Source organism: Oculina patagonica, chromosome 13 (assembly GCF_052425735.1).
Source record: "Oculina patagonica isolate OP01 chromosome 13, crgOcupat, whole genome shotgun sequence".
In the NCBI taxonomy this organism is placed as follows: Eukaryota; Metazoa; Cnidaria; class Anthozoa; order Scleractinia; family Oculinidae; genus Oculina; species Oculina patagonica.
The window spans coordinates 23,742,246-23,884,539 of record NC_135770.1 but is presented as its reverse complement, the minus strand read 5'-3'; the positions used below and the strand labels follow the sequence as shown (position 1 = coordinate 23,884,539).

Genomic DNA, 142,294 nt, shown 5'->3' with positions numbered 1-142,294 from the left:
TTTGTTGGTTGTGTCATCTGTTCTTTGTTCAACGACATAGATCGATTTAAGATAAAGTAGAAAACTTTCTATTTTAGGAGGTCTTGTTTTATTTTTACAAATCCAAATAAAGTGTCTGGCCAGTAGAAAGCAGAAATTAATTTGGCGATGATTTTTTGAGTAGTCCGGTATCAATCCTAAGGCGACAGAGATGTTTACTGTGTAGTGTTCTGGAAATATTTTAGATAATTTTAGCAGTTCGGTTAAGGAGTTCCAAAAGGAGGTCACCTTGGAGCACGACCAGAAGAGATGCTTTAATTTTTCTGGTTCTTCTTTGCAGAAAGAGCAGTTTGGGTCATCTTGTACTCCAATTTTTGTTAAGAATTCATTAGTTGATATTCGCCTATGTAAAAGTTTGAATTGGAACTCAATAAGTTTTGTGCTTTTGGTGCATTTAAAGGCTAATTGATAGGCATCGCTCCATTTAATGCATTTTGTTTCTTCTGTATTACAGTCTTCAAACCATTTCCGTTGAGATTGGGAAGAAAGCGTAGATTTTTTGGATATCAGTTTCTGATACACTGGTGGGCTTGTTCGTTGCGATTTTATTAACGTTTCCGAAAAGGTTTCGTATTCGGAGTCTGTCATAATAAGGTTGTTTTTGTGTGCGTCCCAGAGCAGTTTAAGGGCCGATATGAGTCCATAGTATCTGAGAGGACAAATTTTAAGACTGAATTTTGTTTGTAGTTCAAAATAGGATAAGAAATTATTTGAGCCATCTTTCAAATGTTTCACCTTTGTGATACCTTTATGATAACATTCAGAGTAAAAGACAGGACGGTCATCAATTCTGATCACTGAATTGTGCCATAAGTTTTGGTTAAGGAACTGATTCTCAGATTTAATTTCATCTTCAAAATTAACATCCGACCAGATTGTCAGTACTTCTTTGATAAAAGTATCCTTAATTTGAAATTTCTTTATGTCTTTCGTGTTGAGATTGCCCTTAAGGACTATTGGACCTCCACTTTTGTCTAGCTCCACATCAAAAAAAAGTTTCCATTTACCATGATTTTCTTCATCTAAATATTTTTTAACCCACGAGGCTTTCAGGGATTTGCTAAAACTTTCAATATCGATCATTCTGAGGCCTCCGCTTGGGTAGTCATTAATGATAACATTTCGTTTGATTCTATCTGGTTTTCCATTCCAAAGGAATGAAAAGAAAAGTTTGTTTACTTCTTTGATGACTTTCTCATTTGAAGGTAAAGGCGATAATACATAAACGAGTTGAGAGGCGACAAGACTCTTCAGGACTGTTATTTTGCCCATTAGTGTGAGTCTGCGATATTTCCAGCAGCTTAAGACAGTCCTTACCTTTTCTAATTTTTCATTGTAGTTCAAAGCCGCAGTTTCTTTCGCGTCAATTGAAAGCCAAACACCAAGAGCTTTTACTTTGTTTTTTGGCCACTTAAAGTTTCTTCCAGGAAGTGATATTTCAGAGCTACCACATTTTGATCCGATCCATAGAGCTTCCGTTTTTTTGTCGTTTAGTTTCAAACCGGAGACTTTGTAGAAATCATCCAGAGTTTGAAGACAATTTAGTAAAGATTCTCTTGACCCATTTAGAACTAAAGTTGTGTCGTCCGCGTATTGACTTAACTTAATTTCTTTATTTTTTACTAGGAATTACCTTATTATGAGCGGTCATAGCGATTTGAAAGGTGGCGTTTACAAAGAGTTAATTTTTATTCGTCTTTGCTAAGTGCCAACTTCCCTTTTCTAAGTGGAAATTAGATAGTTACAGAATAATACTGGTATTCCGTATTTTTTGTCTTAAAATGTCGTAGAATCCCGCAGATAATTCCACATTTTTAGTGCATTGGGTCTTTTTAGTTCATATGTTCAAAATAATGGTTTGAGTTTGTCCAATTATGACTCAAACACTCCGAAAACTAAATAAAATACAAGCCTCGGTTTTCTTGGAATTTTTTAATGGCGTATGAAACATCACTGTGCGTTAGAATAAACATTAATTTTGAAAAAAATAAAAATAAAAATACATTAAACAAATTTTAAAAGCAGCCTGCGCTGTGCCAGTTAAAGCCCAGCGTGACACACATATATGTATGAGCATAATTACAGAGAATAAGTCAGACCTTTAGGCTGCCTGCCGATGCATTGGAGTCAGTTGGATGAAATTGATGTTTTTACAGTGTTTAATATACCGGTATGTTATTTACAGAGTGCCGGTATGTTATTTACAGAGTGCACTAGCTTGAACATTGCCGTAAAAACCCGACATTTAAAACCAACCGAAAATGGGCATCTAGAGCAACACGGACTACCAAAGAGTGAAAATGAAAAACAAATTTCAATTCAAAATACTTTTCATTTTCAGACATTGTATACATTTCGTGTAATCTTTTATTCGTTATTCGTTCTTTTTTTCTTTTATTCTTGTGTTATTCTGGCTCTATTTTTGTTTTAGATTTTGTCTTTTTTATTTTAATTTCATTCTTGCAAATATGAATAATTTCAGAAATTTTTAGCTTTAAGAGTTTTAAATTATGGTAATTTTATTTTACTTTGAGCATTTTCTGTTAGTGTTCTCAATTAGTGCTGGCAATGCGCTAGAGTTCGAAAGTTTGTTATTTTCCTCGTCAGTGTACAAAAACATATCCCAAGGCTTTGCTGCGTCTGTCTCCATTGTCTGGGTTGTGTCATGACCACGTTTCCACACGAGTTGGAGTTATCAGGTTACCCTCCAGTGCCAAATCCAGTTCTGAAGTCACAAGATGAGCAGTGATTCTGATTATTACCAAGGATACCGATTCTTGCTTTGGAATGCAAAGGATTATTACTAACAACATTGAAACCTTCCTTGTTACGCAATTGCTCTGCAAGGAGGCCTGCGAACCAATCAGCGTCTTCCACGTGTTACGACCCAGTGAGGTGGCACAGTATTGCCCGTCAGCGATCAGTGAGTACAGAGAGTTGGCCTGCTTGTTGATGACAATGAAGTTGATCTGTTGGCCGATCTTCATGCCAAGACAAATTTTGTCAAACACTATCAGCTAGTATGTGATACATGTATTTCTGTAGTTATACTCGTAAGTGCAAGAAACTTCTAACCAGAACAAAAATTATTTTAAGGTGTTTCATTGTTTTTATGCTCTAAACTATATTTAAGTGTTTGATGTAACATCCGATATGGCTTCAAAAGTTCTTTGGGTGAAACTTTATAACTTTCCTTGTCAGCATACCAAAATGTACCCCATGGCTTTGATGTGTTTTTCTCCATTATCTGGTTGCCACTTAGCCGTGTTTCCACACGTGTTGGAGTCATCAGGATATCCTCCTGTACCAAACCCGATTCTGGAATTACACGAGGAGCAGTCATTTTCGTTGTTACCAAGGAAACCGATTCTTGCTTTAGAATGGGAAGACCTTGTACTTACGGCATTGAACCCTTCCTTGTTACAGTTGAGCTGCAAAGACGCCTCTGAACCAATCAGCGTCTTCCACATGTTACGGCCCAAATAGGTGGCGCGGTATTGCCCGTCAGCGATCAATGAGTACAAAGAGTCGGCCTGCTTGTTGATGACAATGAAGTTGATCTGTTGGCCGATCTTCATACCAAGACAAATCTTGGAGAAGGATGTGTTCCAGTAGCTCGGTAACTTGGTCTCTTCTGCGTCAAACCCACTCTTGCCTCCGGGAAGATTGTATCCAGTCCCGTTGCTCCAAAAGTTAGAATCGTAATGGAAAGTTTTCTGAAATACAAAGTAAAAGTGGTACTCTAGCTACTGTAGTCTGTTCATTTACTGTTTTCCACTTGGTCTTCTGTGTATCTATCCTAGTCTCCCCTCTAGGAAGGCCGTGTTGATTTTACCATCCCAGTAACCAGACTTCTAATGGAAGGTGCTTTGAGAAGGAATAGAATAAATTATATCTCTGATAAAACATTCCGACGAAAGTTATTTTTTTAACTTAGATCTCAAAAGATTTCAAATAAAATCGTTTTCAAATGTTATGCTATATTAAAAATGGGTAAGTCGGGAAAAATTTTGTTCTGAAGTTTATCAATGCTATTTACTTATTTAAAGGAAGACTTCTATATTTATTTATTAAAAAGGTGTAATTAAAGTATTTTTAGGCAAACAGAATACCGTGAGTACAGTAAGTACAGTAAAACTCCGCGAGTAAGAACCTAACATTTAAGAACCTGTTAGGCTAAAATTTGCAGATTAGACCCCCTTTTTATAAGAACCTATTTAGCCTAAAATTTGGAAATAGGTTTCTTTTTTGGTTAAAATGGATTAAAAATGTTTACTTTTGGGAAAATAAGATAAGCCGACATTCTGGATCCTCTTTGGAGATAGTAACCTAGGAGCCTTATCACTCCAGTTGCAATTTAAATGCCAAAGTTGAAAATTATAAAGTACTTATTGATACAATCATAAAATATAAACCACATAATATATGTATTAGTGCTTCATTTTTACATAAACACTTATGCGGTATGCAAATTTTATACAAGGTATAGGTCGAATACCACTAAAAATTCTGTTAGCAACAATGTAAATTTTTCTTCAGAAAATAAGAGTCTATTAAGAATCGAACCTAAATAGCCTAAAATTGTGTTAATTATCCTTTATGTAAGAACCTATTTAGGCTGACCTGAAAAAATTAGGCCCTTACTCGCGGGTTTTTACCGTACTTATAAAGACTGGACAAATTCCATACCTTGTTGCCATCGATCTTCATGACCGGTGTCCATCCCCCATCTCCACATCCAAAATCTCCAAAGTGACAGAGAACAGTAGTTGGCTTTGAGTCAAAGTGGAGCGTAACCAGCTCACTAACCCTCGACCTGTTGAATATAAAAACGACTATTAACAAGAGATAGTGCAGTAATTTGTTTTAAAGGCTTTAGCCTTAAAAATCCCTCAAAGTGGTTGATGATATATGGGCTGATAGAAGCATTGGCCATGTGGCTTTTGGAGATCTGACGTCTAGTTCCTTTAGCTTGGTTTTACAACACCTTGGCACCCTTTTTTCATCGCTAAATGTTACCGAAACGTGTCATTTTCAAGTAACAAACCAATTATCGATATTTTTAACGAACTATTTCATATTAAATTGTTCATCATCACAGAGGTAAACTCTGATGTGTCCATCTATATATAAACAGAACAAATGCTGGAAAAAATAAGATTCCCCGAGCGGGATTCGAACCCACGACACCCCGATCTCATGAAAGGTGCTCTAACCATTGAGCTACCGAGGCAACCACAGTGGAGTGAGTCGAATATTTGCTACAAAGGAAACATTGATTACCAGACATTTGCTCCCAGACCTCTCGGACTTGGAGTTACTTCCTGCAACGCATTTTGAACACTTTTACTGAGACTTTTACTCATAACTTACTTGTTTTCGTCATACAGTTCCTTGCAAGACTTTGCAGCTGGAAGAAGTAGAACAAAAAATATATGTTAGCTTCTTTAGAACAGAGTAGTCATTGCCACCTCGCTATAAATTCGGCTATAAAATGGAGAGAAGTGAAATTTAAAATTCCTTGATTAATTATCAGTTCAAAACACCTTTTTGACAGTTTCTTCCACTGAATCCAGCGTGACAGATACAACGAAAACCTTTACTGGTGAATCCAGCTTGACAGGTGCCATTGTTCAAACATGGGCTGCTGCTACAAAGATTCTGTAAAGAGAAATAAAAAATAAAAAAAGCAATCAAATAAACTAAGTGAGAAGATTGTAGCTTTTTTTATAATCTTTGAACACTTTGTATCGAAATATCTTCTTCTAGACTTAAGAAGCAGCGAGGCCTTAAAACTTGTTACTTTAACATTAAACCTTAACAGCTTAAGGACTTAAATAACACTAGAATACCTCGATGGCCAGATAGGTGAAACTTAGTCGACTTTTAAGATGGTTTTCATCTGTAGCGTTGTTCAACTCGCATATGTGTTTTCCTTTAACTAAAGGTCCCAAATTTATGGACACACAGTTGGGCTCCATATAGCACATCAAGCGGCAGTTCCCTTCATTGAGCACCTCCGCACTGCTGATCACGTGATTTTTCATCACCTTGTTGTCAACTGGTTCCTTGAACTCGATGTTACGACATTCGTCGCCTTCAAAAGACACAAATGAAAAAATTAAATGCGAGCAAACAATGTAATTTATTTTTTAGAGTGCATCCTTCTTTTTTATTTAGAAAACTGTTTCAAACCGCTCCGATTAAAAGCGATAAAAAAGATTTCTAACCAAAATTTCCTTTTTATCTTCAATGTGACTAAAAGTATTCGGAGATCTCGCTTGTGAAAAATTGTGTTTATGTCGATCGTTTATATCCATAATAGATGAATCGAGCATAATCAAAGGTTTCTGGCCTAATTTAATGCCAGAAACATAACGGATAACGAGTGCGGAAAGTGAATGCGTGAATTTTCTCGGCACATTTCCCTTCCATTAACATTTAAGATTCTGTTGCTAGGGCAGGCGTCAATGCAGAAAGTAATTACTTGAGCACATTTAATGCCTTGCATTTGAGAACTATATCAGCAGAGAAACAAAAAGCCGTGCCTCAATTTCGGCTGTATTCCCTAAAAAACTCCTGCAAAACTCAAACTAAGATGATGAATAACAAACACTGAATGAATACTTACCAAAGCAACCACAGCAAAATGGGAAAATAGTTCCAAGAAAAATATAAAGGACGAAAACGATAATTGCGCGTGTCCTCGACAAAGAAGCCATCCTCTCTCTCGATGTAGCGACTTATGCAAACACGCGAGAGTTTCAGCCAATATAGGAAAGTTTTTCAGCGTTTGACAGCAGACGTTTGTAGACTCAAGTATGTAAATATCTCAATTTCGAATGGCTCAATACCTTGTATGAAACAAACTGATGGTTTTTAAAAAAATCTGCTGTCGTGTATCGGCGGGTGGCAGGAAAATGATAATAAGCTTATTATTAAGTAAAGGACGGCCGTAGCGATTTGAAAGCTGACGTTGATGAAAGGCTTATTTCTATTCTGTGTTAAGTGATAACTTCTTTTGTCCATTTTGTTAGTTAATTATAGCATATAACTAAAACACCGTCTTCAGAGTTAAATGTCGTTGAATCCTGCAGATTATTGCACATTTCCAGTGCAAATGGGTTTTTCTAATTTGTATGTTTTCCAGTTTTCCGGAAACCTTAGTATTCGATATATATTTTGGCTAGAGTTTGTCCAATTATGACTCAAACACTCCCGAACTCAAATAAAATATGATCTTCGGTTTTCTTGGATTTTTTTAAATCGCGTATGAAACACCTTGGTGCGGTAGAATAAACATTAGGATAAAAACAAAAATAGATTAAACAAACAAATTTTAAAAGCAGTCTGCACTGTGCCAGTTAAAGCTCATCAAGACACGTATTCCAGCTATTAACAATCTCCAAAGCTACTGAATTTTTTACACAAAGGACGATAATTGCAGAAAATTATTCAGACCTTAAGGTCGCGGGGGATACCTACAGCATGAATAAATTCATGAAGGGAAATTTTGCTTGACCTGCATCTTTTAAAACGCTTATTTCTCAGCTGTTATGGGTGTGATTAAGCTCAAATTTTACAGCGACATAAAGAAATGATGAAAGATTGTGTTTGTCATCTTTTTTGGTAGTTTGCATTTAACGGCGATGTTATAGCCTCGTTAGTGCTAAATTGGGAAAAAAACATGATTTTGTGGCAGAGTTTGCGGAACGAGTAGGAGACAGCACACTGTGATCTTGTCAAAAACTAATCAGTCAATACCCCTAGAGTGTCATAACAAAAGCGGATTTTTTTAATTTAAAGTTTACCAGCAAGTTATGGCGGTTTAAGTGCGCAAATTTGAATTTAATGTCTTCTACCTCTTTCTAAAAGCGCTCTTTTAAAATTCCGCTTCTGTTATGACACACTACAGTATTCATAGTTTACCTATCTGCAGTGGCAAGTCATGAAGTTTTGTATCCGTGCTGTATTCTCTGCCACAAAATTGTCAAAAAAGTCCAAACTTTGAGATTTCCGAAGGTGTCCCGACCTAAATACGATCATTTTGCCAAGGAGAGATGTAATTATGGTAATTATATTCCACGCTTTTATGGTGAGAACAATGCGTTTTTAAAAAGGACACGATTGTTTACGCCGCACTTTTTTGTGATTACTCTGAGTGCAGAAATATTCAAATTTAATAAGCTCGAAGACTTCCTACAATCTATATGAACGTATATCGCTAAGTGTTGTTTTAAATTGGTTAAAATATCAAAGAAACAGGGATTTTTTGTCCAGTCATAAATATCTCGTAAAGTTGTCGATGTCAGTCGTTGTACGTCGTGCATACGCTTTAAATAAATGCATAATGATGAGCCAAAGGTGTCCCCCGCGACCTTAAGGCCCGGGCAAACGCACACAACATTTCAACGCAACATGTCCCAACATTTTTGCGCACAGCATGTTGCAATCGTTTCGCCACCCTCTTGCAACATGTTGGATGATGTTGGACCAAGTATGAAAATAGTCAAATTTATTCCCCAACATCTCGCAACATTTTTGGATGTTGCATGATGTTGTACACGTTTGGCCACGTGCACGTTCGCGCAACATTGTTGCGCCGGAGCATGCGCATTAGTTCAGTTTGCGTCATCCAACATATTGCAACAGGGTTGCCAGCTGGACCCAACAATGTTGGGATATGTTGCGTTGAGATGTTGCGTGCGTTTGGCCGGGCCTTAAGGGCTGAATAATTTTTAGGGCTACCTGCCTAGGCTGGAAGTCAATTGTAGGACATTGATGTTGTTGTTCTTATTGCATTGAATACGAGTTATTTAAAAACCCGACGTTTAAAACAAGAAGTCTGCTGTAGAAGGCAAACAATTTTCCGTATTGATATCGCATATATTTGAATCATTTCATCTTTTATTCTTGCAAATATAACATATCAAGGAATTTTAGATTTTAGAGTTTTAAAGTATGGTAATTTTATTTGTCTTCCACCATTTTGTGTTTGGTGTCCCCGATTAGCGCTAGCAATACACTAGAATTTGTAATAAGACGCGTAAATAAAGGTTTTTTACTTTAGTTTGAGTTGCTCAAAATTAATCACTCAATTCGTGCCAAACATTTAAACATAAGTTAACTCTTTTGCATGCATGCATATATTTTATTTTTACTTTTAAATATCTTTGTTTCTATTGTATTGGTGTCCCTGGGGAGTTTAATCTTTTTCATTTATGGCAAATTTTCAAAGTGAAATAATTTTCTTGTAGTATTTAGACAAGTTGGAGATAGCAATATCGAGTAACCGAGATAACTTCCGACCGATGAAGAAGGGATTCTCCATTACAAGAATTCATGTTCGAATTACAATTACGAGTTGGGTTAAGGGAGGGAAACGCGTGTGTTGAACACTTGTGTTGAAGGAAAAGTTTCAGATAGCAATTCAGAGTTAAGAACACGTCCGATCTTCTCAAATCATCTTTTCAACACTACATGCATTCTCGTCCCTTCAGTCATTTTCGTTTCTCTTAGCCAATGGGACCTTGGCACAAGAAAACAAGTGATCTGGAGACACAGGATTTCCAGTCCTAGATTCTTGGGTCTTCGGTCTTCATGTATGCAGTCGTGATGTTTTTTATAGCGGAGCTCCACAGCGGCCAGAAGGGCCGCAGAACGGAGCCCCATACACATAAAAAATTTACAGAAATAGGAAAACCATGAACTTGAGTTTACATGGTCATCATGGCTAGCGGCATGGCTCCGGGCGCGTCCGTACGTACGTACGTCGCCCACTTCGGAAATAAATAAACGCTAACATCTTTGATACTGGGCATCCACGTTATGGTCAATTGACAGCTGTCAACACAAGGTGTCCGCTGACCAGTATCACATGACTTTATCGCAGGCTCAGGTGTTTAACTCATCGAGGTGACGAGTTTTTATAAAGTTGACCGCTGACCGGAAAATGGTTTTCTATTGGATCGCGGGCTCAAGACCAATTTTTTATGTCCATGGTCAGTTAATTCAAATATTTAAATAAAGGGCAAAGTAAATTATCGGGGAGCTCCGCTTTTAGGCTTGGCTAAATCTATTTAATATGTAATAGTAATTGGACTGAGTGGAGTACAATTCAGGGAGTAATCGGGCGAGTCATTTCAAAATCGGCCGAGCGCGCAGCGCGAGGACGATTTGAAATTACGAGCACGATTACTCTCTGAATTGTACGACACGAGGTCCAATTACTAATTAATCGTATCAATAACAAAATTCGAGGTTAGGAAGTCTTTGAGAACCTTTTATAGTGTGAAAAGGTCAATGGTAAATTCAACTGGTTGTAGAAAACAGTGGGAAAACAGCAAGAAAGAACCCATTTATATGCGATTGACGCGCGAATGGCGTAGGTGTCCAATTACAGGTATCCAATTTGAAGTTGCTCAAATTGGATACCTGTAATTGGACACCCACGTGATCTCGCGCCAATTACGCGACAAATAGGCGCGCGAAGAACCAATCAAAATCGAGAATTTTGTTATAGATACGATTAACTGTGTGAGAGAGTCATGGCGGTTTTGACTCCCGCTCAAGATTTTTTTGTTTCAAATAGACTCGAAAATAGACAATCTACAAAAAATAAACCGAATTAATTCAAAAATCCTGTGTCCCCAGAGCCCTTCATTGCGAAAATGTGCGACATGCAGATCAAAAATTGAAGCGAGCCAAAATGTTCATACATAAGTTTACTTAAGATTATGAAACTACTTCTTATGTATACAAATGCAAAATCACAAAAATGCTGTCTGTTCATCAGTATGATAATCTATTCAGATCGGCAAACTGGCTAGCCGAACTAATATATATTCGCTTACTTATAAGATTACTAAGCACCTTTTGTGGTTATTATTATGTGCGATAAAAATTTTAACGAGAACAAAAACCATTTCAGAGTGTTTCATTAGTTTATGCCCTAATATACATTTACGTGCATGAAGTCATATCAGATATAGCTTCAAGAGTGGTTTGATTGAAAGTTTACTATTTTCCTTGTCAGTGCACCAGGATGAATCCCATGGCTTTGATGTGCTTGTCTCCATTATCTGATGATGAGCGCGAGGCTTCGTTTCCACACGTGTTAGAGTCATCATGTAGCCCTCCTGTACCAAAACCGATTCTGGAGTCGCAAGTAGCGCAGTCGTTTTGGTTGTTACCAATAAAGCCAATTCTTGCTTTAGAAGCCGAATTGCTTCCCACAGCATTGAACCCTTCCTTGTTACAGTTGGTCTGCAGGGAGGCCTGTGAACCAATCAGCGTCTTCCACGTGTTACGACCCAGTGAGGTGGCGCGGTATTGCCCGTCAGCGATCAGTGAGTACAGAGAGTTGGCCTGCTTGTTGATGACAATGAAGTTGAGCTGTTGGCTGATCTTCATACCAAGACAAATCTTGGAGAAGGGTGTGGTCCAGTAGCTTGGTAACTTGGTCTCTTGTGTGTCAAACCCAGTCTTGCCCCCTTCATGGTTATACGCATTTCTGTCACTCCATAAATGAGAATCGTAATGGAACGTTCTCTGCAATATAAAGTAATAGAATAAATTATAATATCTCCGATAAAACATTCCGACAGAAGTTATTTATTTAACTTAGATTTCAAATGATTTCAAATAAAATCATTTTCAAATGCTAAAAATAATGGGTTAGTAGGGAACAAATGAACAATTGAAACTAAAGTTATCTCTCCTTTTTGGCTTTATAAGTTTTCATTGGTTTTTTTTGAAAAGTTTAAAAGATGTAAACACATATGGCCATCTCAATTTTTTTAACCTAACTTGCAAAGTTTAGTGTCAAAAGGGTATTTGTCCTTTTGCAATCAAAACGATCATGAATGCTTTTTTTATTTAACAGATGATTCCTACAGTTATTTAATAACAAGGTACGAAAAATAACAGGATACTTCGATTCCCGTTAGTACTGTACTTAAATTTAGAAAGGTGTGACGAATTCCATACCTTGTTGCCGTCTATCTTCATGACCGGCGTCCATCCCCCATCTCCACATCCAAAATCTCCAAAGTGACAGAGAACGGAAATTGGTTTTGAGTCAAAGTGGAGCGTAACCAGCTCACTCACCCTCAACCTGTTGAATATAAAAAGGACTATTACCAAGAGATAGAGCAGTAATTTGTTTTAAAGGCTTTAGCCTTAAAAATTGCTCAAATTGGTTGATGATATATGGGGTAATAGATAGGCTTTGGCGGATTGTGCTAGCATAATTGTTGGCATAATTGGAGCAAAAAAGCATAATTTGTTAAACAAGCACTGCCACGGCATAATTAGCAAATTTTAGCACTTTTTGGAGCATAAATTCATAAAATTTAGTAAATATGGTGTCTTTTCTACAGAAATAAATTGAATTTAGGTAGTATGTTATTGCAATGCGTGTTTTAGCTATATATAGTTGGAGGCATTTTACAAACGGTTAAGAGATGCGAGCAGCTAATTTGGACAGCTGACGGCCGAGACAAACTGCCATAAAGCAACAGTTTATTTAAAAAACATCATAATTTGGTGTCGTTATTGCGCGCCTCTATGTATAGAAACTACGTCATTTTGTGTGCATAAATTCGGAAATCAGGAGCATAATTTGGGAATTCTGGGATAATTTTGGCATAATTTGGCAAAATTTCGAGCACTGCTAGTGGCATAATATGCCACTTTTAGGAGCACAATCCGCCAAAGCCTAGTGACAGAAGCATTGGCCACAGTCATGTTTCTATGACTTTTAGCTATCTGACGTCTAGTTCCTTGGTTTCCTAACAACTTGGCACCCTTTTTTCATCACCAGATGTTACTAAAACGTGTCTTTTAAAGTAACAAAACCATAAACGAAATTTTAACGAACTTTTTCATATCAATTCTTCCAACGAATTTAAAGCACTTTTACTATGACTTACTTGTTTTCGTCATACAGTTCCTTGCAAGACTTTGCAGCTGGAAGAAGTAGAACAAAATACTTGTCAGCTTCTTTAGAACAGAGGAGTCATTGCCACCTCGCTATAAATTCGGCTATAAAGTAGAGAGAAGGGAAATTTGAAATTCCTTGATTAATTACCAGTTCAAATACCTTTTTGACATTTTGTTCCACTGAATCCAGCGCGACAGATACAACGAAAACCTTTACTGGTGAATCCAGCTTGACAGGTGCCATTGTTCAAACATGGGCTGCTGCTGCAAAGATTCTGTCACGAGAGAAAAAAAATGGTAAAAAAGGGATCGAATTAGTCAAGTGAGAAAGTCAGTAATAATCTTAGAACACTTTACACCGAAACATCTTCTTTCAGACTTAAGAAGCAGCGACGTCTTACAAAAACCTGCACTTAATAGAACATAGAACCGTTACTGCAAAGATTGCAAAGTTTAATGACTTAAATAACACCAGAATACCTCGATGGCCAGATAGATAAAAGTTGCTCGACTTTTAAGATGGTTTTCATCTGTAGCGTTGTTCAACTCGCATTTGTGTTTTCCTTTCACTAAAGGTCCCAAATTTATGGACACACAGTTGGGCTCCATATAGCACATCAAGCGGCAGCTCCCTTCATTGAACACCTCCGCACTGCTGATCACGTGATTTTTCATCACCTTGTTATCAACTGGTTCCTTGAACTCGATGTTGCGACATTCATCACCTTCAAAAGACACAAATGAAAAAATTAAATTAAATTAAAATGTGGTTTATTTTTTTTCGTCACCTATAAAAAAGAAAAATTAAACTTAATTTTGAAAAAAGGAAATTCGAGAAAAAAAAAAACGATATGATCTATCAAGAATTTTTTGTACTTTTTACCTTCAGTAAGACGCCTTCAAGAAAAGTATAGTAGGGATGTTTTACTCCTCTTTTTTGCGGTGTAATTTCATTAGCTTGCGGCGGAATAAATTAACTGAATTAATCGCACTCCATTCGCATTGTTTCTCAAATTTTATTAGACGCAATTTCAAAATTGAATGCGATTGTTAATGTTTTTCAGTGCATCTTTCTTCTCTTTTTGAAAAGACCAAGCCGCTTTGATTAATTCATGATTAAAAGATTCCAGGTTAACATTTCTTTTTTTATCTTTAATTTGACGAAAGTGTTCAGAGAGCTTGCTTGTCTTAAGTTGTGTTAACTCCTTGCATCACGTATTACGCATCATTCATATTGATTACTAATCGACCTGGTTAATAGGCAAGACAAACGTTTTCGCAGAACATACCGAGAAATGTCAGTTTTCCTTAAGAAAAGCGTATTCTATATTTCTTGGATAACGTGCATGGTTACGGATAACAAGTAAATGCGGGTAACACTGAATGTTCTCGATACGTCTGTCTGTTACCAACATCTAAGATTCTATAGCTAGGGCAGGCGACAATACAGAAAGTGCTACTGGAGCCGATTTGTTACCTTGCGTATGAAACAATTTCAGCAGAGATCATGATGTAAAACCCAACCTGAATTTCAGCTGTCTCGTCTGATCGCATAGACCAGCAAATATGTCTGAAATTTAGGCTGTGAAAGAAACAATTAATGCAAAACTCAAACTAAGACAATGGGTAACAAACAAGGAAAGAATACCTACCAAAGCAACTAAAACAGAACGGGAAAATAGTTCCAAGTAAAATATAAAGAACGAAAACGATAATTGCAAACCGAGTCCTCGACAAAAAAGCCATCCTCTTCTGGATGTGGCGATTTATGCCAAACGCGAGAGGTTCGGCCAGCAATATAGCACGGTTATTCCGCTTTTGACAGCAGATGTTTGTGGCTTAATTAATAACGGTTTTAATGCCTAGTTTTAAACAAACTAATGGTTTTCAAAGATCTCTGCTGACGTGCTGCGGCGGGTGGCAAAAAAATAATTACCTTATTATGAGCGGTCGAAGCGGTTTGATAGGTGACGTTGACAAAGGGTCAATTTTCATTCGTCTATGCTAAGTGCCAACTTCCTTTTTCCAAGTGGGAATACTAAAAAAAATATCTTTTTGCCGTTAAATGTCGTTGAATCCTGCAGATCATTGCACATTTTCACTGCATTGTGTCTTTTTAGTTCATATCTTCTCCACCTAAATATTCGATAAATGTAATAGTGGGAGTTTGTCCAATAATGACTTAAGCACTCCAAAACCTAAATAAAATACATTCTTCGGTTTTGGAATGTTTTTAATGGCGTATGAAACACCACTGTGCGGTAAAATAAACATTAGAATAAAAATATAAAAAATTAACCAAGCAAATTTAAAAAGCAGACAGCACTTTGACAGTCTCGCGAGACATATACGCAATTAACGATCTCTAAAGCTACCGAATTTTTACGTAAATTACCATAATTGCAGGGGTTAGTCAGACTTTAAGGTTATCTGCCAGTGCATTGAAGTCAAGTCCGTTATTAATCGGGCGTGGCCGATTTATAGTTTACCCTTTGGTCGTCCTAGAGCATAGTCTCCTGTCGGCCAAAAAGACGGGGATAGCTTGGGGTTGCTACAAAACCGCTACGGGTGACGCATACCGCAATGGTTTTCATTTTAGTTTTGACAGGAAATCGTTGCAGGCACACTTGGTCGACTTTTGGGTTAATGTGTAATCAGGTTGTGTTTTTTTGCTTCGGCGGACGGACAGAGAAAAAGCTTACGGGGCAAAGTACAGTATGGGGCCCAGTTCTCGGCCACCTTTGACGTAAACTTGTATTTCTTACCTCAGAAGAACCGCAGGAACTTGAAATTTCTCCCAGAGCTAGCTACATTATTCAGCTTTTTGGTGTAAAGCTATCGACCGGTCAAAATTTAATTTGCCCGAGCAATAATAAAAATAAAAGCTCCATTTGTGGGCCCAGTTCTCGGCCACCTTGGCCCAGTTCTCGGCCAGTAAAAAGCTTGTGCGTAATTATCTGTAAAAAAAATGCTCAATTAATTTTCACAGTCATAAAATCACTCTGTAAACCTATTTATGTTATATCGATCCCAAATTATTTTTATGAGGCTTTGTTTTACTTTAGAAAAGAAGGATTTTAACGCGCCTAGTTGCCTATGTGCAGGTTCTGGCAAAACCGCATAGTGTGACCCGTGCATTTAGATGGTTTATTTTGCAGTGAAAAGGTCTTGAAAGATTTAGGTGTTGTAGAAATAATAGACAAGACAAGAGTCAGCTCAAAACTTAGAGATAAGATTGAACTTTATTTTTAAAACATTTATTTCTTTCATTCTGGCAGCAGCAGATGAAATTATATTAAAAACCAAGCGCTAAGCTGTGATAGCGAGCAGGGTGGCCGAGAACTGGCAAATACGCAAACGTCGCAAGAAAAAATTTCGAAGTAAATTAAGACCAAAAAATACAACGGTTCAACGAAAAGTTAACTAAAGCAGAAAGCTGAATTATTCTACGTTTCACATGCCAAAAATTAGCTCGTATGGTGGGGGCTTTTGGATAAAATACGAATTTAACTACATCCATGAATTTTAAGGAGCCGTAAACAAACAAATTTTTCGGGAATGCAAATTCACCTACCTCCGCGTAAACTCGACGTGTGAGCTTTCTATATCGAATTGAACGATCAACCTCAAGATACTTAAAGCACATGAATCAGTCTATCGTTTGAAGGAAATACCTTTTTCTTTTGATTCAACTGGAGTGTGAAAAAACGCGTTAAACACAAAGTGGCCGAGAACTGGACCCGGCCGAGAACTGGGCCCCATACTGTACTGATATTCACCATTGTGAAATTGCACTTACTTTGACAAGTTAAAGTTATTTTTGTAAATGAAAAAGGTAACGTCATTGATGTCACGCAGTGTTTTTTTTAGCAAACTAGATGGTTTGCTGGTTTCTGACTATGAATGGGGGTGTGATCTTGCGGTATATTTTTTGAGCCTGACTCCGCCGTAAAACTTTTTTTTTATTTAGCAAGAACTGTGTCGATTTTCATTTCTGAACAATTGGTCGTCAAGTCGTTTGTCACAAAGAGTAGAATGTTTGTACAGCATGTTTTGGAATTATTTTAGATTTGGTTAGTAAGACGCTTCTGAAGACCCGAGCAAAACATTGGGAATGTACAGTATTAATAGAAACTTGAATGGAATTTTTCACAAGTTGGATAAAGGTATCAACTGAAAAAAATGGACTTCAAAATGAGAACTTGGATTTTGTTGTAATTAAATTTTATCGCGGATTGGATGCATAATATCACGGCTTTGAAAGTCTTCAAATAATTAGAAAGGTTCCTTTCTTCCTTTTGATCTTATTGTTATTTTCATGTATTGATTATTCGAAAGTGGTTTTCGTTGATACGAAAAAAAAACGGGTTTTCACTGAATTGCTTGAAGTATTTTTAGACGTGATAATATTGGCTTAATCAAATTACATTGTGCACGAAATATTTGTTATTCTTTTGTCTTGAAACTTTGAGGAAATTGAAATTTTTGTTTGACAGTAGTGTATGAAAGGCATTTTATAGAACTGAATAAAAAATAAGAAACATTGATAAAGGTTATTTCAAAGATTTATTTTGCCTGATTTTGAAGGGTTTCAGGAGTTTTAAAGAGTGCTGGTAAACGGCTGTATGTTGTTTGTGATTAAGGATCTTATTTAGTTTCGAACGCTCTAATTTTTGAAAGGTTAAAACAGGTTAAAACCGGGCGGTTTCATGAGTTTTTTGGGTAGAAAGGTACGGTGGTGGTCAAAAAAAAAATGTTTAGAAAGGAATGACTGCAGGGACACTGCAGTAGCACGTAAGTCGGAGGTTTGCGTGAGTCACGGGGTATAGTATGCGTGAGCTGGATTTCCGGCGTCATAACGGCATGTCTTGTTTACTGAAAGATACACTCGACGTTTAGTTAGCTTAGTCGGCTTGGGAAACTATTTTAATAACCGGTATGCAATGCATACTAAGGCGAGGACGTTCCAGTAAAGCAAGTCATTATGCTAAAAATTCCAAACAAAGAACTGAGAAGAGACCTTTCGGGCTTCGTTTTTGAGACTGTGACATCACTCTTGAGCATTACTTCTTTCAAATTCAGAAAAATTCTCTTGGTATTCAGATAGTTAAAAACACGTTCTCTGGGGAGCATCATGTGATTTTGAAATGGGCAATTTACACTGACAAAGATAAAAATGTCTATTGTGTGAAAATGTGAGTCCAAAAGATATCTAAGTAATTGAACGCCGAAGTTGATATCGTCGATTTCAGTGTGATTTACAGCAAGGAGCCCAAATGGGTGACCACTTTTAATTAATTCACATTCTTTCACACAGTCGTTTTCCAATCAGAAGCTGTGAAAAGCTTCTGATTGGATGAAATCTGCAAGGAAGATTGTGAATACATAAAAAGTGGTCACCAATTTGGGCTCCTCACTGTTAGTCGAAAGTTAAGACACTGAGTCATTTGCTATAAAGGGGGGAAAATGGGTTTGTCAGGTAAATAAAATGTTAAAACGCAGTACGTTGTTTCCGGTGGTATTTTTAGTTGTGCATTCTAAGGTATGGTTAGTTTCTAACCAATGTTACTGTAGTTAATAAAAGGCAAATTATAAGCTGCTTTGATCACAAAATTGGCAATTTAATTCGTACAATTCTAATAAGATGTCTTTTAACACAACTTCTGACAATGGAATGCAACATATTTTGTAACTTTACTAGACAGCAAGGAAACTTCCACAACTTCAGCATGAATAAAATGTCTTGAAATATGTATCTAGATTGCCTCTTGTTTAAATGTGGCTTAAAGTTGTCTGCACTGACTGTACAATCTGTAAATGTAAGCTTTGTCCAGTAAGTCCAAAAACTTAATATTATTTAAAGATAAAATATGCAGCGCAAGGAAGTACAAGTTTCCAGAAAGTAAAGTATCTTGATTTAAATGGGGCTGAAAGTTGTTTGCACTATCTGTACAATTTGTGATGCAAGTAAGTCCAATAAGTCCAGCATCTTTATACAGTACATGTGGAGTCTAGGAAGTAGAGTTGATACAGTGGTTTGCCAGTGATGAATTTAAATTGAAGGGTCTTTCAGTAGCAAATCCAGAGATGTTTTACACAGTTTTTTGTTTTAACTTGTTTTTGCTACATGGTTTTCGCTGTGTTTTGTTTAAATATATCTGCCATTCATAGTGAGGATTGGTCTTTCTATATATTGCATAGAGGCTTAATAGAGGCCAATAACCAGTTCCAGAGTAACCAGTTCCAATGCAATAGCCACATTCACACATTCATGCTGCTTCTTGACAAGGTGCAGATTAAACATATTGAAGCAATTAGGACAAAACACAGCTGTCAGTGGATTCTTTGAAAACTGTATCTTGGTTGTTTTCTGTTTTTTTTTTTTTTAATTTTGTTCTGTAAACATAAAAAAAGAATCAATTGTTAAAAATTTAATAATTGTTTTACACATATTTGTTTAGACACCAAGACTAATTAACTACAACAATTAAATGCAACTGAAGTAGTTACTGAATTCACTTAAATTTTTTTTTTTCTGATTAACACATCTTTCTACATATACACTATGCTTCTTAAATCATTTACTAGTTATTATAGCCTACAAAAATGTATATACTCTTTTATAGTTGCTATTAAACCACACAGCTTTAAGGTCACTTTAGTGTGTCTCGAGAACACCAGTTTGGACTCTTAATTTATTTAGATTTGTATATAAAATGTGATCAATTGTAATTCTGTTATCAGTGGTAAAGCCTGAAATAAGTTTGTTTGTACCCATATTTTACAATCATTTGTTTATATTTACTGCTGCTTTATACACTATTTTTAAAATCAATGTTAAAATCACCTAGTATCTGATTATATGAAAACGTTCTGTTGACAGAAGGGATCGCGTTTGAAGCTCTCTCAATGCTTAGTGATCTATAAATTCCAGCAAATTAAATATAACAACATCTAGCAGATATTTAACCTTTTAAAATCGTTATTTCGATTCCATAAATACTTTGACCATTATGTTATTCATCATTACGGTATTCAATAAAGTACAAGCAAATATATACTTTAGATAGCTCACCTCAGCTGAGCAGTTGTGGCAATATATTCTTCTGCACTTCTCGTCTTCAGTTAAAGCTCAGGTTACAATATCGCCAGACGCCAGTAGTTCAGATTAAACATTAAAATGTAGACCCTCGAACTATCTCGTGTGCGAGTATGTCGATTTAGTATGCGTGAACTACTAGTTCTTTATGTGTTTGTAGGTGAGCGCGAAAATAACAGATACAATCCTCAACTCAAGGCTTCTCGAAGAAAATCCTCATAAGATGGCGGACGGCACAAACAGATACCTCGCGTGACCTGTCGCATGTGATTAGTTGCCAATCCTCACCCTCGAAAACTCGTCGCCGAGAAGGCCCTGGGGACGAGGGTAATTCTCACACGAAACTCGGTCGACAGCATAAGGCTCGAGACTACGTCCTCGCCTAAAAATGAATGTTGTAATAGTTAATTAATAGTAATCTAGAATTAACCCACTCTCGATTGGAGTCTGTTCTGGATTCGCGCTACCTTTTCGCCGCGAAGGAATTTTGTAAAATTTCGCTAGTGGAAAGAGGTACTGTAAGAACAGTATCAATAACTCAAAAGGAGGAACTTCTTTGTAGCTCTGAATTAAGACGTATGATAAAATTTTAGAATAAGAAACTTTCGATATATGGTTTTCATATTGTTTTTGTCAATTTCCTTTTGTGGCAGATTTTTTGAGAATCAGCTTTTCTTTCGTGTGATGACAGACACAGGACAGAACGAGAGGTGGATGAGAAAGATGCCGAAGATGAATAGGCACCGAAAAACGACAAGAACCGTCAAGGACTTATCTTTAGAGGGCGGGGAGTTTTGGCATACTGTATTTCGAGGACTGGACTGGACTAGTAAAACGCGGACTAGTAAAACGCGGACTTGTAAAACGCGGACTAGTATAACGCGGACTAGTAAAACGCGGACTTGTAAGACGCGGACTAGTAAAACGCGGACTCATGTAAAACGCGGACTTGTAAAAGGCGGACTAGTAAAACGCGGACTAGTAAAACGCGGACTTGTAAAACGAGGACTAGTAAAACGCGGACTTGTAAAACGAGGACTTGTAAAACGAGGGCTTGTTAAGCACGGACTTGTAGAACGCGGACTTGTAAAACAAGCGCTTGTTAATCGGATAAAACTAAACGGTTTAGCGAGCGAAACAATTTGTGTTTGAAGCTCTTGTGTGTTTCTTCGACGGCATATTTCTAGCTTTTTTGAGCACTCTATGGTCTGTTTTAGCGTGGAGATGTTTTTGCAGTATAGCACATGTTCGTTCTGCAAACCCCTACTAAAACAACGGGATTGATGCTATGAGTTGTGTGCATATGTTTCTTTCTTTCCACTACTTGACGTCTGTTGAGTGCAGTCGTTTGTATTGCTCGCACGAGGTAGAACGGGGCCCGTCCAGAAATCAACAGTCAATCGTAAATAAAGGTGACGGGCCTACACGACTCCTACGTTCGTGACATTAGAATATTTGCCGTTAAATGTTTAAATTCGGTCTTTCGACCTTATTTGCTTCTGACTTCTTTCTGAGGGTACTGTTTTAATTTGGGGGCAGTATGTGGTAAATAAAGGTGACGGGCCTACACGACTCCTACGTTCGTGACATTAGAACATTTGCCGTTATATGTTCAAATTCGGTCTTTCGACCTTATTTGCTTCTGACTTCTTTCTGAGGTTACTGTTTTTTTGAGACATTATGTATTGAAGAGAGCCGTAAGATGATTGTGGCCAAGGAAGTGTCTAGAGGCGTTTTACAAGTCCGCGTTTTACTAGTCCGCGTTTTACTAGTCCGCGTTTTACTAGTCCAGTCCAGTCCACACGTTAAAGACACATCAAGACCACCCCACTGTGAATTGCCATAGCACAGACAAAATTATAGTCAATATCTTATATGTTTTTAAGAGAATTACATAACAACCAAGGCATGTCTTGTCTTGCCTTACATTGACATGCAATAATTTGGAAATACTAAGCTCGTAACAGTTTAAGACAGAATCCATCAGGAATTTGAGTAACATTAATTTTAGTTACGCAAAAATTGAGCACCAGAATAATTTAAATCCTTGTGTTCTTTCATACCTTGTTAAAGGCTTGACATGTGATAACACCAACATAACACCAACAACAGTTCTTTATCAGTGGGGATTGAAGAAAAAAATGGAAACATCATCACACAGTTGACCCCCATGCAAAAACACTCCAGGATGTCACGGGACTGTTTGGTGTCCGTCTGCCAATTTCTAACTTCAAATTCCAATGTTAAATTCACATTAAATTTTCAATATTTCTTAGTTGTCTAAATTTTACTAATTCTTTAAAAAAAAACTATCACCTGCCAAACATCCCCAAAAATCACTCAAAAAATTACAAAATACCGCAATACATAGATACATGGGATGAGTGAAGTTTCCTTGGATTCCTTGAAACACCAACAAGATATTTCCGTTTAAGGTGGCTGATAATGGGTTTCAGTATTTCCCAGTCCTTATACTTTGGTTCAGGACTAAAAGCCTTCATCAATTGCTATTACAGTAATGGTATGAAACAAATGTTCAATCATTCATCAACAAGTTGTGATCATTTTCTTGACAATAGTAGTTCCCCGGTAAACAGTTGTAGTACTGTCCCATCAAAGTGCAATGCCTGGAAAATACCGAAAAGCACACGACCTTCAGGTGAAACCGCACCTTACAGTATTACCAATTGAAAAAAAAACTATCACCTGCCATCATGTCATTAAGTAATAATGCAATCTCGACAACGTTCTAGATATTATATTATGCACATTAATACAGCTCATGCAAGCCCTGTGACTTACACAAACACAGTCGGACTGAGTGCTACTTAAGTAACTGCTTCGTGGTTTCTGCTGTACTGAACCCTGCCTTTCAAGGCAAAGCGCCCGATTTTAAGCTTCTCAAGCTTCTCAGTGTTCTTGTTTACAGATTGCACTAGGTCCTCTAGCATGATATTGCCGTATGAAAACCGACATTAAAAACCAAAAAGGGGCATCTAGAGAAACATGGGCTACCAAATAATGAAACGAAAAACAACTTTTAATTTTAAAGACATTTTTCGTTTTTACATATTGTATATATTTCCTTTCATCTTTTATTCTTGTTTTTCTTTGTCTTTTATTCTTGTGTTTTTCTTACTATTTTTGTTTTTGTTTTATCTCTTTTCTTTTATTCTTGCAAATATGAAGAATTTCAGACATTTTAGATCTTTTAAAAGATTTAAATTATGGTAATTTTATTTCACTTTGAGCATTTTCTGGCAGTGTCGTTAATTAGTGCGGGTAATGCACTAGAATTTGTAATTAGAAACGTAGATAAATGTTCTTGCTTAAGTCTGAGATGCTTTTCAATGAAACAAAGTTTCAATTCGTTTCTCAAAATCTAATCACAGGGACCCATCCACACTATTCCGGGTAATTTTAAAACGCATTTATCCGTATTTTCCAAAATGGATTCCTTTTCAAATTTATCTTGACGGAAAATATTTTATACGGCGTTTTCAGATTTTCTCCATTTTCCAATTTATCAAGACTTACGTGGACGTGGCCTAAAAATTGACTCATTTGCATGCATATATATTTTCTTTTTACTTTTGAATATTTTTGTTTCCATTGTATTGGTGTCCCTTTGGAATTCTCAGTATATTTTTACATTCGTACACTTTCTAATTCCTTTGACTTGAAAAAGAAGATTAGCAACGTCAATGCGTCGTCCCTTATTTTAACTAAAATTTTTCCAATTTTTTTTAATTTTATTGCAAATTTTTGAAGTGAAATCATTATCTTGTATTATTTTCGAAAAGTTGGAGATAGCAATCACCACAATTTTCTATTTTGTTTTCAGTATTTTGTTATTCTCTGTTGTTTCTTTTTTTGATTTTTGTTTTAAACTTATTTTTCTTGTCTATAAGCACATTGTTATTAATTACACTAGCACAATGTTATCTTCGTATTTTGTAATCTTTATATCTTGTAACTTAAATCAATAAAAAAACATTAAAAAAAATTGAGTCACCGAGACAACTTCCGACCGATAAAGAAGGCAATCCCATTACAAGAATTTACAATTACGAGTGTGCATGTGTGTGGAGGGGGGGGGGCTTTCTTTTCCTCTTCCCAGTCCCCTCTTCCTTTTTACCCTCTCCTATTCACCCTCTCCCTACCGCGCAGGTTAAGAGCGGTTTGAGTTGGATTCCAGGTAGCAAGTTACTATTTTAGCCCGATTGGCACTCCTTATATCCTCAGATAAGCAATCCATAGACTTCGTAGTTTAAAATTCCTGTTTATTTTACTATTTATTCATGAAAATTCTAATGTTATAAGTGCAGATTCGTCTATGGAATGTTAGTTTTCCTAAAAAATTGGTCCACAAACATCCTGCTTGAACTATGTCAACTTTCACGTTCATGCTCTAACAATTGCGTTAAAGGAAAAGTTGAAGATAGCAATTTAGAGTTACGATCACGTTTCATGCCTATAAATTTTCCTTTTAAACTTCCTGCCTTTCCAAAACTTAGTGTTTTGTAGATTGCATGCTGATGTTGCTCCCCCTGTGCTGTTACCTTGACGTTGTGGGGAGGCTTGCGCGTCTCAGTGACCCTTGTGAGCTATACCGAGCAGGTCCAACCAAGTCGGGAAGGTTACGGGGTAGAGACCAGACAAAAATCAGCACCTGGCCCTCCAGGTTGGGGGTTGGGCGTGGTGCCAACAACTCCACCCCGTAAAAAAACACTTTGTTACGGAAACGACAACAAATGCTAAAACAACTGTGGACCCTATAGCGGACTTGAGCCAACCAACTGGCAACATGACTACTCCTGATGAAAGCCTCAGATAAGCAATCCATAGACTTCGTAGTTTAAAATTCCTGTTTATTTTACTATTTATTCATGGAAATTCTAATGTTATAAGTGCAGATTTGACGTCACACATACATTACCAGCTCCAAGATGGCGGCGTTCAGTTGTTGAGTTTTGGGAAAGATTTCGTAGGGTTATAGCGAACGTTGGAGGCTGAAATTTTGGTGAATAACATATCTTTGTGTAAACTTTTTATTGGCGTAAAGAAAATAAATGGCCATTCTGGAGTGAACTTCTCCCTTAAAGACAAGACTGAAAAGCAGTATGGGTAGAAGAAGACGGAAACTGCACGTGCTGAATACTAAAATGATATAGTGACACGACAAACTCGAAATTGCATGATTTCTTTTTCTTCAGACATGTGAAACAAGGTGGTTTTAGCCACACTGAATTTTAAAAGAATTTTCAAAACTCAGAATCAAGCGGCAGTAAAAGTAAAGCTACAGAAAGTCCTCCTGAGAGGAAAAACAAACATGTCAATTCTCCACGTGCGAAATACAAGTTTGTACATTTCATGAAGCTAATATGCAAACTTGAAGTAAATACCCAGAACGCCATACGGTCTGGCCTTTTAGCTTTAAGCTTTGACCCGACAACGTTTATTGAAATAGCTGTATTATTAAACCACTGTCTTTAAAGTTAAATGTCGTTGAATCCTGCAGATTATTGCAAATTTCCCAGTGTTATGGGTTTTTCAAATGTGTATGTTTTCTAGTTTTCCGGGAACCTAAGTGTTCGATAAATATTAAGGCTGGAGTTTGTCTAATTATGACTCAACACCCACGAACTTAAATAAAATATGATATTCAGTTTTCTTGGAATTGTTTTTTTAATTGTGAATGAAACACCATGGTGCGGTAGAATAAAAATTAGGATAAAAACAAAAGTAGATTAAACAAACAAATTTTAAAAGCAGTCTGCATTGTACCAGTTAAAGCCCAGCAGGACACATATTCCAGCTATTAACAATCTCCAAAGCTACAGAAGTTTTACACAAGGGACCATAATTGCAGAAAATTATTCAGACCTTAGGGCTACCTGCCTGTGGATGGAGGTCAGTTTGATGACATTGATGTTGTTTTTCTTATTGTATTGAATACGAGTTATTTAAAAACCCGGCGTTTAAATCAAACTGTCTGCTGTAGAAGACAAATAATTTTATATATTGAAAAAATGTGGAACTTTTTATTTCATCATATCGCATATGTTTTAATTCATTTCATCTTTTCTTCTTCCAAATATAAAATATCAAGAAATTTTAGATTTTAAAGTTTTAAATTATGGTAATTTTATTTGTCCTCGACCATTTTGTGTTTGGTGTCCACGATTAGTGCTAGAAAAACACTAGAATTTGTAATTAGACGCGTAAATAAAGGTTCTTACAAAATTTTGAGTTGCTCTTCACTGAATTAAATACTAAAAAAGACTTAGTTCGTGCCAAACATTTAAACATAAGTTGACTCGTCTGCATGCATATATTTTGTTTTTACTTTTAAATATCTTTGTTTCTATTGTATTGGTGTCCCTAAGGAGTCCATTACAAGAATTAATGTTCGAACATAGAATTTTTCAAAAGATTAGAACTAACAAGTTTTCGAACAAATTACTTCTATTGCAGCGTATTTGATATTAACTGCATAAGTTATAACGCTAACACAAAAAACAATGACGGTCTCTCATGAACAACAAAAGAAACAGAACTTACCTTGGGTTTCGTCGGTGATCAGAGTTAAAACAAGGAATAAAATGGGCCAAATTAAAACAGAAAACATGGTAAAAGAAAACTATTCTCGCGAGAGTCTGACAAACGTGTTAACAAATGGTCTGCCAACGTGAATCTCTTGAGAGCAGACTGAGAACTTTGAAGTAAATGTTACGTTTCTCTGTACCAATAAAGTACTTTAATGTCGGTTTAAGCCAATGAGAGAAGTATATTTGATGACAGCGCACAGCATCCATTAGTATATGAGTTTAGCATTAGTAATAGCTCACTCGTTTTGTATTGAAATGTTGACAACTGAAAGCTAGTGTTACTCTTTTGGCAGGAGTTAATAAGAAAAAAAAACCCATTCTGCTTCTAGCTATTAATTGAACTTTCTGTTTAATCAATGGAATGATATATTTTACGATGCAACAGCTTTTTCCTTGTAAAAAAAATCCTCGCTTCAGTCTCAATTCTAAGATGGTAGGTGTCAACATCTTTATTCTAAATATACGAATAAACATTCAAACATATAGATCACTGGTAATAAGGAATGATCAAATTCTCCCAACTAGTGTCATGCTAAAGGTTTGGAGATAAGCAAGGAGAAGTTGTGTGTTGACATTGGCGACTTAATTTGTTTTCTATAATAAATTTTTAATGAGTCGCGTGGTAAAGTCTTCCTGTCTCGTGTTGTTTATGAGTCCTGGTAGTGTCTTCCTGTCTATGTGTTATATTTGTATTGCTTCCAGGCAATAGAGGAGCGGAAACTCGTACCCAGAAGTCGTATAAAAACAAAACTAAACAACCGACAATCGCAACACTTAGCGCTTGCGTTTCGTTTGTGGACAGCGGTGTTCCCGTACGAAAAGAAAAAAAAAAACAGGTGAACTGTTCTCACTGTATACATAACTAGCGCATCACGAAAATAAATAAAGGTTCTTACTTAACTTTGAGATGGTTTTCACTGAATTAAATACTCAAAAAGACTCAATTCGTGCCAAACATTTAAACAAAAGTTGACTCGTTTTCATGCATATATTTTGTTTTTACTTTTAAATATCTTCGTTTCTATTGTATTGGTGTCCCTAAGGAGTCCTCAGTTTATTTTTATATTCGTACTCTTTTTTTCCTTTTGACTTGAAAAAGGCAATAAGCAAACTTCGCTTATTTTAACCAAAAATTTTCTAATCTTTTTTCTAATTTATGGCAAATTTTCAAAGTGAAATATTTTTCTTGTATTCTTTTACAAAAGTTGGAGATAGCAATATCGAATCACCGATACAACTTCCAACCGATAGAGAAGGGATTCTCCATTAGAAGAATTAATGTTCGAACATAGAATGTTCCAAAAGATTAGAGCTAACAAGTTTTCGAACAGATTGCTTCTATTGCAGCGTATTTGATATTAGCTGCATAAGTTATAACGCTTCACAAAAAAAAAAACAAGGATCGTCTCGCATGAACAACAAAAGAAACAGAACTTACCTTGGGTTTCGTCGGTGATCAGAGTAAAAGCAAGGAATAAAATGGGCCAAATGAAAACAGAAAACATGGTAAAAGAAAACTATTCTCGCGAGAGTCTGACAAACGTGTTAACAAGTTGGCTACCAACGTGAATCTCTTGCGAGCAGACTGAGAACTTTGAAGTAAATGTTACGTTTCTCTGTACCTATAAAGTATTTTATTGTCGGTTTTAGCCAATGAGAGAAGTATATTTGATGACAGCGCACAGCATCCATTAGTCTATGAGTGGAGCATTAGTAATAGCTAACTCGTTTTGTATTGAAATGTTGACAACTGAAAGCTAGTGTACCTTCTTGAAAGGAGTTAAGTAAGAAAAAAAAACATTCTTCTTCTAGCTATTAATTGAACTTTCTGTACAGGCAATCGAATGATACATTTTACGATGCAAAAACTTTTTTCTTGCAAAATTTTTTCTCGCTTCATTCTCAATTCTAAGAGTGCAGGTGTCAACATCTTTATTCTAAATATACGAATAAACATTCAAATATATAGATCACTGGTAATAAGGAATGATCAAATTCTCCCAACTAGTGTCATGCTAAAGGTTTGGAGATAAGCAAGGAGAAGTTGTGTGTTGACATTGGCGACTTAATTTGTTCTCCATAATAAATTTTTAATGAGTTGCGTGGTAATGTCTTCCTGTCTATGCGTTATTTATGCGTCTGTGTAGTCATCCTGTCTATGTGTTATTTGTGAGTCGTGGTAGTGTCTTCCTTTCTATGTGTTATATTTATATTGCTTCCAGGCAATAGAGGAGCGTAAGCTCGTACCCAGAAGTCGTATAAAAACAAGACTAAACAGCCGACAATTGCAACACTTAGCGCTTGCGTTTCGTTTGTGGACAGCGGTGTTCCCGTACGAAAAGACAAAGAAAAACAGGCGAACTATTCTAGCTGAAAACTTGGACACAAAATCGCGTTATCTGCTGTTAAACTTTTAAGGGATTCTAACATAACAGTAGACGGTCATCTCTTAGTAAAACGGCAATCAAGATTTTATTCCATCATCCTCTAATATTCTTGATAAGTTTTAGCGAAATCGATGTTCAAAAGTCAGGGAATAAAAGCTTTACAAGATAACACTCCCTCAAGAAATTTGGCTAATTAATTTATTTATGAGCAAGGGTCCTGCGCGACCTTAAGTTAGGAAATTATAGATTAACAGGCTTTCCAGATACCGTAGTTAGCCAAGTCAGCTTTGCTACAGAAACTGACCTTACTGCATTAGTTGACAAGCAAAATATTTTGCTATCATTATTGTTCTGTTATCACATTAAACTGTGATTTAAAAATATCAAGCGTAAAATTGGACATGTTTATTTGATATCTGTGTGCACGGTGATGATCATGTGACTACGTGTGAAATAACAACAAAGAGTTGCTCTTAGAGATACTATGCTATGGGGCGAAAATAATTCCCATGCATGCGAAGAAGTGCAGCATGCTGGAGGTTTCCGTCTCTGAGGAGAGGAGGGAGGGACAAAAAAGTAGTCTAAACCGAACCCTCGGGCAAGAACGCATATGAGAAAGCCCTGAAGTCGAGAGGGCGTAAAGTATAAATACTAAGCTCAATACCCAAGGGTATTACAGGAACCTCCAAGGGCAAAAAGTGCTAATTTATGTAGCGTGCGAGGCCATTTCGGTGCGAACATATCAATGAAAATAGCACACCAAATTAAATGACTATACAACCTAGTGATAAATTATAACCTCTTTTGTGTTATGACAGAGACGAAATTTTCGTATTCAAAAACTACTGGAAGTTATTTGCTTCTAAGAGAGTAAAAATGTGAAATCTAAACTTTGAACCGTGCTATCGTCTTTTTGAAGTCAGAGTAAATTTCAAACTTTGCTTCTGTCATAACACAATAGAATACACCAAGTTCACCAAGTTAATGTTCCTCGCGAATCAACTCCTGAAATTCTATATCGGCGGACAAAATTGCAAGTTTTGAGGCTTCCGAATAGCTTTCGAGTCAATGTTTACAACAACGTGCCATATATTCAAAGCTGTAAATCTCATTATGATAATTCGCTATGTTTCAGCGCACGGGCCACAAAGCTGAGAACAATAACGTTTAATTACTTATGCAATGAACTATATTCTCATAAATATTTCGTTTGTTGTTGGCTTCACTCGTCGCAGTTCGTGCATACTCTTAAAATAAATACATACATAATGATTTCAAGGGTACTGCGCGACCTTAAATAGTGTGGCACGAGACAGTCCAAAGGACCGTCTGATTTAGTCTTCTCGACAATTGTAAGTAAGTAGTAAGTACTTTTGGGCACTCGCCCCCACACCGGCCCGCCCCTCCCCCCCCCCGCCCGCCCACCCCCCTCTCCGGTCCCACCCCCCAATTGAATTAGCCAGTAAAATTTCTAAGTATATTCCACCGAAACTTCGGAGAAACGAGAAAACGTGACCATTTTGTAGACGACCTCCAGCAAGTGCAAACTTATGGCTGATAATATACGATAGCTCAACCAGCCAAACTGCAGCATTTGCATTAGAACACTAGTAGGTCCTAGAAGAATTTTACTTATCCCCGTTACAGTCAACATTAACCCGTCTTTTGTTTTCAAGATCTTAAGGAGAGAGAACAATCATCTTTTGTATTAAGCAATTTAAATTCTTCAATCATCGTTTTTCAAACTTATCTTTAAAATTTTAACTTTTTTGCTTGCTTTTCTCTTTTTTAACAAAGGGAAACTTTCATTACGATTCCACCCTCTGGATCAACTCAAGAACTATCATTGGGGGGGGGGGGGGGGAAACAAAAAAAAAAAAAAAAAAATTTTATTTTTTATTTCAGAAAACGTTCCATACGACCATCTGGAGCGAAGAAATGCCTATAACCTTGAAGGAGGCAAGACTGGGTTTGACACACATCGAAACCAAGTTACCGACCTACTGAAACACATCTTTCTCCAAGATATGTCTTGGTATGAAGATCGGCCAACAGATCAACTTCATTGTCATCAACAAGCAGGCCAACTCTCTGTACTCACTGATCGCTGACGGGCAATACTGCGCCACCTCATTGGGTCGTAACACGTGGAAGACACTAATTGGTTCACATGCCTCTTTGCAGCTCTACTGTAGCAAGGAAGGCTTCAATGCCGCTAGTCTTAATACCACCTTGGGTAAAGCTCGAATAGGTATCCTTGGTAACAATGACGATGACTGTGTTCAATATGATTGTCATTCCAGACTCGGGTTTGGTACATGAGGGCGACATGATGACTCCAACACGTGTGGAAACGATGGTGTAGGTTTACATTTTGTTCCACTGAATCCAACTCGACAGCTACAACGGAAACCTTTACTGGAGAATCCAGCTTCACAGGTGCCATTGTTCAAACATGGGCTGCTACTGCAAAGATTCTATCACGGGAGTTGAATAAAAAAAGATCAAATCAACCTAGTGAGAAATTTGTAGTTTCTTTTTTAATAATGTTTTCGCTCGTTGTACTAAGACATCCTGTTTTTCGAATAAACAATTAAAACAATATGGCAGGATTCTGATTGAAGCAACGAGGCCGAAAAAACTTACAAATACATTGAATAGAACCTTTACCGCACGAATTGCTAACTTCAGTGAAGAAGTTAAAGACCTTAAATAACCCCAGATTACCTCGATGGCCAGTTGCTCGTGTCATTGTTGAAAAATTCATCTTCATTATTTATCACCGAGCTTAAAATTTACCATCTTTACTATTCACAACACACTTGATGATTTCGACATTGCTGATCCTAGCAGTATGCAGGACTCGTTTCACATATCAACCTAGTAAATGGCCCAGCTCACCACGAGTCTCTCGTAGCACAGTTGGTTAGAGCGCCCAACCGGTATCTATCTGGGAGGCCATGGGTTCGATTCCCGTCGGCGACTCAGAATTTTTCTTTGTTCCATGCTCGTGTCAAAAATTCAAAAAGCTCGTTGAAAAATTCATCTTCATCATTTATCACCGAGCTTAAAATTTACCATCTTCATTATTTACAACAAACATTGTCTTTGTTATTTAAATGTCCAACAAATTGAACAAAATAACTCTTTGTTTCGCCAGCCAATAGTTTTCTTGTTGGCACATTAATAATAATAGGTGACGTCAACGCTATCTTTGCTATAAAGGATGAAAACAAGAATTGCAAATTTATGCTGAAGCCGAGTCGTCGACAAAGAAGCCATTCTCTTCTGGATGTGGCGATTTATGCAAAAGACCCGAGAGTTTCAGCCGGGAATATAGCACAGTTTTTCAGCTTTTGACGGCATATATTTGTGTCTTAATTAATAACGGTTTTAATGCCTAGTATTAAACAAATTAATGGTTTCCAAAGAACTCCTGCTGCTGTGCAGTGGCGTGGCAGGAAAATAATTACTTTATTGTGGGCGGTCCTAGCGATTTGAAAGGTGACGTTGACTAAGGATTAATTTTTTTTTGTCTTTTCTAAGTGCTAACTTCCTTTTTCTAAGTGGAAATACTAATTTTCTAATTTTTTTAGATAGTTACAAAATAATACTGGTATTCCGTATTTTTTGTCTTAAAATGTCGTAGAATCCCGGAGATAATTGCACAGTTTTAGTCCATTGGTTCTTTTTAGTTCATATGTTCAACACCTTAATATTCGAAAAATATAATGGTTTGAGTTTTTCCAATTATGACTCAAACACTCCGAAAACTAAATAAAATACAAGCCTCGGTTTTCTTGGAATTTTTTAATGGCGTATGAAACATCACTGTGCGTAAGAATAAACATTAATTTGGAAAAAAATAAAAATACATTAAACAAATTTTAAAAGCAGCCTGCACTGTGCCAGTTAAAGCCCAGCGTGACACATATATATGAATGAGCATAATTACAGAGAATAAGTCAGACCTTTAGGCTACCTGCCGATGCATTGGAGTCAGTTGGATGAAATTGATGTTTTTATAGTGTTTAATATACCGGTATGTTACTAACAGAGTGCACTAGCTTGAACATTGCCCTAAAAACCCGACATTTAAAAACAACCGAAACTGGGCATCTAGAGCAACACGGACTACCAAAGAGTGAAAATGAAAAACAAATTTCAATTTAAAATACCGTATTTTCTCGTTTAAACGCCCCCAGCGTTTATTTCAAACTTGGCCCGATAGATCCGGCGTTTATTTGATTCAAGGAGTTTGTTCAAGCCCTATGTTTCTTAGAAATGATTTTTATTCATTATTTTTGACAGCAATATATTAAGACATTATTTTCAAAGCGCGTTAAACCTTTAATAATTGTTTAAGGGGTTTATTTTCAAATACAGCTTGGAGACCCGGCGTTCATTCGGGGCCCGGCGTTTAATCGAGAAAACACGGTACTTTTTATTTTCACACATTGATTTTTTTTTTTTTTTTTTTTTTTTTTTTTTTTTTTTTTTTTTTTTTTTTTTTTTTTTTTTTTTTTTTTTTTTTTTTTTTTTTTTTTTTTTTTTTTTTTTTTTTTTTTTTTTTTTTTCAAATAAGAATAATTTTAGAAATTTTTATCTTTAAGAATTTTAAATTATGGTAATTTTATTTTACTTTGAGCATTTTCTGTCAGTGTTCTCAATTAGTGTTGGCAATGCGCTAGAGTTTGAAAGTTTATTATTTTCCTCGTTATTGTACCAATATCCCATGGCTTTGATGTGTCTGTCTCCATTGTCTGGGTTGTGTCATGCCTCGTTTCCACACGTGTTGGAGTCATCGTGGTGCCCTCCTGTACCAAACCCAATTCTGGAGTCACAAGATGAGCAGTGATTCTGATTATTACTAAGGACAACAACAACAACAACAACAACAACGTTTATTTGAACTGTAAAATTACAAAGAAATGTTTAAACAATAAATAATTTAAAAATACATACAGTTGCTGGTCACCCAAAATAACTAAAAAGCTAAACTAGTTGGGTGACCACCATTTATAAATTTAAAATAAATACAACGTCAGAAAAGAGGCATTTTACATTTTACAATTTTACACAATTAATTAAGGTGGTAGATTACAGAACAAATAATTCTTAAACACGTATGTACAACAACAACAACAGCAAAAAGATAATAGTAAAAAGAAAAAGGGAAAAAAAAATGAAAAATGGCAGAAATACCAAAATTAAATTATTAGTAGAAAAACTTAATAGAAATTAATGAAATGCAATGATAATTCTCTTTTAAATGAATAAGGAGATAGAATCTTAAATCTCTCATCAATTTCATTCCATAATATAGGTCCGTTGAATTAGGTCCGTTGAAATTTGCCATAGTTAGTTCGAATTTTTGGAACATAAAAAGTTGACCTAGATGCATAGCGTGTGTTAACATTATGCTTATCAGAAGTTTTAATAAAAAAGTAGTCAAAAACCTTGGGTAATTTGTCATGGAAGAATTGGTGCATGAAGTAAAGGGTTTGAAGTTTGATATGATCTTGAAGTTTTAGAAGTTTGAGTTGAGAAAACCAATTATTGCTTTAGAATGCAAAGGATTATTACTAACAACATATAACCTTCCTTGTTACGCATTGCTCTGCAAGGGGGCCTGTGAACCAATCAGCGTCTTCCACGTGTTACGACCCAGTGAGGTGGCGCAGTATTGCCCGTCAGCGATCAGTGAGTACAGAGAGTCGGCCTGCTTGTTGATGACAATAAAGTTGATCTGTTGGCTGCCTTTCTTCATACCAAGACAAATTTTGTCAAACACTATCAGCTAGTATGTGATACATATATTTCTGTAGTTATACTCTTAAGTGCAAGAAACTTCTAACCAGAACACAAACTATTTTATAGTGTTTCATTGTTTTTATGCCCTAAACTACTTTTATGTGTATGATGTAACATCCGATATGGCTTCAAAAGTTCTTTGGGTGAAACTTTATAACTTTCCCTGTCAGCATACCAAAATGTACCCCATGGCTTTGATGTGTTTGTCTCCATTATCTCCGCCGTACCTAGCCTTGTTTCCACACGTGTTGGAGTCATCAGGATATCCTCCTGTACCAAACCCGATTCTGGAATTACACGAGGAGCAGTCATTTTCGTTGTTACCAAGGAAACCGATTCTTGCTTTAGAATGGGAAGACCATGTACTTACGGCATTGAACCCTTCCTTGTTACAGTTGAGCTGCAAAGACGCCTCTGAACCAATCAGCTTCTTCCACGTGTTACGGCCCAGTGAGGTGGCGCGGTATTGCCCGTCAGCGATCAATGAGTACAAAGAGTTGGCCTGCTTGTTGATGACAATGAAGTTGATCTGTTGGCCGATCTTCATACCAAGACAAATCTTGGAGAAGGATGTGTTCCAGTAGCTCGGTAACTTGGTCTCTTCTGCGTCAAACCCACTCTTGCCTCCGGGAAGATTGTATCCAGTCCCGTTGCTCCAAAAGTTAGAATCGTAATGGAAAGTTTTCTGAAATACAAAGTAAGAGTGGTACTCTAGCTACTGTAGTCTGTTCATGTACTGTTTCCACTTGGTCTTCTGTGTATCTATCCTAGTCTCCCCTCTAGGAAGGCCGTGTTGATTTTACCATCCCAGTAACCAGACTTCTAATGGAAGGTGCTTTGAGAAGGAATAGAATAAATTATATCTCCGATAAAACATTCCGACGAAAGTTATTTATTTAACATAGATCTCAAAAGATTTCAAATAAAATCGTTTTCAAATGTTATGCTATATTAAAAATGGGTAAGTCGGGAAAAATTTTGTTCTGAAGTTTATCAATGCTATTTTCTTATTTAAAGGAAGACTCCTATATTTATTTATTAAAAAGGTGTAATTAAAGTATTTTTAGGCAAACAGAATACCGCGAGTACAGTAAGTACAGTAAAACTCCGCGAGTAAGAACCTAACATTTAAGAACCTGTTAGGCTAAAATTTGCAGTTTAGATCCCCTTTTTATAAGAACCTATTTAGCCTAAAATTTGGAAATAGGTTTCTTTTTTGGTTAAAATGGATTAAAAATGTTTACTTTTGGGAAAATAAGATAAGCAGACATTCTGGATCCTCTTTGGAGATAGTAACCTAGGAGCCTTATCACTCCAGTTGCAATTTAAATGCCAAAGTTGAAAATCATAAAGTACTTATTGATACAATCATAAAATATAAACCACATAATATATGTATTAGTGCTTCATTTTTACATAAACACTTATGCGGTATGCAAATTTTATACAAGGTATAGGTCGAATACCACTAAAAATTCTGTTAGCAACAATGTAAATTTTTCTTCAGAAAATAAGAGTCTATTAAGAATCGAACCTAAATAGCCTAAAATTGTGTTAATTATCCTTTATGTAAGAACCTATTTAGGCTGACCTGGAAAAATTAGGCCCTTACTCGCGGGTTTTTACCGTACTTATAAAGACTGCACAAATTCCATACCTTGTTGCCATCAATCTTCATGACCGGCGTCCATCCCCCATCTCCACATCCAAAATCTCCAAAGTGACAGAGAACAGTAGTTGGTTTTGAGTCAAAGTGGAGCGTAACCAGCTCACTAACCCTCGACCTGTTAAATACAAAAACGACTATTACCAAGAGATAGTGCAGTAATTTGTTTTAAAGGCTTTAGCCTTAAAAATCCCTCAAAGTGGTTGATGATCTATGGGGTGATAGAAGCATTGGCCATGTGGCTTTTGGAGATCAGACGTCTAGTTCCTTTAGCTTGGTTTTACAACACCTTGGAACCCTTTTTTCATCGCTAAATGTTACCGAAACGTGTCATTTTCAAGTAACAAACCAATTATCGATATTTTTAACGAACTATTTCATATCAAATTATTCATCATCATAGAGGTAAACTCTGATGTGTCCATCTATATATAAACAGAACAAATGCTGGAAAAAATAAGATTCCCCGAGCGGGATTCGAACCCACGACACCCCGATCTCATGGAAGGTGCTCTAACCAGAGGGTCTGAATGGGGTTAACCGACTAGCGACAAAGGGCGAAAAATATTACCGACTACCGACAAAACGAGGAAAAAATTACCGATTAGCGACAAATTAATTCTAACCGACAACCGACATGGTCCGACGTTATACGGACGACATGTGACGGTAAAAGATAATGAGAGTTGTCTTTATGGGTGTTCGAGACGATTTGTAGATTTCTTCAAAAGATGATATTGTGACAAAGAAGTGCAGCTGAAGTATGTAACTAAACTTCACAGAAATTGTTTTTTGATATCGGATGTTGGTTTTCATTGAAGCCCACCAAGTTTAAGTTTGATTTATTTTAAGTGTAAAATCATCGAAGATCCATTAAACGCTGCAGAATGATACGTATGGCAACGAAATTTTGGAAAAAAAAGAAACCCACGGTAAAGGCACGAAAGCCGCTGATTAATAAGCGTAATAAGTGTTTGTGGACTTCTTGGAGAACAAACTTCCGAAAATAGCAAAATTACGTAACCCAAGGGCTAGAGTAGGTGATTCACTCTTTGTCTGATTTACCTCTCTTAAAAACTTCGATGCCCTGTAATCGACAGGAAACAAATTCACATCTAGAATAAAAGCTTTGGTAATTTTATCGGTACTAGACGAACACATTCCTAAAAAAACAGAGTTAACGAGGTTTAAGTGTTTTATTACAAATTTTACATCTCGTCTAAAGTTTAAAGTCTTAAAACTGCGTAAATTAAATAACAAATATTAATAATTAACTTGCACTTTTAATTATTAACTGAGATTTACCGACAACCGACAAAGGTCGAAAATTTTAACCGACAACCGACAAAGTAAGGATTTTTTAACCGACTACCGACATGTGGACCCCCCCATTCAGACCCTCTAACCACTGAGCTACTGAGTCAACCACAGTGGAGTGAGTCGAATATTTGCTACAAAAGAAACATTGATTACCAGTTATTTGCTCCCAGGCCTCTCGGACTGGGAATAACTTCCTTTAACGCATTTTGAGCACTTTTACGTATGACTTACTTGTTTTCGTCATACAGTTCCTTGCAAGACTTTGCAGCTGGAAGAAGTGGAACAAAAAATATGTCAGCTTCTTTAGAATAGAAGAGTCATTGCAACCTCGCTATAAATTCGGCTATAAAATGGAGAGAAGGAAAATTTAAAATTCGTTGATTAATTATCAGTTCAAGATACCTTTATGGCAGTTTGTTCCACTGAATCCAGCGCGACAGATACAGCGAAAACCTTTACTGGAGAATCCAGCTTGACAGGTGCCATTGTTCAAACATGGGCTGCTGCTACAAAGATTCTGTAAAGAGAAATAAAAAAATTAAAAAAAGCAATCAAATAAACTAAGTGAGAAAATTATAGCTTTTAATAATCTTTGAACACTTTGTATCGAAATATCTTCTTCTAGTCTTAAGAAGCAGCGAGGCCTTTTACTTTAACATTAAACCTTAATCGAAAAAAACCGCAAAGTTTAAGGACTTAAATAACACTAGAATACCTCGATGGCCAGATAGGTGAAACTTAGTCGACTTTCAAGATGGTTTTCATCTGTAGCGTTGTTTAACTCGCATTTGTGTTTTCCTTTGACTAAAGGTCCCAAATTAATGGCCACACAATTGGGCTCCATATAGCACATCAAGCGGCAGCTCCCTTCATTGAGCACCTCCTCACTACTGATTACGTGATTTTTCATCGCCTTGTTGTCAACTGGTTCCTTGAACTCGATGTTGCGACATTCGTCATCTTTGAAAGACACAAATGAAAGAATTAAAAGCGAGCAAAAACTGTGGTTTATTTTTTTGAGTAAATCTTTTTTTTTTATTTAGAAAACTGTTTCAAGCCGCTCCGATTAGAAACGATAAAAAAGATTTCTAACCAAAATTTCCTTTTTATCTCCAATTTGACTAAAAGTGTTGGGAGATCTCGCTTGTTAAAAATTGTGTTTATGCCGATCGTTTATATCCATTATAGATGAATCGAGACTAATCATGGGTTTCTGGCCTAATTTAATGCAAGAAACATAACGGATAACGAGTGCGGAAAGTGAATGCGTGAATTTTCTCGGCACATTTCCCTCCCACCAACATTTAAGATTCTCTTGCTAGGGCAGGCGACAATGCAGAGAGTTTTACTTGAGCAGATTTAATGCCTGGCTGTATTCCCTAAAAATAAAACCCTGCAAAACGCAAATTAAGATGATGAATAACAAAAACTGAAAGAATACTTACCAAAGCAACCACAGCAAAATGGGAAAATAGTTCCAAGAAAAATATAAAGGATGAAAACGATAATTGCACAAAAACGAGTCCTCGACAAAGAAGCCATCCTCTCTCTCGATGTAGCGACTTATGCAAACACGCGAGAGTTTTAGCCAATATAGCAAAGTTTTTCAGCGTTTGACAGCAGATATTTGTAAACTCAAGTATGTAAATATCTCAATTTCGAATGGTTCAATACCTTGTATGAAACAAAGTGATGGTTTTTAAAAAAATCTGCTGTCGTGTATCGGCGGGTGGCAGGAAAATAATAATAAGCTTATTATCAAGTAAAGGGCGGCCGTAGCGATTTGAAAGCTGACGTTCATGAAAGGCTTATTTCTATTCTGTGCTAAGTGATAACTTCTTTTGTCCATTTTGTTAGTTAATTATAGCATATAACTAAAACACCGTCTTCAAAGTTAAATGTCGTTGAATCCTGCAGATTATTGCACATTTCCAGTGCAATGGGTTTTTCGAATTGGTATGTTTTCCAGTTTTCTGGGAACCTTAGTATTCGATATATATTTTGGCTAGAGTTTGTCCAATTATGACTCAAACACTCCCGAACTCAAATAAAATATTATCTTCGGTTTTCTTGGATTTTTTTTTATCGCGTATGAAACACCTTGGTGCGGTAGAATTAACATTAAGATAAAAACAAAAATAGATTAAACAAACAAATTTTAAAAGCAGTCTGCACTGTGCCAGTTAAAGCCCATCAAGACACGTATTCTAGCTATTAACAATCTCCAAAGCTACTGAATTTTTTACACAAAGAACAGCATGTTGCAATCGTTTCTCCACCCTCTTGCAACATGTTGGATGATGACAAGTAGCTTGGAAGGTTTACGTCCATTTTGATCGGTCACAATCCGTTTTACTTTGGCTGCTATCCCGAGATAAACGAGGAATACATCCAGAAATAATTTATCTGTAATAAACTGTCGTGTGCTTTTCAATCGCGGAGTCCTCTCGGTGAACTCATTCGTACGCTTGGTAAATCGGCATGTTGTGAGTTTGTTTCCTGACTTTTAACTCTGAACCATATTCAAAATTCTGCTGTTAACCTTGCCGTTTCACGAAAGTTTAGGGGAAAAACGATAAACCCATGTGATAAATCAGAATTTAGCCGAGCCGACAGCAACCAGCGGACCTCCCCAATTTCACTTTCCGCTTCATGTAATTCCACACAGAAAATTACTTGCGCACGCGATTCAATGGTAAATGTCACTTGATCAGCGGTCAACTTTAAAAAAATATTCAACCTCGATGTGTTCTACATCTGAGCCCGCGATATGGTCATGTGATACTGGTCAGCGGAAACCTTGATTTGAAAGCTGTCAATTGGCCATAACAAAGACGTCCAATCATATCTATTAGTCATGATTTTTCCCGCCAAAAGACGCGGGTTGCCACCGGAGCCTAGCTCGTTCCCAGGCCTAATCCGTGCGTACGTACTATCGGACGTACGCGACAACCAAAATTTCTCGGTTCGATAGGATACCATTTGCCTGCCTATGGATACTCCGCTCCGGCGCTGTCGGCGCCGTTGGAGCTCCGCTAAAATACTAAGTAAAAAACGGTAAGCTGATCTTATGGCAAGGAAAAAAAATTAAGACAGAAAAAAGATAAAAATAGTAGAATATCATTATTTGCCCGTTGATTCGGTTTTTCAACTGAGGCTAAAAGACTAAAATTAAAATTAAAAACCTCTGTTCTCATTCGTCTTTTTTTATCTGCATCAGCTCTTAATTTTGTAGGTAGGGCTAGGGGGGCATTGTTTATTGTTTTGTTTGGCCAATCCCGAAGAACTTTATTTCCAAATGATGCAGGTCATCAAGTGTTCATTGCCATTTTGGCAATGTATTTTAGGAATGCGCTTTAGCCTCGTCTGTCAACAACAACAACAACAACAACAATCTTTATTTGTGCCCAGAAAAGTTACAATAAATAAATACAAGCAAGAGGGAAAATTTACAATAAAAAAAGAGCACAGCCACTTAGTCACTTTCCGGACATTGGATCACGAGGTACAAACCTGATTTGAGCTCCTCGCCAAGAACAGATTTGAAAACGCGAAATGAACATTCCCTGAGCTAAAATGGAATAAATTGCTGAATTAAAACGTAAAATAGGAGTTTTAAAACTACCAGCTATTTGATATTCTTGTAGTTATATTTATGTGCGATGAAAATTCTTAGCCTCCTCTGCATGCTACTCCTTTAAATCCTTAATATTGGGATTCCTGTGGTAGCAGAGGGGAAGAGAGAAAACAGGAGCGCTTTCCATTTGCATAGAGAAACCAGTTGTTTCGGTGGGAAATCAAATGGAACGGGCATTTCCACTGGAAATTTTACGGAAAAAAGGAATACCTTCTGAGGTATTCCTCTTTTTCTGTTTTCCCGGTATGACCGGAAATTTACTGTTCCTTTTGCTACAACCAGACCGCTCATTCGCAGAGCAAGGTCACCAACTGAACCTAAGAACGCTAAAATTTACCTGTTGAATCGATTCGAATTAATCCAAAATTCCTCTCGAGTGAGTTTTTTCCCTTGAACTTTCTTCAGGGTTTCATGAAGAAGAAAGATAATTTGGAAAGTTTTACCTTCGATCGCCATGTTTTTTCTGGACCCAGTGTCTTCGCAGTTCTATCAAAACGGGAATTTTAAAAAGAAAAAGCTCCTTTCCGTTCCTTTTACGTGATGGAAAAATTTGTACTGTTCCATTTGTCGAAAAATTCTCACCGAAAATTCCATGGAAATGGAAAGCGCCCCGGATCTCTCTTTTGCTCGGTCCCAGTCTCTCTTCCGTCGGTCCCTTCTGCAACAAAGGGAGTTGCCTGCGGAGGAGGCTAGGAAAATGGACACATCCGTTATGGTTTAAAAGTGGTTTAAAAGTTAATTATTTTTCTTCTTTTTATTGTCAGTGTACCAAAACATATCCCATGGCTTTGATGCGTCTGTCTCCGTTATCTGGGTTGTGCCCTGCCACGTTTCCACACGTGATGGAGTCATCAGGATACCCTCCTGTACCAAACCCAATTCTGGAGTCACAGCTTAGACAGTCAAACTCGTTGTTACCAAGGAAACCGATTCTTGCTCTGGAATGGGAAGACCGTGTATTCACAGCATTGAATCCTTCTTTGTTACAGTTAGTCTGCAAAGACGCCTCTAAACCAATCAGCTTCTTCCACGTGTTACGACCCAGCGAGGTGGAGCGGTATTGCCCGTCAGCGATCAGTGAGTACAGAGAGTTAGCCTGCTTGTTGATGACAATGAAGTTCATCTGCTGGCCGATCTTCATTCCAAGACAAATCTTTGAGAAGGATGTGTTCCGGTAGGTCGGTAACTTGGTCTCTTGTGTGTCAAACCCAGTCTCCCCTCCAGGAAGGTTGTATGCATTTTTATCACTCCAGTACCCCGAGTTATAATGAAAGGTGTTCTGTGAATATATAATAATAAATAATTAACTTTTATGAAGGAATAGAATAATTAATTACAGATTGGAAGGAATAGAATAATTAATTATAATATCTCCGATAAAACATTCTGTCAGAAGTTATTATTATTTTTAAGGGGTTAGTTAGAACAAACGAACAATCGGGAAACTGAAGTTCTCTCTCCATTTTGGCTTAAGTTGTCATTATTGTTTGTTTTGATGTTTAAAAGACTGACGTAGATACATATGACCATGTCAACAATGTTTTTAAATTGACGTGCAACTCATATTTAATATTGGCAAAAGAGTATTTTGTCGTTGTTAACGAGTCCAATGCAATCAAATCGTTTTCCAATACTCCTCAGTTACTTATGAAAAATATGTAGGTATGAAGTTCTTATATTTAGAAAGACGTGAAAAATGTCATACCTTATTGCCGTCAATCTTCATGACCGGCGTCCATGTCCCATCTCCACATCCGAAATCTCCAAAGTGACAGAGAACGGAAATTGGTTTTGAGTCAAACTGGAGAGTAACCAGCTCACTAACCCTCGACCTGTTGAATAGAAAAGTGCAAAAATTAATAGATTTTAGACTTACAATTCCTCAGAATGGTTAACATTTTTGTGGAGTACCAAAACACTGATCACGGTCTATGTTTCAAAGGCTTTTATAAGGGTCTAACGTTTCGATAACTCCGGATTATTTTATTTAGCTTTCTAATCAACAGTTTCCTGATTTGCTCCAAATAATTTTCGAGTTTGATGTCAAAATTTCACAAATTAGCAAAAAATTTTAACAAATTTTTTGATATCAAGAACCTCAACGCATTATGACTTACTTGTTTTCGTCATACAGTTCCTTGCAAGACTTTGCAGCTGGAAGAGATAGAACAAAAAAAATGTATGTTAGCTTCTTTAGAACAGAGTAGTCATTGCCACCTCGCTATAATTTCGGCTATAAAATGGAGAAAAGGAAAATTTAGAATTCCTTGAATTATTATCAGTTCAAGATACCTTCATGGCAGTTTGTTCCACTGAATCCAGCGTGACAGATACAACGAAAACCTTTACTGGTGAATCCAGCTTGACAGGTGCCATTGTTCAAACATGGGCTGCTGCTACAATGATTCTATCACGAGAGAAAAAAATAAAAAAAGGATCAAATAAATCTAGTGATAAATGTGTAGCTTTTTTATAGTCTTTGAACACTTTGCACCGAAACATCTTCTTCTAGACTTAAGAAGCAGTGAGGCCTCGCATACTTGTACTTAAACATTACATCTTTCCATCAAATTGAATTGCAAGTTTAAGGACTTACATAACACTAGATTACCTCGATGGCCAGAAAGGTGAATCTCAGTCGACTTTCAAGATGCTTTTCATCTGTAGCGTTGTTTAACTCGCATTTGTGTTTTCCTTTCACTAAAGGTCCCAAATTTATGGACACACAGTTGGGCTCCATATAGCACATCAAGCGGCAGCTCCCTTCATTGAACACCTCCGCACTGCTGATCACGTGATTTTTCATCACCTTGTTATCAACTGGTTCCTTGAACTCGATGTTGCGACATTCATCACCTTCAAAAGACACAAATGAAAAAATTAAATTAAATTAAAATGTGGTAAATTTTTTTTCGTCACCTATAAAAAAAGAAAAATTAAACTTAATTTTGAAAAAAGGAAATTCGAGAAAAAAAAACCGATATGATCTATCGAGAATTTTTTGTACTTTTTACCTTCAGTAAGACCCCTTCAAGAAAAGTATAGTAGGGATGTTTTACTCCTCTTTTTTGCGGTGTAATTTCATTAGCTTGCGGCGGAATAAATTAACTGAATTAATCGCACTCCATTCGCATTGTTTCTCAAATTTTATTAGACGCAATTTCAAAATTGAATGCGATGGTTAATGTTTTTCAGTGCATCTTTCTTCTCTTTTTGAAAAGACCAAGCCGCTTTGATTAATTCATGATTAAAAGATTCCAGGTTAACATTTCTTTTTTTATCTTTAATTTGACGAAAGTGTTCAGAGACCTTGCTTGTCTTAAGTTGTGTTAACTCCTTGCATCACGTATTACGCATCATCCATATTGATTACTAATCGACCTGGTTAATAGGCAAGACAAACGTTTTCGCAGAACATACCGAGAAATGTCAGTTTTCCTTAAGAAAAGCGTATTCTATATTTCTTGGATAACGTGCATGGTTACGGATAACAAGTAAATGCGGGTAACACTGAATGTTCTCGATACGTCTGTCTGTTACCAACATCTAAGATTCTATAGCTAGGGCAGGCGACAATACAGAAAGTGCAACTGGAGCCGATTTGTTACCTTGCGTATGAAACAATTTCAGCAGAGATCATGATGTAAAACCCAACCTGAATTTCAGCTGTCTCGTCTGATCGCATAGACCAGCAAAGATGTCTGAAATTTAGGCTGTGAAAGAAACAATTAATGCAAAACTCAAACCCCCAGAACGGGAAAATAGTTCCAAGTAAAATATAAAGAACGAAAACGATAATTGCAAACCGAGTCCTCGACAAAAAAGCCATCCCCTTCTGGATGTGGCGATTTATGCCAAACGCGAGAGGTTCGGCCAGCAATATAAGAGGGTCTGAATGGGGGGGTCCACATGTCGGTAGTCGGTTAAAAATTCCTTACTTTGTCGGTTGTCGGTTAAAATTTTCGACCTTTGTCGGTTGTCGGTAAATCTCAGTTAATGATTAAAAGTGCAAGTTAATTATTAATATTTGTTATTTAATTTACGCAGTTTTAAGATTTTAAACTTTAGACGAGATGTAAAATTTGTAATAAAACACTTAAACCTCGTTAACTCTGTTTTTTTAGGAATGTGTTCGTCTAGTACCGATAAAATTACCAAAGCTTTTATTCTAGATGTGAATTTGTTTCCTGTCGATTACAGGGCATCGAAGTTTTTAAGAGAGGTAAATCAGACAAAGAGTGAAACACCTACTCTAGCCCTTGGGTTACGTAATTTTGCTATTTTCGGAAGTTTGTTCTCCAAAATGTCCACAAACACTTATTACGCTTATTAATCAGCGGCTTTCGTGCCTTTACCGTGGGTTTCTTTTTTTTTCCCAAAATTTCGTTGCCATACGTATCATTCTGCAGCGTTTAATGGATCTTCAATGATTTTACACTTAAAATAAATCAAACTTAAACTTGGTGGGCTTCAATGAAAACCAACATCCGATATCAAAAAACAATTTCTGTGAAATTTAGTTACATACTTCAGCTGCACTTCTTTGTCACAATATCATCTTTTGAAAAAATCTACAAATCGTCTCGAACACCCATAAAGACAACTCTCATTATCTTTTACCGTCACATGTCGTCCGTATAACGTCGGACCATGTCGGTTGTCGGTTAGAATTAATTTGTCGCTAATCGGTAATTTTTTCCTCGTTTTGACGGTAGTCGGTAATATTTTTCGCCCTTTGTCGCTAGTCGGTTAACCCCATTCAGACCCTCATATAACACGGTTATTCCGCTTTTGACAGCAGATGTTTGTGGCTTAATTAATAACGGTTTTAATGCCTAGTTTTAAACAAACTAATGGTTTTCAAAGATCTCTGCTGACGTGCTGCGGCGGGTGGCAAAAAAAATAATTACCTTATTATGAGCGGTCGAAGCGGTTTGATAGGTGACGTTGACAAAGGGTCAATTTTCATTCGTCTATGCTAAGTGCCAACTTCCTTTTTCCAAGTGGGAATACTAAAAAAAATATCAAAAAAAAGCATAAAAATAGACTACCCTCTTTTTGCCGTTAAATGTCGTTGAATCCTGCAGATCATTGCACATTTTCACTGCATTGTGTCTTTTTAGTTCATATCTTCTCCACCTAAATATTCGATAAATGTAATAGTGGGAGTTTGTCCAATAATGACTTAAGCACTCCAAAACCTAAATAAAATACATTTTTCGGTTTTGGAATGTTTTTAATGGCGTTTTTTTTTTTTTTTTTTATGAAACACCACTGTGCGGTAAAATAAACATTAGAATAAAAATATAAAAAAAACTTAACCAAGCAAATTTTAACAGCAGACTGCATTTTGACAGTCTTGCGAGACATATACGCAATTAACGATCTCTAAAGCTACCGAATTTTTACGTAAATTACCATAATCGCAGGGAGTTAATCAGACTTTAAGGTTATCTGCCAGTGCATCGAAGTCAAGTCTGTTATTTACAGAGTGCACTAGGTCCACTAGCATGATATTGCCGTAAAAAACCGACATTCAAAACCAAATTAAAAAGGGGCATCTAGAGAAACATGGGCTACCAAATAATGAAACGAAAAACAACTTTTAATTTTTAAGACATTTTTCATTTTCACATATTGTATATATATCCTTTCATCTTTTATTCTTGCTTTTCTTTGTCTTTCATTCTTGTGTTTTTCTTACTATTTTTTTTTTGTTTTATCTCTTTTCTTTTATTCTTGCAAATATGAAGAATTTCAGACATTTTAGATTTTTTAAAAGATTTAAATTATGGTAATTTTATTTCACTTTGAGCATTTTCTGGCAGTGTCGTCAATTAGTGCGGGTAATGCACTAGAATTTGTAATTAGAAACGTAGATAAATGTTCTTGAGTAAGTCTGAGATGCTTTTCACTGAAACAAAGTCTCAATTCGTTTCTCAAAATCTAATCACAGGGACCCATCCACACTATTCCGGGTAAATTTGAAAACGCATTTTTTTTCCATCCGGATAGGCCAACCGTCCACACTAATCCAAATAAATTGTCCACCGAAAAGGAAACTTTTCGAAAACGACCTAGGGTATTTGAAAACGCATTTTACCCGTATTTTCCAAAATGGATTCCTTTCCAAATTTATCTGGACGGAAAATATTTTATACGGCGTTTTCAGATTTTCTTCGTTTTCCAATTTATCAGGATTTATGTGAATGTGGCCTAAAAATTGACTCATTTGCATGCATATATATTTTCTTTTTACTTTTGAATATTTTTGTTTCCATTGTATTGGTGTCCCTTTGGAATTCTCAGTATATTTTTACATTCGTACACTTTCTAATTCCTTTGACTTGAAAAAGAAGATTAGCAACGTCAATGCGTCGTCCCTTATTTTAACTAAAATTTGTCCAATCTTTTTTAATTTTATTACAAATTTTCGAAGTGAAATCATTATCTTGTATTATTTTCGAAAAGTTGGAGATAGCAATCACCACAATTTTCTTTTTTGTTTTCAGTATTTTGTTATTCTCTGTTTCTTTTTTTGATTTTTGTTTTAAACTTACTTTTCTTGTCTATAAGCACATTGTTATTAATTACACTAGCACAATGTTATCTTCGTATTTTGTAATCTTTATATCTTGTAACTTAAATCAATAAAAAAAACATTAAAAAAAATTGAGTCACCGAGACAACTTCCGACCGATAAAGAAGGCAATCCCATTACAAGAATTTACAATTACGAGTGTGCGTGTGTGTGTGTGCGGAGGGGGGGAGGGGGCATTTCTTTTCCTCTTCCCAGTCCCCTCTTCCTTTTTACCCTCTCCCATTCACCCTCTCCCTACCGCGCAGGTTAAGAGCGGTTTGAGTTTGATTCCAGGTAGCAAGTTACTATTTTATCCCGATTGGCACTCCTTATATCCTCAGATAAGCAATCTATAGACTTCGTAGTTTAAAATTCCTGTTTATTTTACTATTTATTCATGAAAATTCTAATGTTATAAGTGCAGATTCGTCCATGGAATGTTAGTTTCCCTAAAAAATTGGTCCACAAACGTCCTGCTTGAACTATGTCAACTTTCACGTTCATGCTCTAACAATTGCGTTAAAGAAAAAGTTGAAGATAGCAATTTAGAGTTACGATCACGTTTCATGCCTATAAATTTTCCTTTAAAACTTCCTGCCTTTCCAAAACTTAGTGTTTTGTAGATTGCATGCTGATGTTGCTGAAATTGCTCTAAAATGAAGTGCGCTAATAAATGTCACAAAAATCACCTGCCTATGGTCTCTATGAGATAATGAAAAATGCAATTTTTGTTATTGGTCGCTCCGGCCGAAAGTCAGAATGTCGGCCTCAGAAGAAGCATTCTTTGTGCTTACAAATGTAAAATCACATAATGTTATCATTTTTATCTGTTGACGTCGACATTACAAATCATTTAACAAATTAATTACTTGTTATCAGTATTTTAAGCGCTTAAACCATCAACAGTTAAACCATTTCTCTAACATCACACAGACAGAGGATGGTCGAACAGCTACTTAACAAATCGACCACATTTTTCCATGGTCTACACTCTTATAGACCATAGAAATGACGTCAGAAAATGTTCAAAACTCAAGTGAAACCACGAGGCGTTAGCCGAGTGGTTTCACTGCAAAGTTTTGGACATTTTATGGCGTCATTTCTATGGTCTGTAAGAGTGTAGACCATGAAAAAAAGGGGTCGATTTGTTTTATACCATAACAAACTCGAACAAGTATTTATCAAAAGCAATGCCTGACCGTGAAGAAATTTTGCCGGTTGGACGTAAAGATTCCGGTCCGACACGTAAAAACGACAATGATACGAAAGAAGATAAACAAGAATTCAAAGAATAACAATTTTAATTACCTTTTCTTCTCTCGTTGAGTGTGTGCCTATCGCTTGAAGCGAGCAAGATGATTTTTCTTTCTAAAGATCTTTTTAGAGCTCGTTCACTAAACATCGACAGTCCCCTGCCGGTTCGCTTGTACCGTTCTTCTCAGTTAGACCAAAAATTCAAAACCCTAGTCAATTTTCTTTCGACAGATCACCTAAGTAAAAGTCCAATCCTGAATTCTGAAAACAAATGCGTACTTGATTCAAGCAAAACACGACGAAATTCGCTTTCATTCATGGAGACCAAACTTACACATCTTTTAGCCTGCGTGTGTGCGTGGCGTGATCTGACGTCACTTTCATGGTCTATACTCTCGTCGACCATAACTTTGGACCAATCAGCGCGCGAGAATTCTCTCGGTTATGGTATAAAACTGTATTTTCCTCTGCCTTTGGTTAATGACTTGATGAAGTGGACTTCGTGAATCGAGACTGATCGCAATTACAGAGCTCTATCTTCAAAACGCGTTCCAAGATCGCTTATATAATATTCCTTTTCCTGACTAAATAATGCGAGTACTAATAATGCAAGCTACTGATAACCGAAAATGTTTAAGACTTCTTTTTTTTTTGGGCCTTTTTTTATCTTCCACGGCACAAAAAGTTGGCTTTGCCACACTTCTGATTCGCATAAAAAAATGAAACAAAGATGGATGTTAAACGCTGACACAGATGTCAAGGGTAAACAATTTCTTTGATATCGCCTTTGACAAGGATTCTTGACGAGCGTCAAAGTTAGCAATAGAATTTTCGAAAATCAAAGGTACCTTTGACACAAGTCACATTTCACGGTATTTTTGTCACACCTTTAAAAAACGGGAAAGGCGTGCTAGCTGCAATGAAAATCATAGACGGCCTTTAATTTGACGTAATTCAATGTATGCCAAAATTTTGGCAAAGACATTCTTTACCACCTTAAGTGCCCCTTAAGCTAGGGGCACTGTTTGTCCATTGTTGTGTTTTGGGCAATCCTGAAGAACGTTATTTTCAAATGGCTGCCCAGTGTACGATCACAATTATGAAAATATATTTTGGGCATGCGCTTTCGCCTCGCCTGTTGCATTCCGGACAGTTGATCACAGGATACAAAACTGATTTGATCACCTCTCCAAAAAGAGTTCTGAAAACGAGATAATGTGCCAGTCAGTGAACATGCCGTTGGCTAAAATGGAACAACAAATTACTGAATTAAAACGTAAAATAGGGGTTTCACTAATATGCGTTGAAAATATTAACGAGAATTAAACCCATTTCAGAGTGTTTAACTAGTCTATGCCATAAACTACATTTATGTGCATGAAGTTCCATCCGATATAGCTTCAAAAGTGGTTTGTTTGAAAGTTTATTATTTTCCTTGTCAGTATACCAAAACATATCCCATGGCTTTGATGCGTCTCCATTGTCTGGGTTGTGCCGTGCCTCGTTTTCTCACACGTTTTTGAGTCATCAGGATACCCTCCTAAAAAAAAAACGGTAAAAAAATAAAAAAAAAAAAAAAACAAAAAAAAAAAAACGGGAACAAAATACCACTCGAAAGATTGCATAACTATAGTACCAAATACAATTCTGGAGTCACAAGATGAGCAGTGATTCTGATTATTACCAAGGATACCGATTCTTGCTTTGGAATGCAAAGGATTATTGCTAACAACATTGAATCCTTCCTTGTTACAATTGCTCTGCAAGGAGGCCTGTAAACCAATCAGCGTCTTCCACGTGTTACGACCCAGTGAAGTGGCGCAGTATTGCCCGTCAGCGATCAGTGAGTACAGAGAGTTGGCCTGCTTGTTGATGACAATGAAGTTGATCTGTCGGCTGATCTTCATACCAAGATAAATTTTGTCGAACACTATCAGCTAGTATGTGATACATGTATTTCTGTAGTTATACTGTTAAGTGCAAGAAACTTCTAACCAGAACAATTTTTTTTTGGGTGTTTCATTGTTTTTATGCCCTAAACTACTTTTATGTGTATGATGTAACATCCGATATGGCTTCAGAAGTGCTTTGGGTGAAAGTTTATAATTTTCCTTGTCAGCATACCAAAATGTACCCCATGGCTTTGATGCTTTTATCTCCATTATCTGATGATCCTTCAGCCGCGTTTCCACACGTGTTTGAGTCATCAGGATTTTCTCCTGTACCAAAACCGATTCTGGAATTACACGAGGAGCAGTCATTTTCGTTGTTACCAAGGAAACCAATTCTTGCCTTGGAACGGGAAGACCATGTACTCACAGCATTGAACCCTTCCTTGTTACAGTTGAGCTGCAAAGAGGCCTCTGAACCAATCAGCGTCTTCCACGTGTTACGACCCAGTGAGGTGGCCCGGTATTGACCATCAGCGATCAGTGAGTACAGAGAATTGGCCTGCTTGTTGATGACAATGAAGTTGATCTGTTGGCCGATCTTCATTCCAAGACAAATCTTGGAGAAGGATGTGTTCCAGTAGCTCGGTAACTTGCTCTCTTGTGTGTCAAACCCAGTCTTGCCTCCTGCAAGGTTAGAGGTATTTTTGTCGCTCCAAAACTTAGAATCGTAGTGGAAAGTTTTCTGAAATACAAAGTAAAAAAGTCACTCTAGCTACTTAAGTCTGTTCATCTACTGTTTTTCACTTGGTCTCCTGTGTATCTATCTTAGTCTCCAATCATTTTACCCCCCAGTAACCAGACTTCTAATGGAAGGTGCTTTGAGAAGGAATATAATAAATTATAATATCTCCGATAACACATTCCGACGAAAGTTATTTATTTAACTTAGATTTCAAGTGATTTCAAATAACAACGTTTTCAAATGCTATGCTATATTAAATATGGGTTAGTCGGGAAAAATGAACAATTGAAACTGAATTATCTCTCCGTTTTGGCTCAATAAGTTGTCATTGAATTTTGTTCTGAAGTTTAAAAGAGGTAATTACATGTGGCCATGTCAAATTTTTTAACTGGACGTGCAAATTATTTTAGCGTGAAAAAAGAATAACTTATGAGTTCTTTGCAACCAAATCGTTATCAATGCTGTTTACTTATTAAATGGAAGACTCCTATATTTAATTATTAAAAATGTGTAATTAATTTTCTATTAAGAATCGAACCTAAATAGCCTAGAATTGTGTTAATTATCCTTTATGCAAGAACCTGTTTAGGCTAACCTGGAAAAATTAGGTTCTTACTCGCGGGTTTTTACCGCACTGAACAAATTTCATACCTTGTTGCCGTCAATCTTCATGACCGGCGTCCATCCTCCATCTCCACATCCAAAATCTCCAAAGTGACAGAGAACGGAAGTTGGTTTTGTGTCAAATTGGAGCGTAACCAGCTCACTCACCCTCGACCTGTTAAATATAAAAACGACTATTACCAAGAGATAGTGCAGTAATTTGCTGTAAAGGCTTTAGCCTTAAAAATTTCTCAAAGTGGTTGATGATATATGGGTGATAGATAGGCTTCTATGGCTTTTAGGGATCTGAAGTCTAGTTCCCTGGTTTTTCAACACCTTGGCTCCCCTTTTTTCATCGCTAGATGTTATCAAAACGTGTCATTTTAAAGAAACAAACCAATTATTGAAATTAGAGCGGTTTTTTACGTGAGTGTCGAAATTAATTTGCGTTTGCTTTGGTTTTGCATTACTACACTTGGTGATTGGTTTAAAAATCTCGCGCCACTTTTTTAACCAATCAGAAGTAAAATCAAAACCAATCGTGACTCGCTCGCGCTCGTTTTTGCGCGCTTCGTGCCTGCGACATGTATTTGCTTCGATTTTATATTGGTTGACTGGATTGTCTGTGTCCTTTGTAATTGGCCAGAGTAATAACTTTGGTTTTGGTTTTACTACACTCAATTGAAAACTGCACTAACGAACGTTTTCATATCAAATTGTTCATCATCAGAGGTAAACTTTGATATGCCTATCTATTTTAACAAATATATTCCATTTTGTCGTGCGTCTGTTCAGTTATAGATCACAGATGACGTCAAAATGTGGTATGAACAAAAAAGTGGCCCACTAGCCGTTAAGCGAGTGGGTCACTGATGTTCATACCACATTTTGACGTCTTCTAAGATCTATAACTGAAAAGACCCACCGCAAAATGGAATCTATTTGTTTTATACAATAACACAAGACTTCAGTACACTTCAGTCCGCTGCCGGTGAGCTGAAGTTGTTTTCATTTCACGATAAAGTTTCCGTAACCAAGAAGCACTGTTAAAAGAAAAATGTAAAATTGAAAGTCAATCAAAAAACTAACCTTTATTTCATTTGGAAAGTTGTTTAAATCTGTAAGCATTAACCTTCAACCGCCGTTAATTTGTTTCCCGTGGCATCGTCTAACTGTACAACATCGGTCAAACACTTTCATACAGATTTAAATAATTTCTCGAATAATTCACTGTCTTTTTCAAGCTTGTTTAGCCCAGTTAAATGCTTCGAAAGGTGAACGATGCTTGGCGTATTATTTCTCACTGTAGATTTGTAATCAAGCTAATTTTTTTTGCTTTGTTGTGGCGCCGCGAGTTTGAAAAACTTTGCCGACAACTCTGACTTCTATGAACTCTGATCACGCGCGCGAGTCACACCACCCTGTGACGTCATCTCTGCGTCTGTACTCTAATAGATGACAGGCATCAACCAATCACAACGCGCGCAATAGCTCGGTTATTGTATAACTATAGTTAGTAGAAACTCAGCTGTGTTCTATTTGAAATTTGCGAATCTTATTGGTTCTCCCACTGTTTTCTATTCGCCGATAGAAAACAGTCGCGCGCGCGCGTAGGTCTTAAAGCGGTAAATTTTCTTGATTTTTGTCTTCAAAGTACACAATATTGTAGGTTTTTGGACTGCAATCCTTTAGAGTTTCTACTAAAACAATTAGACTACTTGCCCTCGTTTTGTATGAGCGATAGTCAAATCGGCTGCCCCTCGTTGACTATTTTAACAATAGAGTGTTACTGTCGAGGAACTATCGGCTGATAGTTGCCCCGCGGAAATTTGATGTTCTTAAAACAAATATTAGCCCGAGAAGCGAAGCTTCGAGGGCAAATATGCTAGTTTTAAGAACATCAAATTTCCAAGGGGCAACTATCAGACCGATAGTTCCGAGACAGAAACACTCTATTGTCTTTATTGTTCACCACTAAATTTTCTTCCGCGCGCACATACAAAAACAAGCATCGTGAATTATTTTTACTTTTAAGGATAAAAAACTCAATTGAAAGCCGAAATTTAACAAACGAAACAAAACCAGACGAGAAACCCACTAAATGCAGTGAATTTGGTTGGGTTTTATTGTCTGCAGGCAGCTTGTTTACAAAAAACAGTCACGTGCGGGCACTATCGATCCGGGCATTTTTCACGGGAGGGCACTATGGGCTGATAGTGCCCTCCGGCGGACGGGCACTATCGCGTCACGTGTTCAATTTAAACCAATCAGAATCGGAGAAAATTTAGTGGTGAACTATAATTGCTCATAGAAAACTCGGGCGAAAAAACCAAAACCCACGGCACCCCAATCTCATGGGTGGTGCTCTAAACACTGAGCTACCGAGGCAACCACGGTGGAGTGAGTCGAATATTTGCTACAAAGGAAACATCGATTGCCAAACATTTGCTCCTAGGCCTCTCGGACTGGAAATTACTTCCTCCAACGTATTTTGAGCACTTTTGAGTACTGAGAATTTTACTTATAACTTACTTGTTTTCGTCATACAGTTCCTTGCACGACTTTGCAGCTGGAAGAGGTAGAACGAAAAATATATGTCAGCTTTTTTTTGAACAGAGCAGTTGATACCACTTTGCTCCACCCTCTCACCCTGTCCAGGAGGTCAACGAAGAAAAAGCCAGACTAAATAGGGTAAAAGTAGCAAAAAATATAAAAATTGATCACAGGTACAAGTAAAAATAAACGACAAAATGTCGATAAGGATTAAGATGAAAAGAACTTCTGACAGTAATAAGCTATTCATTAATTATCAACTCAAAAATACCTTCATGACAGTTTGTTCCACTGAATCCAGCGAGACAGATACAACGAAAACCTTTACTGGTGAATCCAGCTTGACAGGTGCCATTGTTCAAACATGGGCTGCTGCTACAAAGATTCTATCACGAGAGATAAATAATAAAAAAATATAAAAAGTATTCAAACAAACCTTGAGAAAAAATGGAGCTTTTCAATAATCTTTGAACATTCTGCACCAAAATAATTTCCTCTAGACTCAAGAAATAACGAGGCCTTAAAAACTAACTTAAATAACACTAGAATACCTCGATGGCCAGATAGGTGAAAGTTGGTCGACTTTCAAGATGGTTTTCATCTGTAGCGTTGTTCAACTCGCATTTGTGTTTTCCTTTCACTGAAGGTCCCAAATTTATGGACACACAATTGGGCTCCATATAGCACATCAAGCGGCAGCTCCCTTCATTGAGTACCTCCTCACTGCTGATCACGTGATTTTTCATCGCCTTGTTGGCAACTGGTTCCTTGAACTCGATGTTGCGACATTCGTCACCTTTTAAAGACACAAATGAAAAAAATAAATGCGAGCAAAAAAGTTGCTTATGTTTTTGAGTGCGCCTTTCTTTTTGATTTAGAAAACCGTTTTAACCCGCTTCGATTGATAAACGATAAAAAGATTCCTAATCAAAATTTCATTTTTATCTTCAATTTGACTAAACGTGTTGGGAGCTCTCTCTCTTGTTTTAAATTGTGTTGATGCCGTCTATTTGTATCCATTATAGATGAATCGAACCTAATTTAATGCCAAAAACACAACGGAGAACGAGTGCGGAAAGTGAATGCGTGAATTTTCTCGGCACATTTCCCTTCCACCAACATTTAAGATTCTCTTGCTAGGGAAGGCGACAATGCAGAAAGTTTTACTTGAGCACATTTAATGCCTTGCATATGGGAACTTTATCAGCAGAGAAACAAAAAGCCGTGCCTCAATTTGGGCTGTATTCCCTAAAAAAACCCTGCAAACTAAGATGATGAATAACAAACACTGAAAGAATACTTACCAAAGCAACCACAGCAAAATGGGAAAATAGTTCCAAGAAAAATATATAGGATGACAACGATAATTGCCCAAAAACGAGCCCTCGACAAAGAAGCCATCCTCTCTCTCGATGTAGCGACTTATGCAAACACGCGAGAGTTTTAGCCAATATAGGAAAGTTTTTCAGCGTTTGACAACAGATGTTTGTAGACTCAAGTATGTAAATATCTTAATTAAGAATGTTTCAATACCTTGTATGAAACAAACTGATGGTTTTGAAAAAAAAAATCTGCTGTCGTGTATCGGCGGGTGGCAGGGAAATAATCATTTGCTTATTATCAAGTAAAGGGCGGCCGTAGCGATTTGAAAGCTGACGTTGATGAAGATTATTGCACATTTCCAGTGCAATGGGTTTTTCAAATCAAATTCCAGTTTTCCGTGTACCTTAGTATTCGATAGATATTATGGCTGGAGTTTGTCCAATTATGACTTAATTATATATAAACACTCCCGGACATAAACAAAATACAATCTTCGGTTTTCTTGGATTTTTTTTTTAAATCGCGTATGAAACACCTTGGTGCGGTAGAATAAACATTACGATAAAAACAAAAATAGATTAAACAAACAAATTTAAAAGCAGTCTGCACTGCGCCAGTTAAAGCCCATCAAGACACGTATTCCAGCTATTAAAAATCTCCAAAGCTACCGACTTTTTACACAAAGGGCCATAATTGCAGAAAATTATTCAGACCTTAAGGCCCGGCCAAACGCACGCAACATTTCAACGCAACATGTCCCAACATTGTTGCGCACAGCATGTTGCAATCGTTTCGCCACCCTGTTGCAACATGTTGGATGATGTTGGACCAAGTTTGAAAATAATCAAATTTATCTCCCAACATCTTGCAACATTTTTGGATGTTGCATGATGTTGTACTCGTTTGGCCACGTTCGCGCAACATTGTTGAGCCGGAGCATGCGCATTAGTTCAGTTTGCGTCATCCAACATATTGCAACAGGGTGGCCAGCTGGACCCAAAAATGTCTGGATATGTTGTGTTGAAATGTTGCATGCGTTTGGCCGGGCCTTTAGGTCTACCTGCCTAGGCAGGAAGTCAACTGGATGACATTGATGTTGTTGTTCTTATTGCATTGAATACGAGTTATTTAAAAACCCGACGTTTAAAACAAGAAGTCTGCTGTAGAAGGCAAACAATTTTCCGTATTGAAAAAATGTGGAACTTTATATTTTATCATATCGCATATATTTGAATCATTTTATCTTTTATTCTTGCAAATATAACATATCAAGGAATTTTAGATTTTAGAGTTTTAAAGTATGGTAATTTTATTTGTCTTCCACAATTTTGTGTTTGGTGTCCCCGATTAGTGCTAGCAATACACTAGAATTTGTAATAAGACGCGTAAATAAAGGTTTTTAATTACTTCAGTTTGATTTGCTTTTCACTGAATTAAATATTCAAAACTAATCACTCAATTCGTGCCAAACATTTAAACATAAGTTAACTCTTTTGCATGCATGCATATATTTTACTTTTACTTTTAAATATCTTTGTTCCTATTGTATTGGTGTCCCTGGGGAGTTTAATCGTTTTTCATTTATGGCAAATTTTCAAAGTGAAATAATTTTCTTGTATTATTTAGACAAGTTGGAGATAGCAATATCGAGTCACCGAGACAACTTCCGATCGATAAAGAAGTGATTCTCCCTTACAAGAATTCATGTTCGAATTACAATTACGAGTGGGGAGAAGAGAGGGAACGCGTGTGTTGAAGGAAAAGTAGCAGATAGCAATTCAGAGTTATGAACACGTTTCATGCTCACGAAAATTTTCTTTACAACTTCCCCCTTCCCAGAACTTGGTGTTTTGTAGTTTGCGTGCAGATCTCACTGAAATTGACTAAAATTAAGCGCGACAAAAAATTGCACAAAAATCATTTGCGTAAATGTAATTTCGAGCCAAAGGTACGATGGCTCCTTTGTCAGCGGTGGGTCGCCGGTAAGAACTATGAGATAATAAAAATATAATATTTCCATTGGTCGTTCCCGCCGGATCTCCGGATGTTATCCCCAGATGCTCACCAAACCGGAAACCCCGAAATTCTTGTTTTGGCTCAGTTTCACTAATCTCGTACTCAGATCTTCTCAAACTCATCTTTTCAACGCCACATGCATTCTCGTCCCTTCAGCCCTTTTCGTTTCTCTTAGCCGGTGGGACCTTGGCACAAGAAAAGAAGTGCTTTGGAGACACAGGATTTCCAGTGCTAGATTCTTGGGTCTTCAGTCTTCATGTATGCAGTCGTGATGTTTTTTTATACAGTCAACTCTCTCTAAGACGGACACTTTCGGGACCGGCCGCAGCTGTCCGTCTTAGAGAGATGTCCGCTCTGTAGAGAGTCGAGGTAACATGACACCAGTAATTCTGAGATAATATAAAAGCTAAACCTTTGCACAATGCAACAAACCTTTGCTAACTGCAACAAAACTAAAATAATAAAAGGACTGTATTTGCTTGTTAAAGCAAACATTGAGACCTTCTACAAGCTGTAATACTGAAAGTACAAAACGACCTCCTTAGTATCCATACACGTAAGCAGAGAAGTAATCCGTAAAAGCTTCATTGTTTTTGCTTAGTAAGCTTCATCCTCGGAGACCCAGAGGCAGTAAGTGGGGCGAGGGAAACGCAAAAATGCGGGTAGAAAATAGCGCGAAACTGCGAGGGAAAAAATCAGCATATAAAAGTTGTATTGACTGAAAGTGCCCCTGGGGAAAGAGTCTTACCAGACCAGTTCAAAAAGCTCTCTGAATACTGCCTCCTGATTGGGCAGAAAAATCTTTTGTATTTCCTTTGTATTATTCTGCCCAATCGGCGACCAGCCTGACTACAGTCCTTTTGGTGTGTTCTCACACGAAATATGTACACAAAGCCATTTCGCTCGCCATATCTGTCTTGCTTGTTCGCCAAGAATTTGCTCGGGAAGGAAAAGTTTTGGCTAGTGCCTCCTCAACTTGGATGTGAAGTGTCGGGAAAATTTTGTCTTCGGGAAATACGACCGTCATTTAAGTGCTACAATTGGTGCTGCACGCATTACACGCGCGCGTAGCTAATCGGTCGATCGACGGAAAAAATTTACAAAATGTAAGGTCTTGAAAGTTTGTTTGGAAATAGTTTTTGACTTCCTAAAATCTTTAGCTTAATGTAACTTAAAACACTTTGTTATTATAATTTATTACTATGATATTCGAAATTATCTTTCTTATTACTATCTTTTCTTTAATGTAGATAAGGTATTACCTTTTTGTAACTTTATTTATTTATTTTTTCTTCTTCATTTTCTTCTTACCTCCCGCCTCGAATAACTAGGCTAATTGCGGGAGGTAAAAAATATTGTAAATAATATGATTGTTTAAATACACTTTCTGTTGTTGTTGTAGTTTCGCTTCCAGCTGCGATCGATCTTTTATTATCTCACCTATAAAAAACTTATTAATCGCTGCTGCACGCTTTGCACGCGTAGCTAGACGGCCGCTTGACACATCTGCCGGGCTTATTCGTAAAAAAATTACTCTTGTTTGGAAAAGTTTCGCGTTAAGCTGTCATTGATCTTCCCAGAAAAAATCTGAAAACATCCATTACAGCAGTGCAACTAGCATATCGCACACAAACTTTTAAAACTCGCAAACAGCATGCAAGTAAATAATAAAGATGGTAGATTTTAAGCTCGGTGATAAATAGTGAAGAATATTATTCTACATGACACGAGCGTGGGACAAAGAAAAAATCTGAGTCCCCGACGGGAATCGAACCCATGGCCTCCCAGATACCGGTTAGCGCCCAACCGGTATCTGGGAGACCATGGGTTCGATTCTCGTCGGGGACTCAGATTTTTTCTTTGTCCCACGCTCGTGTCATGTAGAATAATATTCTTCAGCATGCAAGTGTTACGATACCTGCGATCGATCACAATCTGAAGAATCCGCCGTTTCTCCGCGTGCATGGCCGTCAAACTTTCGACGTTTTCAACCAGGGGAGGCACTAGCCGAACCTTTACTTCCCGAGCAAATTCTTGGGGAACAAGCAAGACAGGTATGGCGAGCAAACTGGCTTTGTGTACAAATTGCGTGTAAGAACACACCAAAAAGACTGTAGTCAGGCTGGTCGCCGATTGGGCAGAATAATACAAAGGGAATACAAAAGATTTTTCTGCCCAATCAGGAGGCAGTATTCAGGGAGCTTTTTGAACTGGTCTGGTAAGACTCTTTCTCCAGGGTCACTTTTATATGCTGATTTTTTCCCTCGCAGTTTCGCGCTATTTTCTACCCGCATTTTTGCGTTTCCCTCGCCCCACTAACTGCCCCTGGGTCTCCGAGGATGAGTAAGCTTGGTATACACGTATCTTGAGGGCGCTGAATAACTTTGCTTTAGGTCGATACGAAGTTTGGAAGTATTTTAATAATATAGACAAAACATAGACAACAGGTAAAATTACTCAGCGACAGTACACAGCAAAACATCTGAGACTTTTATTACCCATTATCCAACTGCTCTGTTTTGTTTGTCATTTTTTATGTGTGAGTGTATCGAAACTTCGATGCGCCTTTACCCAAAAAAAAGTGGCTCTTGTTCAATCGCTACACGGTTAAATTTTAATTTTATTCGTCTCTGGTCGTAAAACGAGCAATTGACGTTATCTTCTATCGACTGGATGATGCGGACGTTTCAGTTAGATCTGAACGAAGTTATGATATTGTAACGCGGGAACATTTGTTGCACGGCAAGTGGTCACTGTGTAGGCTGAATGAAACCGCGAGTAAAATTCCGTGAAATTGTGGAAAACGAAAATGGTTTACAAGGAGACCCGAAATAATTGCGAATGATATTCCTTGTGCAAGTCTAGTTTGCTTGTTTCTGTTGTTTGCTGTTGAATCTGCGGCTGTTAACATCAAGAATACCATATTCATAAGCTTAACTTAAGCAAATGATTGTGTTAAAACGAAGCTAATCACTGCATAGACCAAGTCCGCTGAAGAAAGACACAGGACCCTGATGCAACTGAAGCTAGCAACCTGTGCTGAATTGTTGAGCCTGATTTTATGACAGAAAAGTTTATGATGTTTTTTACTTTCTGAGCGCGGCTTCGATAGATTCCGTGTGGGCAAGGTTTAGATTTTTCCCATCTGTAGGTCATTTTTAAATAAATGGGAAGCTCCGCTTTTATGCTTATTTAGATCTTTATATAACATAATCCTTTTCATCCGGAGCCCTAAAATATCAACCCAACCAAAAAAGTGATAGGGCTATAGCCCTACCAGCCCCTCCCCATCCGCGGTCCCTGAGCTAGCCGAACAAATATATATTCGCTTACTTAGAAGATTACTAAGCACCTTTTGTGGTTATTATTATGTGCGATAAAAATTTTAACGAGAACAAAAACCATTTCAGAGTGTTTCATTAGTTTATGCCCTAATCTACATTTATGTGCATGCAGTCATAGTTTGCATGCAGTCATAGTCATGGTTTGATTGAAAGTTTATTATTTTTCTTGTCAGTGCACCAGGATGAATCCCATGGCTTTGATGTGTTTGTCTCCATTATCTGGTGAGAACCGTGCCTCGTTTCCACACGTATTGGAGTCACCATGATACCCTGCTGTACCAAAACCGATTTTGAAATCACACGAAGCACAGTTATATTGTTCGTTACCAAGGATGCCGATTCTTGCTCTGGAAGCCTTATTGTTTTGTGAGCAAGCATTGAACCCTTCCTTGTTACAGTTGGCCTGTAACGAGGCCTCCGAACCAATCAGCGTCTTCCACGTGTTACGACCCAGTGAGGTGGCGCGGTATTGCCCAACAGCGATCAGTGAGTACAGAGAGTTGGCCTGCTTGTTGATGACAATGAAGTTGATCTGTTGGCCGATCTTCATACCAAGACAAATCTTGGAAAAGGGTGTGTTCCAGTAGGTCGGTAACTTGGTCTCTTGAAAGTCAAACCCAGTCTTGCCTCCTAGAAGATTGTAGGCATTTCTGTCGCTCCAAAACTTAGAATTGTAATGGAAGGTTTTCTAAAATGCAAAATAAAAATGTTACTCTAGTCACACGTATTCTTTTTCACTTAGTCTTCTGTGTATCTATCCTAGGCTCCCCTTCAGGAAGGTCGTGTTGTTTTTACCATCCCAGTAACCAGACTTACAGTGAAAGATGCTTTGAGCAAGAATAGAATAAATTATAATATCTCCGATAAAACAGTCTGACAGAAGTTTCTTATTTAACTTAAATTTAAAAAGATTTGAAATAAATTCATTTACTATATTTAAAAAGGGGTTAGTTGGGAATAGATGAACAACTGAAACTGAAGTTATTTCTCCCTTTTGGCTTAATTTATTGTCATCGGTTAACGTTTTTGATCTGAAGTTTAAATTTTGTAAATACATATGGCCATGTCCAATTTTTTAACCTGACGTTCAAATCTTTTTAGCGTGAAAAGAGAATAACTTCTGAGTTCTTTGCAACCAAAATGTTGTCAATGCTGTTTACTTATTTAATTGAAGACTCATATTTAGTTGTAATTAACCTAGCAGGAGGTCTGTATGGGAGAATCTTGACCGATGTCAATATTCTCCCATACAGACCGATTAAATAAAGTGTAAAGATTTATGCAAGAATCGTGAAACCGCATAAATTACACACCAGGCATGAAACGTGTTTGAAACTGACACCTAATGTGAACAATGCAATAACAAGCATGTTAAGGTAAACATGTTTCGTTGAAACATGTTTATTCTAAACATGTTTCGGGTTAAATGTGAACGCAGCTTCAGTCAATGAAAGGGGCTAGAGAAATTGAAAACATACTTGCCGGTGATCTCGACCTTCTCTTGTCCAAATGTTTTCATTGCCGTCCGCAAGCAAAATGTCCGCGAGTATGAAATGTTCACATCAAGCGAAATTAAGTTTTCTTGTTTGACCATATGATAAACATCTTATTAACCTATTTAACCGATATTTTTAATTTTAGTTTACTCTTACCTAATGTACACGTGTAAGGCAGAGCACCCTCGAAGGTATCGTTTGCCTCCCTCCCCTACGGGAAAGAAGTGTCGTCGCCCTGACAACTATCGCCCAATCATAGCGTGGGGCTGCATGTGAAAGGCAAGGCTAATTAAAATTGCGTCGACTGTATCGGAGTCAAGGTGTTGAAGAAAGCCAAAAGTGTACAAATCTTGGATATTTTTCCCGTATTCTTTAATCACGGAGAGAGGCCGCCGGATCAAAAATTTACTGTATCGAAAGTATGCTCTTCAAACTATACCCATGCGAAGGTTTGGAGTGAGCGGATGAAATTAAAAGCAATATTTGGCTTGTTTTTGTCGAACAGTGTTGTTTATCAAGCGTCGGATCCGGAAGTGTTCACCCTTGCATATATTTAGGTAAGAGTAAACTAAAATTAAAAATATCGGTTAAATAGGCTTTTAATGCTATATAACAGTCAAAAACCATCACATAGACAACATATGATGTGAAATGTGAACTTACCTGGCTGTTTATTATATTTTCTTTCGATATGAATTTTAGCTATAAAGTTTCATACAAATCCTTATAATTTCGACGCCGCCATTTTGACCGAGTTGTCAAAGCGTGAGCCTGGGCGCCCTGTGATTTAACCGTAAAAATATAGCTCGAAATTACAATAAAGTTGCCATTAAATCTTCGTCTTTCTGTCTATTTTCAAGCCCTTCGATGAAGCAGGGCTTTCAAGCGTTTAGCAAGAAGGCACTGAATTGTCAGAGTTTGCGCTATCAGTCAGTAACAGAAGATTTTTATTTTGTAAAGTTTGTTTTTGCATTGCAATGCTGCAATTCTGCGCGCTTGTAGCCGCCGTCGTAAACTTTAGTGGCGATATTCTGCCAAATATTCTGTTTTCTATCCATCACCGATAATTCATATTGTATCGCTTTATTAGCCCATATTTTAAATAAACGTTTGGTTACATAGAGAGCCTAAATTTAAAGCTTTTGGGCACTCGCCTCCTCACCGCATGTCCGCCATTTTTAACTTGTTTAGTCTGATCATGATTGAAACTACCTCGCAATCATGATCAGACTAATCATGTTTCAATCATGATTCGCGCAATGCACTGCCTGATGTGAACACTTTTCACAACGAGACGTGTTTCATTCGTGATGAGACTAATCATGTTTCGGCCTAATGTGAACGCAGCTTTACACTTACAGAATATTCTTACAGGAGTTAAAATCGCTTTCATTTGTTTTGACTGACTTTAGCTTACACTGGCCTTGCAAATATTTCGGAATTTCTTCTCTAGCTGGTATTTTGACTGCACGCGAGCTAAAATTAAATTTGCTTAAGTTTGCTCGTTCTAATATGATAAAGTTATGCATTTAACAAAAAGGTGCAACGAACTATTTTCAGGAAAACGAAACACTGCGACTATAGTACGTACTTATATTTATAAAAACTTGACAAATTTTATACCTTGTTGCCGTCAATCTTCATGACCGGCGTCCATCCTCCATCTCCACATCCAAAATCTCCAAAGTGACAGAAAACTGAAATTGATTTTGAGCCAATGTAGAGCGTAACAACCTGACTCACGTTCAACCTGTAGAATATAAAGTATACAAAAACTTGGAGGGATTCCTGAGGCACGTTAATAATCACACGCTCCAAATATTTCCCGTACTGACTAGAGTCACTGAAGGTTTTGAGCCTTTAAATACTCTATCATTTTGGGCATCAGCTGGTAACTTCTAAAACAATATATTAGTCCTATGTAAAGTAGATGGTGATTTTGAGCAGCCTGGATACCATGGTTACAAGAACCAGGTTCTATCTTTACCCCTCTTGAGACCATTTCTTAGCTATTAGGCACAATTGTAGAAAACTATCATAAAACTCTGTTGTGATTCAATGGACATTATTATTATGAATGAATTTCTTAGGTTGTTAGCTCTCTGTTTGATCTTCCTTTCTGCCGTTATTTTTTGTTTTGTTTTGTTTTCTGACAACAAATACTAAATTGTTTCTTAATCTGCGCTATGAAAATATACATCTTTCACTTACATATTCCTGTCATGAACTTCTTTGCAAGTCGAAGGTGCAGCTGCAAAAGTGAAGAATTAGATGGAATAAACGAATTTAAAGTGATTTTTCAAGAAAAGAAAAAAGAAAAATTATTAGTCATTTTATTTCAAAACCTAAAATGAATCTCAACATCAAGGATAAAAAACGTTCAAATTAAAGTTTTACATTTACATGCTGCTTAATCAAGAAAATGAATGAAACACTGCAATCCTTTTTAACTCGGAAAAGAGTTGTAGTGGGCGAGGTGAATTCACTCCATCACTCCTTCACTCGTTTCCTGTTAGACATATGCACGCAATGCGTGCAAGTGTTTTAAGGCCTCTAGAGAATTAGACCTTTTCTCTGATACTTACATTTCTTGTTAAATTACATAAAATTAACATGCTTAGTCACCAACCGAAATATTGTATTAATGTCAGTTTTCTTGAAATAACATGATATTTCTTCAGCTATAAGCCGAGACCGTAAACCTTTGGTTTTTTAGAACCAGTTAGAAAAAAACTAACCCAAAACACTCAGCTAAAGATGAATTTATTTCAGTACGATTTGGTGACAAAAAATCGCTCGACTTATAGCCAATGATATTATTATTATTATTATTTTTCGTTACCTTCAAATAACTAAAAGGAAAAATAAAAAGAAAGAAATCAATTTGCAACAGATGGGAACTCTATCTCTTGGCCTTTCGGTCTGCTCTCGATCAGTATTTGATGACAATCAAAGTGAAGTAAACAGAAGTATAACATCATTTGTATTAGCGAACCTTTATTTGTCAGTTTGTTGTTTTCGATTCTTGTTTCATAATAACTTTTCCGAGTTTAGTGGCTTATAGCCACTTTTAGTTATTTTTAATTATTAGATTGTGCCTACGGAAGGCACAGATTCGAAAAATGTGACCACTTTTAATAAATTCACATTGGATATGAAAGTTTATACCGCTGCAGTTCCTCTCCCGTGTCGGCGGTACATTTCTATTTCAATGCAATTACGACGTCAAATATTTGAAATTATAGACTGTGGATTTTGAAACCTATGATCGACAGAAGATATACATCGTACCCTTCTCCGTGACGAAAAAGAATTAAATAGTATATGTTTCAATACAAGATCATTTACAACTTTCTTCAACAAACTACATTTTGCACAAAATGAAAATGGTTCAACACCATCATTGTCCCTTTTGCCCAAACGCTGACTAAACAGTCCTTCATTCATTTGTATCGTGTCCCACTGCTAGAGCTTTTTGGTCTGACTTCATTAAGTGGTATCAGTCTCTATTCAAAAACACCATCAGCCTTTCGAAAAATGACATTATGTATGGTGTTCTGAACGGTGGGTCTTCTTGTTCAACCCTTAACCACCTATTTCTTATTGGTAAATACTTTCTTTACTGCAAAGCAAGACAAATAGAGTCATTTAATTAGCCTGCGAACAGGCTCCCGAGTGGGTTTCCGTGAGCGAAGCGAGAGGGGAACGCGAGCTAACCGGGCGGAAGAGCGGGGCGCGCCCCCCGTACTCCCCCTCAGGCCCCGCTCTTCCGCTCGTGTTCGCGCGTTCGCTTCGCTCGCGTCACCCCACTCGCTTCGCTCGCGGAAACCCCACTCGGAAGCCTGTTCGCAGGCTACATTTAATAAACAATTCTTTACAAGCAACGACCATCTCTTTCATTTTAAGAGAAATTTCACACTCAACTTTGATAAAGCCAAATCAAGAGACTTCTACAATCTCTTCACACTTGAGGTCAGATGGGTCCTTAAAGACGGAGCGAAATATTTTCTTTAAATGATGAACATTGGGCAAAGATATTTAAGTCAACACGAAAACTTTGCAAAGAAACAAAACTAAAAGAATTTCAATTGAAGCTCATTCATAGAATCGTGATGACAAAGAAAGAACTATTCAAATATGGTATTAACACAGACGATGTGGGGAAAAGACTCAATCCACCACACTTTTATTCAGTGCTCCTTTACGAAATCATTCATACAAAAAGTCATTCCGTGGTTTAATACAACGTACAATTCACAGATCCATTCAACTATCGAGGAACTTTTATTCGTTACCTCCAACTTTTATGAGAAATGTATCAGCAACAAATTCAACTACTTCACACTATTCATGCGCTATTATATCTACAGTATAGTGGTAAACTAAATAACAAGCATATTGTCCTCTATGACTTCGTGAATGCAGTACAACAAAGTACGGAAAAAAGAAATAAAAACGTAATAATTCAACAATAATCACTTCGTATTTGTTAAGTATATAAGAGAGACACATATCCGCATAAAAAGTGTTGTATTAACAAGTTGGCAAGTGACAAATGAGCCGGCATGAACTACTTCACCATGTAATAAGATGGAATAAGCCTTGATCTGTAGCTCTATTCCCAGACCCGTCGTTATATGTGGGTTGAGTTTCTTTTTGGTTCTCGTCCTTGCGCTCCAAGGGTTTTACTCCGTGTTCTTCGGTTTCCTCCCTCCACAAAATCCAACACTCAAAATTCAATCATTGCAAATCAGTGCAATCAAAGAAGAGCCATTATGTGGATGATGCCACTGTAAATTCTCATTTATTTATTATTACTGAATTTTTCATTTGTATTACAACTGTTGTTATTTCACAAATTCAAAAAGGTAACAGTGAAATCATAATGAATTAAAGTTTCTTTTAACTAAACAAATTGCGCTTTTCAATGGCTCCTTTTGGTCATTTGGTCTACTCAGAATTTAAAGATAAGTAGTTTGAGTATCTGGCTCAATTATCGAATGAAGGAGGTCAGTGAAATCAATCTCTTCATCTAAATAATCAAATTCCATATTTTTTGTCAATTGAGAAAGAGCAAATATTCGTTTCTCCAACCTTTCCATCCGTTCTTCGGTACACTGACTGATGTTTTGTGAATTTAAACAGAATGGTTCTGCGTCAGAAATGCACATGTTAAGATACGTTGAATCGTCACAAAACAACCTCATTTCAATCTGCGGTTTACTTTTTAGGCCAAAAATGTTATCAAGACGCTCGCCAACAAAGTGCGCCATTTCAAGCTCAGCTGCACTTTCCTCTGCGTGAGCTTTTGCCTCAGCATACGATTCATTTAATACAGAAACTATCATGTTCATAAAAAATATTGTCGTGGTTAGCATGTACAAAAACGCAAAAGTTGGCCCAAGGAAAGGATTCTCATTGCGAAGCTCATCAATGGGAACGGCCTTTCCTAATAGGAATTCAAATTGTGAGATGACTGCCTGCATGTAACTGGAGTAGGAATAAACTGTTCTACCAAAAAACTGCATTCCTGATATGACAAAGGCATGAAATATGATCAGGAAGAAACCCACGTATGACAGTTGATATTCAACGGACTGACGAAAAGATAAAAATAAGTAAATCACATGAGGATTGAAACGAATGAGATTTAAAAGCTTAAGTGTCGCCATAAAAATTGCAACAGCTATTGAGGCATTTTCAAGGTTGGCCCAATCTAGGGCTGTGTGAAAATGCACAATGTCAAAAGGATTCTTCTGAATAGTTTGAATGCTGTTTAAGACACTCTTTGATCTTATCATGTACAATGCTACTGAAGAAATGGAAGAGGTAATCATTACAAAGTCAATCATATTCCATACAGACTTAAAAAATCCAAGGCGCTGTCTGTTAAGGTGTATCAGCAATATAATGAAGTGGTAGAGCACCATGACTAAGAACAGAAACTGACAAATTAGATAGAACATGACAGCCCCTGACTCTGTACTGTACAACTCAAGTGTTTCGATTCTTCTCGTAGGGAATGCAGCACCGGTTGCAAGCACTTCGTAGAAGTAGACAGCGATGCTGATCAAGTTTGTATTCACGTTGAACACTGCAAACTCTAAAATCACCGCTCTCGTCTGGCGATCGACCCATCCCTGACCAAGAGTCTCGTTGAGGACGACATATGCAGTGTGTTCGTTATACCCAAGCACTGCAGGATAACCACCCCCTCCATATGTATTGTATGGCGCCTTTATCGGACCAATGTTTAGTTCTTCAGCTGTTTGGTATCGCCAAGGCTTCGGACAAATTGTAAAAGCTTCAGACCAGGAAGTATTGTGGGGAAGAGGTTTCCATCCCGGTAGACTCAGCAACGTGGTGTCTTCACCTTCACGGGAGTAGTCGTAGTAGCAGAAGGGAATGTTATGTTGATTTGTTGCACAAGAGCCTTTGAAAGAACAGAAAGATAAAGATATAGACAGGATAACACATACACATGCATTTTCCTGACGTCACCCAGCATTTGCTCAAATTGCTTTTGTTTCACTGCGATTAGTAATTGGTCTAAAAATGTCACGCTACTTTATCATCAAATCGGGAAACAAACAAACAAACAAACCCATCGTGGCTCGGTCACACATGTTTTCCCGCGCTTCGTGCCGGCTGGGTGTGCTTGCTTCGAATTTGGATAAGATCACTGGATTCTCTGTTTCCTTTGCCGGTAACTGGTCAGAATGATTTATCTGGTTTTCATTTTACGACACTATTAAAATAGCTCTAAACAAAGACTGGGTCAACGCTTGGACGTATATGTGAAAATTAAAACGCCGATGTATATTCGCTCTTGCTATTTTTCGACAAAGTTTGCAAACGAGTTCTGTCGCTATACAGGTAGTTTTTTTTTTTTAAGTAATCGGTTGAGTGAAAAATAAGTTTTCTACCAACAACTTCATCGATTCTTAGCAATAACTTTATAAAGCAAGGTCCCAAATGGAGGTAAAAACGTTTCAAGAATAAAAAATGTAGTTGCTGTAAGTCATTATTGAATAGAGGAGTTAACATAGCTTATTAAATACTCATGTCTTACTATTTTTTACTCTCAGTTGTCGCATCCATGGCACGCCAATTAATATGGACTTCTTGTTCCCTATATACAAATCTTTCTTCTCTTCAAGGCCATTGTACCACGCTTGATTGTAAATGCTTGGCAGAAACTCTTGCTTTAACCATTCCCATAGTCTGTGAGAGTCAGTGACCTGAAATAAGAATCACAAGGCAGACCTTTCTATTGTTCAGTGTACCAGCAAAAAATAAAGTAGCATCGTACCCCTCAGCATGCAGTTTACAAAATAATGAAATTCCATCTCTTCTATGCATGCTTTTAGCAAGTTAACTTAACAATCAGATAACAGATAAATAACTTTTTGCCTACGACGTCGATTAGAATTATGGTAGTCTCATTAAGGTGTGTCGCGCAGGTTCAGTTGCGCGTCCAAGTTTAAACGGTCATTAGGGAGAGACTCACAATTTTTTTGCCTAATCCGTTGGAGCTCAACGACATTGTTTTTCGATCTTTTATGGCATATTTTTGCGGGAAAAAAACTTCACACTGTAAACAGGAAAGTTGTACTTTTATCTAATGATTTACCTAAGGCATGAACGTGAAATAAACTGTAAAACTGTAAAATGGGGGATTAGCTCAAAAGATATCCAGACATGAGTTTTTCCGCCTTTTAGGCATAATTCCCCCTCTCCACATACACACATCTTGAAGCCATATTATCTTCTCCTTCAATTCCCTACATCCCCACCACGTTATACCTTTCAACTAACTCTATTAACGGCTTTCAAAATTCATGCCACATCCATCGTACAAAGATTACAAGACTAGGAGCCGTAAAGCAAAATTCTCTGAAGTCTAATAACAAGTTGAACTTGCAACCTGATTTAAATTCTGTGCCACGTTGCCTTTTTCTTTGAGATAGAAGTTTTATGTTGAATATTCCAAGTTTAAGTTCGAGAACTTAAAGTTAAGGAATTAAAAAAATGAAACCAAAGATTACTTTTTTACTGAAAATACTGGAACCAGTAGTGCGATCGGTAGAAGACATTTAAAGAAGGTTTTTAAGCCGATCTGTTTTTCTTTTCTAAATTTTTGGTGACATCTGTTCACCTCCATCAGAGTAAGTGAAAGTTTGTTGGTGCTCGCGCTACCAATCTGTGCGTTAGTGCGACATTTTAATTTTGAATTAACGGCACATAAGCGCGAAGAAAAGCTTTGCGTTCGTTAATAGCGTCGCTGTCCAAAGTGGAGTGGCACGACTCCAAGAAAAGCCTCTTGCTGTAATTGATTACACCACGCTCGAGGATCTGGGCGTCCTTCGGATGGATGTTATGTTCCGTTGACTCAGCATGCTGTTTAATTGCTGATTCGCTATTGCTCGCGTGGCCTGGATCATGTTCGGCTCCGCGCGAGGACCACGAGCGCTTGCTTTCCCCGATGTACGTAAAAGAGCAGTCGTGGCACTTCACTTTGTAAACAATTCCTGCTATTCGGTTAACCGCTGGTCTATCCTTCGGCTTTCTGAACACGTGGCCTAATGTTCTTACAGGCTTGAATGCCGTCCGAACTCGGATTTTCTTGAGTACACGGCCAACTCGATCCGATGCACCCCTTACGTACGGCAGGACTGCAAGTCCTAATGGTCTTTCTTGCGTTGGCAAAGCAAGCGCTCGTGGTCCTCGCGCGGAGCCGAACATGATCCAGGCCACGCGAGCAATAGCGAATCAGCAATTAAACAGCATACTGAGTCAACGGAACATAACATCCATCCGAAGGACGCCCAGATCCTCGAGCGTGTTGTAATCAATTACAGCAAGAGGCTTTTCTTGGAGTCATGGCACTCCACTTTGGACAGTGACGCTATCAACGAACGCAAAGCTTTTCCTCGCGCTTATGTGCCGTTAATTCAAAATTAAAACGTCGCACTAACGCACGGATTGGTAGCGCGAGCACCAACAAACTTTCACTTACTCTGATGAAGGTGAACAGATGTCACCGAAAATTTAGAAAAAAACCCCAGATCGGCTTAAAAAAACCTTCTTTAATTTTTTTTTTACTCTTGGCCAGATTTATACAAGGCAGTTATTTGCTTTTTGTTAGTGTTTGTAATAAAAAGAAGTGTTCAAAACAAGTGAGATATAAAGATGCTGCAGTATCTAATATTAAAGTGTGCTTTATGGATATTGCGTGGTACGACATTACAGTACTATTTTCGACGTTAAGTACATGAAAGCATCTATATTTGAAATGCGGATAAATTTAAAGTGAGTACTATAGTATTTTCTTTCCCGAACGTAGACGTTGCATTTCTTCCATATCGCTTTCTCTTGCGTAAAATCGTACAACCGCAATTTCCATAACATGTTTAAAATGTATGTATAGTTACCTTAGTGAAATTCTTTATTGGATTTCTCATCGCTGTTGTCATCAGAAAACGATTTTCATTCTTATTACCATAACAAACGACAGCAAGGAAAAACCAAAATACTAAATGGAGGACAATTTTCTTCACCATGCCTGTCAATTGTGCCTCCTTTTTGGTTCGCTCACGCATAGCCTCCAACTTATATCGTTTAAAACGGCGCTTTGGATCATCATTTAGAAGATCGACGTCGATCTTATATGGAACATCTCCATATCCCTCGCATCCTTCACGATGGTCTCTGTTTCTGCTTAAGAGCAATGCAATAAGAATGACAGCCAGCATAGCCTTAGTTGGTTGAAGAACGAGAATATCTTGGCTAAATGAAATCAGAAAGGAGGCAAGCCATTGCTCAGACGTCTCTTTACCCCACGTAAAGCCGTAAAGTAAAGTGAAAAATGCTGCCGTTAGAGTTGTGACGAAACAGAGCAAGTAGCCGACGTATACACAGAAGTGAGGCAACATGCAACCTTGGCCCCTTATCTTATCCACGAGATAATGGTCCTGATCAGATTCTTTATGTTTGTGGCCGGTTTTTCGTCTTGGTCTACTGTACTTAAACATGAAAACTATCAGGAGGTTTACAGGTGCGACTATTATACCACTTTGCACTCCGACAACAATCTGTTTCCAAGAAAACTTGAATGGTCCAACCTGTATAGCTCCATCCGACTCTCCACCAAAGTTATAGAACATAGCACTAGCAATCATGGCGCTGAATAGAAGTGAAAGACAGCACGAGGCTCTCTGCGCACGTGTGAAAGTACTACAGCATGCTTTACCAATGACAGAGAGCCACAAGTGACTGTCTACAAGTTTCCTTCCAAAATATAAACGAAGCTTCTCTGAGAAGGAAATGTGACTTCGGTTTTCCGCCGTAACTTCTATTTCCCCGTCATCTTTATCCAACGCAAGCCACCGATTTATGGGGAACACCCACTGTTCTTCCGTTTGCCTGTCACTTATCGTCACAGTCTCGATGAACCACGAGGGATCCTCTCCTGAGTTGTCGTGTTCTAAAGCTATTTCTGTTAATGATCCAATCGATTCGTCTGTAATCAGGACAAATCCATCGATTGCTCCTCGAGAAAATGTTTCTCTGGACTCGTCTTTGCCTCGCAGTGAAATTAAGTTGTGCTCCTTTATTTTGCCATTTATACTGATGGTAACGTTGGCTGTTGTTCCCGAATTTTTCCAAACACCAGTGCTAATAACCAAGTCATAAAAATAGGTTCCTTCTTCAGTGATTGTTACATGTCGTGGAGGACAAATCTATAATAAAAGCAACAGAGCACTTAATCCTGCGGAACAGGATTATACCCAAGGCACATAATTACAATGTTAGCGAAGTAGGATTGTCTACATTCAGGATTGTCCATTTGCTTAGGTAAATACTGAGGTGCCATGGTTTTCTTATTCCTGGACGGTGTATTTTGAGGTGAGAGGAGGAAAGAAACTATGGCTATGGAATTTAAGCACCGGTGGCTCAGTCGCCCTTTACATATTTTTGGGCTTCACTAAAAATCAACACATTCATATTTAACAATTACTCCGCGAGCGCGCGTTGGATATGAGATGGTAGATAGAGATGGCTATAACGATCTCATATCCAACAAGCGCGAGTGGAATAATTGCTTTATTAAAAACGCTCAAAGAATTGCGATATTCAAGCTCGCCAGCTGTTTTTGGTGACGCGTATCGACTACCATATTTGTGGTCAATGGTATATGAGCTCATATACCATTGCCTGATAACCAATCGAAACGCAGGAATTGCAATAGACCATTGCTAGTTTTTAATAAGTAGATATATACAGAAGCGAGATAGTAAGTAATATGCAGTCAGTTAAAAATAAAACTAAAAATAAAAAAACACTGCGGTGACAAACACATGTCGGAAAAAAAAAACTTTGATTTTAAGAACTAAACGTTTCGTATGTCACAACATACATCTTCAGAAGTGACCGTTTGCAAGAAAATGAAGGTACTTCTGAAGATGTATGTTGTAACATACGAAACGTTAAATTCTTAAAATCAAAGTTTTTTCGACATGCGTTGTCTTGTCGTGTTTATCACCACAGAGTGTGTTTTATTTTTATTGAAGTTAAAATGGCCTAAGAATAATAATGCCTACGATGCAGTCAGTTCCTTAGAAACTGTGATTAGCTGAGACATGATTAGTTGAAAAATGTGTTACTTTTACATCGAAATTTACCTTGTTTTCATCTTTCTTATCAGCCCTCCTTGCGAAGACGAGTACAACAAAATACAGAAGAAAAACAATTGCCACTGTCACCAGAACTGAAATATGGCCAGACTCATCAATCCGTGTAAACTCTACAAGAACTTTGTCAAAGTCAATGGCATTTGGTGCTTGAATGAAGTTTCCACCGAAAAATGTCAAGTGATTGCAAAGACATTTAAGGTGGCTGGCGTTTGAACTTGGGTCAACCTACGATAGAAGTATCCGTTGTAAGTTAAGTTAAACGTATTAAATTCTTTACTGTTGTTTTTTCGTTACCATCACTCTAGGCTTATTGATGTCCACCACTGGATAAGCCTTCAACAAATTAGCGGAGTGACATTTAAGGAATGTAACTTTTGAACATTCATAAACTAACAAGTCTCACGGTCAGTATTCTCAAGCTACATTATTTTACCTTCGACAATACATATCAAGAAATGAAATAATATTTCCAAAATGATTTCAAGAGAAAGTAGGGTAATAATTAAACAAAAAAGAGCTAGAAAAATTGTCTTAAAGCATAGTTTCCAACCTCAGACACCGTGTTGAACGAGTCGTTATATGGGCATGTATTTGGAGTGAAGTTTCTTTGAATGCTATGAAATTGACATCGGAAAAAATGCAAAAACGCATGTGTTTAAAAAAATATATAAAAAAGATTTACAGTATTCTGCGAACATGTTCGCCTTTTGGTTTTAAAACTTCTGTGTCACGTTTTGCATTTCTAGGAAGAGAATGATGTTAAAGACTTGGGCTTTGTTCTTTGTTAAATTGATAATGTAACTTTATGTTTTTTTCTTCGTCTTTTCTTTCTCGGAGAAATTAGCTATACAGCAACCCTTCGTGAAACCGAGGTGAAATTAAGGTAATATGATGCGATCAAAGAACGTAAAATTGTCCGTACTAATTACCTTGCAACCATATGAAGACCACTTCTTTTCATCTTCAGACCAATACAAACAACTTGATTGAGTAATACTTAAAGTGTAGTTGACATCTGTTATTGGGTCATATTGCGGAACAATCGTTTTATAAGCTTCCTTAGGTGGAGGATCCTTAACATCAACGCATGACCGTCTTTCACGACCACGACCAAAACACGATCGTCTCTTTCTGGAATGTTCACTGGCATTTGTAGCTCCGAGGAACAAGAGACCGACATAAAGAAGACTTGGCTCAGACGGCACAAGTGTGACGGAAGTCTCTTCCAGAGGGCAGGATGTCTCGTTCCGCTCAAAGTTTCTTTGACTTTCACATGTTGACTTAAATTGAACGACAAAGTTGTAATCAAATTCTTGAATAGTTGGTCTTGATCCAAATTTCACAAAGATTTCAATTGCGATGTCTTTAACTTGTGCGCCCAGTTTAAGAGAAACAGGAACTCCTGCTAGTTCTGCGTAATAACTATGGGTAGATATTATGTTTGGCTTTAAGAAGCCGTATTCCGCCATGTTGTTCGTATTCATCGGTAGCCCGTGCATCGGGATGATCATCTCAATGTCGCTATCGAGGTGTGATACGCTAATCGTTTCTGCATTGCTGCTCTGAAGTTCGAGACTAATTACACTAGATCTGATCATTTTACTGGTTTTGTCCCAGGTAAAAGGATTGAACTCAAAAGCCATCATCTGCAAAAATAGAGAAAATAATCATGAAGGTAACATTTATACGCGAGTTGAACTAGACTCTCAAAAATTAAATTAACACTTACTGCGGTCTGAGGTAGACGCAGTGGCCTATTGGTTATCTCGCTGGACTCAAGATCGTTCATGGTTCGAATATTATTTTATTTTGGAGGGAAGATGGGGCATTCATTATGTTAAGATCCTGAATAAAGCACTTAAAAGTTTCTCTACCATCCTCTTCTCCTATCCCGTGAAGTAGCAATACTGCTAGTCATTTCTGAGTGATGATTCTTCAAACAAAGTTCAGTTAAACGCAATGAATAACGAAGAATTAAAAAAAAAAAATGAAGGCAAAAAATAATGATATATCGCCGAGAAATTCATATACATTCCAATTTCTTACAGAAAATATGCATATGACATTGGGTGGCAATGGATGAAAAAAAAATCGAAGGACCACAAACAGCCGCTTTGGTTGCTTGGTTTCGGCTAACTATTAAACGTAAGTCAATGAACTCACCGCATCAATTTACAGTAGTAAAAAAAAAAGGTGAAATAAAAACAAGTTCTGTAATATGTCCCATACCTTAATGTTAATGTTTTCTTCTTCAAAACTTACAAAGTTTTCTGGCAGCTTGAACTTTGCAGATGCTCCTTCAATAACGAGTCCCTTTAGATCATTAGTGGCAACCTTCTTTAGAATTAATTCCAAGTTTGGTATATTAATGACAAGAGCTTCGGACGCGACCAAGCGGGAGAAAAACGCTCCGGTCATGGTGTTCAGTTTTTGCAAAGCCTTTTTCGATACATCCTGCAATTAACAGAATATATGCCACATTAAAATAATAAAATGAATTCCATTTAGGTGAAGAAAGTAAATGTCATGATGCGGCAGTAACAGGTTAATGAGTAAGTACTTAAGTGTGGCTCAATTTGTAGTAAAATTTAAAAAAAATAGTTAGCTGAATCCATCGGATCATTAGCCCTTCTTCCATTTCCAAACCTCATAATAAGGTGGGTCGTAATAGTTTAGGCAGAATAAGGTATACCCGTCTTTGGTGTTTTTTGGTGTTCTATCGCAGCTATACTAATAACGTTCGGAACAGAGTGAAACTGTTTAAGTGTAGCAACTATTTGAGTTAATATCGTTATTTACCTTTGAAGATTCCCTTACCTCTTCTAGTGTTCCATTGTCTTGGACCGTGCATGAAGCAGACCAAAGAACATTTTTGATACATCTTGTAATACTAGCAGCTGTTTCCTCTAACTCGGCAGAAGAAGGCTCCTCTATGTCCTCAAGAGCAGATACCAGTTTGTTCGTTGTGTCATCGATAAGTTTCATTGCTAAATCCTAGTAAAATAGTTATGAGAAAGATATCAATCGACCGGTGTCAATAATTGAAAAACAAGCAAATGAAGTAGCTCTCCTGTTGGACGCTCTGCCATTTAAAGCACCAAGTGACCAAGGAGAGCTAAATCGGGTATAAAGTGCGCCCGTACCTGAAAAAGCTTGTTGAGCTCAGTGTTTTGACTACCTTCACAGGATTGACCTTGTTGATCTTCAATGGCCAAGTTTAACACTGTCATAATCACGCGCGACATCTGAATACTCTCGGGTGCTGTGTCTGCAAATTCTGATATTAACTTTCTTGAAATCTGAGACGAGATAAAAAAAAAACATTGCAAAATTTATCTGTATAGACAATAGTTTGGATAAAACAACAATACAGGAACATCAGCGACCAGGAAAGCGGAAATAATTACGTGCTTTTGTTGTTGTTCTTTCTTCTTCTTAAGATTTCCTTTCGTTGGAAGCTACGCACGCAAATGCACCTGTTACCTACCACTGGTAATTGACTTGTTTATTTAAAAAATTGTGCGACCATAGGCAAATACGCTGGTTTAGTTGAAATCAGGTTTTATCGTATTCATTGTATGCGACTAAATGTCCTTCAACCAATCTCTTAAATAATGATTTCCCCTAGCTTCGTGTACACTTACCAATGTTTTTACACCTTGATTTAGAGCTTGTCCACAGTCCGATTTTTCATAGTTGACAGCCTGTAGGACAGATATGGCCAGCTGGGCAGCCTTGTTAATTTCACCCTTTCTTAGAAATACGTCCAGCTTACTGTTATTTCCAAGCACAAGGGCTTGTATCTCGTTCAATATTACTTCCGCCGATGAAATACAAGGATCAAACTTGGGGGATAGCTTGACCTGAAGAAGATAAGATGAAACGATTTAAGCTAAAATGAATGTGGAGGTGAATCTTTGGACGTGTTTTTTTTCCTGTTTTTTTTTTTTTTTTGTCTTGGCATAACGAAAACTCACAGAAAAGACCACATCCACACCTTTACGGAATGCCAGCGTTAATCTCACCCAAGACTGTCTCGCTTTCCATATTTGGTTTTTGCTAATATAAGATATTGACACACTTCCTTTGAAAGCAAAAAATGAGAATAAGAAACGAGACGTTCGTTTTGGGTACGAGCTAAGAGCTGCTGTTCCCTGAGATATTTGATTGGCGGTCCTTACTGTAAGTTCAGGCGAGGGAAGTAAAAAAATAGAGTGAGAATCAACTCTATTGTATTCTTGGGTTTTCAGCTTTAGTTCCGGGTCTACTGTATCGTGTTGACGTATTTCAAGCTACATGGTTGCACCGCCAACCTTTCGACGTTGCAGGATGGTTTGTAAGAACTGCAAATGATGTCACAAAGAAATTGATTACCTTAACAATCAATGTCTCTACAACCGCCACATAGACAGCGTTCTTGATAATAATGTTAATTTGTAACTTGTAATCGTCATCTGGGGATCCTGCCGGTAAAACTGTTGGTACTGACTTGGAAGAAATGCCGTAAGATATTGGCTCATCTCCAAGGCGAAACTCATAAGTTATTGGTGTATTTTCATCTTGCCATTCAAAGCATTCAAAACTAAATTCCGTTTCAAGTGATACACCTTCAGTGTCCGACTGTTCGCAGTATCCACCGTGCGGTTCTCCTTCCGTATAAAAGTCAAGCACGGCAAAATTTATTTTTCCTGTTTGAGGTTTTGCAGAGAGCATTAAACTGAATTTAGAATCAAATGGCAATGCGTTTTTATTGAAGACTATATTGGCTGCGTTTACTCCAGTTGAAGTCATATAAGGTAAAATAGGCAAATTCTGCCATAACTTGGTTGTGCCATTCCATTTTTTTAAGCGCCATTCGTAAACTGCTCCACTGCATGCAGAGCTCACACATCTTGATGCCACTCGGAATTTGTTCGAAGGAGAAATGGTTGGTCCACAATCTACATAGCATCTAAATGAGGAAAAATACGAAATTAATACTTGTTTACTCCCATAGAGACATCCAAAGTATCCAAATAATTAAGTGCATGCCCTTAGCGGCGTGATGGACCGTGTAGTCAGTCAGAAAGGGAAAGTAATTTGGCACAGTTGTAGTGAGCGATTTCGTTCGACGATTTTAGATTTGTAGAAGGTGGAATTGGTGTGTTGTGAATTAATCCTGGATTATTTTTTTTGTAACGTTCGTCTGCTTACAACACACACGCCGTCAGCAAAAGGCCTAACACAAAATTGTTATTCGTCTTATTCGAACGTTCATTTTGGAAAGGCTAGCTTTCCTGTTCGTTGTAAAAAATACATAAAGCATTTGCAGAAAGCAGAATTTTAGAATAATGTTGACATTATGTTATTAATACTGTGGGTATATTTACAGAGTCGAAAAAATGGAAAGGAATCCCCTTTAGATTCCTAAATATTACCGGAGACTCCGTGGCGCCAACTGCAAACTGCAATTAATTTAATTCGTCTCTAAAGCGTCTTGCTCAATTCACCAATTCAGAAGTGGCGTTTGTGTTTATACTTTTAAAACATTTAATGAAAAAACAACTACGATCGATAGCAAAAACAGAATAAGAGCGTGCCATTCTCAACTCAATTAGTTCTTGTTCGTTGAATGAGAATTTACGTTTTGAGATCTTTTAAAAGAAACAAAATCTTTTGTTGAAATGGTTCTGTGAGAAAACAAATACTCCAGGTGTACTGCGCATGCGCTTTAAAGCCTTTTTTCAGACAAGATGGTTTTTGATTTACTTTTTTTATTACTTTGTTTATAAGTTTTCGTTTAATGACTATTAAAATTTGAGACATGGCTTTTTCTTTTTTCTTGCAGTGTTTGGTTAAAAGCCAAAAGTATACAAAAGTATCCCGTTACGTTAAAGCTAGCAACAAAATAAGCTCTTTAAACAGAATAAGAACGTGCCATTTCGTGACATTTTGAAAATTAAGTTAGTTTCTGTTTTTTCAGTTAAATCACGACGTGAAAATTTACGTCTTGAGTAAAACAATTCTGACGTAATAAAGTGCACGTAAAAATTATTTTGCTTACAAGCAAATTTTGTGCAAAAAGTGATACCGAGGGTCGAAATACACAAATAGCATAACCCATGACATAAACCATCCCAACAGGACAATCACCCAGTCTCACCCCAAGCCACCTCATAAATTGAAAAAAATAACTCCTGCGCGCTTAGCGTGCCTATATGTTTATTATAAAACTTAATAAATATATGTTATTTGCCGGCTGGGAGGTCCGTATAGTGAAAAACTGTGACCGAGGTCTTGAAAATGCTGCCCGAGGCCGCAGGCCGAGGGCAGCATTTCCAAGGCCGAGGTCACAGTTTTTCACTATACGGACCGACCCTAAGCCGGTAAATAACTTATTTATTTTTTTCCTACTTTAATGTGTTTGATTAAAAAACACCTAAAAAACCTACAAAGACTTTCTTGCCAAATGTGTTTGTATTTATATACGCGCGCATCCAATGTTGAGTCGATCGCCATAAATGAGCTACGGCAAGAGTAAATAATGATCTGTTTGCTATAAGAGCTTACTGCCAAACAAAATAAATTCACTAAAACGAACAGTACTCAAGGACAATTTAATCTGAAAAAAAAAAAAAGAAAATAAGAAAAGCACAATGTAGAACAGAGCAATCAGCGAGTTGCGAAACACTTTTAACTCCATTTCGGCTTGTGAGTTCTTTAGTTAATTAAACTTACTTTTCGGACTGGAAAGCACTTAGCTATTTACATTTGTATTTAACGAGTCAAAAACCTCTGTGTTGATTCCCACAGTATTCTGTTTTGACAAAAAGTTTGCGAAAGTGAAACTGAATGAAGCTGAAATGTGTAGTTTGGTCGCCTGCACAGTGACGGCACAATATTGCGAGAATTAATTTGACTGTTTTTTAATAAAGCATCTCATTTTCTTGAATGGCGATAAGCAGTATTCGGTTTTGGAGAAAAGTAGCAGAGAAGCAAGGTGTTTGAAAGGATAAATCGAGTCTGTAAACCGGCGACTTGCAGTAAACCGCAATGGCGTGAAAATCAGTGCGAATGCACAAACAACGATCGGCAAACCACGGCCATAAAACTATAACTTCATTTTGTCACTAAAGAGAATAAATACTCGCCTTTTGGAGAACTTCAAGGTCTTTAATTCCACTGCTAATTTTCCCTTTCAAATTTACAACGGTTGGTGAGCAACTACATCGATTTAAATCATTTTGGAGAGCAAAACTGTCATGGGTTCGTTCGTCTCGCCGCGAAATGAAACTCACGAAAGCGTTACCGTGGCCCGTGGGCAGAGATAGGAGAATCTTGCCCGCGCTAATAACCAATCAGATTGCAGGATTCGTTACCGTGCCCTCTTGGAAAAAAATAATTATTGTTATTTTCTCTATCTTCATGTACCTGAGAAAAACATGAGGTATCTTTCCGTCTACTAGCACGAAAGACATCTCAGCGAAGGAGCTTCTCTCAGCTTTTGTCACAGTCAATCTTAGAACATAAGTCTTTCCAGCTTCTAGTTGGCTAGTTCTGATATTGACAGAGGAGGTTACATTTGCTTCCTCGACAAGGGAATGAATGCATTCAACAGACTCCATTGTCATAGAAGCGTTTGCTGCTGAATCACGGCAAGACCATGTAAAATTGAGCCCAGTGGGGTCTCCTGGACCAATATTTCTGTCATAACTCAGCGAACCATTCACTGTTACATTTTCATTTGATCCCCAACGGACTTTCCTTCCGCCGTCGATAATAACTCTTATAGGAGCTGCGGTGATTTCGATGAAACCATAGTTAAAGGCACGAAGATAACGTGGAAACGCAGGATCGTAGATTGTTAATAAAGCCGTAAATTTGACTTGATAGACACCGACAGGTATGGATCTCCTGTTTATGGTCCACTCTTCTGTTCCTTCACTTACCAAGGCTCCCTCTGCTGAGGACAACAGTTCCATTTCGCTTACCAGACGCCATTCCAAGACACTTTCTAAAACGATAACACCTTCGGGTAAACCTTCAATGTTCGCTTTGTGGAGACGTTTGGCAGACCGCTCAACAGGAGTGGCATGATACTTGTCCTTAGAAATTTTTCCGATTGTCACTGGGAAGTCTCCTGTGAATAATTAAATAAACACGTTCAGGAATATAATTACGCGCGTGCGGTAATAGTAAATAATGCGTCTGGAATGGAACGAAATAAGAATAACGTCTTATGCTATTCTCACCAAGAAATAACTTCTCATGCTTCGACATGCTGCTCGGTAAACTTGTAAAGATGATGTTGAAATAGGAAATGAACTACTCGTAGTTGTAGGATATGGTCTGATAAACTCAAACTGCTCCTTTAATTAATGTTTTTTATTATATAAACTGCAGTGTTTTAGCGAGTGGTAGCAAATTGAGAAAAATGGTATCACACATGTGTGGATAAAAATGATATCCACACATGTGTGATATCATTTTGACCAATCAGCTTGCAGAGTTTGCCATGTTTCAATGCTCAATGGGCCAAAGAAAATCGATCTTAAGTCGAAACATCTTCGGATCTTCATCGGCAATCTTCGGAAAACTTCGGAAAACTTCGGAAATTTTCGGAAAACGTTCGGAATCATTCGTACAACCTTCGGACAACATTTTGAAAAATTTCGGAAATCTTCGGAAAATGGTCGGAAATCTTCGGAAAATCGTAAAAAACGTCGTAATTAGTAGGTTTATATAATAAAAAGAATAATACATGGTTGCTTGGAGATATGAAATTTATCTTCTCGTGTTCAAATCCGATATCTCACTCGTTCGCTGCGCTCACTCGTGAGCTATCGACTTGAACACTCGAAGATAAATTTCATATCTCCGCGCAACCATGTATTATCCTCTATGTCTCTATTAAGTGAGTGACTCACTGTGATCGGTCGATTAAACGATCGAGAGATTAAGAAATTGAATGATTGATCAACTTATCGATTGATTCAAAGGTTGATTCAGTAAATATTTCTGTATCTAAATGGAAAAGTAAACACTCACCCATGGGCTCACAATGCAGTCCATCACCAGTATAATCTTCTTGACACTTGCAGGTGAAGGAACCTTCATTGTTGTAACAGTTAGCCACTCCATGACAGTTGTGGGTTCTGGTTGCACATTCATCGATGTCTGTTGGTTGAGTTTCATTCTAGTTTATTCTATCACTGCTTCTAGTTTAGTTCAATTTTAACAAGTTTTAAAAAGTCTAGTTACATTTTAACTGGGGATCCCAATATTCCCACTATTCCGCACTGTTCCCGCGGCTTTGCCGCTCTCGTTCGAGGCTCGTTTACCTATAAACAAAACACTTGCGAGCGAAATCCTGCCTCTATATGCAAGCTACGTCGAATTTTTAGATAACTCCACCTACGGCCTCAAACATTTAATTTTCTTAGCACACCTTGAATGCAACACAATTTAATTAGCTGTTATGGAATTTAACACAAACAGATGACTTTTCCCCTCTTCCTTCTCTTTTGATTAGTATTTTTTTTACAGTATACGCAAGGAATTTGCCGACTACATAAAAAAGAGCCATTAAATTTTAACTAACTCTATGTAGTAGATAAAATATGAGCGGGAGATTTGTATGGGCGGTTACAATATTACATGTAAACGACTGAAAAAGATTTTTACAGAAATATGCGGAAAGCGGAAAGGATAAAAGGAACCGGACTCTGACCAAGCAATTTTAATTATTAGCCCTCTGACCGCCTAACTAAGGTGTGCAATGAATCGTTTAAAAATCTATCATTTTTTTAATATTGTGTTGTAACAATGATCGTTTACGTCACGAATCGCTGTTAAATACCAGCACATTTGATAACAACGAACAGACAGACATCAAATCATATTTGGTTGGTAACGTATTGTCTGCAGGTTCAATTTCTGCTAGGGCAGGACAAGCGTGAAACAAGGTATAAAAAAGAAACGCTGCCTTACCGGATCAATCTACACCATGTCCTTTATATCTTTGCCTTTTTATATTTCCTTTTTATTTTTCTTTTTATATCTTTTTAATGTCTGGTTCACATTCTGTTGTGAACGGTACGTACAACCGTCAAAAAAGTTAGAACAAAACAAGACAAAACGAAAGCGAAAAAATAAAAAGCAAACAAACAAAAGCAAAAATAGATGCAGCCTTACCTGAACAGTTCACGCCATCTCCTTCATATCCTGGCAGACAAGTACAGTTAAATGAGCCAAACATGTTATTACACTGAGCGTTCACGTGACAATTATGTTCTCCATTTTGACACTCGTCCAGATCTGCAAAAAGACAAGGCTGCCATTTACCAAGAAACAGTCAGTAAATATTATTATGTTAATGTCGTAACGCCTGGTTCACCCTTTGTTGTGAACAGGTGAAGCGTCAAACGAAGCTAATAAGAAATGAATACAGCATTACCAGAAAAGTTCAAGCCATCTCCTACATATCCGTTAAGTCAAGTACAATTAAATGAGCCAAACGTGTTGTTACACTGAGCATTCAAGTCACAGTCATGTTCTTCATTTTCACATTCGTCCACATCAGCGAAAAAGACAGTGTACGGTACCATTGATCATGAAGAAAGAACTTCTCATTAGATATCAACAAACAACGAATGCAGCCTTACCAGAACAGTTAACGCCATCTCCTACATATCCGTGCAGACAAGTACAGTTAAATGATCCAAACGTGTTGTTACACTGAGCGTTCACATCACAGTTATGTTCTCCATTTTGACATTCATCAGCATCTACCAAAAGGCCAGTGTACCATTCAGATAACAAGGAACAAATATTAAATATCACCTTATTCATAAAGTAATACCTCGTGCACTTTTTTGTGAACAGGACAAGCGTCAAACAAACTATAGTTAAGAAGAATGTAGCCTTACCAGAACAGTTCACGCCATCTCTTTCATATCCTTCCAGACAAGTACAATTAAATGATCCAAACATGTTGCTACACTGAGCGTTCACGTCACAGTTATGTTCTCCATTTTGGCATTCGTCCTTATCTGTGAAAAGAAAACGGTGCCATTTAAAAAAGGAGCAGCCATTAACTACTTTTTTTTTATTCAATTAGTAATGTCTGGTTCACATTCTGTTATGGACGGTACGTACAACCGCCAAGCAAGTTAGAATAAAACAAGACAAAACGGAAGAAAAAAATTTAAAGCAAACAAACAAACAAAGCAAAAATAGATGTAGCCTTACCTGAACAGTTCATGCCATCTCCTACATATCCTTGCAGACAAGTACAATTGAATGAGCCAAACATGTTGCTACAGTGAGCGTTCACGTCACAGTTATGTTCTCCATTTTGGCATTCATCAACATCTGCAAAAATCCCAGCGTACCATAAATATAACAAGGAAAAGACATTTAACATTATGTGTTACATAAAGTAATACCTGGTTCACTTTTTGTCGTGAAAAAGACAAGCGTCAAACAAACAATAATAAAAAAAGAAAGCAGTCAAACCTGAACAGTTCATTAAATATTATAAAATATAAAATATTATTAAGTATTAAATATTATTTGATCATAAAGTAATACCTGGTTCACTTTTTGTTTTGAAAAAGACAAGCGGCAAACAAACAATAACAACAAAAAAGAAAGCAGTCAAACCTGAACAGTTCACGCCATCCCCAAAAAATCCTTTCAGACAAGAACAGTTAAATGAGCCAAGCGTGTTGTTACACTGAGCATTGACGTCACAGTTGTGTTCTCCATTTTGACATTCGTCCACATCTGCGAAAGGAAAACGGTGCCAGCCATTAACTACTTTTTGATTCATTTAGTAATATCTGGTTCACATTCTGTTGTGAACGGCACGTACAACTGTCAAACAAGTTAGAACAAAACAAGTCAAAACGAAAGAGAAAAACAAACAAACAAACAAAGCAAAAATAGATGTAGCCTTACCTGAACAGTTCATGCCATCTCCTACATATCCTTGCAGACAAGTACAGTTAAATGAGCCAAATGTGTTGTTACACTGAGCATTCACGTCACAGTCGTGTTCTTCACTTTGACATTCGTCCACATCTGGGAAAAAAGCACATTGCCATTATTTTTAAAAAAGCAGCAGCATTAAATGGTACTATTATTTAATTTATTAAGTAATACCTGGTTCAGGTTTTTTTTCTAAAGAGGACAAAAGTCAAACAAAGAAAATAAAATAAACAAGAATGCAGTCTTACCAGAACAGAAAACGCCATCTCCTTCATATCCTTGCAGACAAGTACAGTTAAGTGAGCCAAGCGTGTTGTTACACTGAGCGTTCACGTCACAGTTATGTTCTCCATTTTGACATTCGTCGACATCTGTGAAAAGGACACAGTGCTATAAAATGGTACTATTGTTTTTTTTATCAAGTAATTCCACGTTAACTTTCCTTTTCTAATAAAAGCCCTCTAAGAGGACATGTGGTTACTGTCTGTAGTAAATAAGAACGACAACGATGAGAGACGAGTTGTATCTTTAGGTTTATGGGAGAGTACTTTACTGGTACTTAATTTTGCTGGTGTTAAATTTCGCAATTTTGAAGAGACAGTATTTACCGGTGTTTCATTTTCGCGATTTGGACAGAAAATATGTTACAAACATTGGAAATATGTCAAAAAACGTTAAAAAATAAGTTTCGCAGGTCTGTGGAAAGCACAATTTGTACTTAAAATTGATAATTTAAAAATTCAAGTGAACTGGTTATCTAGTGGTTAGAGCAGTCACCCATGGTACGTTCGACTCCGGGTTCGAATCCACTGTATCACGGTTTTTTTTTTTTTTTACATTTTCTTTTTTCTTATTTTCATTTTCTAAGTGTTTTCTGAAACTATCGCATTTAGCTGAGCGTGCAAGTCCTGAGAACTCCATTTAAGTAATAGTTCATAGCTTGGGTTAAGTTTCGTGCTGTGTCTTGCGATAGATGTCTTTTAATCGTTAACGGAGAGAAAACATTGCCTTGAAGGGTATACAAAAGACGCCATTTTCTTTGTTTGGTAAACCATGCGTGAAGACTAATGGACATGGGAAGCCAAGCCTGCAATGTCGTATACGTTCCGACAAAGTGATAAAAGGAAAATATTCCGTGTACTACGTGGCACTCGTAAGAGAACAAAAGTTAAAAACTAAGTTCTTACTACATGAGTATTAAGAGCCTTTCAAAAAAAGTTAGATGTTCCATATGTTTCGGGCTTAGCTCTTCTTCTTCTTTCACTAAAGAAGCGTTATGACAACGTAACGGTCAGCAGTAACACCCATGAAAAAAATTGACGGACTTACTAACAGACCCGATGGCATAGTACGGCTACTGACGTAACGACAAAAAGGGCCAGCGTCACATATAGTTAAAAGCCTGCAATTTTTTGTTGTTGTTGTTATTTGGGTTTTTCGGCTATCTTGTAAAGCTTTGAATTAAGTGTGGATCAGATGTCAAAGTGAAAGGAAGTAGGAAGTTATTTGGAGTCATTCTACTGGACTATTGGAAAATATCTTATCTTGCGGGGTAACTCAAAAGCTATGTATAACTAGGACGGAAATCCTTCTCCCAAAGTATATTATATACGAACCCATAAACTATAACCATACCGTTGCATTCCAGGCCATCTCCTGAATATCCCTGGAGACAAGTACAGTTATACGACCCAATACTGTTGCCACACTGAGCGTTCAAATCACAGTCGTGCGTGCCAGTTTGGCATTCGTCAAGATCTGCGAAAGAACCAATCATATACCAATAATCAACGAAACAGCAATCGAATCGATCTGATATGAAGTCTTTGTTTTGCTGGCCTTTGAATTTATAGACTATTTCAGATGTCTGTAAATAATTGAAGAATAGGGCCAAATTTTAAGTGAAATACCTTAGCCCCTATACTTTTACTGGCACTTGGCAAAAATGGCAAACAAAAAAACTAACAAACAAAAATTCCAATTTTAACAAACGAAGCGAAGTTTACCTAATCAAAATGAAGCAAATTATAAATGTGGCTCCTACGTACCGGGACACTGCACACCATCTCCTGAATATCCTTGAAGACAAGTACAGTTAAATGAGCCAAACGTGTTATAGCACTGCGCATTCACGCTGCAATTGTGTCTTCCATTGTCGCATTCATCTTCATCTGAAATTTTACCAGTAAACAATTATTTGCTTACACTGAAGAGTCGAATGAAATTGATAAATCGTATTGACCACTTACACCGTTAATGACTGGTTGCAAGGCTTCAGGAGTCATCTCAAGGATTTACAGTGATAAGGAGAACAATCGAACTTAAATAAACTAGAAACGTCCTCCGTTGAGTGTTCAGGCCATTCATGGTCATGTTTTTGTATTAGGCGCCAGGCATTTCCTAGCCTGTCTCCATCCACGAGAATAATGATAATTACAAATGGATAAGGAGTGTTTAAAATCATATGAATTTTCTATGTTGCAAACTAACACGTAATGTTCTTGCATAATTTCCAATAAGAGGTGAGATCTTCTACATTACCTTTAATACAGCCATACAGCTCCACTCTCATTGCTATGCGAGCATACCAAGTTACTGGCCGGAAACGGATATAGCGTGCCGTGATTGGCGGGTTTATTTCATGGTAAACAACAGTGTTTTGGTCTGTATTACCCACAAAATCCTACATCAGCAAGATCAAATTAAGAGTTGACTAAAATACGTAATATGCTAATTAGAGGCGGACATAATTTTTTAACCTCAACTGAGCGAAAGACAAATTCAGAAACTTACAAAAGCGCATAATTATTTAAATTAAAATATATCATTATGAACGTTATGTATCTAGGATATGTTCTGGGTGTTCCTTCTTTTCTGTTCGCATGTCCGGCTAGCTGTTTATTGTAATAGATTTTATAAAGGAAAGAAGTCGAACTCGCTTGTAAATTAAGCCTACCATTATTGAGATATGTCCCTGTTCCATGTAGTAATAGAAGTTCACCCCGTCATCACTGTACTGCAGATTGTATTTGGTAACCCACTGAGCAAAGCCACTTCTTCCTTGCGTCGCTACACCTGTTACATTAGCGTATTTATTTTTCAGATCAACTTGGAGCCATTGTTTATCGTCAAGTATGCCCACTACCCAACCCCCTGCATGTCCACCAGCTTCTGGGAAGTGCAATCGTCCCTGTATCGCGGCGTGATACAAGTCTGCTTGTGAAGATGCAGTAATCTGTTCGTCTGTGATTTCTCTTTTCTCCATACCAAGGGCATCTTGACATTCTAAAGGTTTAATGACATATGAGATATTAATTAACGTTATGGAGAGCCAGTCGTATGTATTGGTATGTATACAGTGCGGGCAAGTGCATCGAAGCGGTTTTGTTGTATTTGAAAAATCCGACAGCATCAACTAACGATAAAAGGCGACGTTTTGCTGTCTTCGTGACGCCGTTGTCAAGGTGACGTATGTATAAAATTTATATTGCAAAAGGTATTTGTGTACTTTTATTTTCGCACTCTCTGTTATGTTAATGTGCCCTAGCACTGCTTTAAATACTTTTTTATGATTTGAATTTTATACGTGTCACCTTGACAATGGCGTCATGAGGACACCAAAACGTCGCCTTTTATCGTTACTTTTGCTTGTCTGTATTTTACCAAACCATTGTTTGAAAATTACCTTGCTTAATTCGTATCGTTCTCCTTGTGGATTTCTGGCCACATTTGGGTTATACTTTTTTATTCAACTTTAAAATGGGTTTCGCGGTGCAATTCTTGATACCTGTTTATTCAACCTTCCGAATTTTAACATGTATTATTAATGGTGCTTTATCGCGCTATTTTTCATGTTTAACAAGTTTATTCGTTAGTTTGTTATCTTTTGTTTTCTTTTTAGTTCTCTTTTAAAGTGATGAGATGACAAAATAGATTGGGCAACTGGCAAACATCTTATTTTGCGGATAACGCAAAAGCTATGTATACAAGTAACTAGTACAAAAATCGTTCTCCAAAGTATATTTTATGCGAACCCTTAAACCATGTCCATACCGTAGCATTCCTGGCCATCTCCTGAATATCCCTGGAGACAAGTACAGTTATACGACCCAATAATGTTGTCACACTGAGCGTTCACATCACAGTCGTGCGTGCCAGTTTGGCATTCGTCAAGATCTGCGAAAGAACCAGTCAGATACCAATAATCCACGAAAGAACAATCCAATTCATCTTATATAAAGTTTTTCTTAGGCTGGTCTTTACACTTATGGAAACTATTTCAGATGTCCACACAAAATTCACGAATAGGGTAAAAATGTTAAGTGTAATACCTATGCACCTATACCTTTAATGGCACTTGACAAAAAATGACAAGTAAACAAACAAACAAAAATGTTAAACAAAACCAACAAAGTGAAGTCAAGCAAATAAAACGAGTCAAATTATTGGTCGCCCACTACCTCTTTGAACGATACATGTAATTGGTTCTGAAACATTAAATAACAGTTACAACAAAGTCCCTAGTCCTAAAAAACAATAGTGGTAGTGTTACAAAGGGTGAATGAAAATTGAGGTGCTAGAGAGGTAGTGGCTAACTACAATCATCAATGTCCCTTCTACATACCGGAACACTGCACACCATCTCCTAAATACCCTTGAAGACAAGAACAGTTAAATGAGCCAAACGTGTTGATGCATTGCGCGTTCATGCTACAGTTGTGTGTTCCATTTTGACATTCATCGTTATCTGCGTTAAAATAAATACACAACAAATTGTTAACACAGAAGAGTCGACTGAAAATCAAATGGGACAAAATAGGGCTGTTAGAAATGTAACTGTCCTAATTTTGAGATCTGTTCAAGTGATTTGTTAGATGATCTTGACTGGGGAAGGAAATAAAGCAAAATAACAAAACAGTTAGCCATAATTTTGTATTAAGCCAATAGAACTCGTCCTCCATGGTACCTGAGGCAGATTTTTACCAATATCCCAAGTGTACACACACACGCAATCTCAGAAACTCTGAGTCATCTTTTTTAACCCCAGATCTGGAATTGAGTCTGCGAAATGGAGCCTACACTGTCTACAGGGATTTGTTCAGTGGAACAAGATCCCCTTAGTGATTAGACAGCTGCCCAGTTGGAATATTCTTAAAACTACAATTCTCAGCAAAAAAAAAACATTATTAACTGAAGAATCCGCTTTTATTATTTTTTTACACTTTATCTTTCTTAGTTAAGTAGTGCCGTACTTAATGTGCAATGGCTTAAATTCACATGTCTTATTAAGACCGGTAACATGTGAATATGATAATGATAATGCATGATAATATGTGTAGCAAGTATGTATTCAAATGCGCTGTACACATACTGTTATTTACTACACACAAAGGCCAGACCACAACACCGGGTGCTTCGTGCCCTACTCTTTTTTTATATACGATTTCGTTTATAAAATTAACAAACATTGATGATGATGATGACGACGACGACGACGACGACGACGATGATGATGATGATGATGATGATGATGATGATAATGATGATGATGATTAAATCGTAGACCAGTTTTAACAGTCATCTCAAGGATAAGGGAGAGCAGTCCAGCTCAAATAAATAGAAATTGTCTGCGGTTAGGCCTGTCTCCATCATCGAGAGGGAAACGTGGATAAGAAAGTGTTAAAAGTCATATGACAATTTAATGGTCGCTTTGATTTAGTTGCAAACTAACACACTTAGTTGCTGTATAACTTTTATGAAAGGAAAGGTCTTCTATATTACCTTCAATACAGCCATACAGCTCCGCTCTCATTGCTATGTGTCCATACCAAGTTACTGGTCGAATACGGATAAAGCGTGCTATGATTGGTGGTTGAAGTTCATGGTAAACAATACTTTTCCAGTCTGTGTTGCCAGTGAAATCCTATGTAAATAATTTAACTTTGTTTAACGTCGCAAAAATGTAACAGTTACACAATGGCAAACCAGTAGCCCTTTCACTCGAGATCGAGATAAAATCGGCAACGAAGCTTGGCATTCTAGAGGTAAAAAAACCAGAGAGTGGGAAGTGTAGCAGGGGCTTTTTCGGGGATTAAGCTCTATGGCTGAGCGGGAAGTGCCCTGCCACCTTCCGGGATCTTTTATATCAAGTGGACCAAAACATCATCAAGGAACATGGTGTTTAATGGAGATCTTAACTCACTCGCTCAGAGGCAGAACTCAAAGTTATTACAAAAAGGACAATTGTCATAAACGAGTTCTAGGCAATAGCGTTTCGACAACTCAGTTTGACTTACGTAAGCTAAACAAATATAGAAAATTCTAAAAATATTACTTTTCACGCCCTTAAAACCTGAAGCTCATTTGTTATTCGAAGGCTTTGTTCTAAGAGCAGGTGTAAAACACCTATACACTAGCTTTACGATAAGAGAAGATTGTGTTGTTCCAAAATCTACCTTTTTACTCGAAAAATGTTCCGTAGCCCTTTCATTCGAGATCGAGATAAAATCGGCAACGAAGTTAGGCATTCTAGAGGTAAGAAAACCAGAGAGTGGGAAGCCCCTTGTATCATCGATAAGTACTATTAGCCGCCAATTTACCCATATATCAGACCTAGGCCCAGTGGTTCGAGGGGTGGACAACTATATAGTAGTAATAACACTGCTGGAAAGCAGCACCGTTAACGGATAAAGCATGCTACCATTTTGTAAATCTATTTGGGCAATCAGTAAGTAATTCGACTCTATTCGAATATCTTCATTTATACAAAAACATGCACAGGTGAGCAAAAAAGTGTGGAAACACCAGGTATCGCCATGGAGGCAAACACCAATAATAAAAATACTGCTTTGGTTCTTTCTGAGCTTACTTCACCTTGATAGCACTTTGTCCCTGTTCACTGTAGTATTGCAAGCTCAATTCATCGTTACCGTACTGCAGATTGTACATTGTTACCCACTGACTGTACCTATCTCTTCCTTGGGTGGCTACTCCTGTTATATTGACCAGTCTGTTACCCAGATATATCTGCAGCCATTGATTTGTATCTTTAATGGCTGCTACCCAAGCTCCTGCTAGGTGGCTTGCTGGAAAGTGCAGTCTGCCTTGGATGGCGTGGTGACCGCCAAGTTCAGTAGATGCAGTAATTTTATCGTCTGAAATTGCGCCGTCTTCCATGCCGAGTGGCCCTATGCATTCTAAATAAAGATACAAAATAAAATGTGATTTCACCTCTTCTATACAGTCTATACAGTCCCTGGTGTACAGTAAGCGTGGTAGTGATTATTTTTCTTGCAAGATATCAGAAACATCGGCTACACTTGCACTTCCCTAGAAAAGTAAAGTGATGTCAATCAGTTGATCCCTCGTACCCTATTGATACATAGACATAATTAAGTTCAACCTGTGCATAGAGAGCACATGGACCGTTCATGTAAATTTGATTGTTGACCAACGAAGTCATACTGTTGTTAAATCCCGGAAGGTCGCCAAGTTGAGAGCGCGCACTTCATACGAACTCAAAATGCTTGAAGTGACGAAAGGAAAATATTTTGCTTTCTCGTTTGCACATGCACGCAAAAACCTTTTTAGAATACCTTGGAAACATCCGTAGAGCTCTACCCTCATTGATACGCCAACATACCAAGCAACTGGTCGGAAACGGATGTAACGTACCCTGATTGGTGGCTTAAGTTCATGATAAACAATAGTGTACTGGTCTGTGTTTCCAGCAAATTCCTAAATTAATGATGAGAAAAAATTAGAGGACAATTATTAACCGCATAACGTGTTATGAGGAGTACGTTATTACAGGAGAAATATTATGAAAGTTAAAACCTCAAACTCACTGATGACTAGTATGAGAAATTATCCAATCGTAACGTTGTATGTGGTTCACTTGTTGTTGTTGTTTTTATTATTGTTGCCGTTGTTGTCCTTCCTCCTTTTGATGTTTTGTGGAATTCAGAATGTTACAATTTAAGTCGTGTTAATTTCAAAGACCTTAATTTACTGGAGCGTTTATTTCCTATAACAAGGTGTTCGCCGAGAATCACATTTCCTTCTGCGAATAATTGTTAAGTCAAATACTTGACACGTGTCACTATATCTTGGTATTGTCCGTCTAACGTTAGAAAACTGAAATGAGCGCAGAGCTCACTTTACCTTTTTTGAGCTTCGATCTTGTTCTGTGTAGTAAGCGAAGTTCACTCCGTAGTCACTGTACTCGAGATTATATTTGGTAACCCAATGGCATGCACCACTTCTACCCTGTGTTGCAACGCCCGTTATCAGAGTTCGATTCCCAAGGTAAATCTGCAGCCATTGATTGCCATTATTAGAACCCGCTGTCCACGCTCCCTCTTTGACTCCGGATTTCAAAAAGTTAAGTCTTCCCTGCACAGCAGCATGGTTCTGACTCAATTCAGAAGAGGCACTGATTTGTCCACCAGAGATTCCACCGTCTTCCATTCCAAGAGATTTATGACATGGTAGAGGCTCTATGTTACCAGTAAAACGACAGACCTTACAATATATAGCTTCGAAATAAACAATACATAAGATGTGTGGCACTCAACTTTTGTTGACCGACTATCCTTCTTAACCCTTTCGTGTATAAGGGGTTCTAGTCACGAAGCTTATCATATTCTTGTCATTTTCCTTTAACGGTGTTAACTACCGTATTTACTCCAGCTGAGACAATAACAGGACACAACAATTCCCCAAGCCCTAGAAAAGCAAATGTGGTAGGGTTTACAACAGGTTTGTAAAAATTAAGGTTCTCGAGAAGTAGTGGCTCACCCCAAATTATCAGTTTGCCTTCTACGTACCGGAACACTGCACACCATCTTCTGAGTACCCTTGAAGACAAGTACAGTTAAATGATCCAAACGTGTTTATGCATTGCGCGTTCACGCTGCAGTTGTGTGCTCCATTTTGGCATTCATCTTCATCTGTATTAAAACCAATAAACAATTAATTTTCAACACAGAAGAGTCGAATTAAAATTAAATCGTAGATGACTACCGTCAAGAAATGGTTGCACTGCCTCATCAGTCTTCTCAAGGATCTACAGTTAAAAGAGAGCAATCGAGTATATAAAAAGAAAAACTTGAAATGTTCCACGTGAAAGTTTTTGGCTATACTGGGTGAGGTTTTTGGGTAAGGCGGTAGGCTTCTTCAGGATCACATATCCAAATTACTGTCACGGTTCTGTTTCCTTTCTTTTAACTTGATTAATTATTAACATTATGTATTTTACCTATTTTATCTTCTTCTCGCCTTTATCCAGTCCACGAGGGGTAAAAGTGGATAAGCAAGTGTTGAAAATCATACAAGCTTTTTCCATCACCTCTTCTGAATTTAGTTGTAAATTAAACTATAGCTAACAAATAAAGTTCTTGCATATTTTTCATAGCCTGCGTAGCTGGCGGTATTGTTAGGTTTTTAAGTGCCCAACAGCAAGCGGCGAAGCCGCGACAACGAGCGGCGCAGCCGCGAGTGGTTTGGCTGCAGCTTCTCCTTCCCAAGCCACTCGCGGCTGCGCCGCTCGTTGTCGCGGCTTCGCCGCTTACTGTTAGGCACTTAAAAACCCAACAATACCGCCAGCTACGCAGGCTAATTTTTCATGGAAGGAAAGATATTCTACATTACCTTCAATACAGCCATACAGCTCCGCTCTCATTGATATGTGTCCATACCAAGTTACTGGTCGAATACGGATAAAGCGTGCTATGACTGGTGGTTGAAGTTCATGGCAAACAATACTTTTCCAGTCTGTGTTGCCATCAAACGTCTGTGTAAATAATTTAACTTTATTTAACGTTGGAAAAATGTAACAGTTACATAATGGCAAACCAGCAGCCCTTTCACTCGAGATCGAGATATAACCCGCAATTAACGAAGCTTTGCATTCTAGAGGTAAGATAACCAGCACTGTTAAAGGATAAAGCATGTTACAACTTTTTAAATCTATTCGGGCAATCAGTAAGTAATTCGACTCTATTCACAATATCTTCATTTATACAAAAACATGTAGAGCTGAGCAAAAAGGTAACTTGGGACAACAAGATATCCCCATGAACACCAATAATAAAAATACTGCTTTGGTTCATCCTGAGCTTAATTCACCTTGATAGCACTTTGTCCCTGTTCACTGTAGTATTGCAAGCTCAATTCATCTTTACCGTACTGCAGATTGTACGTTTTTACCCAATAAGCTTCCCTGTCTCTTCCTTGGGTCGCTACTCCTGTTATATTGGCGAATCTGGTACCCAGATATATCTGCAGCCATTGATTTATATCATTTCTGCCAGCTCCCCAAGCTCCTGCTAGGTTGCTTCTTGGAAAGTGCAGTCTGCCTTGGATGGCGTGGTGACCGCTATATTCAGTAGATGCAGTAATTTTATCGTCTGAAAGAGCACCGTCTTCCATGCCGAGTGGCCTTATACATTCTAGAAGTAGATACAAAACAAAATGTGAGTTCACCTCTTCTATACAGTCTATATAGTGCCTGGTGCACAGTAAGCGAGGCAGGCATTATTTTTCTAGCTTGATATCAGAAACATCGGCTACACTTGCTTTTCCCTTCTCAAACTCATTAATAATTCATGACGTTATAAGCCAACCAGAGCGCCCCATTCGGGTCAGGTGGATGAGTTGGAAACTCAATGAAACACCAGTTGAAAATCACTAGTGTTTCATTACGTTTTCATCACTAGTGTTTCATCACGTTTTCATCACTAGTGAAAAAATTGTTCTTAATCTGCATATTCATATATTACTCAAACACAGCTTTACATGAATCATTAATTTTTAATAAACAATGACCAGGAAAAACATTTCAAATTACAAACTGACAAGCCTAAGTCATTTGAAATTAAAGTTTAAAGTACATTTCTTAAAGTCGCCAAAACAGACTGGCATAGTATCCATATCCACATTCTGAGAAACTTAAGCGGCGTAAGCGGCTGAACTTAACGGCTTAACGGCTTAGCGGCTTAACGTAAGCGGCTGAACTTTGTGCAATTCATACTCTTTAAAAACTCCACCAACCTCGAGTATTGGAACATTGACACTTCGCACTCGTTGCCAATCCTCAAAAATCCCTATTGCCCACTTATTTTTATATCTGGTAGACTTCGGTACTGCTCTCTCTACGCAAAGTTCTTCTTCCTCGATTGTTTTCGGGGAGCGAAACCTTCCTTCGGCCATGGCAAAAACAATATGTAAATCCCTTCAAGTTCACAACGCTTTTAGAATACAAATTTGGTGCAACGCGAAACTATTGGATAATTAAAAACAAAAGCTCACAAATACAATGAATGCCGACTGAATACAACAAATCACACATACAAGGCATTTTAAAGAAAAATGGGAAAAAATACGACACTGCATAATTTTGTATTGTTTCTTTAGAGAAGTCATTTCAAAAACTCGTGCATCGTGTTTCATCACGATTTCCAAACACTCGAAAACAGATGAAAGCACTCGGCCGAAGCGGCCTCGTGCTTTCATCTGTTTTCTCGTGTTTGGAAATCGTGATGAAACACTCGCACTCGTTTTTGAAATAGTACTTCCAAACACTCGAAAACAGATGAAAGCACTCGGCCGAAGCGGCCTCGTGCTTTCATCTGTTTTCTCGTGTTTGGAAATCGTGATGAAACACTCGCACTCGTTTTTGAAATAGTACTAGAAAAGTAAAGGGACATCAATCAGTTGATCCCTCGTACCATATTGATACGTAGACATAATCAAGTTCAACCTGTGCATTCAGAGCAAATGGACCGTTCATGTAAATTTGATTGTTGACCAACGAAGTCCGGCATACTGTTGTTAAGTCCAAGAAGGTCGCCAAATTGAGAGCGCGCGCTTCATACGAAAACAAAATGCTTGAAGTAACGACATGAAAATATTTTGCTTTCTCGTTTGCACATACACGAAGAACCTTTTTAGAATACCTTGAAAACATCCGTAGAGCTCTACTCTCATTGATACGGCAACATACCAAGCAACTGGTCGAAAACGAATGTAACGTGTCCTGATTGGTGGCTTAAGTTCATGATAAACAATAGTGTTCTGGTCTGTGTTTCCAGCAAATTCCTAAATTAATGATGAGAAAAATTAGAGGAAAATTAATAACCGCATTACGCGTTATGAGGAGTAATGTATTACAAAGTAAATGTGATCAAATTTAAACGCTGACACCCATTGATGACTAGTATGAGAAATTATCCAATGATAACGATGTATGTGGTTCACTTGTTGTTGTTGTTTTTATTATCGTTGTCGTTGTCGTCGTTCCTCCGTGTGATGTTTTGTGAATTCAGACTGTTACAATTTAAGCCGCGTTAATTACAAAGCCCTTAATTTACTGGAGCGTTTATTTCCTATAACAAGGTGATCGCCGATAATCACTTTTCCTTCTGCGAATAATTTTTAAGTCAAATGCTTAACACGTGTCACTATATCTTGGTATTGTCCGTCTAACATGAGAAAAAATGAGTGTAGAGAGCTCACTTTACCTTTTTTGAGCTTCGATCTTGTTCTGTGTAGTAAGCGAAGTTCACTCCGTAGTCACTGTACTCGAGATAATATTTGGTAACCCAATGGCATGCATCACTTCTACCCTGTGTTGCAACGCCTGTTATCAGAGTTCGATTCCCAAGGTAAATCTGGAGCCATTGATTGCCATTATTAGAACCCGCTGTCCACGCTCCCTCTTTGACTCCGGATTTAAAAAATTTAAGTCTTCCCTGGACAGCAGCATGGTTCTGACTCAATTCAGAAGAGGCACTGATTTGTCCACCAGAGATTCCACCGTCTTCCATTCCAAGAGATTTATGACATGGTAGAGGCTCTATGTTACCAGTAAAACGACAGACCTTACAATATATAGCTTCGAAATAAACAATACATAAGATGTGTGGCACTCAACTTTTGTTGACCGACTATCCTCCTTAACCCTTTCGTGTATAAGGGGTTCTAGTCACGAAGCTTATCATATTCTTGTCATTTTCCTTTAACGGTGTTAACTACCGTATTTACTCGAGCTGAAACAATAACAGGACACAACAATTCCCCAAGCCCTAGAAAAGCAAATGTGGTAGTGTTTACAACAGTTTTATAAAAATTAAGGTTCTCGAGAAGTAGTGGCTAACCCCAAATTATCAGTTTGCCTTCTACGTACCGGAACACTGCACACCATCTTCTGAGTACCCTTGAAGACAAGTACAGTTAAATGAGCCAAACGTGTTTATGCATTGCGCGTTCACGCTGCAGTTGTGTGCTCCATTTTGGCATTCATCTTCATCTGTATTAAAACCAATAAACAATTAATTTTCAACACAGAAGAGTCGAATTAAAATTAAATCGTAGACGACTACGGTCAAGAAATGGTTGCACTGCCTCATCAGTCTTCTCACGGATCTACAGTTAAAAGAGAGCAGTCGAGTATATAAAAAGAAAAACTTGAAATGTTCCACGTGAAAGTTTTTGGCCATACTGGGTGAGGTTTTTGGGTAAGGGGGTAGGCTTCTGAGGATCACATATCCAAATTACTGTCACGGTTCTGTATCCTTTCTTTTAACTTGATTAATTATTAACATTATGTATTTTACCTATTTTATCTTCTTCTCGCCTTTATCCAGTCCACGAGGGGTAAAAGTGGATAAGCAAGTGTTGAAAATCATACAAGATTTTTCCATTACCTCTTCTGAATTTAGTTGTAAATTAAACTATAGCTAACAAATAAAGTTCTTGCATATTTTTCATGGAAGGAAAGATATTCTACATTACCTTCTATACAGCCATACAGCTCCGCTCTCATTGATATGTGTCCATACCAAGTTACTGGTCGAATACGGATAAAGCGTGCTATGACTGGTGGTTGAAGTTCATGGTAAACAATACTTTTCCAGTCTGTGTTGCCATCAAACGTCTGTGTAAATAATTTAACTTTATTTAACGTTGGAAAAATGTAACAGTTACACAATGGCAAACCAGCAGCCCTTTCACTCGAGATCGAGATATAACCCGCAATTAACGAAGCTTTGCATTCTAGAGGTAAGAAAACCAGCACTGTTAAAGGATAAAGCATGTTACAACTTTTTAAATCTATTCGGGCAATCAGTAAGTAATTCGAATCTATTCACAATATCTTCATTTATACAAAAACATGTAGAGCTGAGCAAAAAGGTAACTTGGGACAACAAGATATCCCCATGAACACCAATAATAAAAATACTGCTTTGCAATTGGTTCATCCTGAGCTTAATTCACCTTGATAGCACTTTGTCCCTGTTCACTGTAGTATTGCAAGCTCAATTCATCTTTACCGTACTGCAGATTGTACGTTTTTACCCAATAAGCTTCCCTGTCTCTTCCTTGGGTCGCTACTCCTGTTATATTGGCGAATCTGGTACCCAGATATATCTGCAGCCATTGATTTATATCATTTCTGCCAGCTCCCCAAGCTCCTGCTAGGTTGCTTCTTGGAAAGTGCAGTCTGCCTTGGATGGCGTGGTGACCGCTATATTCAGTAGATGCAGTAATTTTATCGTCTGAAAGAGCACCGTCTTCCATGCCGAGTGGCCTTATACATTCTAGAAGTAGATACAAAACAAAATGTGAGTTCACCTCTTCTATACAGTCTATATAGTGCCTGGTGCACAGTAAGCGAGGCAGGCATTATTTTTCTAGCTAGATATCAGAAACATCGGCTACACTTGCTTTTTCCTAGAAAAGTAAAGGGACATCAATCAGTTGATCCCTCGTACCCTATTGATACGTAGACATAATCAAGTTCAACCTGTGCATTCAGAGCACATGGACCGTTCATGTAAATTTGATTGTTGACCAACGAAGTCCGGCATACTGTTGTTAAGTCCAAGAAGGTCGCCAAATTGAGAGCGCGCGCTTCATACGAAAACAAAATGCTTGAAGTAACGACATGAAAATATTTTGCTTTCTCGTTTGCACATACACGAAGAACCTTTTTAGAATACCTTGAAAACATCCGTAGAGCTCTACTCTCATTGATACGGCAACATACCAAGCAACTGGTCGAAAACGAATGTAACGTGTCCTGATTGGTGGCTTAAGTTCATGATAAACAATAGTGTTCTGGTCTGTGTTTCCAGCAAATTCCTAAATTAATGATGAGAAAAATTAGAGGAAAATTAATAACCCCATTACGCGTTATGAGGAGTAATGTATTACAAAGTAAATCTTATCAAATTTAACGCTGACACCCATTGATGACTAGTATGAGAAATTATCCAATGATAACGATGTATGTGGTTCACTTGTTGTTGTTGTTTTTATTATTGTTGTCGTTGTTGTCGTTCCTCCTTGTGATGTTTTGTGGATTCAGACTGTTACAATTTAAGCCGCGTTAATTACAAAGCCCTTAATTTACTGGAGCGTTTATTTCCTATAACAAGGTGATCGCCGAGAATCACTTTTCCTTCTGCGAATAATTTTTAAGTCAAATGCTTAACACGTGTCACTATATCTTGGTATTGTCCGTCTAACATGACAAAAAATGAGCGCAGAGCTCACTTTACCTTTTTTGAGCTTCGATCTTGTTCTGTGTAGTAAGCGAAGTTCACTCCGTGGTCACTGTACTCGAGATTATATTTGGTAACCCAATGGCATGCATCACTTCTACCCTGTGTTGCAACGCCTGTTATCAGAGTTCGATTCCCAAGGTAAATCTGGAGCCATTGATTGCCATTATTAGAACCCGCTGTCCACGCTCCCTCTTTGACTCCGGATTTCAAAAAGTCAAGTCTACCCTGGACAGCAGTATGGTTTGGAGCCAATTCCGAAGAGGCACTGATTTGTCCATCAGAGACTCCACCGTCTTCCATTCCAAGAGGTTTATGACATGGTAGAGGCTCTATGTTACCAGAAAAACGACAAACCTTACAATATATAGCTTCGAAGTAAACAATTCGTAAGATGTTTGGCACTCGACTGTTTTTGATCGACTAACCTCCTTAGTGCTTTCGTGTATAAGGGGTTTTTCGTGACGAAGTTTATCGTATCCTTACAGCAACTTATATTAAACGCATTCGACATTTTCCTTTAACGGTGTTAACTACCGTATTTACTCGAACTGAAACAATAACAGGTCACAACAATTCCCCAAGCCCTAGAAAAACAAAAGTGGTAGTGTTTGTAACGGGTTTATGAAAATTAAGGATCTCGAGAGGTAGTGGCTAACCCCAAATTATCAGTTTGCCTTCTACGTACCGGAACACTGCACACCATCTTCTGAGTACCCTTGAAGACAAGTACAGTTAAATGAGCCAAACGTGTTTATGCATTGCGCGTTCACGCTGCAGTTGTGTGCTCCATTTTGGCATTCATCTTCATCTGTATTAAAACCAATAAACAATTAATTGTCAATTCCCACGTGAAGGTTTTTGGCCATACTGGGTGAGGTTTTCTGGTAAGGTGGTAGGCTTTTTCTCGCCTTTATCCAGTCCACGAGGGGTAAAAGTAGATAAGCAAGTGTTGAAAATCACACAAGCTTTTTCCATATAGCTTACAAATAAAGTTCTTGCATATTTTTCATGGAAGGAACGTTATTCTACACCAGTCATAACTAATCGATGATCAATGACATCAATTGGTAATCAATGAGTAATCGATGGGTAATCAGTTGATTAGTCATTGATTATTGGCGATAATCAATGAGTAATCGATGACTAATCGAAGCCCAAAAATTTTGTGGCCTATCGATTGCTCATCGATGACATCGATTACTCATTGATGTAATTGATTACTTATTGATGTTATTGATTACTCATCGATGACCCATCGATTACTCATAAACATCATGTCATCAACTATTATACTGCACACAAAAGACACATTCCTTGCTTCACAAAAGGTCAAATAACCTTCCGGCATATCAAGACGTGAAGGGCTAATCACAAATACAGATGATATTTCAATATTTCACTTTACCCAACTATTTATTTATTAACAAAACAAGAAGCTTGAGAAGCTTAAAATCGGGCGGTTAACAATTAAGAAAGGGGGGGGGGGGGTACAGTACAGTAAAAATCACTAGAAAAACAGTCACTTTAGTAACAGTCAGTGGGAGGTTTGCGTAAGTCACAGTCTACATGAGCTGTATTAGTGTGTAGAACCCTGGTAGAACATAATATCTGGAATGTTTTCAAGATTGCATTATTACTTAATGACATAATGTTCTCAATTTATAAATATATTTCGCACACTACATATAAAAATAACCGATTGAGCTAGACGACTAGAAAATATAAAGTTTTAACACTAAGAAAAGTGCAGCCTTTTCGCAATACTCTTTATCAGATAACTACTATTGTCAAGAAAATGATCACAACTAGTTGACCAATGATTAGGTATTTGTTTTATACCATTACTGCAATAGCAACTGATGAAGAATAGTAGTACTGACCCAAAGTATAAGGGCTGGAAAACACTGAAAACCATTTCAGCCGCGTTTCAAGGAATCAAAAAAGCTTGTCTGGGAGGCGATAGTTTTTCTCAAAGGATTAGTAAAATTTAGACAAATAAGAAATATTGGAGATTTAATGTGATTTTAAAATTTGAATTTGAAGTTAAAAATTGGTGGACGGACACCAAACAGTCTCCTGACAACCCGGAGTGCTCTTGCGAGGGGGTCAACTGTTTGGAGGTGTTTCCATTCTTTTCTTCAATCCCTTCTTTAAATCTCTTAAGGAGGCTCGATGTAGTTTTTTTTAGCCGAAAGGTGGTTGTTTTGAAAATGAAAATTCTCTGGCAAGCCAATGTTCAATTTTTGCCAAAATACACCATAATGATCAAATATGACCGAATTTTAATTTTTTACCGGTCATTTTGTCAGAAAGGCTACCATAGCAACCATTGACCGTTTCTTTTGTTCTCAAACAAGCTTGATTTTTTCGAAATCTAGATTGACTCTTGTTGTTTATTTTTTGATATGTTAAAGCTTAGTAGATTGACTAACTCTTGACAAAATTTTAGAATAATCTGTAAGAGCGTTTTCAAGTAAATCAAGAATGAAATTTTCAGAAAAACCCCGTTTTAATCTAAAATAGGCACTTTTAAATTGCTTCGTATTATTTGAGCGCAGTTACTCTCACTGAAATATGAATACTTACACCATCAAAGACCATTTACTAAAAGCGAAAGAGTTTTTGCTTTAATTTGTTAAAATATATCGACTGCCAATTGTAGGAAATTATGAGGAACTAACATAAACTTTATTCTTGATTTACTTGAAAACGCTCTTACAGATTTTCCTAAAATTTTGTTTTCAGGTAGTCAATCTACTATACTTGAACATATCAAAAAATGAATACCAAGAGTCAATCTAGATTTCGAGAAAATCAAGATTGTTTGAGAACAAAAGAAAACGTCAGTGGTTGCTATGGTAACCTTTGTGATTAAGTGACGGGTAAAAATAAAAATTTGGTCATATTTGATCATTATGGTGTATTTTGGCAAAAATCGAGCATTGGCTTCCTTGATAATTTTAATTTTCAATACAACCACCGTTCGGCTAAAAAAACTACATCGAGCCTCCTTAAAGTTCCATTCAATTCAGGTAGAACCCCACCTTAAGTTTTGTTCTTGTGAGAAAACAACATAAGTCAAAGGTTGCGTGATATAACCAAGCATGGATTTTAATTCTCCCTCCCTTTCCATCTCCTAAGCCTTTCGTCCCCACCTGTCCCTCCCTTTCTACTCTCATTCAATTTAATTATTGTTTACATTTCCTAACCAATTCAGTATCGTACTAATCTGTGCCAAGCAATCAGATAATAACAGAAATTTGCCTTAATTTTGATCTCCCATACCAAGACCTTAAAGTATAAACCGCTAATAAAACAAAACACACTTGATAATAATTCTCTGAGGTTATACACCTTGCAGTATTAACGTACTAACGAACTTGATAACAAACCCCATGTCGTACTAAGGATTTTTACTGATCAACATAGAAAATAAGTTCAGAATGGTTTGTTCCCAAAACGTTTTTTACTGTACATAGGGTCTGTATATTGACCAGTAACTTGTATACCGTATTGAAAAATTCAGAACGAACCGACTTTTGCCCGCTACCATGATATCATGTTGAAAAATTAGCTCGTTCGAAACCGGTAGCAAAATCATTAGATACAGACAAGATACAGCCGTTTACTGGCAGTCTTTGAAAATCCTGAATTTCGTCAAAATGAGCCAAAATAAAGTTTTAAAATTTCCTTTATCAATATGGTTCTTATCTTTTTATTAAATTCTATGAACTGCTTTTTTTGCAGTACTGTCTCCAAAGATTTCAATTTCCTAAAAGTTTCGGGACAAATGGATACAAAATATATATTTCGTGCAGAATGTAATTTGATTAAGCGAATGTTTTCACGTCTATAAAAACTTCAAGCAGTGAATGAAAAACCGTTTTGTTTTCATCAATGAGAACCACTTTCAAATAGTTAATGTATAAAAAATAACAATCAGATCAGAATACAATAATTATTAATGTAAGGTCTCGCTATTATGTCTCGGCAGAGATACTTCTTTGCAAGTTCAAATGTATGCAAATTTCGTGTGAAATGTAATTCGATTCCATTGTCTTGTTTACAAACTCTTTCTTAAGAAAGTTGTATTTTCGTGAATAAAACCCATTGGCCTGTTTCGTTTTCCTGATCATGGTTGTCTGTGATTTTTACAAAACATGTGATCTTTTTTTTCGGAACTTTAAGTTGTACAAAAATTCCTACTTTGAACACAGATGTCACTTCCGGAATTTCTCATCTAAAATTCAATTGGTATTTAATTATAATTATTCGAAGTTTTCATTTTTAAGTCATCTTTTCATTCGATAGCTTTACTGATCTCGTAAAAAATTCCATTTAAGTTCACGTCAATACTGTACATTGCCAATGTTTTGCTGACGTCTTGAGAAGTGTCTTACTAACATCACTAGGCAAATCTAAAATATATCCAAACCAAGTTGTGCAAACATTCTACTCTTTGTGACAGGCGACTTTGACGCCCAACTGTGCGGAAATTAAAATCGACATACTTCTTGCTAAATATATAAAAATAGTTTTAAAGTGGAGTCCGCCTCAAAAAAATATACCGCCAGATCACACTGCTATTTGAAGAAACCAGCAAAGCGTCTAGTTTCAAGGTTTCCCACAAAAACATTGCGTGACATGAATGACGTTACCCCTTTTATTTACAAAAATAACTTCAACTTATCAAAGCAACTACAGTTTCACAATGGTGATTATTAGTACTTTACCCCTTAAGCTTTTTTCTCTGTCCTCCCGCCGAAGCAAAGAAGAGAACCAGATTGCAGATTAGCCCAAAAGTCGACCCAGTGTGCCTACAACGATTTGCTGTCAAAACTAAAATGAAACCGATTGGCCCAGGCTATCTCCGTCGTTTTTGGCCGGAAGGAGACTATCGTCTAGGACGCCCAAAAGGTAAATTATAAATCGGCCACGCCCGATTAACAAGACGTTATGGCGTGTACAAGCTTGAGTATTTAATACTTTTACAAGTTCCGGTTTTCAACCACGAGATGATATCGTTGAATAATCAATGCAATCAATGACTAATCGATGCAATCGGTGACTAATCGATGACAAAAAATTTTGTGGCCTATCGATTAGTCATCGATTACTCATTGATCATCGACAATAATCAATGACTAGTCAACTGATTACCTATCGATTACCTATTGATTACTCATTGATTTCGTTGATGTCATTGATGTCATCAATTAGTTATGCCTGGTCTACATTACCTTCAATACAGCCATACAGCTCCACTCTCATTGCTATGTGCCCATACCAAGTTACTGGTCGAATACGGATAAAGCGTGCTATGACTGCTGGTTGAAGTTCATGGTAAACAATACTTTTCCAGTCTGTGTTGCCATCAAACGTCTGTGTAAATAATTTAACGTTATTTAACGTTGGAAAAATGTAACAGTTACACAATGGCAAACCAGCAGTCCTTTCACTCGAGATCGAGATAAAATCGGCAACGAAGCTTTGCATTCTAAAGTTAAGAAAACCAGAACTGTTAAAGGATAAAGCATGTTACCATTTTTTAAATCTATTTGGGCAATCAGTAAGTAATTCGAATCTATTCGAAATATCTTCATTTATACAAAAACATGTAGAGGTGAGCAAAAAGGTAACTTGGGAACACCAGGTGTCGCCATGAAGGCAAACACCAATAATAAAAATACTGCTTTGGTTCATTCTGAGCTTAATTCACCTTGATAGCACTTTGTCCCTGTTCACTGTAGTATTGCAAGTTCAATTCATCTTTACCGTACTGCAGATTGTACGTTTTTACCCAATTAGCTTCCCCGTCTCTTCCTTGGGTCGCTACTCCTGTTATATTGGCGAATCTGGTACCCAGATATATCTGCAGCCATTGATTTATATTAGTGGTGGATGCTACCCAAGCTCCTGCTAGGTTGCTTCTTGGAAAGTGCAGTCTGCCTTGGATGGCGTGGTGACCGTTATATTCAGTAGATGCAGTAATTTTATCGTCTGAAAGAGCACCGTCTTCCATGCCGAGTGGCCTTATACATTCTGGAAGTAGATACAAAATAAAATGTGAGTTCACCTTTTTTCTATACAGTGCCTGGTGTACAGTAAGCGAGGCAGGCATCATTTTTCTTGCTAGATATCAGAAACATCGGCTACACTTGCCCTTCCCTAGAAAAGTAAAGGGACATCAATCAGTTGATCCCTCGTACCCTATTGATACATAGACATAATCAAGTTCAACCTGTGCATTCAGAGCAAATGGACCGTTCATGTAAATTTGATTGTTGACCAACGAAGTCATACTGTTGTTAAGTCCAGGAAGGTCGCCAAATTGAGAGCGCGCGCTTCATACGAAAACAAAATGCTTGAAGTAACGACATGAAAATATTTTGCTTTCTCGTTTGCACATACACAAAAAACCTTTTTAGAATACCTTGGAAACATCCGTAGAGCTCTACTCTCATTGATACGGCAACATACCAAGCAACTGGTCGAAAACGAATGTAACGTGTCCTGATTGGTGGCTTAAGTTCATGATAAACAATAGTGTTCTGGTCTGTGTTTCCAGCAAATTCCTAAATTAATGATGAGAAAAATTAGAGGAAAATTAATAACCGCATTACGCGTTATGAGGAGTAATGTATTACAAAGTAAATCTTATCAAATTTAACGCTGACACCCATTGATGACTAGTATGAGAAATTATCTAAGACAATGATGTATGTGGTTCACGTGTTGTTGTTGTTTTTATTATTGTTGTCGTTGTTGTCGTTCCTCCTTGTGATGTTTTGTGAATTCAGACTGTTACAATTTAAGCCGCGTTAATTACAAAGCCCTTAATTTACTGGAGCGTTTATTTCCTATAACAAGGTGATCGCCGAGAATCACTTTTCCTTCTGCGAATAATTTTTAAGTCAAATGCTTAACACGTGTCACTATATTTTGGTATTGTCCGTCTAACATGACAAAAAATGAGCGTAGAGCTCACTTTACCTTTTTTGAGCTTCGATCTTGTTCCGTGTAGTAAGCGAAGTTCACTCCGTAGTCACTGTACTCGAGATTATATTTGGTAACCCAATGGCATGCATCACTTCTACCCTGTGTTGCAACGCCCGTTATCAGAGTTCGATTCCCAACGTAAATCTGGAGCCATTGATTGCCATTATTAGAACCCGCTGTCCACGCTCCCTCTTTGACTCCGGATTTCAAAATGTCAAGTCTACCCTGGACAGCAGTATGGTTTGGAGCCAATTCCGAAGAGGCACTGATTTGTCCATCAGAGACTCCACCGTCTTCCATTCCAAGAGGTTTATGACATGGTAGAGGCTCTATGTTACCAGAAAAACGACAAACCTTACAATATATAGCTTCGAAGTAAACAATTCGTAAGATGTTTGGCACTCGACTGTTTTTGATCGACTAACCTCCTTAGTGCTTTCGTGTATAAGGGGTTTTTCGTGACGAAGTTTATCGTATCCTTACAGCAACTTATATTAAACGCATTCGACATTTTCATTTAACGGTGTTAACTACCGTATTTAGTCGAACAAAAACAATTACAGGTCACAACAGTTCCCCAAGCCCTAGAAAAACAAAAGTGGTAGTGTTTGTAACGGGTTTATTAAAATTAAGGAACTCGAGAGCTAGTGGCTAACCCCAAATTATCAGTTTGCCTTCTACGTACCGGAACACTGCACACCATCTTCTGAGTACCCTTGAAGACAAGTACAGTTAAATGAGCCAAACGTGTTTATGCATTGCGCGTTCACGCTGCAGTTGTGTGCTCCATTTTGGCATTCATCTTCATCTGTATTAAAACCAATAAACAATTAATTGTCAATTCCCACGTAAAGGTTTTTGGCCATACTGGGTGAGGTTTTCTGGTAAGGTGGTAGGCTTTTTCTCGCCTTTATCGAGTCCACGAGCGGTAAAAGTAGATAAGCAAGTGTTGAAAATCACACAAGCTTTTCCATTACCTCTTCTGAATTTAGTTGTAAATTAAACTATAGCTTACAAATAAAGTGCTTGCATATTTTTCATGGAAGGAAAGTTATTCTACATTACCTTCAATACAGCCATACAGCTCCACTCTCATTGCTATGTGTCCATACCAAGTTACTGGTCGAATACGGATAAAGCGTGCTATGACTGGTGGTTGAAGTTCATGGTAAACAATACTTTTCCAGTCTGTGTTGCCATCAAACGTCTGTGTAAATAATTTAACGTTATTTAACGTTGGAAAAATGTAACAGTTACACAATGGCAAACCAGCAGTCTTTTCACTCGAAATCGAGATAAAATCGGCAACGAAGCTTTGCATTCTAAAGTTAAGAAAACCAGCACTGTTAAAGGATAAAGCATGTTACCATTTTTTAAATCTATTTGGGCAATCAGTAAGTAATTCGAATCTATTCGAAATATCTTCATTTATACAAAAACATGTAGAGGTGAGCAAAAAGGTAACTTGGGAACACCAGGTATCGCCATGAAGGCAAACACCAATAATAAAAATACTGCTTTGGTTCATCCTGAGCTTAATTCACCTTGATAGCACTTTGTCCCTGTTCACTGTAGTATTGCAAGCTCAATTCATCTTTACCGTACTGCAGATTGTACGTTTTTACCCAATTAGCTTCCCCGTCTCTTCCTTGGGTCGCTACTCCTGTTATATTGGCGAATCTGGTACCCAGATATATCTGCAGCCATTGATTTATATTAGTGGTGGATGCTACCCAAGCTCCTGCTAGGTTGCTTCTTGGAAAGTGCAGTCTGCCTTGGATGGCGTGGTGACCGTTATATTCAGTAGATGCAGTAATTTTATCGTCTGAAAGAGCACCGTCTTCCATGCCGAGTGGCCTTATACATTCTGGAAGTAGATACAAAATAAAATGTGAGTTCACCTTTTCTATACAGTGCCTGGTGTACAGTAAGCGAGGCAGGCATTATTTTTCTTGCTAGATATCAGAATCATCTGCTACACTTGCCCTAACCTAGAAAAGTAAAGGGACATCAATCAGTTGATCCCTCGTACCCTATTGATACATAGACATAATCAAGTTCAACCTGTGCATTCAGAGCACATGGACCGTTCATGTAAATTTGATTGTTGACCAACGAAGTCATACTGTTGTTAAGTCCAGGAAGGTCGCCAAATTGAGAGCGCGCGCTTCATACGAAAACAAAATGCTTGAAGTAACGACATGAAAATATTTTGCTTTCTCGTTTGCACATACACGAAAAACCTTTTTAGAATACCTTGGAAACATCCGTAGAGCTCTACTCTCATTGATACGGCAACATACCAAGCAACTGGTCGAAAACGAATGTAACGTGTCCTGATTGGTGGCTTAAGTTCATGATAAACAATAGTGTTCTGGTCTGTGTTTCCAGCAAATTCCTAAATTAATGATGAGAAAAATTAGAGAAAAATTAATAACCGCATTACGCGTTATGAGGAGTAATATATTACAAAGTAAATCTTATCAAATTTAAACGCTCAAACCCATTGATGACTAGTATGAGAAATTATCCAATGATAACGATGTATGTGGTTCACTTGTTGTTGTTGTTTTTATTATTGTTGTCGTTGTTGTCGTTCCTCCTTGTGATGTTTTGTGAATTCAGACTGTTACAATTTAAGTCGCGTTAATTACAAAGCCCTTAATTTACTGGAGCGTTTATTTCCTATCACAAGGTGATCGCCGAGAATCACTTTTATTTCTGCGAATAATTTTTAAGTCAAATGCTTAACACGTGTCACTATATCTTGGTATTGTCCGTCTAACATGACAAAAAATGAGCGTAGAGCTCACTTTACCTTTTTTGAGCTTCGATCTTGTTCCGTGTAGTAAGCGAAGTTCACTCCGTAGTCACTGTACTCGAGATTATATTTGGTAACCCAATGGCATGCATCACTTCTACCCTGTGTTGCAACGCCCGTTATCAGAGTTCGATTCCCAAGGTAAATCTGGAGCCATTGATTGCCATTATTAGAACCCGCTGTCCACGCTCCCTCTTTGACTCCGGATTTCAAAAAGTTAAGTCTACCCTGGACAGCAGTATGGTTTGGAGCCAATTCCGAAGAGGCACTGATTTGTCCATCAGAGACTCCACCGTCTTCCATTCCAAGAGGTTTATGACATGGTAGAGGCTCTATGTTACCAGAAAAACGACAAACCTTACAATATATAGCTTCGAAGTAAACAATTCGTAAGATGTTTGGCACTCGACTGTTTTTGATCGACTAACCTCCTTAGTGCTTTCGTGTATAAGGGGTTTTTCGTGACTAAGTTTAACGTATCCTTACAGCAACTTATATTAAACGCATTCGACATTTTCCTTTAACGGTGTTAACTACCGTATTTACTCGAACTGAAACAATAACAGGTCACAACAATTCTCCAAGCCCTAGAAAAACAAAAGTGGTAGTGTTTGTAACGGGTTTATGAAAATTAAGGATCTCGAGAGGTAGTGGCTAACCCCAAATTATCAGTTTGCCTTCTACGTACCGGAACACTGCACACCATCTTCTGAGTACCCTTGAAGACAAGTACAGTTAAATGAGCCAAACGTGTTTATGCATTGCGCGTTCACGCTGCAGTTGTGTGCTCCATTTTGGCATTCATCTTCATCTGTATTAAAACCAATAAACAATTAATTGTCAATTCCCAAGTGAAGGTTTTTGGCCATACTGAGTGAGGTTTTCTGGTAAGGTGGTAGGCTTTTTCTCGCCTTTATCCAGTCCACGAGGGGTAAAAGTAGATAAGCAAGTGTTGAAAATCACACGAGCTTTTTCCATTACCTCTTCTGAATTTAGTTGTAAATTAAACTATAGCTAACAAATAAAGTTCTTGCATATTTTTCATGGAAGGAAAGTTATTCTACATTACCTTCAATACAGCCATACAGCTCCACTCTCATTGCTATGTGTCTATACCAAGTTACTGGTCGAATGCGGAGAAAGCGTGCTATGACTGGTGGTCGAAGTTCATGGTAAACAATACTTTTCCAGTCTGTGTTGCCATCAAACGTCTGTGTAAATAATTTAACGTTATTTAACGTTGGAAAATGTAACAGTTACACAATGGCAAATCAGCAGCCCTTTCACTCGAGATCGAGATAAAATTGGCAACGAAGCTTGGCATTGTAAAGTTAGGAAAACCAGCACTGTTAAAGGAGAAAGCATGTTACCATTTTTTAAATCTATTTGGGCAATCAGTAAGTAATTCGAATCTATTCGCAATATCTTCATTTATACAAAAACATGTAGAGGTGAGCAAAAAGGTAACTTGGGAACACCAGGTATCGCCATGAAGGCAAACACCAATAATAAAAATACTGCTTTGGTTCATTCTGAGCTTAATTCACCTTGATAGCACTTTGTCCCTGTTCACTGTAGTATTGCAAGCTCAATTCATCTTTACCGTACTGCAGATTGTACGTTTTTACCCAATTAGCTTCCCCGTCTCTTCCTTGGGTCGCTACTCCTGTTATATTGGCGAATCTGGTACCCAAATATATCTGCAGCCATTGAATTATATTAGTGGTGGATGCTACCCAAGCTCCTGCTAGGTTGCTTCTTGGAAAGTGCAGTCTGCCTTGGATGGCGTGGTGACCGTTATATTCAGTAGATGCAGTAATTTTATCGTCTGAAAGAGCACCGTCTTCCATGCCGAGTGGCCTTATACATTCTAGAAGTAGATACAAAATATAATGTGAGTTCACCTTTTCTATACAGTACCTGGTGTACAGTAAGCGAGGCAGCAATTATTTTTCTTGCTAGATATCAGAAACATCGGCTACTCTTGCCCTTCCCTAGAAAAGTAAAGGGACATCAATCATTTGATCCCTCGTACCCTATTGATACGTAGACATAATCAAGTTCAACCTGTGCATTCAGAGCAAATGGACCGTTCATGTAAATTTGATTGTTGACCAACGAAGTCATACTGTTGTTAAGTCCAGGAAGGTCGTCAAATTGAGAGCGCGCGCTTCATACGAAAACAAAATGCTTGAAGTAACGACATGAAAATATTTTGCTTTCTCGTTTGCACATGCACGAAAAAACCTTTTTAGAATACCTTGGAAACATCCGTAGAGCTCTACCCTCATTGATACGCCAACATACCAAGCAACTGGTCGGAAACGAATGTAACGTGTCCTGATTGGTGGCTTAAGTTCATGATAAACAATAGTGTTCTGGTCTGTGTTTCCAGCAAATTCCTAAATTAATGATGAGAAAAGTTAGAGGAAAATTAATAACCGCATTACGCGTTATGAGGAGTAATGTATTACAAAGTAAATGTTATCAAATTTAAACGCTGACACCCATGATGACTAGTATGAGAAATTATCCAATGATAACGATGTATGTGGTTCACTTGTTGTTGTTGTTTTTATTATTGTTGTCGTTGTTGTCGTTCCTCCTTGTGATGTTTTGTGAATTCAGACTGTTACAATTTAAGCCGCGTTAATTACAAAGCCCTTAATTTACTGGAGCGTTTATTTCCTATAACAAGGTGATCGCCGAGAATCACTTTTCCTTCTTCGAATAATTTTTAAGTCAAATGCTTAGCACGTGTCACTATATCTTGGTATTGTCCGTCTAACATGACAAAAAATGAGCGTAGAGCTCACTTTACCTTTTTTGAGCTTCGATCTTGTTCCGTGTAGTAAGCGAAGTTCACTCCGTCGTCACTGTACTCGAGATTATATTTGGTAACCCAATGGCATGCATCACCTCTACCCTGTGTTGCAACGCCCGTTATCAGAGTTCGATTCCCAAGGTAAATCTGGAGCCATTGATTGCCATTATTAGAACCCGCTGTCCACGCTCCCTCGTTGACTCCGGATTTCAAAAAGTTAAGTCTACCTTGGACAGCAGTATGGTTTGGAGCCAATTCCGAAGAGGCACTGATTTGTCCATCAGAGACTCCACCGTCTTCCATTCCAAGAGGTTTATGACATGGTAGAGGCTCTATGTTACCAGAAAAACGACAAACCTTACAATATATAGCTTCGAAGTAAACAATTCGTAAGATGTTTGGCACTCAACTGTTTTTGATCGACTAACCTCCTTAGTGCTTTCGTGTATAAGGGGTTTTTCGTGACGAAGTTTAACGTATCCTTACAGCAACTTATATTAAACGCATTCGACATTTTCCTTTAACGGTGTTAACTACCGTATTTACTCGAACTGAAACAATAACAGGTCACAACAATTCCCCAAGCCCTAGAAAAACAAAAGTGGTAGTGTTTGTAACGGGTTTATGAAAATTAAGGATCTCGAGAGGTAGTGGCTAACCCCAAATTATCAGTTTGCCTTCTACGTACCGGAACACTGCACACCATCTTCTGGGTACCCTTGAAGACAAGTACAGTTAAATGAGCCAAACGTGTTTATGCATTGCGCGTTCACGCTGCAGTTGTGTGCTCCATTTTGGCATTCATCTTCATCTGTATTAAAACCAATAAACAATGGATTGTTAACACAGAAGAGTCGAATTAAAATTAAATCGTAGATGACTACCGTCAAGAAATGGTTGCACTGCCTCAGCAGTCTTCTCAAGGATCTACAGTTAAAAGAAAGCAGTCGAGTATGTATATAAAAAAAACTAGAAATGTCCCAAGTGAAGTTTTTTGGCCATACTGGGTAAGGTTTTGGGGTAAGGCGGTAGGCTTCTTCTCGCCTTTATCCAGTTCATGAGGGGTAAAAGTGGATAAGCAAGCCTTTTCCATTACCTCTTCTGAATTTAGTTGTAAATTAAACTATAGCTAACAAATAAAGTTCTTGCATATTTTTCATGGAGGGAAAGTTATTCTACATTACCTTCAATACAGCCATACAGCTCCACTCTCATTGATATGTGTCCATACCAAGTTACTGGTCGAATACGGATAAAGCGTGCTATGATTGGTGGTTGAAGGTCATGGTAAACAACACTTCCCCAGTCTGTGTTGCCAGTGAAATCCTATGTAAATAATTTAACTTTATTTAACGTCGCAAAAATGTAACAGTTACACAATGGCAAACCAGCAGCCCTTTCACTCGAGATCGAGATAAGATCGGCAACGAAGCTTGACATTCTAGAGGTAAGAAAACCAGAGAGTGGGAAGCCCCTTATATCATGTATGAGTACTATTGGCCGCAAATTTTTATACCTAATCGTACCTTTTTGGTATGCTTCGGCGGCATATCAGGCTCGTTTGATCGAGCCATGATTCGTATTTTGGCAAGACGCAGTCGAGCCAAAATACCCATGGCGAGACCAAACGAGCCTGATATGCCGCCGAAGGGAACCAAAAAGGTACTATTAGGTATTTACCGTACCCAAATTCAGCCAAAAATCCAGTGATGTTATTCGCTCTGTTGAATCATGCTTGCCAGGCACGTAGTGCAAAATGTGTTGACCTGCTTGTATTGATACTTTTTCGGTCTTTAACACTTTTGTCAAGTCCTCTTCTTACATTTTTTTTACTCGTTTGTTTGGAGTTTCATTCTCTTCATTTTCAAAATCCAAATATTTTTCAAAATTGTAAATAGGGAGAAAATGACGTCAAAGGCTCCAAAATACCTCACGTGTTGAAATTATAATGACAATCAGCATAGAATTTTGCACGAAAAACAAGCCCAAAGTTTTTGTTGCTTTTCGCGTGAGTTTCAATACATATTGTTATTATAATTTCAACTTGTGAGGTATTTTGGAGCCTTTGACGTCATTTTCTCCCTATTTGCAACCAAGCCTTGGAACAAGGTTGTTTAATGGCGGCCGGAAATTATCGGAAATAAACGTTAAAATAAAACGGCTTCTGATGTTCGTAGTGGATTGAAAATTGGCAAGGTGAGTAAAAAAGTCTTATTGTACACGAAAATGTAAAAAAATGGAAATCGAAAATTTGGTCATAGTGGCACTTTAAGGACCTGAAAAACAGTTCAAAATTCAATACGTTTCGGGCTCAGCCCTTCATCAGTAGAAAGTCACTTTCCACTGATTAAGGGCTGTGCCCGAAACGTATGTAACTTGAACTGTTGAAGGCATTTACTAATGATTTAGTGCGAACTTTTCTGCATTATTTACTAGTTATACCACTGCTGGAAAGCAGCACTGTTAAAGGATAAAGCATGTTACCATTTTTTTAAATCTATTTGGGCAATCAGCAAGTAATTCGAATCTGTTCAAAATATCTTCATTTATACAAAAACATGTAGAGGTGAGCAAAAAGGTAACTTGTGAACAACAGGTATCGCCATGAAGGCAAACACCAATAATAAAAATACTGCTTTGGTTCATTCTGAGCTTACTTCACCTTAACAGAACTTTGTCCCTGTTCACTGTAGTATTGGAAGCTCAATCCATCGTTACCGTACTGCAGATTGTACATTGTTACCCACTGACCGTACTTGTCTCTTCCTTGGGTCGCTACTCCTGTTATATTGCCGAATCTGTTACCCAGATATATCTGCAGCCATTGATTTGTATCTTTGATGGCTGCTACCCAAGCTCCTGCTAGGTTGCTTGCTGGAAAGTGCAGTCTGCCTTGGATGGCGTGGTGACCGCCAAGTTCAGTAGATGCAGTAATTTTATCGTCTGAAAGAGCACCGTCTTCCATGCCGAGTGGCCCTTTACATTCTAAATGTACATACAAAATATTTTTTAGCTCACTCTTCTATACAGTTTATACAGTGCATGGTGGACAATAAGCGAGGCAATAGTTGATCCCTCGTACGGCATAGCTAAGGTAGACCTGTGCATTGTGAGCACATGGATCGTTCATATAAATTTGAATGTTGGCCAACAAAGCCATACTGTTGTTAACTCCAGGAAGGTCGCCGAATTGAGAGCGCGCTCTTCATAAAAAAAAAAAAACAAAACAAAAAGCGCGAAGTGACGAAATGAAAAAATTTTGCTTCGTCGTTTGCACATGCACGAAAAACCTTTTAGAATACCTTGAAAACATCCGTAGAGCTCCACCCTCATTGATATGTCCCCATACCAAGAAACTGGTCGAAAACGAATGTAACGTGCCCTGATTGGTGGGTTAAGTTCATGATAAACAATAGTGTCCTGGTCTGTGTTTCCCGCAAATTCCTAAATCAAGGATAACAAAAAATAGAAGTAGATCAATTGTCGTATGAGGAGTAAGTTATCACAAAGGAATTATTATCAAATTTAAATCCTCAATATAACTCATTGATGACTGGTATTAGAAATCATCCAGCGATAACGATGTATGTGGCTCGCTTCTTGTAGTTTTTTATTGTTGGCGTTGTTGTCCTTCTTGTGATGTTTTGTGGACTCAGAATGTTACAGTTTAAGTCGCGTTAATCTAATAGACCTTAATCTAATGGAGCGTTAATTTCCTCTAATTAGGTATTCGCTTGAGAATCACTTCTCCTTCGGCGAGTAATTGTTAAATAATACCATTATCGATTTTGGTTAAACAAGAATAAACAAAACAAGACAAAAAATGAGCTGCGAATTCATTTTACCTTTTTTGAGCTTTGTCCTTGTTGCATGTAGTAAGGGAAGTTCACTCCGTAGTCACTGTACTCGAGATTATATTTGGTAACCCAATGATCGGCACCATTTCTACCCTGTGTTGCAACGCCCGTTATCCGTGATTGATTCCCAAGGTAAACCTGTAGCCATTGATTGCCATTATTAGAACCCGCTGTCCACGCTCCCTCTTGGACTCCGGTTTTCAAAAAGTTAAGTCGACCCTGGAGAGCAGCATGGTTCGGACTCAATTCCGAAGAGACACTGATTTGTCCATCAGAGACTCCACCGTCTTCCATTCCAAGAGATTTATGACATGTTTGAGGTTCTATGATACCAGTAAAACGATCAACAAACCTTACTATATCTTGCTTGGAAATAAACAATACAAATGATGTGTGACACTCAACTGTTGTTGACCGACTATCTGATTGATTTCTTTTGTGTATGTAAAAGAGTTTTCTTGCTGCAGCTGATCACATCCTTACAGCAACTAAAATGAGTCGCCTTCGTCATTTTCCCTTCACGTTTTCCCGTTTTAAAACGGGCTTAAAAAAAGGAAACTGTCAGCCTCATAAATACCTGCAGGCCACCTTAACTCAAAAAAAGGCACCTCTAAAACAGCATAGGAAATTTCATTTCACCAAAAGCGTTGTTCTTCTGTTCCAAGTGATCATATTTGACCGCTCGCCCATTAACTTCTCTGTTCTGGCATTTAAAAGTGCCAGGAAATAAACAAGGAATGGTGACAATCAAACGACGCTTCTGTTAGTTATTGTTAACTTTTCGTACAGAAAGAAAATAAAGTTTTAATTTTATAAGAAAAATCTCTTTATCGCGTCCGAATAACACTTGACACATGAACATGAAAATAAAGTTACCATGGCAAAGATACATCTGCTGTTCCGAATATGGTTATTTTTGTTTATCCACTTGGCAACCTGCCTTCGCACGAAAAAAAAAGTGAAGGCGGTTTAAAAAAATCATTTCCAACTTTGCATAACTTTCTTAGAGGAGTGTTTTAAACGAAACATCAAGTTTTTTTTTCTGGCTTCATTTCCTAAGTGAAATCGTTCACAAGTTTTTCAGTAAAAAGCCTTCGAGCTAAGGCCACGGAATATGCAACTGCCTGTAAACGCAATTTTGGTAAACTAAGTATCGTTTCCACAGTCAGGTGTTGTGGTTTTGTAGACCATCTGCGGCGTACATTTCAATATTCGATATGTTAGTCAAAAACAGTCAAGCCAAGTCAGTAACAGCTACTGGGTTGGGTCTTAACTGATTTTAACCTTTTTTAATTCATGAAGCAACAACAACAAGAACGAAACAGAGAAATTACTACTTCTTTGGTTTATTCAAATGGAATATTTTGGGGAGCAATAGAACTTCTGAATGGAGTCCCCCCATTCCAATTAGAAATTTGTGTGGAAATCCCATTAACGTTTTGTATCTTTTGCACCACTGTTAGGCTTTTTAGCTTTGATAACTTTCGCAGTTCTACCGAAATGACGCGTTCTTCGGGGAAACGTCAACTAGAACACTTTCTTCCCGATAAGAAATTCCCAACAGAAGTTTCCGGAACGCTTTGTCTGCTGTACAATCTGGTCTTAGAAGGTAAAAATGGGGACCAAAAATGAGAAACCGATACTAAAGAAAAAATATTTGTGTTATTTGGTTGTTCTCTATTTGTCAAATAAAGAGTTACGTAACACAAAATGACGGGCTCTTCGGAGAAACGTCAACTACTAGAACACTTTCCTCCCGATAAGAAATTCCCAACAGAAGTTTCCGGCTCGCCTTGTCTGCTGTATAATCTGGTCTTAGAAGGAAAAAATGGGGACCAAAAATGACAAACAAATACTGTAAAAGAAATATTTTTGTGATTTGGTTGCTCTCTAATTGTCAAATAAAGAGTTACGTAACACGACTTACCCGCTGCATTAATCAAAACCAAAACAAGTTCAAGTACGCCAAGGAACGACGAAAGCTGAAACATAATAAAAACGTTTGCATGCACTCAAGACAAGAAGAAGATAAAAAAGAAAAATATCGTTTGACAAACCTGAAGACGAGAAAGAAGTATTGGCATGGCCATGTGTACATCGGAGTACTTTGCAGCAATAATGACTTTCACAACAGTGAAGAAACTTTAAATACCGCAGGTTTGTTAGAATCTGTTGTTTGTCATTGTTACCATCACAGTGAGGGAGTTTTTTGTTTTTAATTTTGTTGGTTTGTTTTGTTGTTTGTTTTTGTTTTCATTTTCGTTTCTGACTGATTCAGTCTTAGTTTGCAAGGTGTGCCATCGATTTGCACTATCTACCTTTGTCATCAAACGCTGATTACTGAATATGTGCTGCGTAGGCTGTAATTTCAGGCAAAAAAAGTCGCAGGTGTTGCAAACGAAGCAAACCGTCGAAATTAATGGAGAATAGAATAAATAGTCAAATTGTGGGGGGTGACCGGGAGTTGATTTTACAGCACCGACATCACTGCGGGATCTGTTGCAGCTCTATGGAAACATGTTGGCCAAATAAAGATAATTTCAAAAGCCACATGAAGCTAAGAAGTAACCACATCACGCACAACTTACACAATTGACGACAGTTATTCTTGTAAATTAACAGCTGTTCTAAATGTAGTATTCCTGATTTAAAACGGTTTATTTGAAAAACGTCATGATATTTTCAATTACCCTGTCAGCTTACGCGTTTTTTATTTCTCAACGCTCCCTTTTAAAAAATAGTTTTCATGGTTTCAGTAAAATATTAATTAATATTTGTCATACATGTGCCTCAAAATAGTTTCATTACTAGATGGGTAACAATAAGCCGCCTCCGTGTTCAAAACATTATTCCCGATAAAATGAATGTTTGTTTCTAATACTTTTTTTTGAAAACACTAAAGGAAAAAAATAAAAACTTGAGAAATTACGAACTGAGAAGTTAGGTTTGAACGCTTTAACTGCCGATCCTGAACAGCACTAAATTAACTCGAAAATTTGGACCCATTGTCAAACAAACAAGCAATAAGGGATATCGAAAGTTATAAACTAAGAAACACTTAGGACATTTCTCCAAATTAAAAAAAATATATATATTTATATATAAACTAAAAAAAAAATGGTGAAAAGCTGTTAAAGCTGTGCACACTAAACATACTAGAGTGTCAGTTCTGGAAAAACAAAATGAAAACAAAAAGGATATTCTTACAACTTAAGTTTATTAAAATAAGTATTACGTAACTCCAATATTACGTAACTCCAATTCCCACTGGGAACAATCTGAGTTTAACTGATTGAATTTGTTTGCTCAGTTCGGGATTGAAGCACGCGATGTAAAATATGTGATTCTTCATTTCATCCAAGAGTGAACACTGTGGTTCAAACGTCTATACCGTGCATAATTTAGCAGCTTTTTACCGCATTTTTTACCGCATTACTCTCTGAAAGACTGGAATAACCTAGACAGAGACACCAGAAATGCACTTGATTTTGTAAATTTTTAGCGTAGCATTCTAAGCAGGTTTTTTAGTTAATTCTTTCTTTTGTATTCAAGTTAGTTTTTAATAATAGTTTTTAATTCTTAGGTATTTTTCGTTTTATTGTATACAGCTATTTCAATTAACGTTGTCGGATCAAAGCTAAAAGCCTAAAGACAAGACCGAAAGGTAACACGGGTAGTCGGTTTAAAATTCATCGTGAGGCGTGACAACATGGAAGACATGGAAGAAAACACAGTAGACGTTTGCCTGCGTGTCTTGAAAGCAGGAAAGAAAACCTCGCATGATACGTATCACATTCGAAACGTTCCTGTGAGTAACAGTGTAGCTCAACTAAAAGCATACTTATTGCAGAGATGCAAGGAGGAACTAAAGCCAGCAACTGATTGTAATTTTAGCTTCGGTTACATCGGAGAAGCAAACAAGAAGTACTCAATAACTTCGGAAGTTCAACTTGCAGAGGCGCTGTCCTTGGAGAAGAGGGGTATGGTTACCTTGTGGGTGGATCCCCATGTATCAAAAACAGAACACTCACGGGCTCAAACAATGGGGAAGAAGAGAAAAGGTAAATCAATATTGGAATGAACACCATCTGTTTAATCTCGGCTTTATTACTCGAAAAGAGGGTTGAAAATCAGGCACATCCGCTTGTTTAATTCAGGAAGCTGTTTTTACAATTTCTTGTTTTGTCTAGCTAACCCCGGTCCTAGTTCTCAGAATCTGACGGATGATGAGGAGGATCAGTCTAGCTATGAAGCACGCCTGTCAAGGTTGCGACAGGAGCATAAAATACCAGAGTTTAAGCTGCGATGTTGGGCCAGGATGTTGGTAAGGAACTTTAAATTCCCCGTCTGTTAAACATTCTCAGTGGGAAGAATACGATGTTCGGCTAGTTTTAAAAGTATTTCATTATTTGTCTCAATTTTTTATTCGAAACTTTGTGAAAATCGTGTTCTTCACTATTTTTCTTTTCAAACTACGCGCCATGTGAATTAGCATTTAACTCACGGACTCCACGTGCATACATCTTTAATTATGCCGCTATTCAAAATTTTACCCGGTTGAAAATTAAAAAAAAAAACCTATGTCGAAAATCGTACAGCAGTGAAATAAAATAATTAACTCAGTATCTAAATACAACTCAGTGTTAACTTTTTATTTATTTATTTATTTTTTGCACAGGTTAACGGGACTCATGACAGCGAAGAAGAACCACCAGACTTGCCATTTTTTTCAGGGAGGTCGAAAAAGTGTGGAGGCAAACTACCAAATACAAGCCGCGATCGTGAGCCTGAGCAATCCACAAATAGCGCTGAGAGTAAGGTACGCAAATAACATAAAAAAGCCCATGCTAGTTATGTTGTGCATGTTAACATGTTTTATTGAACATCACGTTCTTGTGCCGTTTTGTTTTTGCAGATCCGAATTCGAAGTGTAATATTAAAGCAGTTAAAAGACTTGAAGGAGTTACAAGATGACGGCGTACTCTCCCAAGACGAGTTCGTGAGCCAAAAAGAAATGCTAGTAACAGAGCTGAACGAACTCTAATTTGTAACTGGAAAATGTCGAATGAATGTGTTTCATTAAAAATATTCCGCGTGCTGAATATAGTTTCTGACTTCTTCGTCTGTAACTTGAAGGAACGCCTCTTCAACCATCAATTCAGGATCACAGCAAAATTGCCACGCTGCATCATTTTCTCTGATCCAGTTTTTAGCTTGCGCGAAAAGCTCTTCTAATGGCATAAAATCGGGGCTATATGGTGGCAAGAAGATAATCATAGCTCCAGTCGCGTGAATAGCGTCCATAGGTGCCTGCGAGTGGTGAATCGCCGCATTATCTACAAGAATCATAAAAACAAAAATTCATGAACGCCTCTTTGTTTTGGATTTTAATTTAAACAACACTTTGAAACGTTCCTTACCTAATATTACCACCGATCGCGGATTCAATCCATTAAATGGAAGCAAATTAGGACAAAGCTTATTCGTCACAAAATCTAGAAACGTCGCGGCATTAACATTTCCCTCGTAGATACCAAGGTCTATGATCCCGTCAGTACAAAGGACGGGAATGGCAGTAATACGCGGACCCCAGTTCTGAAAGAACTTTTTTACCATTGCTCTTTTTCCAATGGGGCTGCGTCCAGAGGCTCGGGAAATTCTTTTATCCTATAATCATGACACAACAATCAATTTTAGATTTGGAATTCTAGAACAAATTTTAACTGAACAAACAAAATAAGAAAGGAACACTCACGAATCCGCTTTCATCTATAAACACAAACATTTCAGAATTCAACGTGCAAACATTTGCTCGGAAGATAACTCTTGCTTCTTCAGACCTTTGAAGTGCAATTTTGTTGAGCTATGAAGAGAACAGAGTAAATTTCAGGTTATATGAATGTTTCGTAAGCCGTGAAAACCAATTCAAAAGCACTTTAATACAAACAAACCCTTTTTCGACTAAAACGATTTCGTCTCAGATAGTAGAAAATGCTTGCCAATGCTAACTCCGATCCCGTTTGGGAATAAACATCATGAGCCACTTCTGAAAGCGTCTTTTCAGGGTGTTCTAGCACTGCTTCAAAAATCAAAAATTCCACGTGCGGGTGCATGGCCACACTGTTTATGGGTCTTCCAATTGTGTTCGCTTTGACTGTACCGTAATTTAACACTTTCGACACATAACGCTCGATAGTTCTTGGGCACATTTGCAAAACCGCTGCCACTTCATCCAATTCATATCCCAAGATTTCTTTCATCCAAATGGCTCGCCATCGTAGGTCCTCACTGAACGGGCGAGGCATGGCTGGTTTTGATGGGTTTATTTATAAAATATCCCACATAACCTTGCGGTCCTGGCTTTTAGATTTGAGCTTTGATCCGACAACGTTAATTGAAATAGCTGTATAGTCTTATTAAGTATTTTTAATCTTAGTTAGGACCTTTCTGAAAACCACTGTATAGTGAATTAAGGCTTCCTAATAAAAGATTATTATTGTTATTATTATTATTTTTTATATTTATATTACGGACATAATGTAGTTTAGTCCCGTAGTTAAAATATGCGCTATTTTCACGAACGTCAGACATCGTATAGGGGGTAACTAGCTAAGGCTAATGTATTCATATATGTGTTTAATGTCAACATAATGTAAGGCTGCAGATAAGCCGGACTGTCTGACAGCTGTTACCTGCGCCGTTGCTTAGCGACCGTTCCCTAGCTTTCTTACCGCCATTTTGTTTTCGCATCGCGTGGTGCTCAGATAATTAGGTAACTCTTGTAAGCAAATCGTTTTCCATCGGATCGTATTATGTATCACGGAAGATCTAAACAGTAAGGAACTGTTTGTTAGACTGTTCGCAAATTGTTGTAAAGTCGTTTTATCGATGTCCTAAGAACCCTTACTTCAGTCTGTTAAATAATAATAATAATAAAACTTTATTTAAACTCGAATTTAGAGTAGCTTGACTAGCTAATATTTCCGAGAACGAAAAATTTTATAACAAAAGATTAAAATAAAAAAATACTATTTACATATATATATATTTTTTTGTTTGACATATTTATTCTACATACGTTTGTTATATATATATATATATATTTTTTAATAAATTTATTCAAATAAAATAAAATGTTACAAGTACAGTACAAGTAAAACTAGAACGATATACAACAAACGAAAAGAGAAAAAAAAAAGGAAAACTAACTACAGTATAACAATTCTCCAATACACTATCAAGCAATTTTAAATACACTATGTACAGTACATTTCCATCTCTAACGCTTAAAATTCAAATTATCGATGAATACTCGTACTGTTTGCATTCCCTTAGGTATTGGAGCAACATGAAAACATAATAAATTAATATAAGATACACTGAAAACGGTAAACACGGTCAACAGAAAATAAAACACGCAACAAATTTTAAGAAAATTGTGCATAACTTCACTAACAAAAACACCCTTTCCCACTCGCGGCTTACATCTTAATTAAGTTTTGGATCGCTCAAATAAGCCGAAGAAGGCCACTAAATACAAATACTGTTTCAGCTAGTTACTTGAAGAAAGAGGGATCTTTGCATAATATTCTAGTAATGGAAAACAACAGAAGAAAAAAAAAAGGAATTTACGAGAAGTATTACCTATATTAATGTTCATCAGGTAGTCGCCGGGCTAGAATTCGGCGCTGTCGTCGCAGAAAAAGTTTCCTTGTGATGTCCACCATAGTGCGTTTCTTCTTCTTACATATTTAAAATTGACTTATTAACTAATTATAAGAATTGTCATTTACATGCTTCATGAATTGGCTTTCCTGATGTTCCTTTTAAAGTCTGATAAGTTGCACAGCCTTATAAATTGGGTAGAGAATTCCATTGTTTTGTTGCCAGATAAGTAAAGGAGTGGAGACCAAAAGTTGTAGTTCTAGGTTTGGGCATTTCCAGTATATAGTTTCCACGCAGGTTGTATGAAGTAGAACGGAACGAGAACATGTTTCTCATATAGGCTGGATGGTCATTGAAAAATAAACTTTTGTACAAGGTAGTAAGGAATTTACAGATGCGTTGATCATGAAGTTGGAGACAGTTTACCCTGTCTAGCAGCACATTATAAGGCGATTCAAAATAACTTAAAATTCTACAAAGATTGTTAACTCGAGTAATTCAGATATACAGGTATCGACATAGGTTAAGCTATAATTTATGCTTCACTTGTGAATAAACGTCGTTTTGGATCAAACTCTTCTAGGCAAGTGAAGCAGCCACTTGAAGAAAAGGATCGAGAAGGACACTTTTTGTTTTAAGCGATAATTCCCGTGTTTTCTAATCGCCTACCAATTACAGATACTACGACTCTTTCCTTATGAAAATTGATAGCGGAGCTCCACAGCGGCCCGAAGGGCCGCAGAGCGGAGCCCCATACCCATAGAAAATCCACAGAAATAGAAAAACTATCAACTTGAGTTTTCATGGTCATCACGGCTAGCGGCATGGCTCAATGTTGGATCGCGGGCTCAAGACCAATTTTTTATGTCTATGGTCAGTGAATTTAGACATTTAAAACAAGGGCAAAGTAAATTACTGGGAAGCTTCGTTTTTAGGCTTGGCCAAATCTATTTAATAAACTTGTGTCCTGTTCGCATTTTCTATGTGTGTCCACCGTTTGGCTCCGCCGGTTTTATTGACATAGACATCTTGTGTTATTACCTATACGTGTTGATCGATACTTTATTATTGGACTCGAGGAGTCGCTTGTAACTATATTTTCTAAAAAAAGTGCACTTGTCTCATATTTAAAGCTCCATGATGAAATTTTCACGCAGTACTCACTAAAATTAGAAAAAAAAAAATCACTTAATCCCTACCCAGCTAACCTCGTTCGGGGCTTATTCTTTCCAAGGTATTTACCAATTTCATTTACAAGATTCATTATATGCAGGAAGCAAACGTTTATCGTGAAGTAATATTCACGCCATTATAAAAGCTTGGTTGTAGAGAAAAATAAGAAAAAATAAAAATATATTTTTACCCATCGACAGTTTTTAATCAACAGTTCGGCGGATAACCAGAACTGGATATATGATTTCCTGTGTTCTGATTGGCTCATTCACCGACCAAAACATTGTTCAGACCGCGAAAGGACTAAGCTCCAGTAGGACGCTCAGCAAATATGGCGTCGGTCCCCGAGTCTTCCATGAACGAATACAACAACCTCGAATGGTATAAGTAGAATCCCGATTAACCCACGTTTTCTTGAACCTCGAGCTCCGCATAACTAAAACCAGTGGTTGTTTTCCTTTGATGTATGTTACTTGTGGATTTACGCTTCAATTAACGCACGCTTTCTCGAATCAATTTTCGTTTCCTCTGAAGTTTGGTAACTCAAGATTCCACCGCACTGCGCTGTACTTTTCATTATATAAAAGGATTTTTTGCACAAGATGTTCATTTCAAGGCTGACAGCCAAAGCATCGTAAACGAAAGAAAGATGCTTCGGCCTTAATATGTCTAATGCAGCTGAATATAATTTTTCATCAGGCCATTATGACAATTGAAGTATTGTAGTACACGTTTCAAATAGAGATCCACGTCGTGCGCCCGAAATGAGAGCCTGCTCGCAGGCTAAATACAATTTAGCACAGATTTTTAGATGGGATCGTTTCTGTGTCGCATTCAATGTTTCAGTGATTAATAAAAACATTTAGTCTTCGAAAATGTTCCAGGTACATGTATGTTCAAAAGTTCTAATACTTTGTTCAGGGTTATCCTGATAACAATATTCCTTGAGGTAAAAAATGTAATTAATTGTCTTTCGTTTCTAAAAATTGACTGCCACTACAGCTTTCAATTCCGGCACAGAATTCAGATTTTAACAAACCCATGTTAGGTATCTTTCTTTGCTGCTGCCTCAGACACTTCATTCACTTTCTGTTTATACTCAAAATTTTGCTGTGTTTGTATTTTGTGTGCAAGCAGGGTTGAAACGAACATTACAGTAACTTGATTATAGCATTCAACATCACTCATTCAAAAGTTATTTTATTATGTTTATTGATCATATCATAACTTCCTTTTCCTGTTACCTGCTTTCTTGCCATAACCTGCAAAAAATAAGATTTAGCAAATTGTATTAGTGCAATGAGAGCAGCTCAACTCACTAATTATTCCATCCTTTTACATATACTAGCTATCACTGGGAAGGAAAAATGATTCTGTCAGCATTTACATGCTGTTGAACTGTGGATTTTAGCTAGATCAATATTCCCAAACAATATTCTACCATTTCTCGCAATCTCCACAGCCACTAAAATTTTACAATATGATGCCAAGGTCTTAATTGAAAAGATGATAGCCCCATTTGTTGAATTGTGCATTCACTGTATTGTATGGTGCTTTACCATGTGAACATTCCCCCATTATTGGACAGCAAGAGATAGTCAAATTTGGTGGAAAAGTGTGGTAACATTTATACCATGGGTGATGATACAGAGAAAACAAGATTTGTCAAAATAGCACATGTACCAGGCCAGCCCAGATTCTCCCCATACCCCAATCATGTCCACCTTAATTACCAGGTGGCTAGTTTCACTTTTTATCTTGTGTTTCATCCATAATAAAAAAATCTGTACTTGTCAGAATTCAAAGGATCCTACATGTAGGATCATAATCTAATATGGTTTTAAATTAAGGATAATATGGTTAATAGGGGAGAACAGCAATCACAGGAGCTTTGGATATACATGTAAAATTATTATAATTATTAATTATCAATTTGGATATACATGTAAAATTATTATAATTATCAAAGGTGCTCTCAAATTAAAATTCTTATTTTCAAGTGCCAGAAATGTTAACATGAATTTAAAATTCAGTCAATCACCCTCATCTAAACAAGTCATACAAAAGCAATAAAGTAAATACTACAAAAATACTATAAATAAAATCAAAGTTTAAATGATGTCAAATAAGTCAATGAGCCATGAGCGCATGATTCAAATAATACAGTAATAGAAGGTAAAGCCTGTTGTTGAGCCTAGTGGCTCATCAAGGCCAGAGCTTATCCTGATTTCTGTAGCATTAAGTGTCTAGGCATATTTCTACTACCCCTGGACAAGATGCTAGCCCACCACAGGGCTACCCCTGACTGTAAATTCACTAGTGCCCATTTATACATATGGGTGGGGGAGAGACTCTCCTTGCCCAAGAACACAACACAGTGCCCTGGCCGGGTTGGAAACCTGGACCGCTCAATCACTGCACCTCCCACAAATAATAAATTATATAAGAGATGTTAACTCAAAAACGGTGTATGACATTTGCAGAATGCAGAATGCAGACTGCAGAATGCAGACTAAGAGAATATATTGTGTTACCTTTACCATTATTGAAAACTAACCGTAAACAGGCTAACCGGAGTGTATAGTAGGTTAACCAGAGTGCGTAGTAGGCTAACTGGAGTGAACTGTTCACTCAGGTTAGCCTACTACACACTCCGGTTAGCCTAAAATTAATAGCTTTTCGGTTAGCCTGTTTACGGTTAGCTTTCAATAATGGTAAAGGTAACACAATATATTCTATTAGTCTGCATTCTGCATTCTGCATTCTGCAAATTTCAGAAACCGGAATAAATGAGACAATTAAAGTGTTTTTCACACAAAGGTAGTTATAACCTATTGAACCACAATAATTTTGCCTGGATACAAATTTACCTTTGTGTGAAAAACACTTTAATTGTCTCATTTATTCAGACTCATTGGACTCATAAAACAGGGAACCACAGTTAATGCTACAGCCTGACCAGAATGACCAGACCCATGACAAAAAGACAAAATTGCAAACTGGATGCACAAAAAAACACCAGCTATAACTGGAGTTTCTTAATTTGTATGCAGAGCTGTTTTATTTGTGGCTGTGCTTTTATGTGATAAACAAGATGAATAAATTATTTGTATTGTTTTTAGCCAAGTATACTGATGGGGAATAAGAATAAATACAGCTTCAAATCGGGTCCACAGCATGGTATGTGTGATCGGTCAACGAGAAACACATCTGGCGAACTACATAATTGCATCTTCGAAAGCCGTGGAACAAGCGATGCAGTCATGGAACAACACGAAAATAACACCATGTAAAAGCAAATTTCATACAAATTTACGACATTTTTTTTCCAAAGAGGACAAAAAATGCTACATACCTGATTTTTCCATTTATGTGTCGTCCTGTCGCGTCGAAAACAGAGCAAAAATAGCACAAAATGGTACGGTTTCGGCCTCGCAACTCGTGAAAGCTTCGCAAAACGCCATTTTCTTCTCCACGCAACAAATCTCTATTGTTCTATTGTATTGTGTGCAAAGCCTTGTGGGAAAAGGCCACTTTTTGGCCACAAAAAGAGCTCAGAAAAGAGAATGTATAGTGTGCCTAGCTTCGGCGGCCATATTGCCATTTCTGGTGACGTCACCAGATATCCAGTTCTGGTTATCCGCTGCACTGATCAAGAGTTCTCAAAAGTCTGTCAAGTCTAGATCTGCATAAAAAGTGAAGTAGCATGAGCTCAACGGGTTTGTCACCGTGTATTTTATGAAAATCGAAAGCTGTATATATCTTGTGTTCTTCATGTACAAATGTTACTAGATGGTCTATGTCAGAGCGGGGATCGTCTTTGAACCGGACGAGTTGCTTAAACTGGTTATTCTAGCTGCATCGCTCTTGATTGCACAGTTTTTTAAGTGACAAAAAATCGTAAAATCATAATTATTAGCACTAGCGACGACAAGATGATTTCATATCTATGCTAGTGCAGGAAAAAATGAGAGCAAGTTGTGTTTTTTGCGAGCTATTTTGTTAAAAGAAGGATCTGAGCCTTCACTTTATCGATCAACGTGTAATTGCTTTCAAATTTTTTATTCCATTTTCCTTTTTATATTAAACAGATTATAACGAAAGAAAGCGCACATTTCGAGTCCGAGTCCGTTTATAACGAATCTTAACTATATATGAAATATTTTGCTATTCTGAAAAGTTTCATTGTTTTGGGTTATATGGCTGCAAAGTTACGACTCATTCAAATTTAAGAGATTTGTATGGAAAAAGTCATCCTGGCCTGCCTAGCCTCGTTTTCATGTTTTTGGCAATATAAATGTCCCTGTAACTTCTCATTAGATGAAAGTATAGCCTTTCAACTTCATACACTGGGTCCTTGACTTATCTTTAAGTTAGAGTAATTTAATTTTGTTGACAAATGATTCTTCTGGGAGCTGAAAATTAACAGCCGCCATATTTGCATTGGGTCTATTACTGTAGCAGCAAATGATAAAGGCTTGTAGTATTCACCCATCAAAGTATGAAAGCTAGAAAGTGCTGGAAACCGTTGTCAGCCTTCTAAAATGCACTTAGGGCCTGTTTATATGGAGGAGAGTTGTCTCTGGTAGGAGGGTTACCCTCCATACCGAGCCACCCCGGGCGAGAGAGCTTTTCGTACGTTTCTTTATAAGTAGCTGCGAACTGTTTATATGAGAAATTGCAAAGTTGGCTCGGGGAGCAGGGTGACCCTGGGTGGAGGGTCACTCGCTTTGAATGTAGGGCGACCCTGGGGAGCGAGCCAACTTTTTTCCATATAAACAGTTTGGTTATTTTTGCCTCGCCTACCAGGGACAAGTTGACACATACGGAGCATGTGCAAATGCCGCATATCGGCCAAAACAACATCGAAGTCGGTGGTAAATTGTCCAAAAATGGTCTTCGTCGATGTTTCAGCGTTCCTGATTTTAGAAAAGGCCGCCAAAATAGATATTTCAAAATAACTCTCGCCAGTCTTTTGAACTGACAGGGCCAAGTTTTGGCTCGGTCGACAGGGACAACTTTCTCATATAAACGCTCGGCAAAAGATGGCTCGGGGTAGAGGGTAACTCTCCTACCAGGGACAACTCTACTCCATATAAACAGGCCCTTAATGTTTTGCAAACAGCCTGAAGGCGCTACTAGCCTATTCTTGGTTTTAATCAGTTTCATTGTTTTGAAAATTCAAGCAAGCTGTTTGACCCCACAGCAGTGGAAAATTTACATATAGAAACACCGAGAAAAAAAATATTTTGACTACATATATGGAAATTGTTAGATCTTAAATACTGTTTCAGCAGTTTCGCCTTTCTGTTTTAAGATACCGGTGCCCGGATGTTATCATATAACATCGTGCAATGCAAGGCAAGCGAACTGCTAACTGTGGATCATACAAATGCCATTCCTTAAACCCACATTAAAGACCGTAGCTCGCAATTGTCCTTATGTTAACAATTTTCAGGAATTCATTTGTAGCGTTAATTTGCTGTTGTAGGTGATTTTATATGTTATAGTTTAAAATTGCCTCTACATGATACTATGCGTATGTAAAAATAGCTTAGCTTGATGAATCGCTCCGTTTTGTAGTGGAGGCGAAAGTGACTACACTCTTTTTCTTCTATAAGACTATATTTATTAGAATATGTTGGCTGAAATTTGCGAAGTTTTAAACATATATTTTAAGAATAAAGTTGAGGCTGAGATTTTGAAAAGAACTTATTTTAAGTGTTGAAAATGTGTAAATATAATACAATTTTATGTTTTTAAACTAAACCGTTAAAATACTTCCTTTCTCTGAGTGACAAACTAGCTAAAAGCCAACAAAAGAAGCAATTGATAATTGATGCCACAATACATTCTTAAACGGAAATGCCATACGTTATAATCAGAAAATTCACAAGAATATTTCAGTTAAAAAGGCAGAAAAATAAGAATATTCAGCCTAGACCGGAAAAAAAAAAGTGTAACAGCTGGTATGCATCGAAGTTTGTTGAAAACTCGTGACCGAAACCTAATCAGATAGGCTTTGTTTATTTGTTTTCCCACTGCTTAAGACAACTGAATGAATGGGTTATTTTGAAATTGGTGATTAGTCATTGCGATAACTCTCAGGATCCAATATTTTGAAACAAAGCCGATCATTTTGTGTCTAACAAAATATAGTGAAACATTTATTTGATTGTCTTACCGATTTGAGAGGAAAACAAAGTCTCAACGGGGCAACTCGCCGTTTTGATGAAAGTAAATTAAATCTAGGCCTTAGTAAAACGAAGCATCGCCGCTATGTGTCAACAACATCGAAGCTTCGATTTCGGAACCTGACCACGTTTCATGTTGGTCATTTAAGTTCGAGATTTATTGAAATCACAAAAGAACAAAGAATACAGTATGTTGGCTTACAATCACTCAAAGGTAAGCCTTCGCTTTCTCTATTCGTTTTTCTTTTTTTTTTCAAAAATGCGAATGTTAAATAAACATTTATTTGCCGGATTTTGTTTTGAGAATGAATTTATCTGACAAAAATGGACCTCGACAACAAACAGTTCGTTAAAGGATCCTAGTCAGCCCCGCCTCTATTATTGTTTATATTCGGGCAACTGCGGGGAGTCTCGTTTCAGATTACATGTGACGCGCGTACAAAGTCAACAGACCGCGACAAAATTTGACAACGCGCGAAAGTTTTCCCTCGAATCAACTTTAAAAGATCTCCTAGAATGTCAGAATGTAAGGAATGAACATCGAAGATGGTAACAGCCTAATAGATATCAAAGAATCTTGATCTCTGGGGCCATCTTGAAGCACAGATATTTATGGTTCGTCCGTTGTCAGACGCGCAGTGCAAAATGAGAGCGGACAAGCGATCGCTTCAATTAGAATATTTGCTTCTTTGCTCTTTGGCGGACTCTGAGCAATGAAATAATTTTCTCTTAGCTTACTACTCAAAATCTTTTCTTATGTTATAGAGTATTCGTATTCCTTTTTCCTTTGTAAGATTTGTTTCTGCAAGATTACGTGGAGTCGAAAGAGAACGGCTAAATCTGCTGGTTGTCCAACTCGAAGTGCAGCGCTAGAGTGCTATAACATATGCAAATGTGGAACTAAAAATCGGCTTGCAAGAATAAAACATACAAGTGTCGTATTCCTGCAAACTGGCTATAACTAAGCCCTTTGATGCCAAGGCTATCTTGCTTTTGATTCCAGAGGTCGAACGTTGATTGTCGCGAAAGAATTCTCTTTGTTTGTTCGGTAGTTTCGGCCGACCACGCTTTGGAACGCGAGATGACATTGGGCATCCTACTTACAAACGAATATTTTAACGGCAAATTAAAAGAAACCAATAAAATAAACGCTCGAAATGAAGCACAGATAATTACTTAAGACTTTGATGGTAGTTTAAGATGTGAATATACTGCGTACACGAGGATGCGCTTGGATTGTCGGCCACAATTAGGGCTTTCCACAAGTTACTCGGCAACTTTTTGGCAACTTTTCACATTTCGAGCAACTTTTTCCCCTTCCAGCAACTTTTTTACTCTTGAGCAACTTGTTGCATTTTTGAGCAATTTCCAGCCAGAATATCTCCGTAGATTATCCAAGTGTTGTCTAAAGGCCATACGAACGTTTCCGAAGATTTACGAAGTTTGCCGAAGATTTTCGAGGAACATCTGAAGACGTTTCAACTTTCGGCTCATTCTGCATTAAACATTACAAAACTCGTCAGCAAACATGACGTCATCGATATCTTCACGAATTTTCTCAAGAAATCCTTGTTTTTTAACAAATTTCTACTCTGTTTACTGTAAAGTTGATAAAAATGCTTAGAAATCTAACCCTCAAAGGGAAATTAGCATAGTTTATAGAAATTCTCTTTGACTAGAAGCAGCGTTTTGGATTTTCTGGAGCAACTTTCGAGCAACTTTTTGATAAATTTCGGGCAACTTTTTGGGAAATCTCGAGCAACTTGTGGAAAGCCTTAACCACAATTGAAAACACTCAAAATTAGATGGCATTTAAAATGGCGGATTAGGCTCTTGATACGCGCAAAGCATCATGGTTGACTAGGATCCTTTAAGGTGATACTACCTTAAGACGAATAAAGAAATATGCATGAACTTATAACTTGATTTAGATTTCAGAAAATGACTCTTTGGCTCCTAATTCCAGCCTTGATGGTGGCGTCAAATGGGGGATTAGCATATGGAGGTTTGTTTGCATGGTTTCAACACTTACGATTTCTGTACTATTCATACCATGCATATCAAATCGATCGAAGGTATAGTAATTGTGCGCTGTCAAAGTATAGCGGTAAAAAATGCTATGTTGATACTTCTATCTGCTGACGTTCAATTTCGGAGTTTAATGTGTCGCATTTTTTTACCGTTTCATCGAGGGCAAAATGAGATTCTATGTTTTCTGAAAGTTTGATGTCGTCGAGGAGCTTCAAATTACATTATTTATCCAAAGCGAATATAGAAAGAAAAGAGGTACAAATTCGAAGGGGAATATATGTCACCCTTTCGTTGATGATTTTCACAATTAAACAATAAGTGGAGATGCTTACACCCCACTCCCCCTGGTTTACATAAACGCTGAAGTAATGATTTGTATGTACGTCCCAGAGAGATAATCGTATCTTAAAAAAAGAGATCATTTGTTCAAAAGGAGGCTAATTTAACTGGAGATTTGAATTGAGAGAAGGAACCTCAGTTCAACAATTATTTATCCGAAAATAGGTAAAGAGACGATATTAATAATATTTATATTGAGTATTTACCTACACATGAGATATGCTCATGTGTGATGTTTTAAAACTTTTTTAAGAAAGGGCTGAGATATAATGACTTAAAAAGCATGGGTTATGTTAGATCTATGCGCTATAAACTGTAGGGCATTGCGTACACAACAAAATAACATGTTATGACTTGCGATACAAATAAATATAAAGTATCGGCTAAGAAGATCTAAAAAACATACGACGTTTTACTTTTCCTTCCTCTATTAAAGGCTGCTGGTAGGCTAGACAGCGTTTTACAAGTCTTTTTATTAGAATTCGGAAAAAATGTGTACTTCAACCTTAGGTTACTGGCCTTCACACTTTAACTCAATCAACATGGGTACATTTCACTTTTTATGTCAATTGCGATTCGCCGCCAGGGTTTCAAAAACTCGACCTTCTAGACTCTTCTGACGTTTATGACGAAATTAGCTTCATTAATGTTTAAAACGTTCAGTACTGATTAAAAGAAACTTTAACCAATAAAAAATTAAATAAAAATTTAAGAAAGGCAACAATAAAATAGCACCGAAATCGTCTACGGCCAGTAAACCTAAAAAAAGGAAAAAGTCGTAAAGCAAATGTTTGTCGCACGTCAATGTACCTCAACGCTTGTGTTTTTAATACAACCCCTCCTATAAACCACACATTTTCTGAAAGCTTAATAGTTCCAGATTATGGATTATTCCCTTTAAAAACCTCTAAAAAACCGTGTCTTAGATTTTTGGCAAGTGCGTTTGTTCTTTTGTAAAGGGCAGATAAAGTAAAAAGAGACAAATCATCGGCACTTCATGTGGAAAAAAGTGAATTATTCGAAAATGATGAAATTTCAGCCAATCGGTTCAGGGGCTGCCGACTTACGTTTAACTTGTCGAAATTTTCTTTCCCATGGGATTATAACGCCTGGAACGCCAGGGTTGATGCAAACAACAAACGGTCTTCAAAACGCACAAAATGCTTCTCAGATAACCTATGTTTTCAAAATTTGCTGGGGGAGGAAACCCCCAGACCCCGCTACGTTATCGTGCCTGTGGCGCTCACGATTTCGCCCCGGAGGCGCTCAGACGCACCCCCCCCCCCCCCCATGCAAAATCCTGGTTACGGGCCTGCACTCTATGATATTACCAATTCGTTCTTTTTCACCTTTTTATAACCTCTTCAGTGAACCAAAATGCCTTGTTTTCGACGAGAAAACGCCTTGTGTGACTGTGCCTTAATGTCCCACTACGATCCCGTCAAAACTCGTGTTTTGAATCAAGTTATAGTTTGAATATAAAATAGTTCATCTCGCGATTTGGATATTTAAGTGGATATTGAAATCCATTTCTCATTACATTATTGGCAACAACTTTTGACCCATCTGACTGTTGTATACACCAGATTGAAGAAACGTTGACCAACGAAAGGCAAAATTCTTAAACTATGCCCCAATATGCGTTTAAAATGTTTACTTGGGAAATCCGAAAGACCAGGCAGGGGGCGGGGAATAATCGCAAATTTGAACACCGATTTTTCTTCTTTCGAAAACGATTCCGTGAGACTATGGAATTTAGTTCACTCATGTTAAAGACTAGTGTTAACCACAGATTAGAAAGTGCGGGCCTAGAATCACTTAAATAGCCTTCACCTTCCATATGACAGAAGCCTCGATCTCAGTTGACAAAATTTTGTGATTAACACTTTCTTCGCATTTTATTCGTTCTTTGTGGAGGAAAAAAATTCTCAACTTCCTGTTTGAACGACACATTTCAGTGACATTTTCGGATCCTTTTGCATTGTAACCATTCCTGGTGGAAAAACAATTTTCACGGCAATTATTCCAACAGGTCGCGAAAGTTTCTCTGACTGTGTCGATAAATCACTGGACAAAAGACAATTATTCCGAGTAACGCGTCACCCAAGGAATGCACGCGGTGTAATTGAGATGTAATTTTTCTCGGTCGGTGAACTCGCTATGTCGTCAGTGTTGTAAGAAATTTTTCGAAATTAACCGTTTTTGGAATCATTCGTTTTACCGTGGTTTATCTGTGACTCTCGAATAAGCTAAACATCTTGGACATTCCGTTGGATTGCTTGTGAGGGAATGAAAATTGTGGACTTGTTGCCATGGTTGTCGCCTTGTTATCGTGTTGAGACGTTTCGTGGACTTGTTTGTGTCCAGTTCGTAGCATGATATACCCTCTCTTTTCGTTTACTTGCGCTATGGAAAGCATGCTGTGAACGAGGATTACACTTGAAAGCGTTCATGTGGTTATTGTGGCTTCGCACTTTTGGAACGAAGGATTGCACACTATTGGAACGTGACGTGACGGTTTCGTTTGCTTCGTCGAAGCCCTAAATCGAAAGCGTTCTTGTGGTTTCACACACATGTATAATTGTTTGTCTCTAGCTATACTTGTTTATTTTGCGCGACTAGGCTGAGCTACACACTCGTTGCTTGTTTCAGACACGTTATAAACAGTGTGCACTGGCAAGAAAGGAAAGTCATACGGATCGCTCAAATTCTCCAGTTGCGATTATGAAAAGCACGCTTGATATTCGAACCATAACGGCAAGATATGACGGTCCGTACGTTTACGTCAAGTGGCAATGACGGTCGGTTAGAAAGGATGACAGCCCAAACGAAATTATGGACCGTCAATCGTAAATGACGGTCCTTACTGATCAATGCGACTGTATTTGACATGGGTGATCCTTCTGTCGCTTCTTCCCTCACTATTTGTTTTGCCTATACTTTTGCTTCTGCAAACGCCGGTAATAAAATATTGCCAAAGAGATTGTTTTCTGTTTTATAGAAATGTTTTAATAACGCTTTTCCAAACAGTTCCAGGAATACCAGCGGAATGCGCACCGTCATGATACAACGAACAACAGATATTGGGGAAATAATGACGGCAGCCGGTACCTATTGCGATAGTGATAACATTACCAGTAATCAGTGGTACCGCTTTACGGGGGACGCTGGAACAATGATGGCCCCCTATTGCATTCCAAAGTCAACTTGCAACACCCAGATGTCTGACTGGATTAAAGGCGGTGATCATCCTACGGTCGCTTACGAGACGGTAACTAGAACTGCGTGTATGCACTGGAGCTCAAGCTGCTGTTATACGTCATATACGGTAGAGATCCGTAACTACAGCGGATTCTACGTTTATAAGCTAAAGAAGCCGAGTGGCTGTGATGAACGCTACTGTGGTGTTAACAGTAAGTTCACTATGATCCACTTTGCTTAGCCCTATGAGAGTATAGACCATGATAAATTATGTAACCTGTAAATGTGACTCAATGCAACCTTTCTAAAACTTGAAACTGTGGAGCTCTTTGAATAAAAGAAAAGCGGAGCGTCATGAAAAGTATAATTGGAAAATTTAGTGAAATTCCTGGCGAACACGCTGACTTCGAGCAAAATAATTTTAAGTGATCTTCTGCGCTGTCGCGCACGTGCTTGGGACTTCGTACTGATTTTAAAAGAATTTAGAACACTTAAAAGTCGGAGGAAAGAATGTTGGGTACCGGTTATTTAATAATCAGGGATGACATAGACTTCTTTTTAAATCTGGCACATGTAATTACCATTTACACGATAAAAGAAGCGATTTTGAAGAAAGTCTGTAAATAAGGGTGTTTCTTACGTCATAACATTCAATAATAAAACATGCGGATTTCATAAATAAATTGATACCTAACACTAGGCATGTGGACGTTCTTTATTTATTGGCACTGATTTCATTTTTTTTTTCAAATCTATACGCCCTCTGGGTTGTAGGGTGTTTCTTGTTCTGTTCACGGGACTGGTCAAATATAACCGTGATTTGAAACTCTTAAAGGACTCTTTCGGCAATAGAACAGACCTGATCAAAAGCTTATATGTGGGGGTCTAGTTTAGAAAATATTACGGCCAGAAACCTTTCCTTAGCAACAAATTGGTAGTCAAGAAAGAAACCCTTAATAACCTCGGGTATTTTTGCATTTTAATTAACACTTTAGATCCTAACAACGCATATGTGCGTGGAAAATACCAGCAGTAATTAAAAAATCTGCAGCTTTCACATATCTGGACACATGATAGTAATGGGCCCTCGTTATGGCAAAGTGATAATTTTCGAAGCTTTAAAAGCCAACTAACTGACTACAGCTCCAGATTTCCGTTGTATATTGTTGTTTGTTCTGCAGCAAATCCGAAAATGCCCGTTTTCTACTTCATGGGACAACAACAAAAAACGCACATCTTTGTCTCCAATTTTTTTTTAATGAAAAAATAATTCCGAATCCAAAAGTGTACATTTGCAGCAAACTTCAAACCTATTTCTTTCCGTTCACTAAGAAAACTTCTCATCAATCTTTCAGCAGACTGAGCAATTACCATTCGATTAGAGCAATGCTTGCAAACCTGTAATTTCCTTATTGGTGACCGAAAGGAATGCCTGGGTAATACAGCCGTTTCGGCGAAATGCAAGTCCACTCACCTCAATTTCATACATTTTTTATAAGTGTCGAGCCACCCAATCCTACCAGCAAGGTAGGATCCTACCCATCGGTAAGCCTACCCATCGGTAAGCCAAATAGTGCCAAAAAAAGTGCTAGCACCATCGGTAAGAGCCTACCTGGTGTGCCCTATGCGTCCGGGAAGACCTTGGTTGGAGTTGACTTTGAATAATGGTAATGTTTTTATTTTCGAAGATCAGCCAATCAACCGAACGAGATGGCGCACTGATAGCATACTCCGACTGTCAGCGAAGACCGCAAGAATGTCTAAAAGGAAACTTTATGGAAGCAGGAGAAACGAGCAAATGCAGAGTAGAAAATTTCGGTTTTCCCCTCTTACAGGGAAAAGAGAAGATCCTCTGTAAATATAAAATTTCCAAAAAGCTTCAGGAAAGTTCTCAAACTATATATTTGGCTAAACGATGATGCGACCCTGGCTATCTCAGTTGTTTAAGCGTTATTATTATAATCTTTCTTTCTTGAACCCTCGATTTCTCGTTCCTACCGATAACTCGAACCAAAATTCGTTCCCTTCCCTCAGTCAAACACGGTAATTTTATCACCCCTCCTCACCCTCCCCCCCCCCCGATTTCGCAAACTACCCAATTATTAATAATAAAGTATTTTCGTTTGTCTCACGACGTAGTCACGTGTGATGGAGATCGCGACGTTTCGACTGCAAACTGCTAGTCTTCATCAGGCGTTAAGGTCGACTGGTTGTGCGTGAAATTATAAAGCACGCTGCTGCGCTGTGATTGGTTGGTTTTCAACAGCTGTTATTGGTGCATTTCGATTCTCGCTAGGTCGGTCTGTATGTATATCTTGTCGACCTCGGTCGTAAGTAGAGACCTTACTGCGTTCAGTTTCTACTCACGACCTCGGTCAAGAATCTTCCATACAGACCTCCTGCTCGGCAAATTTCCTTTTTAAGTCATTTATCGCACCATCGTAACAGCTGTGTAGCCGTGCAGTGTACAGTTGTATTGATGGCGATGTACTTAAGGTAACCCAGCGAATTATAATTACTGTATTGTATACGTAAACACCTTGTGTGTTGTTTAATAAATAATGAGCGAAAAAAATATGAAAAAAATAACACAGAGCGAACGCATCTTATAATTATTTAACCTCACTATTCGCTTGA

At 37.6% G+C, this 142,294-nt stretch overlaps 10 protein-coding genes across 13 annotated transcripts in view; 1 reads left to right on the top strand and 9 right to left on the bottom strand.

The window, feature by feature from the left end:
- LOC144636400 (uncharacterized) overlaps positions 1-1,830 on the bottom strand; it is a 6,860-nt gene extending 5,030 nt beyond the window's left edge. Inside the window, exon 1 of the mRNA XM_078495605.1 lies at positions 1,673-1,830. The gene's annotated coding sequence lies outside the window, so the exon portion shown is untranslated. The remainder of the gene's footprint in view (positions 1-1,672) is intronic.
- Positions 1-40,096, bottom strand: part of LOC144636392 (putative skeletal organic matrix protein 5) — a 73,711-nt gene extending 33,615 nt beyond the window's left edge. Inside the window, exons 1-6 of the mRNA XM_078495596.1 lie at positions 39,324-40,096; positions 38,594-38,838; positions 38,281-38,395; positions 38,110-38,146; positions 36,550-36,676; positions 34,898-35,577 (exon numbers count right to left, since the gene is read on the bottom strand). Coding sequence (XP_078351722.1) covers positions 35,059-35,577; positions 36,550-36,676; positions 38,110-38,146; positions 38,281-38,395; positions 38,594-38,838; positions 39,324-39,420 — 1,140 coding nt within the window. The 5' untranslated portion in view covers positions 39,421-40,096 and the 3' untranslated portion in view covers positions 34,898-35,058. Of the gene's footprint in view, positions 35,578-36,549; positions 36,677-38,109; positions 38,147-38,280; positions 38,396-38,593; positions 38,839-39,323 lie in introns of the transcript that reaches the window.
- LOC144636441 (uncharacterized) lies at positions 1,836-6,731 on the bottom strand. The gene is made up of 6 exons (XM_078495653.1): positions 6,671-6,731; positions 5,892-6,136; positions 5,586-5,700; positions 5,413-5,449; positions 4,729-4,855; positions 1,836-3,755 (listed from the first exon to the last, which is right to left on the bottom strand). Exons 2-6 carry the CDS (start codon positions 6,084-6,086, stop codon positions 3,237-3,239), a joined length of 993 nt encoding a protein of 330 aa, XP_078351779.1. The 5' UTR covers positions 6,087-6,136; positions 6,671-6,731; the 3' UTR covers positions 1,836-3,236.
- LOC144636404 (uncharacterized) lies at positions 10,964-28,203 on the bottom strand. 3 transcript variants are annotated; one of them, XM_078495611.1, is made up of 6 exons: positions 28,130-28,203; positions 13,462-13,706; positions 13,142-13,256; positions 12,972-13,008; positions 12,028-12,154; positions 10,964-11,589 (listed from the first exon to the last, which is right to left on the bottom strand). In XM_078495611.1, exons 1-6 carry the CDS (start codon positions 28,194-28,196, stop codon positions 11,071-11,073), a joined length of 1,110 nt encoding a protein of 369 aa, XP_078351737.1. In that variant the 5' UTR covers positions 28,197-28,203; the 3' UTR covers positions 10,964-11,070. The 3 variants fall into 3 exon arrangements, with proteins under 3 accessions (XP_078351737.1, XP_078351736.1, XP_078351738.1); XM_078495610.1 differs by lacking the exon at positions 28,130-28,203 and adding an exon at positions 26,645-26,753; XM_078495612.1 differs by lacking the exon at positions 28,130-28,203 and adding an exon at positions 14,634-14,705.
- Positions 40,097-41,362: 1,266 nt separating the features above from the next.
- Positions 41,363-45,244, bottom strand: LOC144636431 (uncharacterized). Of its 2 annotated transcripts, XM_078495642.1 has the most exons (6): positions 45,124-45,244; positions 44,127-44,371; positions 43,808-43,922; positions 43,633-43,669; positions 43,221-43,347; positions 41,363-42,794 (listed from the first exon to the last, which is right to left on the bottom strand). In XM_078495642.1, the coding sequence occupies exons 2-6, from the start codon at positions 44,319-44,321 to the stop codon at positions 42,276-42,278; spliced, it is 993 nt and encodes a 330-aa protein (XP_078351768.1). In that variant the 5' UTR covers positions 44,322-44,371; positions 45,124-45,244; the 3' UTR covers positions 41,363-42,275. The 2 variants fall into 2 exon arrangements, with proteins under 2 accessions (XP_078351768.1, XP_078351769.1); XM_078495643.1 differs by lacking the exon at positions 45,124-45,244 and having other exon boundaries at positions 44,127-44,392.
- Positions 45,245-51,000: 5,756 nt separating this feature from the next.
- LOC144636396 (putative skeletal organic matrix protein 5) lies at positions 51,001-56,657 on the bottom strand. The gene is made up of 6 exons (XM_078495601.1): positions 56,444-56,657; positions 55,691-55,935; positions 55,411-55,525; positions 55,119-55,155; positions 52,635-52,761; positions 51,001-51,983 (listed from the first exon to the last, which is right to left on the bottom strand). The coding sequence occupies exons 1-6, from the start codon at positions 56,538-56,540 to the stop codon at positions 51,465-51,467; spliced, it is 1,140 nt and encodes a 379-aa protein (XP_078351727.1). The 5' UTR covers positions 56,541-56,657; the 3' UTR covers positions 51,001-51,464.
- An 11,463-nt stretch (positions 56,658-68,120) lies between these two features.
- LOC144636233 (polycystin family receptor for egg jelly-like) lies at positions 68,121-90,249 on the bottom strand. Its single transcript, XM_078495391.1, has 21 exons — positions 89,941-90,249; positions 89,526-89,667; positions 89,033-89,155; positions 87,233-87,355; positions 86,955-87,077; positions 86,658-86,780; positions 86,244-86,366; positions 85,658-85,780; positions 85,188-85,310; positions 84,042-84,170; positions 82,425-83,133; positions 79,389-79,965; positions 78,659-78,877; positions 78,158-78,313; positions 77,832-78,008; positions 77,244-77,468; positions 75,944-76,660; positions 75,003-75,239; positions 72,753-74,060; positions 70,391-70,559; positions 68,121-69,751 (listed from the first exon to the last, which is right to left on the bottom strand). The coding sequence occupies exons 1-21, from the start codon at positions 90,247-90,249 to the stop codon at positions 68,280-68,282; spliced, it is 7,407 nt and encodes a 2,468-aa protein (XP_078351517.1). The 3' UTR covers positions 68,121-68,279.
- A 771-nt stretch (positions 90,250-91,020) lies between these two features.
- On the bottom strand, positions 91,021-121,144 carry LOC144637044 (uncharacterized). The gene is made up of 37 exons (XM_078496213.1): positions 121,112-121,144; positions 119,043-119,420; positions 118,500-118,641; positions 117,860-118,182; positions 116,382-116,523; positions 115,886-116,008; positions 115,195-115,529; positions 114,634-114,775; positions 113,921-114,243; positions 113,443-113,584; positions 113,062-113,184; positions 112,371-112,705; positions 111,809-111,950; positions 111,097-111,419; positions 110,618-110,759; positions 110,238-110,360; positions 109,547-109,881; positions 108,987-109,128; positions 108,273-108,595; positions 107,794-107,935; positions 103,239-103,361; positions 102,548-102,882; positions 101,987-102,128; positions 101,262-101,584; positions 100,779-100,920; positions 100,171-100,293; positions 99,506-99,840; positions 98,942-99,083; positions 97,113-97,435; positions 96,636-96,777; positions 95,813-95,935; positions 95,148-95,482; positions 94,580-94,721; positions 93,858-94,180; positions 92,766-92,907; positions 91,609-91,731; positions 91,021-91,160 (listed from the first exon to the last, which is right to left on the bottom strand). The coding sequence occupies exons 1-37, from the start codon at positions 121,142-121,144 to the stop codon at positions 91,021-91,023; spliced, it is 7,671 nt and encodes a 2,556-aa protein (XP_078352339.1).
- A 1,527-nt stretch (positions 121,145-122,671) lies between these two features.
- Positions 122,672-124,098, top strand: LOC144636539 (uncharacterized). Its single transcript, XM_078495771.1, has 4 exons — positions 122,672-123,115; positions 123,268-123,378; positions 123,733-123,873; positions 123,970-124,098. Exons 1-4 carry the CDS (start codon positions 123,062-123,064, stop codon positions 124,096-124,098), a joined length of 435 nt encoding a protein of 144 aa, XP_078351897.1. The 5' UTR covers positions 122,672-123,061.
- Positions 124,099-124,133: 35 nt separating this feature from the next.
- Positions 124,134-125,441, bottom strand: LOC144636530 (uncharacterized). The gene is made up of 3 exons (XM_078495758.1): positions 124,810-125,441; positions 124,475-124,721; positions 124,134-124,390 (listed from the first exon to the last, which is right to left on the bottom strand). Exons 1-3 carry the CDS (start codon positions 124,837-124,839, stop codon positions 124,134-124,136), a joined length of 534 nt encoding a protein of 177 aa, XP_078351884.1. The 5' UTR covers positions 124,840-125,441.
- Between the last annotated feature and the right edge of the window lie 16,853 nt (positions 125,442-142,294).

What these genes read in the sequence shown, in the direction of transcription:
- LOC144636441 (XM_078495653.1), bottom strand. Translation starts at nt 6,086, where the DNA reads ATGAAAAATCACGTGATCAGCAGTGCGGAGGTGCTCAATGAAGGGAAC. An exon ending in GAACTGTATGACGAAAACAA is followed by an intron (nt 4,856 to 5,412) that starts GTAAGTTATGAG and finishes TATATTCAACAG; the next exon opens with GTCGAGGGTTAGTGAGCTGG. An exon ending in TGAAGATCGATGGCAACAAG is followed by an intron (nt 3,756 to 4,728) that starts GTATGGAATTTG and finishes TTTGTATTTCAG; the next exon opens with AAAACTTTCCATTACGATTC.
- LOC144636404 (XM_078495611.1), bottom strand. Translation starts at nt 28,196, where the DNA reads ATGTTTTCTGTTTTCATTTGGCCCATTTTATTCCTTGCTTTTACTCTG. An exon ending in TTATCTATCTGGCCATCGAG is followed by an intron (nt 13,257 to 13,461) that starts GTATTCTGGTGT and finishes CTCTCGTGACAG; the next exon opens with AATCTTTGCAGCAGCAGCCC. An exon ending in GAACTGTATGACGAAAACAA is followed by an intron (nt 12,155 to 12,971) that starts GTAAGTCATAGT and finishes TATATTCAACAG; the next exon opens with GTTGAGGGTGAGTGAGCTGG.
- LOC144636431 (XM_078495642.1), bottom strand. Translation starts at nt 44,321, where the DNA reads ATGAAAAATCACGTGATCAGCAGTGCGGAGGTGTTCAATGAAGGGAGC. An exon ending in TCACCTTTCTGGCCATCGAG is followed by an intron (nt 43,923 to 44,126) that starts GTAATCTAGTGT and finishes CTCTCGTGATAG; the next exon opens with AATCATTGTAGCAGCAGCCC. An exon ending in GAACTGTATGACGAAAACAA is followed by an intron (nt 43,348 to 43,632) that starts GTAAGTCATAAT and finishes TCTATTCAACAG; the next exon opens with GTCGAGGGTTAGTGAGCTGG.
- LOC144636396 (XM_078495601.1), bottom strand. Translation starts at nt 56,540, where the DNA reads ATGGCTTCTTTGTCGAGGGCTCGTTTTTGGGCAATTATCGTTGTCATC. An exon ending in TGGAACAAACTGTCATGAAG is followed by an intron (nt 55,156 to 55,410) that starts GTATTTTTGAGT and finishes TACCTCTTCCAG; the next exon opens with CTGCAAAGTCGTGCAAGGAA. An exon ending in TGAAGATTGACGGCAACAAG is followed by an intron (nt 51,984 to 52,634) that starts GTATGAAATTTG and finishes TTTGTATTTCAG; the next exon opens with AAAACTTTCCACTACGATTC.
- LOC144636233 (XM_078495391.1), bottom strand. Translation starts at nt 90,249, where the DNA reads ATGGAGAAAAGAGAAATCACAGACGAACAGATTACTGCATCTTCACAA. An exon ending in AGATGGCATGAACTGTTCAG is followed by an intron (nt 86,781 to 86,954) that starts GTAAGGCTACAT and finishes TTCCTTTCGCAG; the next exon opens with ATGTGGACGAATGTCAAAAT. An exon ending in ACAATGGAACACTAGAAGAG is followed by an intron (nt 77,469 to 77,831) that starts GTAAGGGAATCT and finishes TGTTAATTGCAG; the next exon opens with GATGTATCGAAAAAGGCTTT.
- LOC144637044 (XM_078496213.1), bottom strand. Translation starts at nt 121,144, where the DNA reads ATGGCCATGCCAATACTTCTTTCTCGTCTTCAG. An exon ending in AGGGACAAAGTGCTATCAAG is followed by an intron (nt 107,936 to 108,272) that starts GTGAATTAAGCT and finishes TTATTTACACAG; the next exon opens with ACGTTTGATGGCAACACAGA. An exon ending in AAGATCGAAGCTCAAAAAAG is followed by an intron (nt 99,084 to 99,505) that starts GTAAAGTGAGCT and finishes TCATTAATTTAG; the next exon opens with GAATTTGCTGGAAACACAGA.
- LOC144636539 (XM_078495771.1), top strand. Translation starts at nt 123,062, where the DNA reads ATGTATCAAAAACAGAACACTCACGGGCTCAAACAATGGGGAAGAAGA. An exon ending in GATGTTGGGCCAGGATGTTG is followed by an intron (nt 123,379 to 123,732) that starts GTAAGGAACTTT and finishes TTTTTTGCACAG; the next exon opens with GTTAACGGGACTCATGACAG. An exon ending in CAAATAGCGCTGAGAGTAAG is followed by an intron (nt 123,874 to 123,969) that starts GTACGCAAATAA and finishes TTGTTTTTGCAG; the next exon opens with ATCCGAATTCGAAGTGTAAT.
- LOC144636530 (XM_078495758.1), bottom strand. Translation starts at nt 124,839, where the DNA reads ATGTTTGTGTTTATAGATGAAAGCGGATTC. An exon ending in TTATAGATGAAAGCGGATTC is followed by an intron (nt 124,722 to 124,809) that starts GTGAGTGTTCCT and finishes TCATGATTATAG; the next exon opens with GATAAAAGAATTTCCCGAGC. An exon ending in GCGATCGGTGGTAATATTAG is followed by an intron (nt 124,391 to 124,474) that starts GTAAGGAACGTT and finishes TGATTCTTGTAG; the next exon opens with ATAATGCGGCGATTCACCAC.